Below are 144,179 nucleotides of genomic sequence, written 5' to 3'. Positions count from 1 at the left end.
GGGGACAGTTGTGCCTAGGGATAATTCCAGAGGAGTTCAAAGAAACTCCATGATAACTTGCTCTGTAACAGATCGTTATCTTACCTCGTGTGATTCAATAAAGATCCTGGTTTGGACAAGTCAAGTAGTTTGGCAGATTCCTTGCGAGACATCGAACATCGAACACAACACATACCAACATCCAATTTTTGTGCAGCCCTGAGAAGTGGGGGAACGTATGGAATTTTCTCAGTAAGGGAAAGAAACAGAAACTTAGTGCAGCAATTCCATTTTCAAGTACAAGAATTATTTGTTGCTCCATACCCGATGAATACATGTTTGAGAGCAGAAAACAGTCATAGGATGTCACGGGGCTAAGGAGGAGATGTTTCTGGAGTCATTCAAGGGTTCTGTCAATGTTTGTATTAAGGAGGATTTCCACTGACTTTAACATACACATTCCCATTTAAATCTGCAATACAGGTTTTGAGGCCTGGTTTTTCACTCCCATGGTTGGCACACACATTCAGGACATTTTCAGGCTTGGTGCACCCAGCTTGGGAGAAACAACCCTAAATGGTTGAATATTAGCCCTTGGGGTGTGGTTGCATGCTGGAGAAGGGCCACCGACCCCAGAAACAGTTTGGAGGCAGCCACAGGGCCTGCCAAGTGCTGAGGCCCAGTTAAAAGGCCCGACTCAGGGACGACTTCCGGTGGCGGCTATGAGGGAGTAAGTCGCACATTTGGTGGCTCCTGCTCTGGCCGGACTTTTTGACCTTTTCCCCTGACTTTTTGTGGTTTTGAGGGCTGGCTTTGAAGGCAAAGTCAATTTGGCACTGGAGCCACACATTGGTGTATGGAACGAAGAACCCCAAGGGATCGAAAAGTGAGAAATAAGAAGACAAGCAAGGGCTGGGTGGAGGTTGCGGCAAAAGACAATATGGCTGATGTTCAGACCCCTGCTGTGACGGCCCAACCATCATCGGAGGAGTTGATGCAGGTCATTCAAGAGGGCTTTGCGAGGCAGAAACGGGACTATCTTGATCCGATAAAGGAATCAATCGATCAGCTGGAGCGCACGCTGGATGCCCAGGATCGGACGATTCAAAAGCTGGAGAAAGCGCTGTCGGGCCAGGAGTAGCACCAAACGGTGGTTGAACTGGAGGTGGGGATACTGAAGGATCAGGCCCGTCGTGTTCGAAAGCGGGGAGGGTGCCAGCAATGACCAAGGAACTGATAGAGTTCATGGAGCAGATGGGGATGTCGACCCATTGAGGTTTAGGCAGCCGACGGGGAAGGGGCTTTCTTTTTATTCGCATGTGCATAAGGTTTATTCCCGGATTGACTTTTTCATTCTGAGCAGGGATTTGCTGGCGGGGGTGGTGGACACGGGGTACTCGGCCATCACTATTCCATCACTGGGTGGAACTGCAGGTTAGTGAGGAGAGCTTCCAGCGCCCGCAATGGAGGTTGGATGTGGGGTTGTTGGCAGACGAGGCGATGTGCGAGAAGCTGAGGAAGTACATGCAGAATTACCTGCAGGTTAATGACACGGGGGAAGTCTCAGCAGCGGTGGTCTGGAAGACACTGAAGGCAGTGGTGAGAGGGGAGCTGATTTTGATCCGGGCTCAGAGGGACAGGACGGGTAGGGCAGAAACGGACCGACAGGTTAAGGAGATCTTACAGATAGACAGGAGGTATGCGGTGACCCAGAGGTCGGAGCTCTTAAGGGAGCGTCGGAAGCTGCAGGCTGAGTTCGGGGTGTTGTCCACAGGTAAGGCAGTGGAGCAGCTTAGAAAGGAGAGGGGTGCGTTTTACGAACATGGGGAGAAGACCAGTAGAATGCTGGCACAGCAGCTTAGGAAGAGGGAGGCGGCCAGGGAAATAGAGGGGGTGGTTGATGGGGATTGGAATTTGGTAGGGGAGTCGGCAGGGCTAAACAGGGCGTTCAGGGACTTTTACAGTAGACTCTATCGCTCGGAACCCCCCATGGGGCCGGAGTGGATGAGACGCTTTTTGGACGGACTGACCTTCCCCAGGGTGGGTAGGGAGTTGGTAGGTGGGCTGAGGGCCCCGGTTAGAGCCAAAGAAATAGTTGAGGGCTTGAAGGCAATGCAGTCGGGTAAAGCCCCGGGGCCGGACGGGAACCCGGTGGAATTCTATAAAAAGTTCTCGGGGATTTTGGGGCCGTTGCTGGTCAAGGTTTTCAATGAGGCAAAGGACAGACGGGTGCTGCCCCCGACGATGTCACAGGCCACCATTTTGTTGATATTGAAGCGGGACAAGAACTCAGAGCTATGTGGGTCAAAGAAGCCAATCTCACTGCTTAATGTGGACGCCAAGTTGCTGGCTAAAATTGTGGCTTCCAGGATTGAAGATTGTGTGCCGGATGTGATTATGGAGGATCAAACCGGGTTTGTCAAGGGCAGGCAGCTGGTGGTTAATATAAGAAAGCTGCTCAGTGATTATGATGTTCCTGGTGAGTAGGGAGGTGAGGTGATTGTGGCAATGGATGCGGAGAAGGCGTTCGACCGGGTGGAGTGGGACTATCTATGGGAGGTGCTGGGACAGTTTGGGTTCTGTACGGGCTTTATCGACTCGGTCAGGCTGTTGTTCCAGGCCCCGGAGGTTAGTGTGAGGACGAATTGGACAACCTCGGACTATTTTAGACTGTACCGGGGGACAAGACAGGGGTGCCCGCTCTCCCCATTGCTGTTTGCGTTAGCTATAGATCCGCTGGCAATTGCTCTGAGAGCTTCAAGGGGCTGGAAGGGGCTGGAACATAGGGTCTCGCTGTACTCGGACGACCTGCTCTTATACGCATCAGATCCAGGGGCAGGGATGGGCGAAATTATGGCGATTTGGGGGGAATTTGGCTGGTTTTCGGGGTATAAACTGAATATGACAAAGAGTGAGATGTTTGTAGTCCAGGCGAGGGGTCAGGAGGGTCGGCTGAGGGAGCTGCCGTTTAGGTTAGTGGGGGACAGTTTTAGGTACTTAGGGACACAAGTGGCGCACGACTGGGGCTGGTTACACAAGTTGAACTTGTCCCGGCTGGTTGAACAGATGAGGGGTGAGTTTCGGAGATGGGATGCGCTCTCGCTGTCGTTAGCTGGGAGAGTGCAGAGGGTCAAAATGACAGTCCTACCACGATTTTTATTCGTATTTCAGTGTCTCCCAATTTTCATCCCACAGTCCTTTTTTTAAAGAGGGTTAATAAAACCATCCTGGGCTGTGTGTGGGCGGCTAAGTCCCCGCAAGTGAAGAAGGTGATGCTCGAGCGGAATCGGGGGGAGGGGGGGCTTGTGCTGCTGAATTTGAGTAATTATTACTGTGCAGCTAAGAGCCATGATAAGGAAGTGGGTGGTGGGGGTGGGGGCGGTTTGGGAGCGGATGGAGGCAGCTTCGTGTAGGGACACCAGTCTGGGGGCGTTGATAACGGCACCTCTGCCGTTCCTGCCGGCGAGGTACTCCAGCAGCCCCGTGGTGGTGGCGGCCTTGAGGATCTGGGGTCAGTGGAGGAGGTACATTGGAGCAGTGGGAGCATCGGTCTGGTCCCCAATATGTGACAATCACCGGTTTACCCCGGGGAGCTTAGATGGGGGGTTCCAAATATGGCGAAGGGCGGGAATTGAGAGGATGGGGGACCTGTTTTTAGAGGGCAGCTTCCCTAGCTTGAGGGCACTGGGGGAGAAGTTTGGGTTGGCAAGGGGGAAGAAATTTAGATATTTACAGGTGCGGGACTTTCTGCGCAGGCAGGTATCATTCTTCCCACTCCTGCCACTAAGGGGGATCCAGGATAGGGTAGTGTCTAGGGGATGGGTGGGAGAGGGGAGCTGTTGCTCGTTTTAGCCTTAGTTTAATTGTTCTATCACCTTTGCTCTTGAGTCGCCAGGTATCTTTCTGATACCGCCACGTGGTTCAAGTCCGAGTAATGATCAATAATCCAACACACCGCTTAGAAAGAGTTAAATCAACACACATTTATTATATACAGCAATCAATACTTATACATTAATTCTACTTCTAAGCTACTTCCTACAACTAACAGGCCAATACTTAACTTTGTAAATGGCCCACCAGGTCAGTGAAACGAATGGCCTTTCGTATGGGTTCTGAGCCTGCGGGATTCAAAGCTGGTACAGGTCGATAGTCAGGAGTGCCTATCTCGTAGCGAGCGTTGGAGTAAGACTTACTATTTCTCACGGCTGTTGCAGAGGGTCAGCAGAAGGGTCTCGAAGAGTGCGGAGAGGAGAAGAAGGGAAGAAGGGTCGATTTGAACTTGGCCCCTATTCTTATAGTCCCCAGGGGTTTCCCGCCTCTCGGGGCGGACCTTGTACCTGGTTCCAAGTGATTGGACTTGGTCCCAATCACTTGGTTCGATATTCTCCAATGCTGGAGCGATTCCTTGATCGAGGGGTGGTCGTTTACCTCTCTTTGTGTCAGCTCCTGCTGGCGCCGAAAGGTCTGGGTCGGCTTTGTGTGTCTAATTTGTATCGATTGTTCCCGGGGATTGCTGAGTAATATGCAGATGGCTGGGGTGTTGTTATGTTGATGGCTGCAGGTATCGGTCTGGACTGACTTCCCCAGAGGCGAATACACTGTTTTACCTGCAGCTGTCTGTTTGAGTCCTGTTGGCTGATTTTCCCATCAGCCTCTTCCGTTCGCCATTTTAAATCGGGGTTTGGCCATTCTAATCGGGAGTTAGCCATTTTACATGGCTACAGAGCGTCTCGGACATATACAAAGAACTCATGGGGGCGGAGGAGACGCAGACCGAGGAGCTGAAGCGTAAGTGGGAGGAGGAGCTTGGTGGTGGGTTGGAGGATGGCTTATGGGCGGACGTGTTGAGCAGAGTCAACGCGACCGCAACATGCGCCAGGCACAGCTTGATCCAATTCAAGGTGGTCCACCGGGCCCACATGACAGTGGCCCGGATGAGTAGATTCTTTGGGGTGGAGGGCAGGTGTGTAAAATGTGCGGGAGGACCAGCGAACCATGTCCACATGTTCTGGGCGTGTCCAAAACTTAGGGGATATTGGCAGGGGTTTGCAGACGTCATGTCCAGAGTATTGAAAACGAGGGTAGCAATGAGTCCAGAGGTGACAATTTTCGGGGTGTCGGAAGACCCGGGAATCCAGGAGGAGAACGAGGCAGATGTTCTGGCCTTTGCTTTCCTGGTAGCCCGGAGACGGATACTGCTAGCTTGGAGGGACTCAAAGCCCCCGAAGTCGGAGACCTGGCTAACTGACATGGCGAGCTTTCTCGGCCTAGAGAAGATTAAGTTCGCCTTGAGAGGGTCACTGTTAGGGTTCGCCCGGAGGTGGCAACCGTTCGTCGACTTCTTCGCGGAGAATTAATCGTCAGCAGGGGGGTTGGGTTAGGTTAGCGTAGAACAGGGCGTCAATTATGCTGGTCTTGGCGGGATGGGAGTCGGTGATTGCACTATGTCTATTGTTCTTTGTACATTGTTATTATACAGTTGCTGTTTGTAATGCCAAAAATACCTCATTAAAATTGTTCTTGCAGGGGATACTGTTAATTCATAGAATTTACAGTGCAGAAGGAGGCCATTCGGCCCATCGAGTCTGCACCGGCTCTTGGAAAGAGCACCCTACCCAAGGTCAACACCTCCACCCTATCCCCATAATCCAGTAACCCCACCCAACACTAAGGGCAATTTTGGACTCTACAGGCAATTTATAGAACATAGAACATAGAAAATACAGCACAGAACAGGCCCTTCGGCCCACGATGTTGTGCCGAACCTTTGTCCTAGATTAATCATAGATTATCATTGAATCTACAGTGCAGAAGGAGGCCATTCGGCCCCTGAGTCTGCACCAGCTCTTGGAAAGAGCACCCTACCCAAACTCAACACCTCCACCCAACACCAAGGGCAATTTGGACATTAAGGGCAATTTATCATTGGCCAATTCACCTAACCCGCACATCTTTGGACTGTGGGAGGAAACCGGAGCACCCGGAGGAAACCCACGCAGACACGGGGAGGACGTGCAGACTCCGCACAGACAATGACCCAAGCCGGAATCGAACCTGGGACCATGGATCTGTGAAGCAATTGTGCTATCCACAATGCTACCGTGCTGCCCTTAAGAACAAATAAATCTACACTATATCATTTTCCCGTAATCCATGTACCTATCCAACAGCTGCTTGAAGGTCACTAATGTTTCCGACTCAACTACTTCCACAGGCAGTGCATTCCATGCCCCCCCTACTCTCTGGGTAAAGAACCTACCTCTGATATCCCTCCTATATCTTCCACCTTTCACCTTAAATTTATGTCCCCTTGTAATGGTGTGTTCCACCTGGGGAAAAAGTCTCTGACTGTCTACTCTATCTATTCCCCTGATCATCTTATAAACCTCTATCAAGTCGCCCCTCATCCTTCTCCGCTCTAATGAGAAAAGGCCTAGCACCCTCAACCTTTCCTCGTAAGACCTACTCTCCATTCCAGGCAACATCCTGGTAAATCTTCTTTGCACCTTTTCCAGAGCTTCCACATCCTTCCTAAAATGAGGCGACCAGAACTGTACACAGTACTCCAAATGTGGCCTTACCAAAGTTTTGTACAGCTGCATCATCACCTCACGGCTCTTAAATTCAATCCCTCTGTTAATGAACGCGAGCACACCATAGGCCTTCTTCACAGCTCTATCCACTTGAGTGGCAACTTTCAAAGATGTATGAACATAGACCCCAAGGTCTCTCTGCTCCTCCACAATGCCAAGAACTCTACCGTTAACCCTGTATTCCGCATTCATATTTGTCCTTCCAAAATGGACAACCTCACACTTTTCAGGGTTAAACTCCATCTGCCACTTCTCAGCCCAGCTCTGCATCCTATCTATGTCTCTTTGCAGCCGACAACAGCCCTCCTTACTATCCACAACTCCACCAATCTTCGTATCATCTGCAAATTTACTGACCCACCCTTCAACTCCCTCATCCAAGTCATTAATGAAAATCACAAACAGCAGAGGACCCAGAACTGATCCCTGCGGTACACCACTGGTAACTGGGATCCAGGCTGAATATTTGCCATCCACCACCACTCTCTGACTTCTATCGGTTAGCCAGTTCGTTATCCAACTGGCCAAATTTCCCACTATCCCATGCCTCCTTACTTTGTGCAGAAGCCTACCATGGGGAACTTTATCAAATGCCTTACTAAAATCCATGTACACTACATCCACTGCTTTACCTTCATCCACATGCTTGGTCACCTCCTCAAAGAATTCAATAAGATTTGTAAGGCAAGACCTACCCCTCACAAATCCGTGCTGACTATCCCTAATCAAGCAGTGTCTTTCCAGATGCTCAGAAATCCTATCCTTCAGTACCCTTTCCATTACTTTGCCTACCACCGAAGTAAGACTAACTGGCCTGTAATTCCCAGGGTTATCCCTAGTTCCTTTTTTGAACAGGGGCACGACATTCGCCACTCTCCAATCCCCTGGTACCACCCCTGTTGACAGTGAGGACGAAAAGATAATTGCCAACGGCTCTGCAATTTCATCTCTTGCTTCCCATAGAATCCTTGGATATATCCCGTCAGGCCCGGGGGACTTGTCTATCCTCAAGTTTTTCAAAATGCCCAACACATCTTCCTTCCTAACAAGTATTTCCTCGAGCTTACCAATCTGTTTCACACTGTCCTCTCCAACAATATCACCCCTCTCATTTGTAAATACAGAAGAAAAGTACTCATTCAAGACCTCGCCTATCTCTTCAGACTCAATACACAATCTCCCGCTACTGTCCTTGATCGGACCTACCCTCGCTCTAGTCATTCTCATATTTCTCACATATGTGTAAAAGGCCTTGGGGTTTTCCTTGATCCTACCCGCCAAAGATTGTTCATGCCCTCTCTTAGCTCTCCTAATCCCTTTCTTCAGTTCCCTCCTGGCTATCTTGTATCCCTCCAATGCCCTGTCTGAACCTTGTTTCCTCAGCCTTACATAAGTCACCTTTTTCCTCTTAACAAGACATTCAACCTCTCTTGTCAACCATGGTTCCCTCACTCGACCATCTCTTCCCTGCCTGACAGGGACATACATATCAAGGACACGTAGCACCTGTTCCTTGAACAAGTTCCACATTTCACTTGTGTCCTTCCCTGCCAGCCTATGTTCCCAACTTATGCACTTCAATTCTTGTCTGACAACATCGTATTTACCCTTCCCCCAATTGTAAACCTTGCCCTGTTGCACGTACCTATCCCTCTCCATTACTAAAGTGAAAGTCACAGAATTGTGGTCACTATCTCCAAAATGCTCCCCCACTAACAAATCTATTACTTGCCCTGGTTCATTACCCAGTACTAAATCCAATATTGCCCCTCCTCTGGTTGAACAATCTACATACTGTGTTAGAAAAGCTTCCTGGACACACTGCACAAACACCACCCCATCCAAACTATTTGATCTAAAGAGTTTCCACTTAATATTTGGGAAGTTAAAGTCGCCCATGACTACTACCCTATGGCTTCTGCACCTTTCCAAAATCTGTTTCCCAATCTGTTCCTCCACATCTCTGCTACTATTGGGGGGCCTATAGAAAACTCCTAACAAGGTGACTGCTCCTTTCCTATTTCTGACTTCAACCCATACTACCTCAATAGGGTGATACTCCTCGAACTGCCTTTCTGCAGCTGTTATACTATCTCTAATTAATAATGCCACCCCCCCACCTCTTTTACCACCCTCCCTAATCTTATTGAAACATCTATAACCAGGGACCTCCAACAACCATTTCTGCCCCTCTTCTATCCAAGTTTCCGTGATGGCCACCACATCGTAGTCCCAAGTACCGATCCATGCCTTAAGTTCACCCACCTTATTCCTGATGTTTCTTGCGTTGAAGTATACACACTTCAACCCATCTCCGTGCCTGCAAATACTCTCCTTTGTCAGTGGCCAATCCACCTAACCGGCACATCTTTGGACTGTGGGGGGAAACCGGAGCACCCGGAGGAAACCCACGCACGCACGGGGAGGATGTGCAGACTCCGCACAGACAGTGACCCAAGCCGGAATCGAACCTGGTACCCTGGAGCTGTGAAGCAATTGTGCTATCCACAATTCTACCGTGCTGCCCTTCACCCTATCCCCTAAGGTGGAGGTCAGCTTTTCCACCCAGTTCCTCGGCATGACTTTGGGATCTAATGGAGTTCTTATAGTGAAATTTGCCCTTCGGGGAGCAAATGAGGGATTCCACAACAGATGGGGTTTGTTAATTTTGCATTTTGGAGAGCTAGTTACTGTCAACTATTGGGGTGCAGGATCAATTGGATTTGGGGTGTAATGTTTTTGTTTAGTAAAATGAAAAAATTTGAATTAAAATATTTTTCAAATAAAAAAGGCCCGACTTCAGTGCTCTGTTGTAAGTAAGGTAATTAGGCTGTGAGGCCCCTCACTCTCAGCAGAGACGGGAGCAGCAGGGAAAGAGACAGAAGGGAGGGAGATCAGAAGAAGGAGGGAGCAAGCAGGGGAAGAGCCGAGGGGGCGCAGAGAGAGGAGAGGGTGGGGGCAGGGAGGTGGAGGGGCAGGGAAATGAAGTGGTGGGGAGGTTGAGGGAGGGGGGAGTGATAGGGAGAAAGAAGGATGGTAGGGAGAGGGTGGCAGGGAGAAGGGTAACAAGGAGGGGAGTGGCAGGGAAGGATGTGGCAGAGAGGAGGAGGGAGGTGGTCAAGGAAGGCAAGGGCAAGGAGGGGCACGGCAGTGAGGGGGCGGCAGGGAGGGGTGCAGCAGGAAGTAGGCGGCAGGGCTGGCAGGGAGGGCCAACAGAGATGGGGCAGCAGGAAGGAGGCGGCAGGGCTGGCAGGGAAGGCACAACAGGGAGGGGGCAGCAGGGAAGGAAGCAGCAGAGAGGGAGGAGCGGAATGGACAGGAAGCAGCAGGGAGGGGTGTGTGCGACACAAAAAGCGGCGGCAGGGAGGGGAGGGCCAGGAAGCGGATGGCGGTGAGGGAAGTGATGGGAAGGGGAGCAGCAGGGAGGGGGTGACAGGGAGGGAGGCGGGGTGAGGGGCGGCAGGGTGTGGACAACAGGGTGGGGAGTGCCAGGGAGGGTGCGACATGGTGGGGGTGACAGAGAGGGGGCAACAGGGAGGGAACAGTTGGGGGCAGCAGGGAGGGAAGTGGCATTGGGGAGGCAGGGCGGGGACATTGGAGAGGGGTTGACAGGGAGGGAGTGGAAGGGAGTAGAGAGGCAGAGAGGGGTTGGCGCGGAGGGCAAGAAAGGGGTGGCAGGGAAGGGGCGGCAGGGAGGGAAGCAACAAGCCGGGGGGGGCGGGGGCAAAGAGGAAAGCAGCAGGGAGGCCCTACCGATGAAACGGGCTCAGTTTCTTTGACATGTGTGAACAATAATGTGACTCAGGACGTCACATCAGGTGATAACAGACATCTCCAGCCTCCGAGAAGCAGATCCGCTGCCTGCTGGCCTCGGAGAGCAAACCTTACCAGTGGCTGTCAAAATTATCAATGGCTTCTACATTCTAGTTTCCGGATCCTTCCAGGGCTCTGTCACAGACATATCCAGTGTCATCCAGGCAGCTGCCCACTAATATCGAAGACAAATCACTGATGTCCTGTTTTCAGGGCTGAAAGTTATGTTAACTTTGATTGTGTGATGTCAGTCAGATAGAGCAGATGCTAAGCTTTGAAGCTCTGGTTGGCTGCAGACACCATCGACAGGGCACACTGGCCGCCTGAACATCCCCAGAATGGCCAGGGGTATCCATCAACTGCCAGAGTTTCCATTCCATCAACGTGCTGCTGATGTGAAACCACAAAGAAAATAGATTGTTTTTGCAAGGTGTGCACAGGACTCCCCGGCAGCTGTCATCTGTTCTCATCCTGTAGCAGTCCAAGCTCCCTAATTTCCTCACACCGAGGAAACAGATTTGAGAAGGTAGCAGGGGAGACCCATTGCAAAGCCGGTTCATGGCATCCATCAGAAATCCCAAATACCAAAGCCTAACAGCGCTACAATGAGTGCCTTATCGCCAGCGAAAACGTGCTGGAACTGGCCATTGGAACGCTGAAGGTGCACTTCAGCTGCTTGGACAGGTCTGGAGGCACCCTTTGGTATGTACCTGCCAGGGTCACTCTGCTTTCTAAAGCATCACTCGGCAATGAGGTTTGGTCCAGCAGGAGGACCAAGGCAAAGAGATGGGATCCTCCTTGGACAATCTGGAGGGGAAAGAGAACGGAGGGGTGAAGGTGGGTGGGGGTGCGGCAATACTCCCTTAACTGCTCACACTGTTATCCGGGGTCTCAAGCATGCTCTAATGTTCACTTATGCTGTACCAATGGATCTCTGCAACCAGTGTATGCAACAGTCAGTCTTCCCGCTCTCATTACCACAACACCACGCCACATTACACCCCCCCCCACCCCCCACCCACCGCCTCCCACCACCCAAATTCCTCAGGCACAAAGCAGTGCCGCAACCAACCAACCAGCCCTTAAAAAAAATGTAAGGTTCAGATTGAGTCTCCACAGTGACTGATGTGTTGACAGTACCCAAGGTACCAGAGATGGTTATTACTGTGAACAGCAGACTGCAAAACCCACTGTCAGAACGGTGCTGCCGCTCCCTTAGGTATAGGCAGGAGCAGAAAGAAGACATGCCAGAAGAAAAAAAAGCTCCACTCCATTCACAGGTGCTGCTGCACAAGATCTGACAGAACGGAATGGCCGTTTTTGAATACTAACACCAAAACCACCCAAGAGGAAGTGGTTGAATGGATAAGTGCATGTCCAGCTGCCAGCAGAGCGTGGAAACAAGCCAGAGAAAGAATTGTAGCTGAGGTACTTGTGCGCTGCCGAGGTTTGGCTTCCTTTCAAAATATTGCCTTACATTGCACCGTGGCAGCCCTTTCCTGTCAGCTTGTCACCGTATGACAGAAAAATATACACAAGCACTCTGCTAACCGCTCATGCACTGACAGGTCCGGCTTTCACCAAGGTGCATCCACATGGCTGGTCGGACAAGGCATTTGCACGGCATGCAATTAAATAAAGCAAGCATTAAGTATCACCTGTTAGACCATAAGATGTAGGAGCAGAAGCTGGCCATTCAGCCCATTGAGCCAGCTCCACCATTCAATGAGATCTTGACTGATTTGATAATGCTCAACTCCACTTTCCCGCCTTATCCCCATAACCCTTTATTTCCTCACTGATTGAATATCCATCTATCTCAGCCTTGAACATATTTAACAATTCAGTCTCTACAGCAACTGTTAAAATAATGCTGGTGCGAGGGGTGGGGGTGGGGGTGGGGGGGGGGGGGCAGTCGGTGTCACGGATAGTTTTAACCCCCCAAGAATGAGTAGAAACTGAGTTGGGGTGCCGAAACCGGGGGTGATCAACCTCACGGAATTCCTCAGGTTGGAAAAGTTCGCCCTGAGAGAGATTGTGGAGGGGTCTGCCTGGAGGTGGAAACCGTTCATCGACTACTTTGAAAATAGTTAAGATGTCAGCTGGGGGGGGGGCGCGCGCGCGGTATGGGGGGGGGCGGTATTGGGGGTTAGAAAAATAGGTAGGGGAGGTGGAGGGTGGCAGGGCGGGTGGACAGTGGAGTGTTAGATATTTATTTGTTATTTGAATTCTTGTTTGCTCTCTTTTTGGTTGTGGTTGTGTTAAATGCCTTAATACAAATATGTTTTTAAAAAAGAAAATAATTGAATTTTTCACCCCGTCCACTTCTGTGTTTATAGAAACCCTACAGTTCAGAAGGAGGCCATTCTGCCCATCGAGTCTGCACCGACGCTTTGAAAGAGCACTCGACTCATGTCGATGCCCCCCGCCCTATCCCCGTAATCTGACCTGTTCATCTCTGGACAGGAGGAAACCCACCTAGGCACGGGGAGAAAGTGCAAACTCCATACAGACAGTCACCCGAGGCCAGAATTGAACCCAGGTCACTGGTGCTGTGAGGCAGCAGTGCCAGGCCCGGTGGGGAGGTTGTTTGTTTGCCAGTGAGTAACTTATTCACCACAGTCAGTATATTAGTCAATACAGGTGGGTGAATAGTTATTGCAGCAATTAATGTCATTATGAGAAGTTAATTAGGTGTTTTTTCATTGTTTATCACTGATGTATACATTTAACCTTTCCAATCCCTACACTTACCTACTCCAGGATTTTGAATCTTAGGGTGGAATTCTCCCATCCTCCCCCTGGTGGGTTCAACGATGGGAGTCCAAAATTCGGTTTTACACTGGCGTGAATTTGCCACGGCATCTTCTGCCGGTGCCCACCATGACGGATTTGGAAACCCACTGGTGGCCAGCGTGAAACTGATTTGCATCCCTTCATGGGTTGACTGGAACCATCCTCCTCACACCAGCGGGAAAACTCATCGCTCAGAACACATCGGGAACAATTCCAGGGGCTGCCTCTGGAGTTCAGGATGGAGGCTGCCAGCGACCATAGACCCTGGATCACCGCAGCATTGGGTGGGGAGTAGCAACTATCAGGTGGATCTACCAGCTTTAGATTTCATCACGGGGCGTTGATCTTCCAGCCTCAGAATGCTCCTGGAGGTCCATCCCCTTCCTTCAATGGTGGAGGGTCAGTGATGCTGGGTGCCTTTTATACATGGCGCCCAGATATGACGGCAGGATGGGACAATCAAGCCTGCTCCACCACACAATATTGTGTTTAACTGCCAGATGCATAATTGATGCGGTCTGGCCAGAAGATTATGGCATGGTTTCCCATTGATCTCTGCAACAGGAAACATTCCCCACCCCCGCCACGGAACATAGACCCAGACAAGAGAATTCCGCCCTTAGAATCTGGCGACTGCTTGCAATCCCAGTCTTGTCCAATGCATAGCACTGCTGGGACTAGAGAGCTGTCCACCAATCAGGTTGGTCACCAGTTCTCGGAGGTGAGACTCCCGCCCCTCCTCCCCCACACCCTACCCCCCACCCCACCCCACCCCCCACCCCACTTGGTGGACAGAAATCCTATTTCCTGTCAGTTAATGCTCATTGGAGTTTTAGGTAGCTGCAGCACAGCCAATATCAGCGACAACGTGTTCTCCTCCGACTCTTCAGATAGCAGACTGAGAAGCCCCACTATCCAAATAATCCTGGACATGGCCCTTTTAATTGGAGGAATTTAATGCTTCCCCAGAAGTGGGCGGGGAGACAGGTTATGTAATCAGACAGGAGGTTACTTGGTGGAGACTCCGTTGCTTTGCTAAATCCCCTCAACTAAGTATGGGGCACAATGGGTCAGCTTTGCAACCCAGATCCAATGATGTGCAGGTTAAGTGGATAGGCCATACTAAAATTGCCCTTCATGTCCAAAGGTGTGCATGTTTGGTGGGTAATGGGGTTACCGGGGTAGGGCGGAGAAGTGGGCCAAAGTAGGGTGCTCTTTTAGAGGGTTGGTGCAGACTCGATGGGCTGAATGGCCTGATTCTACACTGTAGGACGTCCTAAGGTGATCACTTAAGGGCCTCTTTCCATCAAAATCGATATTCAACCAGCATCAAGGAGCCCTGCCTTGTGGGCAGCTAGCAGTTATATCCATGGCCTAGTGGTGTGGGGATGGGGTGGGTGGGATCCTTCCTACTTGCACATCCCAAGTAGGAGAGATGCACCAGTGGCACAGGCCACCCACTGGAATCTGACCTGCACTGAAAAAATCCAACATAGGGGCGGCACCACAGGGGCGGCACGTGGTGCAATGGTTAGCACAGCTGCCTACGGCGCTGAGGACTCAGGTTCGAATCCCGGCCCTGGGTCACAGTCCGTGTGGAGTTTGCACATTTTTTCCGTGTCTGCGTGGGTTTCACCCCCACAACCCAAAGATGTGCAGGTTAGTTGGATTGGCCACACCAAATTACCCTTTAATTGGAAAAAAAAATAATTCAGTACTCTAAATTTAATTAATAAATAAATAAAATCTAACATGCCCTCTGCAGGGCCTGCCTGACTGGCCCAGGTGAGGCTGGCTCACTTCACTTCACTACTGACTCCAATCTCCACATCATGGCTACCATCGACACCGCAAACTGCCGGCTCAAAGTGGAGAGGATCTCCCGGAAGATCGCGCATATAGACACTGACATTAAGTTTCTACAAAGGTGCAAGAAAACCAAGCATTGTTTGGCATCTTTGAATTTGTCTATATATGTGTTTCTGGAACATACCTCTTCATTCACCTGAGGAAGGAGCAGCGCTCCGAAAGCTAGTGACATCAAAACAAACCTGGTGGACTTTAACCTGGTGTTGTAAGACTTCGTACTGTGCTCACCCCAGTCCAACGCCGGCATCTCCACATCATGACTCCAATGATGATCATGAAGCCCAGGCCCCCTGCAGTACCAGCAGTTGCCACTGTTTCCAATGGCACTGCCGTATCGGAGAGCTTTGGGCCTCTGATTGGTCATCACCTCTCGGAGGAGGGAAATGGCCCTGACCACAATGAAAACCTATTGATGACTAGGTAAGTGCCTGATCGGTGTTAAATTGGGCCATGGAGGCTGAGAATGGCTACAGTAGAATTGCCACTGGCTCTCCAGCTGATGCACAGACCCATCACCGCGAGCATTATTTTCATTCAATGTGCCTGCAGGATAAGATCTTACATATGTATTACAAGTAAGAGAGTTTGATTGCTTGGGACTGTACACACAGATAACAAGCATCTATGAAATGTCCTTGTTTGGCATAGGTTCTCATCCAAAAGCTGAAAATCTGAAGATATTAGCTCAGGGGATGCCCAAATAAGTGGTCAAATATGATATGTTCCTGGGAACAGATGAGCAAGCTATTTTAAGAGGCTAACAATAAATACTCTGTCAAAAAGTAGCCCTAAGAGTAAATTTGAGTTTGAGGCCTGAATGGGAAGCAGTGCTGGAAGTCAGCCCAAACATGTTGGTAAGAGACCCAGATATATAAGTTTTAAAAGATTATTTTAGTTTTCTTTGCCGACTAGGAGGAGCAGGAATGTTTCCTCGGGCCTCACAAGTAAGGCCCTCCCTTCCCTGGAGCCTCCCCAGTCAGCTTCAATCCCCGATATCTCCAACACTTATCTGAATGCGAGGGTGTGTCGCTCCAATCCTGACTGTAGAATCATAGAATTTACAGTGCAGAAGGAGGCCATTCAGCCCATCGAGTCTGCACCAGCTCTTGGAAAGAGCACCCTACCCAAACCCACACCTCTACCCTATCCCCATAACCCAGTAGCCCCACCCAACACCAAGGGCAATTTTGGACACTAAGGGCAATTTAGCATGGCCAATCCACCTAACCTACACATCTTTGGACTGTGGGAGGAAACCGGAGCACCCAGAAAAACCCACAGAACATGCAGATTCCATACAGACAGTGACCAAGCCAGGAATCGAACCTGGGACCCTGGAGCTGTGAAGCAATTGAGCTAACCACTCTGCTACCGTGCAGCCCCCACTCCAGGGCTTGTGTGTACCAAACCCACATCCTCCCCCTTCCCTTTAAATCCAGTCCATTGCACAGGAAGGTACTATTCATTTGGAACCCAAAGAATGGTAAATGACAGCTCTCATAGCCAATGCGCAGACATAGGGGGCCAAGCATAACCCTGCCCATCCATTGGAAAACTGGCAAACTGGCAGTGAAAATAATTGCTGCAGCTTATCCCCATAGATCCGAATGTCGTTTTAACTGGCTCTTTTTAGCCAGCGGGCTCGTGCTCTAAATATGAAAATCAGACTTTAATACTGTCACTGGGGCCCAAAATCAATTTTAACCTAAAGCCTGTGCAGGGTAATTATTGTTGTTCCCCAGCCGCCCAACCTGGCAAAAAGAGATGTCGAATTAATATTCAAAATGGTCTTTCCTTGTGGGGTCAAGAAGAACAGGGAGTACAAAGAAACTTTCAGCCACCCCTACCCTGGGCTTCTCCCCATTCCCACAACCATAATGACTGCCCCCACCCCCTCGCCGCCTCCTGCCACCCAACAATCTTGTTCCCAATCGCTAGCCAGCTGGTGCTTCCCACCGAGTTTGGGGAGGGGTGGGGGGACAGTGAGTGAATGCAGATGAGACTGGAAAGCCAAAATCTTGCAGGTCCCATGCTGTTTACCATTCTTTCTCGTGCAGTTCAGTCGCCAGCTACACGATCTCTGCCAAGGTCGACAAGGGGTCAGAAGTCAGCCACTTGGCTTCCTGTCTAATTCGGAAACAAACACATGGTCTGTGTAGTGTTGGGTGTTCTGATGTACAGATGAACCAACACGGTTGTATTTGGTACAACGCTGTTTTATTTCAACTTGTTATTTACAGTTCTGTCCTGATACTCTGCACGTGGTGACTCCCTGTGTGTGATGTTAATCAGGTCCTGTCCTTGTCCTGGTCTCCAGATCCACTGGCCACCAGGTGTCGTGTTTCTTCTCTTATACTGTCTCTGTCCTTGTCTATGATTGGTTGTCGTGTTGTGTGTGCTGATTTGTCTGTTGGTGTGTCTATCATGATGTGTGTGTTTGAATATCATGACATCCCCCCTTTTTTACAAAATTATGTGCCTACGTGGTTATAAATACGAATGTGTCGTGAGTGCATCTAAAAGTGTATGTGCGTGATATTTACAGCAGGTGCATGTGGCGTAACTATATACATGGGGCGATGTCGGGTGTGTCATGCTAACGAGGTTGTACCATAACAAAACAAGAAGACAAAAAACTTTGAAGTGTGGTCCGGTCAAACGATATCTGGAATGATAAAACAGTAGCATGTTACAATACAATAGTGTTTCAATTTTAACGTGTGAACAGTCTCATAAATCTAATCTAGTAGGTGTGCGACAAATTCGGGTTGACCGTCAGGGTGGCACTCCATTCATCGGCCGGATTGATGGTGTTGACCCGGTTCACATCAATGACTGAAACCCGGAAGGCATCTTGGTCATCTGTGTCATTTGGCTGGATGTCCTGATGTACGGGCTGGACGGTCCTGATGTGTCTGCGAGGTTGTCGGAGATGTGTAGGATCCATCGGTTGAACCGCTCGACAGTAGGCAGCGTAGTGGCCCATCTTGCCACATCGTAGGCATTGTCGGTTTTTAGCAGGACATTGCCCTTTTAAATGTACAGCTCCACAGTTGCCGCACGTCATGACGTCACGGCGTTCGTTACGCCACTGCGCATGCGCAGTTCGGTCTTGCATCGGGCGCGCCTGCGCAGTGCGTCCCTCGATGTTGCCGTTGGTTTTGGCGCGCACAAGCGCGGGAGACCGCGAAAAGCGCGGGAAACGGCCGCCCTCGTCCGGGCCGCGGGCCGGGAGATAATCAATTGTCTGGATGCGTTCGGCCTCGTGGGCGGCCTGGCTTGCCGATTCGACGGCTAGGGACCCCCTCCGTGCCGACTCGGTCGCCTGAAATTGGGCAAAATGGCTGGTTGCATTTTCATGGAGGACACAAGCTTCCACCGCAGACGCTAAGGTCAGGCCTTTAATTTTAAGAAGCTGCTGGCGTAGGCCACTGGAGGCAACGCCAAAAACAATCTGGTCCCGGATCATGGACTCTGAGGTGTTGCCGTAACCGCAGGACTGCGCGAGTATGCGGAGGTGCGTCAGAAAGGGTTGAAAGAGCTCATCCTTACCTTGCAGGCGTTGCTGAAAGATATACCTTTCAAAACTTTCATTCACTTCAACGTTAAAGTGCTGGTCTAGCTTGAGGAGGACCGTGTCATACTTGGATTGGTTCTCGCCTTCCGCGAACACCAGTGAGTTGAATACATCGATGGTGTGCTGACCTGCGGTGGTGAGGAGCATCGCAATCTTTGTTTCGTCCGAGGCACTCTGTTTCTCGTTGGCTCACATGTACAGTTCAAATCGCTGCTTGAAAAGCTTCCAATTGGTGCCAAGGTTCCCAGCGACTTGCAACGGCTGCGGTTTGTTGGTGATGTCCATATCTCAAGATGGCAGGTTTGCCGGCAGGTATCGATCCACTCCTGTACCATGTAGTGTTGGGTGTTCTGATGTACAGATGAACCAACACGGTTGTATTTGGTACAACGCTGTTTTATTTCAACTTGTTATTTACAGTTCTGTCCTGATACTCTGCACGTGGTGACTCCCTGTGTGTGATGTTAATCAGGTCCTGTCCTTGTCCTGGTCTCCAGATCCACTGGCCACCAGGTGTCGTGTTTCTTCTCTTATACTGTCTCTGTCCTTGTCTATGATTGGTTGTCGTGTTGTGTGTGCTGATTTGTCTGTTAGTGTGTCTATCATGATGTGTGTGTTTGAATATCATGACAGTCTGAGGTCTCTTCCAGAAGGTATGCCGAGTGGCAAATTATCATGAAGATAGAGATGCTCATATTAAGAGCGGTTGATCAAGAAAGTAACAGGGTGTGGTGTGGCATGCTTTCTTTGTTAGACTACATTCAGAATGTATGGGTTACTATTGATATCAGCTGCTCCCTTTGTGAATAATTCTAAAATAAGTCATGTTTGGTAGTGGGGTGCCGGAGACAGTCCCAAATATGCAAAGTGAATTTAAAGTGTAACGATGCAAGACAGTCTTGTTCAACACCACCACCACCTTTAAAAGGTCATGAAGTTGAAGTCTGAAAGAAGGTGCAGTTTAAACTGAGCATTAATTATTATAAAATAACATCTTCTCTTGTGCTGATGAATACATGCCCTTGTTTGACATAGAAATATTAGCAAACACGAGCTGTGTTGTGCAAACAGCAGTGTTATGAAAGAAACGTCATGCACAGCGATGGAAAAGAAACTGTACCATAACCATTGGGCTTCATAGGATACATCTCCTGAACTTTTACCTTTTAGGGCGGAATTCTCCCATCCTGGGACTAAGTCCCATAGCGGGGCGGGAACGTGGAGGCCGACAGGAAAACATGCCAAATCCTCCAGCCCAAAGCTCATTAATTATGCACACAAGGATTTTGCGCCATATTCCATGGTGGGGTTAGCCTGATGGCACATAGTCTGCTCTCCTATCCAGGCGCCATATTGAAGAGGCACCCAACATCACTGACTCACTATTAAAGAAAGAAGGTGGGCCTCCTGAAAATGAAGATGGATCTCCAGGAACATCCTGATGCTGGAAGATGGACCTTCTCCATGACACCGAATCTAGACGGTTCTTCTGCAGATGCCCCCCCCTCCCCACCCCCACCCATTGCTGTGGTTTTCCGGGGTCCAGGGTTGCCGGCAGCCTCCATCCTGAACTCCGGCGGCAGCCCCAGTCATTGGTCAGGTGAGTTCCCAAAATCAGGGGTGGCACGCGGCGCAGTGGTTAGCACTGGGACTACAGTGCTGAGGACCCAGATTCGAATCCCGACCCTGGGTCACTTTCTGTGTGGACTTCGCACATTCTTCCCATGCCTGAATGGGTTTCATCCCCACAACCCAAAGATGTGCAGGTTAGGTGGATTGGCCACGCTAAATTGCCCCTTAATAGGAAAAAAAATAATTGGGTACGCTAAATTTATTTTTTAAAAAGGTGAGTTCCCAAAATCTGCACGCCACGTTTTCTGAACGTGATTTGCACTGGTGTGTTTTCTCGCTGGCACCACGAAGAATCGGGCATGGTGGTGGCGGTGGGGGGGGGAATATTTTGGTTGGGTCTTACTTGCACAGGTCATCAGAAGAGTTGGTCATTTTTCATGATTTTGCTGCAGTTAAGGACCTGGTCCTTAAGGTTAGAGGTTAATATAAGTTGCAGCCATCACAATTTATTCCCATCCACCACCTTAAACCTTGACCCCTTCTTTTGGCTCACAGCGGCAGCGGTGTCTACCATCGTGAAGATGCATGGCATTAACTCACCAAGGCTTCTTCAGCACTCCTTCCGGAGCTGCAGGCTCTAGCACCTTAAAGGACAATGGTGGCAGGTATGTGGGAATGTCACCACCTCTCAAGATCCCTTCTATTATCACACACCATCCTGACTTGAAAATATATCACAGTAACTTCATCGCCACGAGGTCATAACCCTGAAACTCACGCCGTAACAGCACCAGGGGAGTAACTTCACCACATGGATTGCATCACGGGCGGCACGGGAGCACAGTGGATAGCACAGTTGCTTCACAGCTCCAGGGTCCCAGATTCGATTCCTGGCTTGGGTCACTGTCAGTGCGGAGTCTGCACGTTCTACCCGTGTCTGCGTGGGTTTCCTCCGGGTGCTCCGGTTTCCTCCCACAGTCCAAAGTTGTGCAGGTTAGGTGGATTGCCATCCTTAATTGTCCTTAGTGACCAAAATGTTTGGTGGGGTTATTGGGTTACGGGGATAGGGTGGCAGTGTGGACTTGGGTAGGCTCTTTCCAAGGGCCGGTGCAGACTCGATGGGCCAAATGGCCTCCTTCTGCACTGTAAATTCTATGAATCTATGATCAATTCAAGAAGGCAGTTAATCACCACCTTCTCAAATCCTGGATGGCAAGAAATACTTGGCAACGATGCCCAAATCCCAGGAATTCATTTCTTAAAATGGTCACAGCCACAACCATGATGAAGGCATAAACCTCCTATTTATCCACAATGCGTGATCACACAGATCAATGAACATTGTGAAGAGATATCTTTCACCATAATGTTCAGCTTATTGTACTTCGATGATATATCATTTAATGATTAAGCTACATATTGTTAATGGCCTAATAAAGATCTTAATAATACTGATTAAGAAATGTGATAAAAATTCAATGTAATAGACTTCAGCCACCACAATGTGTATTCGGATCTTTGGGCTCCTTACTAACACCTGAAACTCATTTGAAGTAAATAGGTCATTAAATAACATTAAACGATTTCTAAATAATGCTATTAGCTCAGTTGGCTGGAAGGCTGGCTCATGATGTGGAGGGACGCCAACAGCATGGGTTCAATTCCCATACCAGTTGAAGTTATTCTGAAGATCCAGCCTTCTCAACCTTACCCCTCGGCTGAGGTAAATCACCACCAGTCAACTCTCTCTCAAATGGGAATGCAGCCTCTTGGACTGTGGCAACATTTACAATTAGACTAGTTATGATGAAATTATAACAATCGATTATTTCTAATTACATAATATTATAATACACACATTCGGTATTCCTGATTTTAATCATTTGTGCCACCGACTTCAGGGTCTGTTTCCCTGATTTCTAAGTCTGCCGGTTGAAGGCTATACTGCTTCCCGATATTCTCATTTCAAAATAAATGAGCAGACTGCATGATGGACACCATCTCATACATTTAACTGAATTCAGCATTCTGTAAACCAAGTCACTGAAGGCAACAATGACCCGAATTTCACTAATACTGGATTTGGAAAAACAATTTCAGATACGATCGATGCACGTACCTCACATGGCATTATAACCGTGAGGGATACATTTTAACTTTGGAAGTACCTAGGCTTTTTCCCCACTGGTCAGTAACTATATTTACATGCTTCTCAGTAATTAGCATCCACAATGTCAACTCCAATTTCCCAACTGTAATCTGCAAGTGATTGAGGAAAAAATAGGAATGATCTTCACCAATATGACTTTTCATCAGTTTTGCACGCACTGACAGACTGGGAAAAAGCACAACACCTCTTACTGGGCTGTTTATATTCCATTTTAGGTTAGGACGAGTTTAAAATCATAGAATCATATAATTTACAGGAGACTGTAGTGATCTGCACATCTGTACATACATCTGAACATACACCAGGGACTGCAGCACAGATGTAACAGCCACAGCATCACTAGAGGGCAGCATCAGAGACGGGTATAAAGGGTCCAGCCCAAGGGAGGATCCACCTCTTTCAGAAGCACAAGGCTAGTGAGCAGCAGCAGACAGAGACAGCTCAGCATAGGCAGTTTACCTTAGCTTCACTGATCAAACCTCTTGACTGTATTATATCTAGTTAAGCTCTGGAAACAGAACAAACCCACTGAATAAAGTATTTGTGTTAACTGGAAGTCGACAATCTTTATTCAGACTTAGAGAATAACATATGGTACCAGAAGTGATTTTAGAAAGCTAGCTAGAGACCAGCAAGAGAAGAAAAACTTAAACCGGATATTCGACTGTGGAAGACTTCGCAGCAAATGGATCCTCAACGACTAACTGATTCGATGGAACTTGTTGGAACTCCATGGCAGCTGGAAACAACCGGTAATTTAAGTTATAACTGGAAAATGTTTGAACAGCTGTTCCAAATATTCATCACAGCTAATGATTTAAGCACTGCCTCTGACGCAATGAAAATAGCCCTACTCCTCTCAACAAGAGGGCATGAAGCTAGAGAAATCTAGAATTGCTTTAATTACTTAGAAGGTGAGGACAACACCAAAGTAGAAGTTGTACTCACAAAATTTGATGAACGCTGTAACTGTCAGTCTGGTGGGATGCTGGAAAGATTTAACTCTTGTCAGAGAAATGGAGGGCCTATCTCTGATTTTATTACAAATCTCAAGTTAATACCACAAGGCTGTGATTATGCTGATTTCAGAGACACTGTGATAATGCATGAATTAATTTCTGGACAATCTGATAAAAATTTGAGGGAAGAACTTTCACAAAATAAGTATCTAACTCTAGAAATCACTACACAAAAATGCCTTGTTTATGAACAAAAACAAAATCAATACTTTGAGTCTCTACAAACACAGAATCATCATTTAGAAAACAAAATTGATAAAAATGGCGCAAACACTCACCACGAGGCGGAGGCAGGGTTGAATCGGAGGCAGACGGAGGTTCTGAGCGGCAGCCAGCTTGAGAAAGGAGCCGCACATGCGCAGTTGCGAAAAGAGCGCACAGTACAGGAAACTCGGAGTGCACATGGGCAATCGAGTCCTACGCATGATGTCATGAGCGTCATGACATCATAGGACCAGGACCACGCCCACTTAAAAGGGAATTGCACGAAAATGAACAAAGAAATTTAAAGCTGCAAAACCCAATTTTCTTGCCTCAAAAGACGGAACGATGCCCGAACCTACACCAGCAGTTGAAAATAACTTCCACAACACCCTGGAACAAGCAGTTAGCACTGCCCTAGAAGATGATATGGTCCTTGTAGACTATGACTCAGACGAAGATTTCATCTTGGGAGATGGCTACCCCAGTACCAAATCCGAACCTCAACTAGGAGGTGTTGTACCGTGAAGACCCCGACGATGAGTTCTTTGGATTGGGGAATCTTCAGCCCAGCACATATGACATCCCGACTCGTGAGTTCAGGATTATGCTGCGGCCTGATGCCAAGAAACAGAGTGGTCCACGCACCACGAAGGGTCCCAACCTCCACGCAAGAAGATGATTTGTTCATTGAACATGAAGAGAACGATCACAACTCCGAAACAAAAAGCGATGAATTGTCTATCGAACAATACGCACAATACTGCTCAGACATGGCTGAGTTATTCGGAGATCCTGATCACAGCATCAGCAACACGGTTGAAAAGCTCAATACGGCTCTTCTCATGGTAGATGAATCCAATACCATGGTGCCATGTGGCAGATCGTCGATACATTGGATGACAGCAGTACCCAAACGAAGACGACGCCACACAGAGAGCACAGAACGACTCTGTTGGGAGAGCACAGATCAACTCAACAGCGAGAACATTGCACGACTCCACAAAGAGAGCGATGACAAACTCCACAGAGAGAGCGATGAAGGACTCCACAGAGAGAGTGACGATAAACTCCACAGAGAGAGCAATGAAGGACTCCACAGAGAGAGTGATGAAGGACTCCACAGAGAGAGCGATGATGGACTCCACAAAGAGAGCGACACAAGCCTCCACAAAAAGAGTGACGCAAGCCTCCACAGTCAGCTCGGTGACGGACTCAAAAATGGAAGCAAGCAAACACTCCATAGCGAACGCCATGCATGTACAAGACCATGAAGATCGATCAAGCTTATTTGAGCCACCAGAAGAAGACACTGAATGTCTACCCACTGTATGTGAGACAAGTGACGAAGAAATCACAATTCCCATAAAGGATGTGCAGGATCACAGCGAGACTGACAGATCTCAGCTCGTCTGCACAGAAGCACTCAATAATCAGAGGACGGCCACTTATGAGTTCAGAGAGACCACGTCAAAATTGACTCCAGAAAAGGAGCACCACGACACACAACAAAATGAAATTGTGAAGATTTTGACTCCAGAAAAGGAGCACAAAGAGATCACAGATGATTCAAATGAACCTGAAATGACTCCAAAAGAGGAGCACCTCGAAATCAATGATGATTCAAGTGAACCAGAAATGACTCGAGAAAAGGAGTACCAAGGAAGCAAAGAAGAGAAACAAATCCACCACAAATGACTGATGTCACCAACATCAATGCAGCATCAGATCATTCTCACAATTCTCAAGAAGAAACGCTCAATGTAGCAGATACCACAAAGGACACTGACACCAACAACTGAGACAATGACTCAAAATCATCCACATGGCACACTCATTGAGCGCAACAAGAACAACAAAAACCGCAAGAAACACAGTAGAAACAAGAACAACAGCAACAACAAAAACAACATGCAGCGCAACAAGAACGACAAAAGCAACAAGAAGCATCCCAGAAACAACAAGCACGACAGAAAAAGAACAAGAATAAATGCGAAAACAACGAAAACAGAATCAACAAGCGTGACAAAAAGAACGACAACAACAAGAACGCCAACGAAAACAACCAAGACAGAAACGACAAAAACAACAAGAACGACAACAAAAACAACAAAGACAGAATCAACAGAAACAACAACAATGAAACAACGACCTGTACAACATGGTACAACTCTGCACGTGAAGGACAATGCCACAGCACACTGCGAAACAATGACAAGACTACAAACATGCCATGGCATGATAAAGAATCTCACAAATTCACATCTGCTCCAGAAGAAACAAGCAAAACAGCTTTCACGAACGATGATAAACAGAGTCAATATCACAAACACAGGAAAAAGTCGAGGTCAGACAATGGGGCAATACAGAATCGCTACCCACAATCAAATGGAACAGGGGAAAAAGGTGTCCACATCATTAAACGACTCATCAGCAAGGCAACTGAGTCACGTGCCGACATCAACCTCACTCGGTTATCGTACCGAGCAACCCCATTGAGCTCAGGAAGTAGCCAGCGCAAATGCTCTTCGGCAGAGACATCCGGACAACCCTACCAGCAATGCAATTCCGAGATCCCGGCAACGCACAGGTTCTCGACAAAATGCGGGCACTCTGCTCCAAACAAAAACGATACTACGATCAACATGCAATCCCACTCAAGCCACTGACAATAGGTGACATTGTCAGAATCAGAGACCCAGAAGGCGGATGGTCTGAGTCAGCCACGGTGATCAGGCAGGAGGCACCGCGGTCCTACATTGTCAAATCGTCTGCGGGAGTACTTTTTCGCCAGAACCACCGGGATCTATTAGAGATTCGACCTACAATGCCAGTATTTCCCACACTGGACTTGACCGAGTCCATTTGTCCACAGGACGTTCCTCACCACACAATGCCAGACAGTACTCTTGATGACATCAAACCATTATCCTTGCTACCACCATTAAGACGCTCCAGGAGAAGCCATAAGGCACCCGACCGGCTAGATTTGTAACGACACTTCAATGATCTGATGCTGCACAAGACAAATATGAACATTTCTCACGATGGATTCATAACACAGTTAATTGTTTCTGTATTACTTTTATCATTTTCACAGTGTGCAGATTTGCATATTCTCACCACTTGTTATGTACAGTTTTCTTGACGCCAGTCTAGAAAACATGTCAAATAAAAGGGGGGAGATGTAGTGATCTGTACATCTGTACATACATCTGAACATACACCAGGGACTGCAGCACAGATGTATCAGCCACAGCATCACTAGAGGGCAGCATCAGAGACGGGTATGAAGGGTCCAGCCCAAGGTAGGATCCGCCTCTTTCAGAAGCACAGGGCTAGGGAGCAGCAGCAGACAGAGACAGCTCAGCATAGGCAGTTTACCTTAGTCTCACTGGTGATACCTCTTGACTATTATATCTAGTTAAGCTCTGGAAACAGAACAAACCCACTGAATAAAGTATTTGTGGTAACTGGAAGTCTACAATCTTTATTCAGACTTAGAGAATAACATAGAGACCATTCAGCCCATCGGGTTTGCACTGGTCCTTGGAAAGAGCACTCTACTTAAACCGATGCCTCCACCCTATCCCCGTAACCCAGTAACCCCACCTAATCTTTTGGGGCAATTTAGCATCACCAATCCATTTAACCTGCACACCTTTGGATTTGTGGGAGGAAACCGGAGCACCCGCAGGAAACACACACAGACACGGGGCGAATGTGCGAACTCCACACAGTCACAGTCCCTGGAGCTGTGAGGCAGCAGTGCTAACCACAGTGCCACCGTGCCACCCACTCTCAGCCCCTCTCTCAGATGGGAACAGCTGAGGCACCGCAAAGCATGTCCCAGCCACCGAGGAGCACCACCGAGGGGACCAACACGACGGTGCAGACCATGGGGCACCGCCAGGGTGAGCAGAGCCAGACGATGCAGGGGCAGCCGGGGCCCGAACCAGCTGTCCCTCCGCCCCAAGGCCAACCCCAGTTCTGAGATACCAGGGTGCTGCTTGGAGCCTCTACTTACAGCGAATAACTAAAAAAAGACAGCCTCATGTTTCCCAATATTTTATGGAACTGTCACTTCAGCCATGACAGAGACCGACACTTTCAATTAGGAGGAAACTTTGAATCTTTTAACTTGCTAAATACAGATTTAAGCATTCAAGGTCACAGGCGACATGATCTGGAACATGCAAATCACCTCTTCCTCTTGAGAGGAACTGCACAGAAAAATCGATCACTGGGTGACGCAAAGTGCAGAAAAATGAAATCAATCCAGGCCGTTAGTATACTTAGTTAATTAGAGTGGAGTGTTACCTAGTCAGAACATTCAGCAGTGGACTTATTTTAAATTGAAATTAGGTTCAACAAATAGTGGTAAAACTAGTTAATTGCTGGTCTCCAAACATTTCCAAACTTTGCCAGACATTTTAACAACAATGTAACAAATATATACCATAAAATTTAAAAATAGTCACTGAGGACACTCTGCCACTTTAAGAGCTCCAGACACTTGGCACAGAATTCCTATTATGCAGCTGTGCATGATTTTCTGTCCCATCATCCACTTCCATCTTCTGTCACTGAACTCTTATCTCTTATTGCCGAACTGATTAAAACCTCAGTAGTTTTACAACCCTCTGAGAAAATGGTGGCACAGGAAGTGGGTTGCGGAGGCAGAATTCTCCGCACCCTGACGCCGAAATTGCGGCCGTTGCGGGGGCGGAGAATCCATTTTCCCGCAAGGAATCGGGACCGGCGCTGGTTTCCCGATTCTGCGGGTCCCGAAAAGCGACGTACTCGGGGAATACGCCACGCCGCCTGGGATCTACCTGGGGCCATTGCCAGAGGCCCACTCCGCCATTCTCCGTCCCCGACCGTACGAAGACCCGGCGGCGTGGATCTAATGTGGTCCAGCCGGTCGGGATACTCGCCTGGCGGCTGCGGATTCAGTCTGCGGCCACCCTGGTCGGGGGCGGGCTGATCGGAGGGCAGGGGTCCTTATAGGCGGCCGAGAAATGTTGGTGCGGGTGGACAGAGTCGGACGTGTGGCCAATCGGGGGATTTATTTTTAGGGTCCAGCTCTGCAGTCCGAGTCCGCCATGGAGCACGGCACAGCTGCTGGGGGCCGCTGCCGTGCGCATGCGCGCTCTCCGAGCCTGATGTGCAGGGGCCTGTATCTGCAGCAGAAGCTGCTAGATCTATGTCGGGTCCCTGCTAGCCCCCTGCAGGGCGAGGAATTTGTGGCCCAAAACTGGCGTGAATCTGCACAGTTTTGACGCCGGCGTGGCAACATGCTCCCAATAACGGAGGATCCAGCCCAAGGTGTTTGACATGAGCATAGCCCCAACATGAATACTAATTAAACCGTTGCAAAGCAGATGGCAGTCAATTTGAGCACTTGGAACAGTTACTGATGTGTTGGGTGATCTGGATCACAAACAGGTCACCAACACTGGAAGTGGTGCAACTCTATTTTATTATAAGGTTGACTATATTAACATACTTGAACTGTGGGTAAATGCAATACCAGCTTTAACTGCTGACCCTTGCTTAGTCCTAACCAGGTGATGCACTCAGCGCATGGTAAATGTCTGTGTTGCAGGCTGTGAGCTCTGTGCTCGAGCTGGCTGCTACTAGAATGAGCGGGAACTCTCCTGTCCCCTGTCTTTATAGTGCGTGTGCTCTCACTGGTGATTGGCTGCGGTGTTGTGTATGCTGATTGGTCCCACTGCATGTCCATCAATGTGTGTGTGTGTGTCTGCACCATAATATACTGGTGTATATTATGACATACCCCCTTTTATATAAAGAACATGTGCCTGCGTGACAATAAATATTGTGTAGTGAATGTACCTGACTATGTGTGTGCGTGTTATTTACATGACTATGTACATGAGGCTAATCTATTTACACGGGAAGGTGCCTGGTGCCGAGAAATAGGGTGTCACACCAACAACGAAATGACCATTATATACAAACTACTGCAACGATGAAACAGGATAACAGAACAGATCAAAGAGTCCAACATTGTAAAACTCATAAGTCAAGTCTCTGAGGTGGGCGGCGAATTCTGGTTGACCGCCTCAAGGGTGGGTCAGGAGCCACCGGCTGAGGAATGGGCTGGGCCACGGCAGAGTGAGGAGGATACAGAGTATTCGGAATCTCCACATAGTCCAGGTTGGGGGACAACAGGAGGGCGTAGCACCGGTGGTGGATCACGTAGCGAGCGTGGAACAAGACGAAGGGCACGCCGATTGCGGCGGTGAATGGAACCATCTGGCAGATGAACCAGGAATGAGCGGGGAGCCACCTGCTGAAGAACCACAGCAGTCGCAGACCAGCCACCCTCCGGAAGATGGATGCGGACGTTGTCATCCGGCGCCAGAGCAGGGAGATCAGTCGCCCGAGCGTCATGCGCCGCCTTGTGATGTGCACGAGACTGTTGCATCTGTTGAAGGACCGGAACGTGGTTGAGGTCTGGGACGTGAATGGACGGGACCATGGTCCTAAGTGTGCGACCCATGAGCAGCTGGGCTGGTGACAGGCCCGTGGACAGTGGGGCCAAACAATAGGCCAGCAAGGCGAGGTAGAAGTCGGATCCTGCATCGGCAGCCTTGCAGAGGAGCCGTTTGGCGATGTGGACGCCCTTTTCCGCTTTGCCATTGGATTGGGGGTGCAGGGGACTGGATGTCACATGCACAAAGTTGTACCTCCTGGCAAAGTTGGACCATTCCTGGTTCGCGAAGCAGGGGCCATTGTCTGACATCACAGTGAGTGGGATGCCGTGACGAGCAAAGGTCTCCCTGCAGGCACGGATGACCGCCGTTGATGTGGTGTCGTGCAGGCGTACGACCTCCGGGTAGTTCGAAAAATAGTCTACAATCAGAACATAGTCCCTGCCGAGCGCATGGAACAGGTCAACGCCTACCTTAGACCAAGGGGACGTGACCAACTCATGGGGCTGTAGGGTCCCACGTGGTTGGGCCGGCTGGAACCGCTGACAGGTGGGGCAGTTGAGCACTGTGTTGGCGATGTCCTTATTGATGCCGGGCTAGTACACAGCCTCTCGAGCCCTCCGTCGGCACTTCTCCACGCCAAGGTGGCCCTCGTGTAGCTGTTCCAAAACGAGCTGGCGCATGCTGTGCTGGATCACGATGCGGTCCAGCTTCAGGAGAACACCATCGACTACTGCCAGATCGTCTTTGATATTGTAGAACTGTGGGCATTGGCCCTTGAGCCACCCGTCCGTCATGTGGCGCATGACACACTGCAGTAGGGGGTCAGCTGCAGTCTCGCGGCGAATGTGGATAAGGCGTTCATCCGTGGCCGGCAGATTGGAGGCCGTGAAGGCAACATGGGCGTCAACCTGGCAGATGAACCCCTCTGGGTCACACGGGGTGTTGACTGCCCTGGACAGAGCGTCGGCTATGATCAGGTCCTTGCCCGGGGTGTATAGGGCTGGAACTCATACCGCCGGAGTTTAAGCAGAATGCGCTGGAGGCGAGGGGTCATATCATTCAGGTCTTTTTGTATAATGTTGACCAGTGGGCGATGGTCGGTCTCGACAGTGAATTGGGGGAGGCCGTACACGTAATCATGAAATTTGTCGACCCCAGTCAACAGGCCCAGGCACTCCTTTTCGATCTGCGCGTAGCGCTGTTCCGTGGGGGTCATGGCACATGACGCATATGCAACGGGGGCCCATGATGAGGCCTCATTGCGTTGCAGGAGCACTGCCCCAATGCCGGATTGGCTGGCATCCGGGGAAATTTTTGTTTCCTTCTTGGGATCAAAAAATGCCAATACCGGGGCGTGGTAAGCTTGGTATTAAGCTCCTCCCATTCGCACTCGTGGGCGGGAAGCCATTGGAAGTCTGTCATCTTCCTGACCAGGTTCCGGAGAGCTGTGGTATGGGAGACAAGGTTGGGGATGAACGTCCCCAGGAAGTTGACCATGCCCAAAAATCGGAGGACCGCCTTCTTATCCGTTGGCTTCTGCATGGCCGTGCTGGCTGCCACCTTGTCCGCATCCGGCCGCACACCCAACCGGGATATGTGGTCCCCTAGGAACTTGAGTTCCGTCTGGTCGAAGGAACATTTGGCTCTGTTGAGGCGAAGGCCTTGGTCCCGTATTCGTTTGAAAACGCGCTGGAGGCGACTGATATGCTCCTGCGGGGTGGTGGACTAAATGATGATGTCGTCAACATAGACGCGCACACCCCCAATGCCTTCCATCATTTGCTCCATGATCCGGTGGAATACTTCTGATGCCGATATAATCCCAAACGGCATCCTGTTGTACCAGTAGCCAAACGGGGTATTAAAGGTACACAGCTTTCTGCTGGACCTGTCTAGTTGAATTTGCCAGAATCCTTTTGAGGCGTCAAGTTGGGTGAAGATGGACTTCCGGGTGCGGCGATGGCCAGCTAAGTCGCACATTTCGGCACCTCCCGTTTTAACGGACTTTTGGGCTCTTATCGGGAGCCCAAACGGCAATTTTCGAAGGCTAAACCCACTGTGAGGCGACATAGAAGGGAGTCCCCCCGGATGTGAATGGACAGAAGAGATAATAGTGGCCAGATTGTGGAGGATCCTCTGGAGCAGCGGCAAAGAAGGGAAGTGAGAAGCAAGATGGCGGCGGAGGGAGGCCGGTTGGTATAGGGCCTGGAACAGCAAGAGTTCCTCCGGCGATGTGTGGAGGAGCTCAAGAAGGAGGTGCTGGCGCCGATGCTGCAGGTGATTGAGGGGTTAAAGGAGGCGCAGAAGACCCAAGAGATGGAGCTCCGTGGAGTGAAGGCAAAAGCTGCCGAAAATGAGGACGAGATACAGGGCTTGGTGGTGAAGACGGAGACGCACGAGGCATTGCATAAGAGGTGTATGGAGAGGCTGGAAGCCCTGGAAAATAGCTCGAGGAGTAAGACCTTAAGAATCTTGGGTCTTCCCGAAGGGGCAGAGGGAGCGGACGTTGGGGCGTATGTGAGCACGATGCTCCATACCTTAATGGGAGCTGAGGCCCCGACGGGCCCCCTGGAAGTGGAGGGAGCGTATCGAATCCTCCTGAGAAGACCAAAGGCAGGAGAAATACCTCAAGCAATAGTGGTGAGGTTCCACCGCTACAAGGACAGGGAGATGGTCCTGAGATGGGCGAAAAAGACACGGAGCAGCAGGTGGGAGAACGCGGTGATCCGCGTGTATCAGGATTGGAGTGCGGAGGTGGTGAGAAGGAGGGCGAGTTTCAATCGGGCCAAGGCGGTGCTCCACAAGAGGAAAGTGAAGTTCGGAATGTTGCAGCCGGCAAGACTGTGGGTTACACACCAGAGTAAACACCACTACTTCGAGACGGCAGAAGAGGCGTGGACATTTATTGAAGAGGAGAAGTTGGACTAGATTGGAGAAAGAATGTTTGAAATGAAGTAGTGAGGTGGTGGCAAGGGACTGTGAATCAGATGGGGGAAAATTTTCTTTCCCCTCGAAGGGGGGGGGGACATGAAGAAATGTGGGCGCCTGTGGGGAAGAGGAGGGGGAAGGAGAGAGGGAGCTGCGCCATTAGGGGCGGGACCGAGAGGGAAGCGCGGGCTTTGTTCCCGCGCTATGGAAATTGTGGCAGGAAAAGGGGGCGCAGGAAGGAGGGGGCCTCACATGATGGGAGGCTAAGGATAAATGGGGGAAGCCGAGGTCAACCAGAGTTTGCTGACTTCCGGAAGCAATGGGGGAGCAACTAAGCTAGAGAGGGATCTAGCGGGGGTTAACTGGGTTGCTGCTGCTAAGGGGAAGGGGGAGCTGTTACGGGATGGGATGGGAGGGATGGGAGGGCGCCGTCGGGGGGATAAGCGGGTGCGTGGGAACCGAGTGAGGAGCTGGTCTAAAAAAGGGGATGGCTAGTCGACGAGGGGGGGGGTAAAGAGCCCCCCAACCCGGTTGATCACGTGGAACGCGAGAGGGTTGAACGGGCCAATTAAGAGGGCAAGGGTACTTGCGCACCTAAAGAAGCTAAAGGCAGACGTGGTCATGCTTCAGGAGACACACCTGAAATTGGTGGATCAGGTCAGATTAAGGAAAGGATGGGTGGGACAGGTATTCCACTCGGGCTTGGATGCAAAAAATAGAGGGGTGGCAATACTGGTGGGGAAACGGGTATTGTTTGAGGCGAAGACCTTAGTGGTGGACAGTGGGGGTAGATACGTGATGGTGAGTGGCAGATTGCAAGGTGAGGCAGTGGTGCTGGTGAATGTATATGCCCCGAACTGGGATGACGCGAACTTTATGAAGCGTATGTTGGGGCGCATCCCGGACCTAGAGATGGGAAAGTTGGTAATGGGGGGGGACTTCAACACGGTGCTGGACCCAGGGCTGGACCGGTCCAGATCTAGGACCCCGAGGAGGCCGGCAGCGGCCAAGGTGCTTAAGGGCTTTGTGGAGCAGATGGGAGGAGTGGATCCCTGGAGATTTACTAGGCCAAGGAGTAAAGAGTTTTCCTTCTTCTCCCATGTCCACAAAGTGTACTCCCGGATAGACTTCTTTGTCCTGGGAAGGGCGCTGATCCCGAAGGTGGCAGGAACGGAGTATTCGGCGATAGCCATTTCAGATAATGCCCCACATTGGGTAGATCTGGAAGTAGGAGAGGAAAAGGAACGGCGCCCACTCTGGAGATTAGATATGGGACTGTTGGCGGACGAGGGGGTATGTGTAAGGGTGAGGGGATGTATTGAAAGGTACCTAGAGATTAATGAAGACGGAGAGGTCCATGTGGGAGTGGTCTGGGAGGCGCTGAAGGCGGTGGTTAGAGGGGAGCTGATCTTCATAAGGGCCCATGAGGGGAAACAAGAGGGTAAAGAAAGGGAGAGATTGTTGAGGGAGATTTTGAGGGTGGATAGGCAATATGCGGAGTCTCCAGATGAAGGGCTATACAGGGAAAGACAGAGATTGCACACGGACTTTGACTTGTTGACCACGGGTAAGGCGGAGGCACAATGGAGGAAGGCACAGGGAGTGCAATATGAATATGGAGAGAAGGCGAGCCGGCTGCTGGCCCAACAACTTAGGAAGAGGGGGGCGGCGAGAGAGATCGGAGGAGTTAGAGACGAGGAGGGTAAGATGGAACGGGTAGCGGAGAGGGTGAACGGGGTGTTTAAGGTATTTTACGAGAGGCTATATAAGGCTCAACCCCCGGAAGGGAAAGAGGGAATGATGCGTTTCCTAGACCAGCTGGAGTTCCCGAAGGTTGAGGAACAGGAGATGACAGGACTGGGAGCGCAGATTGAGGTGGAGGAGGTGGTAAAAGGAATTGGGAACATGCAGGCAGGGAAGGCCCCGGGACCGGATGGGTTCCCGGTGGAGTTCTATAGGAAATACGTGGACCTGCTGGCCCCACTTCTGACGAGAACCTTTAATGAGGCTAGGGAAAGGGGGACATTACCCCCGACGATGTCGGAGGCAACAATATCGCTGATCCTGAAAAGAGACAAAGACCCGCTGCAGTGCGGGTCATACAGGCCTATTTCCCTCTTGAACGTAGATGCCAAGCTTTTGGCCAAGGTGATGGCGACGAGGATAGAGGACTATGTCCCTGGGGTGGTGCATGATGATCAAACGGGGTTTGTTAAAGGGAGGGGATGCCTGAGATAATGCAGACACTCAAGGAGTTTGGAGAATTTTCAGGATATAAATTGAATATGGGGAAGAGTGAACTGTTTGTGATGCACCCCGGGGAACAGGGCAGGGGAATAGATGATTGACCGTTGAGGAGGGTAACAAGGGTTTTCCGGTATTTAGGGATCCAGGTGGCCAGGAACTGGGGAACCTTGCATAAGCTTAATTTGGCACGCCTGGTAGAGCAGATGGAAGAGGACTTTAGGAGGTGGGACATGGCGCCCCTGTCATTGGCGGGCAGGGTGCAGGCGGTTAAAATGGTGGTCCTTCCGAGGTTTCTTTTTGTGTTCCAGTGCCTCCCTGTACTGATTACAAAGGCCTTTTTTAAAAAGGTGGACAAGAGTATTATGAGTTTTGTGTGGGCTGGAAAGACCCCAAGAGTAAAGAGGGGGTTCCTGCAGCGCAGTAGGGACAGAGGGGGACTGGCACTGCCGAGTCTAAGTGATTATTATTGGGCCGCCAACGTGTCAATGATAAGTAAGTGGATGAGGGAAGGGGAAGGAGCGGTGTTGGAAAGACTGGAGATGGCGTCCTGTAGGGGAACTAGCCTAAAAGCACTGGCGACGGCGCCGTTACCGTTCTCCCCGAAAAAATACACCACAAGCCCAGTGGTGGTGGCAACTCTGAAAATTTGGGGGCAGTGGAGACGACATAAGGGATTGACGGGTGCCTCAGTGTGGTCCCCGATAAGGAACAACCATAGGTTCGTCCCGGGAAGGATAGATGGGGGATTTAAATCTCGGCAGCGAGCAGGAATTGCGAATTTGAAGGACTTGTTCTTAGACGGGACGTTCGCGAGTCTGGGAGCACTGACAGAAAAATATGGGTTGCCACCTGGGAATGCATTTCGCTACATGCAAGTGAGGGCATTTGTGAGGCAACAGGTGAGGGAATTTCCACAGCTCCCGGCGCAAGAGATCCAGGACAGAGTGATTTCGGGGGCATGGGTGGGTGATGGCAGGGTGTCAGATATATATAGGGAAATGAGAGACGAGGGGGAGACGATGGTAGAGGAGCTGAAGGGAAAATGGGAGGAGGAGCTGGGGGAAGAGATTGAGGAGGGGCTGTGGGCAGATGCCCTAAGTAGGGTAAACTCTTCAGCCTCGTGTGCCAGGCTCAGCCTGATACAGGGCGCATATGACTGGAGCAAGGCTGAGTAGATTTTTTGGAGTGGAGGATAGGTGCGGGAGATGCGCGGGAAGCCCGGCGAACCACACCCACATGTTTTGGTCATGTCCGGTATTGCATAGGTTCTGGGTGGGTGTGGCAAAAGTGATTTCAAAGGTGGTGGGAGTCCGGGTCGAACTATATTTGGGGTTGCAGATGAGCCGGGAGTGCAGGAGGCGAGAGAGGCCGATGTTTTGGCCTTTGCATCCCTAGTAGCCCGGCGAAGGATTCTACTTATGTGGAAAGAAGCTAAACCCCCGGGCGTGGAGGCCTGGATAAACGACATGGCAGGGTTCATAAAATTGGAGCAGATAAAGTACGCACTAAGAGGTTCGGCTCAAGGGTTCACCAGGCAGTGGCAACCGTTCCTCGACTATCTCGCAGAGCGATAAGGGAAAATAGGAAAGGTAGCAGCAGCACCCCAGGGGGGAGGAGGGGGGGGGGGGGGGGCGGGGGAGGACTCATTTGGGTCTTCAGGGGTTTTATGTGTGTGTTTATATATTAGTTATTTATATTAGATTTTATGAAGTTACTATTTTAGTTACTATTTCTGTTGTTTCTTATTTTGTTGTTGGCAGTTGCCGTTAGTTAGCATATTATTTATTTAAAAAACGATCAATGTATATATTATTACAAAGTTGTAAAATGGGAAATTTTTGTTTTTGTTTGATCGAAAAACTTTAATAAAATATATATATTTTTAAAAGTTTGGTGAAGATGTTGGCCCGAGCCATCTCGCACGTGATCTCCTTGCGCTTGGGGATAGGGTAATGCTCCCTCATTATGTTGCGATTCAGATCCTTTGGGTCAATGCAGATCCGGAGCTCGACGGAAGGCTTCTTTACGCACACCATGGAACTGACCCAGTCGGATGGTTCCGTCACTCTGGAGAGCACTCCTTGGTCCTGGAGGTCCTGCAGCTGCTGCTTGAGGCGGTTCTTGAGGGGTGCTGGGACTCTGCGAGGTGCATGAACCACAGGCGTGGCGTCTTGTTTGAGCAGGATTTTGTAAGTGTATGGAAGCGTGCCCATGCCTTCGAAAACGTCTCGGTGCTGGTCGATGATGGCATTGAGTTGCGCCCTGAAGTCCGCATCCTGGAAGGCAGACGTGTCCTCTGGAGAGAGAGAGTGTGTACTCATTGAACGAGGTTTAGGAGTTTGCACGCCAGTGCGCCTAGCAGAGAGCTCATTGACTAACTGCATGATCAGGGTCACCCACCAATATCTCCCCATCACCACAGATCAACCTAATATCTGCATTCCTATCCCCTCTGTCACCGTTGAACCTCCCCCCGTTACCCTAGACTCTATCAACAGCCACCTCCACACGCTTTAATTCCCCTCAGAGCCAACGTCCATTACTGATGCCCACCCTGACCTTGACCCTGCCCCCTTCCGTTTTCTGAGGCTCCTGTTTTGTCCCGCTCAGTGACCGCCTCCTCCCCTGCCCGATGAGACCTTCATCTACCAGACTGTCAACCTGGACCTGCACCCAGCTGCATCTCATTCCCTCCCCTCGCTGTGACTGTTGTCTGCTATCACCAAGACCCAGAGTTCACGCCCCAAGACCCCACCATCGATATTACTGACCCCGCAGCGGGGCTGGCGCTGCGCCAACCGGCGGCGAAGGGCCTCCACCGGCTGGCGCGAGTTGACGCATGCGCGGGAGCACCAGCGTGTTCTGGCGTGATCCAGTGCATGCGCAGGGGGGGTTTTCTCCACGCCGGCCATGGCGGACCATTACAGCGGAAGGCGCAGAGGGAAAGAGTTCCCCCATGGCACAGGCCCCCCCGCAGATCGGCGGGCCCGATCGCGGGTCAGGCCACCGTGGGCCGGGCTGGGCCGGGCCCCCAAGGCCAGATCCCCCCGCACCATCCCAAGGACTCCGCAGGCTGCCTGCAGAGCCAGGTCCCGCCGGTAAGGACCTTGTTTGATTTACGCCAACGGGACTGTCTGAAAACGGGCGGCCACTCAGCCCATCGCGGAACGGAGAATCGCCGGGGGGGGGGGGGAGGCGCTGCCAATGGCCCCCGACCGGCGCGACGTGATACCCGCCCCCGCCGAAAAACTGGCGCCGGAAAATCCGGCAGCCACCGGCGGGGCGGGATTCACGCTGCCCCCCCCCAGCGATTCTCCAGCCCGGCGGAGGGGTCAGAAAATCCCACCCCTTGTTCTTGACTAGTAAAAGTTTTATTGTTGACCAATTGTGTGAGTTAGATAACCATAAGGATATTATCAAAAATTGCGAACTATTATAAATAATCCAAGAGCTATTACAAATTATGACTATCCACTACGCAGATCCTCTACCAACTCCCCGAGGTAAGAGTGTCACGTGGTTGTTCTCTACTGCCACCTGCTGGTTGGAGGACTTGTCTATCACTATATACATGATTGCTTATGCATATCATCACACTGGGCACCCTGGCAGTGCCAAGCTGGCACCCAGGTAGGTGGCACTGCCAGGACACAGGTGGCACTGTCAGGATACCAGGTGACATCAGCAGTGCCAGGGGGCCACCCTGCACAGATATGAATCACCAAGGGGCCTCCAATCACCTGGGAGACCTCCCCCCCCCCCCCCCCTCAAGAAGAGTAAAGTTCCCAGCACAGTTCCTAGGGGCAATCCAAAGAGGAAATCCCCAAGAGAGGATGATTCCCCATCACATCACTCTTTGTCTTCTGTTGGCAAGGGAGTGCCTGATCCAATTTAATAATATGCTGTTGACTCCATAATGGTGAAGTTTGGATATGGGCTTTTCCCGAGGACCTTTTGTTAAAGACTTTTGAGAAATCTGGTATCGCCGTGTAAATAGTTTCACCTCTTGTGAGACTTGAAGTCATTGACAGTCTACAAAAGCTGTGTTTCTGCAGATCTTTGCAACTGAAAATCTCGCTGACGATCTCCGAGGATACTGAACTTCAAAGTGATAGTCCCAGCTGTCAGCACCTTTAGCTTCACACTTCTGTCCATTCTACAAGTGCATGCTTCAACTGCAAGTGCTTCTTTCTTAGGATGTGCTCCTCAATTTATGTGTTTCCTGATATTTCTACATTTTAATTCTAAATTGGGCATAAAGAATTAAGATTCATGACAGAATCATCTCATACTTGTTCTCTTATATACAGAAAATATTGAGTATAGAATGTTTTTCTGAAGTGTCTTTCTGAAAGCCCTTGAAAAATCCCTAAAACACAGCAAAAAGGATAACACTCATTATCAGGTTTCCCCCTTTCCCAAAGGAAACAGCAACCTAACACGGACTTCATTTCCTAACACTGACATCATTCCAAGTCACCAGAGGGATCAGAATGTCAGCATAAAAAATGTCATATGACCAATTGGAATTTATGTTTTGAATGCCCTCCCACCCCCCCCACCCCCCCGCCCCCCCAACCTCCTGTGAAATTTGACTCCTCAAAAGCAAGGCTTCATTATAAAAATTGTTTGGTTGCATAATACATTATTATGGATTTGGGCTGGTTGCAGTCGAGGCCAAAATGCCACTTTATACAGCAGACTTTAAACTCTGAAACAAGCATTCTTGTCCAGTGCTCAGAGCTTACAGTGTGGGGAGGTGGAGCCAAATGGCTACACCCCTGATGAGCAATGCAGATTGGAAAAGAGCTCTGCTGTACTGAGTTGGCTGCTTGGGATAGTGCACTGAAGCTGGATAAACAACTCTGAAGAAACGACATGGAGCTTGGGTTCTTTTAAGAAAACTAACGCCCGTCACCTGCATAATTAGCATTTATTGGTAAGTAGCTGAACTCTGTTGCATTCTGTATGCGTTGCTGAAATCTAAAGGAAATGTTTAGTTGTGACTCTGTTTTAATGCTCATTTATTCCTACGTCGTCTTGGGATAAGATTGTACAGTTACTTTGAATAGTTCCACAGCATGATACAACAGGGTTTGTTTCTTGGAAATCTTCCAAAACTGGGCTGATGCTTCCCTTTTTATCCGCATGAGGAAGAATGCTTAATACAGCACTTGACCAACAATTACACCACACCCTACAAGTGACTTTTTTGAAGCAGTCCTTTGACTTACTGCAGGCCATTTACATGTAACTCACATGATAAGTCAGAAATGAAATGATGTAAAATTGGCACTCCGTACGGACTAGTTAAAATGTTGGCCATTGTATGATAAGAATGCTCTGATGTTCTTCAAATATTGACATACTAGTTAAGTCCACAAGTGGACAAGGTTAACATCCGATTTGAAACATGGCCTGCCCAATATGCTGCACACCCTCAATGCCCCCAGGAAAATGTTAACCTAGCTTATGTGCTCAAATACTGGATCCTCAACTTTTTGACTCCCAAATTAGAGTGCTACCAAATGGACTGAGTTAACTTTGGGCAAATTAATTATTTTGCGCACCCGAAATGCATGTCAAAAGATCAAAATAAAGTTGTTATTAGAAATACAGCACCGTCATAAATTTACAGCATTGAAAGTATGCATTTCTGAAAACTAACTCCAAAAATAATGATGTAACAGGATTTGCAGGTTCAGCGATCCTGCCCAGCACTGGGAATTCTTAACTTTTCAAGTCACTCTGCAGCTGGTATGATTAAGCTTATAGCCACAATTATAGCTTAAATTCCTCAAGTGTGTATGGGTGTGCACGATAAGAACCTCCAGTCCACAGCAGTCTATCAAAGTCAGTTCAGAATGATATTTATATCTGCCCTGTCACTTTTCTTGTTTGATAACAAAGCCTCTCCAACTTCATTCAGAAAAGATTGGGTTCCTGCTTTTGACGAAGAAAGATTATCTGAAGTAGTTTTCATACAACTTATTCTTTTTTTTAAATTGTATTGGTGAAGTAAGTTTTACAAAAGGTTCACTTTTGAATCGTTGTAGAACGAGGACTGATTGAATAAATCCTCACCATCTGGATTCAGAGAAATTGATGATGCTGAATGACATTCATTGGTGAGGAAAGGAATGTGTTGTGTGTGCAATATGGAAATTGTTAATTCAGCCAATATGACGCAGACGTCAAGATCCCAAGGAATATGAAGCACTGTGCTCTATTGTTTAAACTCTGCTCACACAGCTGACTAACTTAGGAGGTTAACACAGGCGTGGCAGGGATACGCCTTTGTGTAGCAAAGCAACCTTCTTCTAATAGTTATGCACTAGGATGCAAATGTTTTTTATACCCCTCTGAAAAAGATACATTTTTGAAACTATCCATTTATAGCCATTTTGCCATCTAGGTGGACAAGGTTAATATCTAATTTGAAATATGGCATGCCAACAGTGCTGCACACCCCCTCAATGCCCCAGGGAAATTATAACCGAGTTAATGTGCTCAAATGCTGGATCCCCAAACTTTTGACTCCAAAAGTGAGTGCCACATCACTATAACACTAGTAGAAATGTTCCATTGTACTGCAAATAGTTACCTACATTTCCTATATTTGGACAGATGTAGTGATGGGCCCTTCCCCACATCGACACAAAAGTAATAGATATTGCAGTGCAACTTCCAGAGGTGATGTTATATCAAAGTAGTTCATTTAAAATAGAAGCAGATAAGTATCTGATTACAGAAAAGACCGATTTGTTAAAAGGTTTGAAAGTACATTCAGAGATGATCAAATTCTCTGACCATTATACCGCTGGTCCAATACTGGATATGGTGACACCGTCTACACTACAGGGGTGAAATTGGACATGGGCTGGGGATACAGCATTTCATTTTCTGACTGTTGAAGTTGATGCGACTGACTATCAGACAGAACGTATTGTAGGTGACTGATGTGGTGCCGTCGGATGGCGAGGGAGATATAGGTGAAGATGAAAAGGGAGAAGTGTGCTTACAACACATATCAGATGGAAAATGCAATGGAAAATCAGGCTGAATATAAAAAGGACCAGAGGGGAAGTGAAAATATTAATAAGGAAATCAAGGAGAGAGCATGAAAAGAGACTGGCAGCTAACATTAAAGGGAATCTCAAGATCTTCCAGTAACATATAAATAATAAAAGGGTGGTAGGAAAAACAATTATGGATTATAAAAAAGGGGACTTGTACATGAAGGCAGGAGAAATAACAGTGGGGCCAATTAGGGATTATAAAAAAGGGGACCTGTACATGGAGGCAGGAGAAATAGCAGAAGTATTAAACAAGTACTTTGCATCTGTCTTTACAAAGGAAAAATAAAGGAATTTACAATTGAGAAGGAGAAGGTGTTAGAAAGGTTATCATTACTTAAAATTCATAAGGTACGAAAACTGGATGAGTTGCATCCAAGGGTACTGAGCGAAGTGAGAGTGGTAATTGCAGAGGCAACAGTGATAATTTTCTGGTCTTCTTTAGACACAGGGGTGGAGCCAGAGGACTGGAAAATTGTGAGTGTTACATCCTTGTTCAAAAAGAGATGCAAGGATAAAGTCAGTTTGTCTTTGGTGGGAGGGAAACCTCTGGAAGGTATCATCAATAGTCAGCAAGACAACTAGTTTAATGAAAGAAAGCCAACATAAATCTATTAAGCGAAAATCATGTTGAACTAAATTGTCAGAGTTTTTGAGGAGGTCACAGAGAAGGTTGATAAGGGCAATGGTGTTGATACGGTGTATATAGATTTTCAGAAGGTACTTGATACAATGCCACACAACAGACTTGTGAGCAAAATTATAGCTCATGGAATGAAAGGGAAAGTAGGCACTTGGATAAGAAATTGGTTGAATGACAGGAAACAGAGTAGTGGTTGTTTTCCAGATTGGGTGAAAGTTTGTAGTGGAGTTCCCAGAGGTCAATGTTGCTCTTCCTGATATATATTATTATTTAGATATATATTTTTTCATTGTTAAATAACCTAGGTAGCTACTGTGGTGTCCAGGGCATGAACTCAAAATTTGCAGATTATACGAAGATTGGGAACATTATCAACTGTAATGAGCATGGTCTTGAACTTCAAAAGGACATAGACATGTTGGTGGATTCGGCAGACATATGGCAGATGATGTTCAATGCAGAAAAGTGTGAGGTGATGTACTTGGGCAGGAAGAATACGGAGAGACAGCATATGTACGTAAGTTATTGAAGATGGCAGGACCTGTGAGAGAGCAGTTAATAAAACAGTACCTTAGGCTTTATTAATAGGGACATTGAGTGTAAGGAGGTCATATTGAACTTGTATAAATTACTAGTCAGGACTCATCTAGAATACTGCATCCAGTTCTGGGTGCGATACTCGAGGAAGGGTGTGAAGCCATTGGAGAGGGTAGAGAGGAGATTCATGGGAATAATTGCAGGGATAATGAACTGTAGCTATGGGGATAGACTGAAGAGGATCGGAGAAAAGGAGGCTGAGAGGAAACTTGATAGAGGTACTCAATATCCTGAGGGGTATGGACAGGGTATGGTGAGAAACTGTTCCTACTCAAGAGAGTATTAAGAACTAGAGGGCACAGATTCAAAATAATTGGCAAAAGGAGTAAAATGTGATGTGAGGAAAAACAACTTCACTTCAATGGTGGATGGAGTCTGAAATACACTTTTTGAGAGGGTGGTGGAGGCAGGTTCAATCAAAAAGGAATTGGGTTCGCTATCTGAAAAAAAAAAAGGATGTGCAAGATTATGGGAGTAGGGCAGGGAAGTGGGATTAGGGAGAATTTTCTTTCAGAGAGCCAGTGCACAGTCAATGGGCCAACTGGCCTCTTTCTGTTCTGTTGTGATTCTGATTAGCTTCTCCACACATTTCCATTTTGGAGCACTATATGATAGGTTGGGATTTGATGCTCTTGGATGGTTTCTTTGGTTGACTTCAGGTTCACGGGAGTAATTGTTTTGCAATGATGCGGCCATATTCAAATTTAGGTTGCAGGACGGTACAGCTTCTGGACAACAGTGACCCTATCCTGTCAGTTAACGAAAAATTGTATGCATAAAACAAATGATCATTTCAAAGGCCATCATAAACAAATTCCTTTTTGAAATCATAGAATTTTATTACGGCACAGAAGGAGGGCATTTGGCCTATCATGTCTCTGCTGGCTCTCTGGAGGAGGAATTTACCTGGTGCTAACTCCCTGCCGTGCTGCACATTCTTTCTTTTCAGATAACAATCCAGTTCCCTCTTGAATGCCTCGATTGAAACTGCCTCCACCACATTCCCAGACAGTGCATTCCAGATCCTAACCACTCACTGGGTGAAAAGGTTTTTCCTCGCATGTTGCCTTTGCCTCTTTTGCCAATGACCCTAAATCTGTGCTCTCTTCTTCTTGATCCTTCCATTGATAGGAGAGGTGTTTTCCCCATCCACACTGTCCATGCCCCAATGCTGCTTATTTGGCTTGTCTGCGCCAGCAATCTCCCACAGGGTGTTCATTAATCTGCTCTTGGTGCCCATTGTTTGGAAGAATATCAGCCAGCTACTGGCAAGAAGTCGCTGCTCCTCTTCAAACTGTCTTAAAAGTCCATCTGTACCACTAGATGAGGGAGGGAGAACCACTTAACCTCTGACCGAGTAAGGCATTCACTCAGCACTGTGCTAGAACAAACAAAAACCAAAAAAAAAAAATGACTGGAAATGTTGGAAACCAGAAATGTAAGAGGAAATTCTATACATATTTATGGCACCAGTCAAGGAACTGACAAGTTAACACCTGACGTACTAACTTGTCTGTTCAATGAAGCATGCAGGAGAGCATGTCAGGAGCAACACCAGGCATACCTAAAAATGACGTGTCAGCCTGGTGAAGCTACAGCACAGGACTATTTGTGTGCCAAAAAGCATAAGCCCAGGAAGTAATAGACAGAGCTAAGCGATTCCACAACCAACACATCGGATCCAAGCTCTGTAGTCCTGTCGCACCCAGCAGTGAATGCTGGTGGACAACTAAACAACTCACTGGAGGAGGAGACTCCACAAATATCCCCAACCTCAATGATGGAGGAGCCCAGCACATTTGTGCAAAAGACAAGGCTGAGGCCTTCGCAAAAATCTTCAGCCAGAGGTGCCAAGTGGATGATTCATCTCGGTCTCCTCTGGAGGTCCTCAGCATCACAGGTGTCAGTCTTCAGCCAATACAATTCACTCTGTGTGATATCAAGAAATGGCTAAAGGCAATGGATACTGCAAAGGCTATGGGCCCTGACAATATCCTGGCTATAGTACTGAAGACTTGTGCTGCAGAACATGTTGCACCCCAAGCCAAGTTGTTCAGTACAGCTGCAACACTGGCATCGACCCAGCAATGTGGAAAATTGCCCAGGTGTGTCCTGTACACAAAAAAAACAGGACAAACCCAACCCAGCCAATTGCCGCCCTATCTGTCTACTCTCCAACATCAGCAAAGTGATGGAAGGAATAATCAACAGTGCTATCAAGCGGCACTTACTCAGCAATAACCTGCTCACAGACGCCCAGTTTGGGTTCCGCCAGGGTCACTCAGCTCCTGACCTCATCACAGCCTAGCTTCAAACATGGATAAAAGAGCTGAATGCCAGAGATGAGGTGAGAGCGACTGCCCTTGACATCAAGGCAGCATTTGACCAAGTACAGCATCAAGGAGCCCAAGTAAAACTGGAGTCAATGGGAATCAGGGAGAAACTCTCCGCTCGTTGGAGTCATACCTGGCACAAAGGAAGACAGTTGTGGTGGTTGTGCTGCAGTGTTCCTTAGGATAGTAGCCTGGGCCCCATCAACTCCAGCTGCTTCATCAATGACCTCCCTTCCACCATAAGGTCAGAAGTAGGGATGTGCGCAGATGATTGCACAGTGTTCAGCACCATTCGCGACTCCTCAGATAATGAAGCAATCCATGTCCAAATGCAGCAAGACCTGGACAATATCCAGGCTTGGGCTGACAATTGGCAAGCTTCATTTGCGTCACAAGTGCCATGCAATGACCATCTTCTACAAGAGAGGATCTAGCTGTCGCCCCTTGATATTCAATGGCATTACCATCACTGGTCCCCCACAGTCAACATCCTAGGGGTTACCATTGATCAGAAACTGAACTGGACTAGCCATATTAATACTGTGGCAACCAGAGCAGGTCAAAGGCTAGGAATCCTACGGCAAGTAACTCACCTCCTGACCACCCAAAGTCTGTCCACCATCAACAAGGCACAAGTCAGGACTGTAATGGAATCTTCTCCACTTGCCTGGATGGGTGCAGCTCCAACAACACTGAAGAAGCATGACATCATCAGGACAAAGCAGCCCGCTCGATTGCTACCCCTTCCACAAAGATTCAATCCCTCCACCACCGACGAACAGTAGCAGTGTACCATCTATAAGATGCACTGCAGTAACTCACCAAGGTTCCTTCGGCAGCACCTTCCAAACCCATGACCACTACCATCTAGAACGGCAAGAGCAGCAGATACCTGGGAACCCCACAACCTGGAGGTTCCCCTACAAGTCCCTCACCACCCCGACTTGGAAATATATCACCGTTCCTTCACCGTCACTGGGTCAAAATCTTGGAACTCCCTCGCTAACAGCACTATGGATGTACGTACACCTCAAGGACTGCAGCGGTTCAAGAAGGCAGCTCACCAGCACCTTCTAAAGGGCAATTAGGGATGGGCAATAAATATTGGCCTAACCAGTGACTGCCACATCCCATAAATAATTTTAATTTTTTAATAAAGTAACTGGATTTCTACAGATTTTCATAGCTTATACTGCAACAGTCTGACTCAAGAGTTGGAGATAAGAACATAAGAACTAGGAGCAGGAGTAGGCCATCTGGCCCCTCGAGCCTGCTCTGCCATTCAATGAGATCATGGCTGATCTTTTGTGGGCTCAGCTCCACTTTCCGGCCCAAACACCATAACCCTTAATCCCTTTATTCTTCAAAAAACTATCTATCTTTATCTTAAAAACATTTAATGAAGGAGCCTCACTGCTTCACTGGGCAAGGAATTTCATAGATTCACAACCCTTTGGGTGAATAAGTTCCTCCTAAACTCAGTCCTAAATCTACTTCTCCTTATTTTGGGGCTATGCCCTTTGAGATGCTCTTTGACAAGATTTATTCAGCAAAACAGAAAGATGTTCCAGATTTTACTCATACTTTTCAGAACATGTCCTAAATGAGATGAAAATTCCAGCTTACACTTGCTGAAAAGGTCAGTGGCTTCAAAATTATAGCTACTTAGGATATTTAACAATGAAATAATACACAGGTTTGCTGCTCATTATATTTTAAGGCTTCAGCCTTCGCAATTGAAACCGTAATACGAACAACTTGCATTTATACAGAGCCTTTGGCATAGAAAGTCTGAAAACTTAGCACTGCTGCCTCACAGAGCCAGAGACCGGGGTTGCATTCCGACCTTGGGTGACTGTGTGGAATTTGCACTTTCTCCCAGTGTCTGTATGGGTTTCCTCCGGGTGCTCCGGTATCCTCCCACAGTCCAAAGATGTGCAGGTTAGATGGATTGGCTATGCCAAATTGGCCCTAGGTGGAGTTACAGAGATGGTGTGGTGTTTGGGCCTGGGTGGGGAGCTGTTTCAGGGGTTGGTGTAGACTCGATGGGCCGAATGGCCTCATTCTGCACTGTAGGGATTCGATGATTCAATGATAACTTCACAGAAGCCAAATCAGCTAAAAATGAAGCCAAATCATATTAAAAAATAGGATGCCGAGACAATAAAAGGGAACTTTTTAAAGAGGACTTTAAAGTAGGTGAAGAAGCAGCGAGCTCATAATATATATTCAATTACACTGAACCTCTATGTGACCTTTCTACTATCCGTGCAAGTTAATCTTTGTTATACTGACAAACAATTACCTTTGCCAAAGTAACAATGCACAAATGTAGTACAATGACAAATATTTGGTTGTAAAGTTTGTCAGCCCAGGAATAAGTTGATGATTTTTCTTCTACTGCAAATAAAAATTGGATGAGTGAGAAAGAATTAATTGAGACCACTGCTGAAGTAAAATAATTTAAATTATATTTTTGCAGAATATTTGTGCTCATCAAGGTTCTGAGTGGAGGATTTATTTTTCCTCTCCAAATTTCTCCCCTCTACAGGGGCCAATTCGAAGTCCAATGGGTTTCAGTCAGGCATGGTAGTGGGAGAGTGTAAAAGGCACTCACTGGCCCTGGCTTAAATTGTGACTGCCTTAACTCACAGGCCAGATCAGTATGGTTTTGATCTGTCAGAAATGTCTGCTAATATTATAACCACAATTTATTAAAACTTGAGAAGCCTTAGTTACTTCGCCGAACTTGCCAACCCCAAGTTGCTTTGAAGTGTCCACAAACTCGGATCACCATGTCAGATCAGTCATGATCTCATTGAATGGTGGAGCAGACGCGATGGGCCAAATGGCCTGCTTTTATGATTGGAATTTTCAGAGCATCTCCATTGGGGGAAACAAACTGGTGAACTTTGAGCCGTGCTGCTAAGAAGGGATTCCGCAAAGGCAGTGAATCTCTTTCTTCCCCATCTTTAGTCATCGGGTCCTTACCACGAGGTTCCCTATGGCAGTCCTATACTCTGACAAGGCAGAAGAGCATGAGAATAAAGAGGAAATGAGAGGCAGCTTATGGCTGTGCAAACGGTGGTTATGGGTATTTTGTCCATCAGAGTTGCACCTGCAGTCCCATGGATCAGCACGAGGGAAGACCTTAGATTTTTCAGACTTTGAAAGATGTCACCCCAATGATGTGTTGGGTGATCTGGATCACAAACAGGTCACCAACACTGGAAGTGGTGCAACTCTATTTTATTATACGGTTAACTATATTAACATACTTGAACTGTGGGTAAATGCAATACCAGCTTTAACTGTTGATCCTTGCCTTGTCCTAATCAGGTGATGCACTCAGCACATGGTGAATGTGTGTGTTGCAGGCTGTGAGCTCTGTGCTCCGAGCGGGCTGCTACTAGAATGAGCGAGAACTCTCCTGTCCCCTGTCTTTATAGTGCATGTGCTCTCACTGGTGATTGGCTGCGGTGTTGTGTATGCTGATTGGTCCCATTGCATGTCCATCAGTGTGTGTGTGTCTGCATCATAATATACTGGTGTATATTATGACACCCAAGTTCTTGATTCTCCCAAGACTTAATGATCATTGCCCCTACGTGGGAGTTCCAAATTGCTGTGTAAACCTCTCAGTTAATGGAGGACTGATGCAGAGGTTCCACACATTTCAGTGTACAATCTTTAATCCATCTTGCACAATAGAATAAAAGCTGGGAGTGAAAGAGAAAGAGTGGACAGGATAAAATTGTTTCCCTTGGTAGAGAATTCTAGAACCAGGGGCCATAGAGTCAAGATAAGAGGCAGACGGTGTAGAGGGGACATGAGGAAAAAATGTTTTTACGCAGTGGGTAGTGGATGTCTGGAATTTGCTGGCCGAGTTGATGGTGGAGGGAGAGACTCAAAACTCTTTTAGAAAGTACCTAGACCTACACTTTAAATGCTGTAAGCTACAGGGCTATGGGCCGGGTGCAGGAAGGTGGGATTAAAAAGGGCACTGGGTGTCCTTGGGGTGGCATGGACAAGATGGGCCAAATGTCCTTCTTCTGTGCCCATGCTAGCTGTCTCTTGTTCTTCAAGGTGATCCTCAGGAACTTTACTTGAGACAGTTTTCTTCTTAGAGCAGAACCCCTGAGATCAGAGTCCTGAGACTCCGATCTCCACTGTTGGGCTCCCCTGCCAAGTGTGAACCACCCCCGCGGAACCTCAGGCTTACAGTACTGACTCATACCCACAGACTGTCACTCCAAAGCCTTCACCAGCCTTTTCCAGTATAGCAAAACAACCCCTTGTAATTAAAGTGCCTCAGGTAGAGTTTCACATGAAATATATGAGTCAAATAATTACACCAAGTCTGAACAACCGCCAGGGTTAAGAAATCACAAAAATGACATTATTTTCCTCCTCCGTTAATTCCCATAATCAGCCCAACCTGCTGGGCAGACCTAAACTCCAGACACCTTCCGAACCTGAACGATGACACGTGCGATTAAAGTTCACATTATTTGGGGTATTATCGACTGGAAGAAGCTTTACTGATGTGGAAATCCAAACTCTGTTGTGTTGTGGAGTCAGAGCTTATGGGGGAAATAAAACAACCAAGCTCTCATCGAATTCCTATAGCTCAGTAGTGTGGAAAACATTGTTTCACACGTCAATTCAAGTGGCTGGGAGCAACAGGGAGGGAAAATTAGAAAAAAACATTCCATTTTACAAATAGTTATTCGATCTAATTTCACAAATAAAACAAAGCCAAAAAACACCATGAATTAAAGAACAAATGGATTTTTTAAAAATGTTTTGTTTTGAAAATATTGGTACTGCTTTGGAAGTTTATTGAAGTAAACAACACATTTCATGTTGTTGTAAAATAAATCTGGACATTGAAATGCAGCATTTTTATTCATACTACTACACAATATTAATTTTTGAAAGTTAATTGTGGGGGGTGGGGGAATCAAGGCTGAAGGTTTGCTTCGGCAGTGTTCTTCAAACCTTTTTTCCCAGGACCCACTTTTACCAACCGGCTGGCCTTCAGCCCCATGCCAGCCGAACTTCGCGATCCACGCTGGCCGACCTTCACGACACACCTTTTACTTACCTTTAATGCGACAGGTGAGCCTGTTTGGTCCTCACGATCTCACTTGCTTTGTCAATCAATGTTCCATTTCTGTTAAGGACTTCAGCTGATGATTTAAATTCTTGCTGCATCCTTTGAAAAGAATCAAGAGTTTTTTGCTCAAACTCACCATGCTTAATCTTCAGATGCCTTTGAGGTTTTGAGGGTTTTAAGCTTTCATTTGCCAGTACTCCCTGCACATAACACACATGGGCTTTACATCCTGCTTTGCATTGGCACAATGAACAAAGTCATACCTCAAGAAATCATCTTTATACTGCTTTCTCCCCCCGATTTCAGTGTTTTCTTTGTTTAAAATGATCCATCTTCAGTTCTTCACAATCCTTTTGGCCTTGCTTACTTGCAGCTAGAAAATGGAGGAATCGTTCCTCCGTGATTTTTTGCAGGATGCACAGTGTACATGCCGGGCACATGACCTGCTTTTTGCCGCCACTCCTGGCCAGAAGATTGCATTGCTCTACTTAAAAGCCGGTTGCAGCCGGCATTCTCAATTTAAAAGCCAGTCACGGCTCGTACTCTCATTTTAAAAGCCATTGCGGCCGTTGCCTCTTCTCCCGCGATCAGGAAAGCATCCACCAGTTGGTACGCAACCCTCCTGACACCACCCCGTGGGTCACAACCCACAGTTTGAAACCCCCCGACTTAAGGCACCTAATTCCCCTGTATCGGACCGGTTGTTAAATTATCTATTAATACAGTGTCCCTTCCGTGAATCTTTTTCAGAATCTCTGTATCACCCATGTGAGGGGACCAAAATGCAACATAGTATACTAATGAGACCTAGCTAATGTTTGTAGAAAGACATGTATTCCTTTAGGTTTTCTATTCAATTGTCCCAAGGATATATCTGAATACTTTATTAGCTTTTCCTGGCCATGTGATACTGTTCATAAACTCTATTCATCACCTGGGTCTCTTGTCTGTTCACAAAATTAAAGTTTAGAACACAATGCTTGATATAAGCTCCACTTACATGGATGCATTTATTTGCCTTAAATATAATTTGTAAGATGGGAGTTAATTCTCCCATGCATCTCTATCTGACTAGTCTTTTTGTCCTGGGTTCTAATAGGAGCATAAATCTTTGTGGATTTTGCAAATTTGCAGATAGTTCCCGCAGTGCCCCTGGAGTGAGGACTGGCGCAGTGTAACAATTAAGGCTGCTGACAGGTAGTGGGTGTCTACCCAAATCTGCCCAGGGAATCCTTTAATGGCTAGTCCTTTGGTTCGCTCTGACTTCTGACTTTAATGCTTTGTGTCACTGGCAAAAATAAGCAGGGCATCCAGAGATAAAATAAGAATGAGAAAATGTATGGCAAAGAAGGAGACCATTCAGCCAATTGTGTCCATGTTAATTGAAAAAGTGCTGTTCATCCTGATCCCATTTTCCTTCTCCCAATTGGTCCATGCCCTTATTCGCTATGACACTTGAAGAGCATTTCAAAATTTTTTTTTTTTTTTTTTTAAATTAAAAAATTTTTTTTTTTTTTAAAGTGAGGAGGTTTCCTGCTTCTGGCACCATTTCAGAAACACCGAACTTTCAGATTCCCAGCACCTCAGCTACCCCCGACCCTTTATGCTAGGCTTCACAAACCATATAGCAGACACATGCTCCTGTTTCGTGTGTTTTTATGTGCTAATTACTTTAACTCAGGCAGGATTCTTCAGCCGCGCCCACCCGGCGACCAGAAATTCCCACCAAAGGTCAACGGTTCTTTCCATGGTCCCCGTCCACGGCAATCCTGCAGCGGGCGCAGCCGAATAATCCAGCCCCCTACCTTCCAGCAAGTACCCCAATCCCACCAGCAACTACCCCCCCTCACCCCCATTGATTATTAAATCTCTGCTGAAGAAATAGGTCCTTTCTATCCACTCTATCGAGGTCACTCAAATTGAGCACAGCTCAATTAAATCTCCCCGTAGTCTTCTCTGTTCCAAGGAAGATAACCTCAACCTAACCAATCCTTCCTTCCTCCTTATAAAAGCCTCCAGTCCTGGAAACAATCTTGTAAATCTCGCTGTACCCGCTCGACTGCGATCACATCCTTCCTGTAACATGGTGACTTGGAATGTGAGCCGCACTCAGTTGTGACCGAACAAATATTTTGCCCCATTCTAGCCTCTCTACTCTTAAAGCCTCAGCTAGTAAAGGCAAATATCCTGAATATCTTCTTGGCCATCTTACTTTCCTGTCTGCACAGGGACCTGTGCATCTTAATTTGAAAAAATAATATTGGATTGCACGAAACAGAATTTACTGATGAATAAATAAAAGAGAAAGCTTTTCCCTGTTTTTATCCCACCCTCTCGAGAATGAAAACTCAATTTAAAACACACAAAAGCTCTTGCAGTCTTTGCTACTTCAAGCAAGTAATGTGATATTCTGCCCTGCTGGTAAAAGTTGCCAAGAATTTCCCAGCAATAAAGTAATGGCCAATCTTATTAAAGGGGAAGGAACTCCCTTTAGAACTTGTTACTGGGCAAATAAAATTCTAAAAAATACCTCACTGGAGATGGGGACTCCTACTTTAGCAGAAAACTATGCCCTTCTGTTGTGCCACTGAACCTAGCGAATCCTCCGGGTGCCAGCTTAGTCTGGGATAAATCCCATCCATAAATGTGAAGCCTACTTTCAGGAGAGAGGAGAGAGAAAAATAACAGTTCCAAGCCACAGAGCAGAACAGGCTCCATGGGCGAAATTCTCCGTGATCACGCGATGTCTGCCAACCGGCACCAAAAACGGCGCAAATCAGTCCGGCATCGCGCCGCCCCAAAGGTGCGGAATCCTCCGCATCTTGAGAGGCCGAGCCCTAACCATGAGGGGCTAGGCCAGCGCCGGACTGATTTCCGCCCCGCCAGCTGGCGGGAAAGGCCTTTGGTGCCCCGCCAGCTGGCGCGGGAATGACATTGCCGGGCAGCGCATGCACGGGAGCGTCAGCGGCCGCTCACGGCATCCCCTCGCATGCGCAGTGGAGGGGGTCTCTTCCGCCTCCGCCATGGTGGAGACCGTGGCGAAGGCGGAAGGGAAAGAGTGCCCCTACAGCACAGGCCCGCCCGCGGATCGGTGGGCCCCGATCATGGGCCAGGCCACTGTGGGGGGCCCCCCCGGGGCCAGATCGCCCCGCACCCCCCCCCCCCCCCAGGACCCCGGAGCCCGCCCGCGCCGCCTTGTCCTGCCGGTAAGAGAGGTGGTTTAATCCACGCCGGCAGGACAGGCATTCATTCTAGCAGCGGGACTTCGGCCCATTCGGGCCGGAAGGGGCCCGCCAACCGGCGCGGCGCGATTCTCACCCCCGCCGAATCTCCGATGCCGGAGAATTCGGCAACCAGCGGGGGCGGTATTTACGCCAGCCCCCGGCGATTCTCCGACCCGGCGGGGGGTCGGAGAATCTTGCCCCATGAGTTCAGCTAAAGAGGAGTCCAAACCTTTTTTGACTGTTATCGATTTTTCTTTGGCAGGGAGTGAAGTCATGCACTTCTGTGGCAGTCTGTTAGAAATTTAAGTGCCTTCCCATCTACTGCCTCAATACTGGATGTGTACGGTCTGAAGTTCACTGTTGCTCTAATGATAATGGTGGAAATGTGGCAAATGATCCCATAACCTGCTTTAAATTCAGCAACAATGGTAGTCACTGGAACCGAGCTGGCAGAACAGCTTTCCTGGTGCACTTCCCACCCTTGTCCATCCCTGATCCACGACTCATCTGGTTGAGCGCCAGTGAATGACTGGAGCTCAGGAATGTGTTGTGCATGTTAAGCATAAATTTTGCGAACTCATTTGTTTCATGTCTGCTTGTTTCCCATTTTTTGTTCCGATGATTGTAAACAATTGCTCGACATCCTCGCAAGAAAAGTTGAGGAAAAAGTAAAAAGAAAATTTCAGTCCGACCAAGTCTGGCACGGAGACAATTTTACATGAGTTTATTTTTCTTACATTGGGCTGGGCTGACAGTAGTTTCCATTGGCGCTTCTCAAATTCCGAAACATTGCATCAGGTTTTATCCTGCTTTTCAACTGGGAGGCAACACGGATTGCCCCCCCAAAAAAGTGGAGAGACACAGAATTGATGTTCAGACACTGCCTTGTTCTTGATTGCAATATCAGAGAACAGAGACATTTCCTGGAACGGTAAAATGGATGAAGAAAATGGAGGGGGCCCTTGTACTCCTTTGCAGCTGGATGTCGCAGGGAATGGTGAGCAAGAGCAGAGAGAAAAAGCAAGATTTAGTCAATTTGTTGCCTCATGCAGGCCATGCTGGATTGATAGACACAGTGCATCATGCACGGCCTTAATCAAATAACATGCAAATCGCATGTCATTCATGACTAATAAAAACAAAACACTGGAAAACTGAAATAAAACAGAAAATGCTGGAAAAATGCAGTATCTGTGGAGAGAGAGAGAGAGAGAGAAAAACAGAGTTAACATTTCCAAGCAGTCTTCTTCAGACTTTGCTAATGAATACTTGAAATCAACCGTTAAATTTTGCTACAAATCATGCAGTAACGTGGTGCCCACGCCCCAAAGCTCAGCTCCATAGCAGCTGCAGTTTCGGAACACTGGGTGTCAGTTTCGTACCAGAATAACACCCATACAGCACTGCCATGTGTAGGCTGGCACCATGGCCACTCTTGCCTCCTGCTCTGTCCACTGGACACTCAGGGCCATAAGCTCACCTCTTACGCGACTTGGATTTTGTTTATTGTCCGGTGTACCAAGGTACAATGAAAATTATTTTTCTGCGAGCAGCTCAACAGATCATTCAGTACATGAAAAGAAAAGGAAATAAAAGTACATAATAGGGCAACACGAGGTACACAATGTAATTACATAACACCGGCATCGGGTGAAGCATACAGGGGTGTAGTGTTAATGAGGTCAGTCTATAAGAGGGTCATTTAGGAGTCTGGTAACAGTGGGGAAGAAGCTGTTTTTGAGCCTGTTCATGCGTGTTCTCAGACTTTGTATCTCCTGCCCGATGGAAGAAGTTGGAAGAGTAAGCCGGGTGAGAGGGGTCTTTGATTATGCTGCCCGCTTTCCCCAGGCAGCAGGAGGTGTAGATGGAGTCAATGGATGGAAGGTAGGTTTGTGTGATGGACTGGGCTGTGTTCATGACTCTCTGAAGTTTCTTGCGGTCCTGGGCCGAGCAGTTGCCATACCAGGCTGTGATGCAGCCAGATACGATGCTTTCAATGGTGCATCTGTAAAAGTTGGTTAGAGTTAAATGTGGACATGTTGAATTTCCTTAGTTTCCTGAGGAAGTATAGGCGCTGTTGTGCTTTCTTGGAGGTAGCGTTGACATGGGTAGGCCAGGACAGATCTTTGGAGATGTGTACCCCTAGAAATTTGAAACTGCTAGCCATCTCCACCTTGGTCCCGTTGATGCTGACAGGGGTGTGTACAGTACTTTGCTTTCTGAAGTCAATGACCAGCTCTTTAGTTTTGCTGGCATTGATGGATAGATTGTTGTCATTACGCCATTCAGGTTCTCAATCTCCCTCCTGTATTCTGACCCACCGTTTTTCGAGATTCGGCCCAATATCGTTAGCAAGCTTATAGATGGAGTTGGAACCAAATTTTGCCATGCAGTCGTGTGTACAGGGAGTATAGAAGGGGGCTAAGTACTCAGCCTTGCGGGGCCCCGGTGTTGAGGACTATTGTGGAGGAGGTGTTGTTGTTCATTCTTACTGATTGTGGTCTGTGGGTCAGAAAGTCGAGGATCCAGTTGCAGAGTGGGGAGCCAAGTCCTAGGTTTTGGAGCTTTGATATGAGCTTGGCTGGGATTATGGTGTTGAAAGCGGAGTTGTAGTCAATAAATAGGAGTCTGATGTAGGAGTCCTTGTTGTCAAGATGCTCCAGGGACAAGTGTAGGGTCAGGGAGGTGGCATCTGCTGTGGACCGGTTGTGGCAGTATGCGAATTGCAGTGGTTCATGTTCTGGGAGTATGGAGGTGATTGGATTGGATTTGTTTATTGTCACGTGTACCGAGGTACAGTGAAAAGTATTTTTCTGCGAGCAGCTCAACAGATCATTAAGTACATGAGAAGAAAAGGAAATAAAAGAAAATACATAATAGGGCAACACAACATATACAATGTAACTGCATAAGCACTGGCATCGGATGAAGCATACAGGGTGTAGTGTTAATGAAATCAGTCCATAAGAGGGTCATTTAGGAGTCTGGTGACAGTGGGGAAGAAGCTGTTTTTGAGTCTGTTTGTGCGTGTTCTCAGACTTCTGTATCTCCTGCCCGATGAAAGAAGTTGGAAGAGTGAGTAAGCCGGGTGGGAGGGATCTTTGATTATGCTGCCCGCTTTCCCCAGGCAGCGGGAGGTGTAGATGGAGTCAATGGATGGGAGGCAGGTTCATGTGATGGACTGGGCGGTGTTCACGACTCTCTGAAGTTTCTTGCGGTCCTGGGCCGAGCAGTTGCCATACCAGGCTGTGATGCAGCCTGATATGATGCTTTCTATGATGCATCTGTAAAAATTGGTAAGAGTCAATGTGGATATGCCAAATTTCTTTAGTTTCCTGAGGAAGTATAGGCGCTGTTGTGCTTTCTTGGTGGTAGCGTCGACGTGGGTGGACCAGGACAGATTTTTGGAGATGTGCACCCCTAGGAATTTGAAACTGATAACCATCTCCACCTCGGCCCCGTTGATGCTGACAGGGGTGTGTACAGTACTTTGCTTCCTGAAGTCAATTACCAGCTCTTTAGTTCTGCTGGCATTGAGGGAGAGATTGTTGTCGCTACACCACTCCACTAGGTTCTCTATCTCCCTCCTGTATTCGGACTCATCGTTATTCGAGATCAGGCCCACTATGGTCGTATCGTCAGCAAACTTGTAGATGGAGTTGGAACCAAGTTTTGCCACGCAGTCGCATGTGTACAGGGAGTAGAGTAGGTGGCTAAGTACGCAGCCTTGCGGGGCGCCGGTGTTGAGGACTATTGTGGAGGAGGTGTTGTTGTTCATTCTTACTGATTGTGGTCTGTTGGTCAGAAAATCGAGGATCCAGTTGCAGAGTGGGGAGCCAAGTCCTAGGTTTTGGAGCTTTGATATGAGCTTGGCTGGGATTATGGTGTTGAAGGCGGAGCTGTAGTCAATAAATAGGAGTCTAATGTAGGAGTCCTTGTTTTCGAGATGCTCTAGGGATGAGTGTAGGGCCAGGGAAATGGTGTCTGATGTGGACCGGTTGCAGTGGTATGCGAATTGCAGTGGATCAAGGCGTTCTGGGAGTATGGAGGTGATGCACTTCATGATCAACCTCTCGAAGCACTTCATTACGACTGAAGTCAGGGCCACTGGTCGGTAGTCATTGAGGCACGTTGCCTGGTTCTTCTTTGGTACCGGTATGATGGTGGTCTTATTGAAGCAGGAGGGGACCTCGGAGTGGAGTAGGGACAGGTTAAAGACGTCCGTGAATACCTCTGCCAGCTGGTCCGCGCAGGCTCTGAGTGCACGACCAGGGATCCCGTCTGGGCCCGTCGCCTTCCGAGGGTTCACTTTCAGGAAGGCCAATCTGACTTCGGAAGCTGTGATGGTGGGTATGGGTGAATTATGGGCTGCTGGGGCACTCGCCAGCGGATTGTTGGTTACCTGCTCGAACCGAGCATAGAATGCATAGAGTTCATCGGGGAATGGTGCGCTGCTGCCAGAGATACTGTTCAACTTCGCTTTGTAGCCCGTTATGTTGTTTAGTCCTTTCCACAACCGCCGAGAGTCTGTCTGTGACTCTAGCTTGGTTTGATATTCTCTCTTGGCATTCCGGATGGCTTTGCGGAGGTCGTACCTGGATTTCTTGTATAGGTCAGGGTCGTCTGCCTTGAACGCCTCAGATCTGTCCTTCAGTAGGGAGTCAATCTCGCGATTGAGCCATGGTTTCCGGTTGGGGAACGCACGTACTGCTTTCTTTGGCACGCAGTCGTCCACACATTTGCTGATGAAGTCTGTGACGGTGGTGTCATACTCATTTAAGTAGGTCGCTGAGTTCTTAAATATGGACCAGTCCACTGTCTCTAAGCAGTCACGCAAGAGCTCTTCTGTCTCCTCGGACCAGCACTGCACAACCTTCATGCCGGGAGAAGGAGCACCGTCTTATGGTCTGATTTCCCAAAGTGCGGTCGGGGGAGGAACGGTAGGCGCCCTTGATTTTTGAGTAGCAGTGGTCAAGAGTGTTGTCGCCCCTGGTGGGACAGGAGATGTGCTGGTGGAATTTTGGCAGTACACTCTTGAGGTTGGCCTTGTTGAAGTCTCCGGCCACGATGAACAAGGCCTCCGGGTGTTGTGTTTCGTAGTTGTTTATTACTGTGTATAGTTCGTCCAGCGCCTTCCACACTACTGCCTGGGGTGGGATGTAGACCGCTGTGATAATGGCTGAAGTGAGCTCACGTGGAAGATAATATGGGCGGCACTTCACGGTCAGGTGTTCCAGGTCTGGGGAGCAGTAGGTCGCCAGAGTCACCACATCCAAGCACCAGGAGGAGTTGATGAGGAGGCAAACCCCTCCACCCTTCGCTTTGCCTGATGATGCCGTGCGGTCCACCCGGTGAATTGAGAAGCCTTCAGGTTGTATGGCACAGTCCGGTGAGGCAGGGGTGAGCCATGTCTCTGTGAAACAGAGCACACAGCAGTTTCTTACTTCCCTCTGAGAGGTAAGTCTGGCGTTAAGTTCATCCAGCTTGTTTTCGATCGCTTGGATGTTTGCCAGGAGTATGCTGGGGAGAGGGGTCTTGAAACCGCGTTGCTTCAGTCTAACCTGCAGACCGCCGCATTTCCCTCGCTTCCTCGGTCGGAGGTTGCTGTTGGATGATCCTGGGATCCGATGGCCGATGTCAGCTCTTGTGGAAGGTAGGTGGTTGCGTCTGGCGGGGTCCAGGGCTGGCGGGGTCCAGGGCGCTGGCGGGGCCCAGGGCGCTGTTTACGTATCTGGGGTCACGTCTGGCAGGGTCCCGGACACTGGTTGAGGTAGAGGGGTTGCTAGGGGGGCATGTTTGCGATCTGGATGGGTCCCGGCGTTCTGCAGACGCGGGAATACCTTGCAGCGCGTTTGGGTCCTCGTGCGTGGTCTCCGCCGTTTCGGGGGTCCTGGGTCATGGGCAGGGGCATCCTGAGGCAGGTTGGGCTGGGTCCCATGGTCTGTTCCCTCCCTGGGCGCTCCTGGGGTCGGATCTTGAAGTAGGCCCGGTCGAGCCTCCACATGGATTTTTCTTTCTTCCATCACCAGGTAGGTCGGGTCACTGGGCGGGTCTCTGGGGGTCGCGTTGAGCCGGGTCTTGCCGTCGGGGGTCGGGTAGTTAGGCTGGGTTTGGTGCTCCGAGGTCCGGGTCGGCTCCAAATCGAGGTCGGGGCTTCACTTCCGGTTTGGGCCCAATCATCTTCCAGGTCGCGGAGGTCGGGTCGGGTCAAAAGGTCTCCAAGGGCCTCGGAGGATGTTTAAGCCTACAAGAGAAGATAAAAGAGAGTGGTCAGTAATAATGTTAGGTTTAGAATTAAATTGTAAAAGATTAGAACGAGTGTAAGTTAAGTAAAAAGTGGATCGGTTTGAGAGAGCTCGCAGAGAGTCACCTCGCTCCGGCGCCATCTTGGTAAAGGTGATGCGCTATGACCAACCTCTCAAAGCACTTCATTTCGACTGAAGTCAGGGCCACCGGACGGTAGTCATTGAGGCACGTTGCCTGGTTCTTCTTTGGTACCGGTATGTTGGTGGTCTTCTTGAAGCAGGTGGGGACCTCGGAGCTGAGTAGGGACAGGTTAAAGATGTTCGCAACACCCCTGCCAGCTGGCCCACACAAGCTCTGAGTGCACTACCAGGGATCCCGTCCGGACCCGTCGCCTTCCGAGGGTTCACTTTCAGGAAAGCCGATCTGACTTCGGAAGCTGTGATGTTGGGTATGAGTGAGTTATGGGCTGCTGGGGCACTCGACAGCGGATCATTGGTTTCCTCGAACCGAGCATAGAAAACATGGAGTTCATCGGGGAGATACTGCTCGGCTTCGCTTTGTAGACAGTTATGTTGTTTAGGCCTTGCCACAACCGCCAAGAGTTTAACGCTAGTCTGTGACTCTAGCTTGGTCTGATATTCTCTCTTGGCATCACCGATGGCTTTGCGGAGGTCGTACTTGGATTTTGTGTATAGATCAAGGTCGCCTGACTTGAATACCTCAGACCTGTCCTTCATTAGGGAGTCAATCTCGCGACTGAGCCATTGTTTCAGGTTGGGGAATGTACTTACTGCGTGCCAAAGAAAGCAGTCGTCCAACATTTGGGACGGTGGTGGCATACTCATTTCAGTTGGTCGCTGAGTTCTTGGGACTTCCTACAGAACGTACAGTGGCAGTAATGTGAGGCTAAGTGACAATGTTTCACCATCATCAATCTATTGCTCCGCCTGGTTCCATTGCTGCCACATCGGGTTACAGTTCTTGGGCTATCTGAAAAGGAGAAAGGCACGTAGGTGGGATTTCAGTGAGGGAGGGAAGAGATAGTAAGAGGTGTATCCCTACACCACCTCAGTTTGCACATCAGGGGCGAGATTCTCCGACCCCCCGCCGGGTCGGAGAATCGCCGGGGGCGGGCGTGAATCCCGCCCCCGCCGGATGCCGAAGTCCCGCCGTTAAAATGCCTGTCCCGCCGGCGTAAATTAAACCACCTACCTTACCGGCGGGACAAGGCGGCGCGGGCGGGCTCCGGGGTCCTGGTGGGGGCGCGGGGCGATCTGGCCCCGGGGGGTACCCCCACGGTGGCCTGGCCCGCGGTCGGGGCCCACCGATCCACGGGCGGGCCTGTGCCGTGGGGGCACTCTTTCCCTTCCGCCTCCGCCACGGTCTCCACCATGGCGGAGGCAGAAGAGACTCCCTCCACTGCGCATGCGTGGGAAGCTGTCAGCGGCCGCTGACGCTCCCGCGCATGCGCCGCCCGGAGATGTCATTTCCGCGCCAGCTGGCGGGGCACCAAAGGCCTTTTCCGGCGCCGACCTAGCCCCTCAAGGTTGGGGCTCGGCCCCCAAAGATGCAGAGCATTCCGCACCTTTGGGGCGGCGCGATGCCCGTCTGATTTGTGCCGTTTTGGGCGCCAGTCGGCGGACATCGCGCCGTTTCCGGAGAATTTCGCCCCAGAAGAGAGAGGGTGGAATTTTCCCAACATTGTATCAGCCGGGGAAAGCGGTGTGAAACACGCCGCTTCGTGGCCGCCCTTTCTCACCTGATTTAATGGCGCTCTGCAATTTCAGAGTGCTGGCGTGGAACTCAAGTCATCTGGAAGGGTGGTGCTTAAAAACTCTGACAATACCGGAAATCGAAGAAAAAGGGCGCCCTGATCGTAGTGAAATTTAAGGGCCCCCTCACGGACATTGCGACCCCCCCCCCCCCGCGGTTAAGCCATTCCTAAACGCAGAAGGAGTACCCCCCAATGGAGGAGGGTATCCACTGCCAGGGTACCAGGGGGCAATGCCCAGGCACTGGGGTCAGCAGACATCTGTGCCCCCAGCGTGGTCATCATGACTGGTTTTCATTTCTAAAAACCAGTAATGATTAGTGCCAATGTGACAGCAGTCATACTCCTGTGATGCTGAGTTGATTCTCTGAATGGTTGGTCTGAATCTTGGTCGTTAGAGAATGTTGGTAGCCAAGTAGGGATGGATGGTAAATGGAGCAATGCATGGGGTTCGAGGCTCATCTTCAAGGATATTCCATATGAAAATGCATTCATGACCTTGACCACTCGTGTTTGGTTATTGATCTTCTTTCTGCATTTCATCCAGATCCTTGGGTTACACTGCTTGCATAGCTATGGCTCTGCACTTATTTCCTTCATGAGGTCTGTCTGCAAGGCTTCCTAGCCCCCGTGTGAAGAGAATCTCTCTCCTGCTGTCCACTTCTTGCTCAAGGGCCTGCAGTGCCATGTTCGGGAACCTTGGAGCATGCTCTCCGCAGCGTTGCACCATTTGTGCTCTCTTTCCTGCTCAAAATGTCCTCTATGTCTAGTTTCAACATTTCTTGGAGCTGGAAATGCACGCTATCCAACGGCTCATTAAAAAATTCAGATCGTGCCAGGAGGAGCAAGTTAGGTCTCGCAACGCACCATTCAACTGTTGCTTCCAGATCCACTCGGAGCACAACGGGATTGCTGAATTGCGCCGCTCGTTTCCCAATTTTCCCCCCCTCGCAAAGGGTTGAGAACCTCATTTTAATGCTTTTACATATATTTTAATATAACTAGCAGGTCTTCCGCCACATGGCCTCCTCATGGAATATTCAAACTTTGCCAACATAACATCACGTTGACAGGTTTCACAACAGCTATTTTAAAATGCGAATCAGTCGAGGGGATCCCTGTAGATATGCAAAGGTAAGTATAGCCCCCAGGGGCAGAGGGACATGTCTGGGCACTACCCTTTGGCACAGATTGTGCACTGCTACCAGCACAGGTCGGCAATGCCAGGTTGGCAGTGTCAACCCAATACTGCCAACTTGCCAGTGTCAATCTATGCCAGGAGGCAGCGCCAGAGGCAGGCCCTCTGGGGAGCCCCATGGGAGGGGGGGGGGTTCGCATAATGTTTAGTTGAGGGGTGGGGAGAACCCCGATGCTGATTTCTGCGGTAGGGTAGGGAGTCCCCAGTGTCCATGGCAGGGGGTGGGGTTGCGGGGGAGGGGGTTCCTTCTGTGCTGATCAGGACGCCCTTTTTAAAAGGGTAATGCACTGTGGATCCAGCCTCACCAACTCTTACAAAACCTCCGCCAAACCCACAATGATGGCATGAAACGCACCCACTGATTTTTTTTTTTCCGGTGAGGATCAAGATCCATAGGTGAGAGGTTGGCCATGCAGGGCGCGCCAATTCCTACAAGATGTAACTGGAGAGCTGAAATTCCGCCCAACATTTACAGTCGTAATGCTCCTTCTACAGAACTGGCATTAGCCTCATAGATACATAGAAGATAGGAGCAGGAGGAGGCCTTTTGGTCCTTCGAGCCTGCTCCCCCATTTATAACGATCATGGCTGATCATCCAAATTAATAGCCCAATCCTGCTTTCTCCCCATAACCTTTGATCCCATTCGCCCCAAGCCGCCTCTTGAATATATTCAATGTTTCAGCATCAACTACTTCCTGTGGTAATGAATTCCACAGGCTCACCACTCTTTGCGTGACGAAATGTCTCCTCATCTCTGTCCCAAATGGTTAACCCGGAATCCTCAGATTGTGACATCTGGTTCTGGACACACCCACCATCAGGAATATCTTCCCTGCAACGACCCGGTCTAGTCCGGTTAGAATTTTGTAAGTCTCAATGAGCTCCCCCTCATTCTTTAACAAGAACAATCCTAACCTAGTCAATCTCTCCTCATATGACAGACCCGTCATCCCTGGAATCAGTCTGGTAAACCTTCACTGCACTCCCTTGAGAGCAAGAACATCCTCACAAAAGGAGACCAAAACTGCACACAATATTCCAGTTGTGGCCTCACCAAGGCCCTGTATAATTGCAACAACATGAGCATGGGTTCCTTAATGAACTTAACATCTATTCAACAGCATGTTCAACATTGGACTGCCTAACATTGAGGCAGCACACTGTTGATAGGTTCCTTTCACATCCTGATCCTCAAACTAACATTGTCTTTAAAATCGATTTTTCTCCCACATCTGGAAGCAAAGACATTATCCTCTCCTATTGAACAAATTGCCTTGCTGCATTTATTTTTACCACAACAAAACTCCATTAGGGAACCAGGAAGGAAATAATCTCATAGGCCGAAAATGTAGGCCAGGAATGAGAACGGAGAGGAGGTTTTTTTTTTTAAAAAAAAAGATAAAGAACATTTGTATTTTAGGATTTTTTAAGGGTGTGCCAAATATACTTCTGTGCTGTATCGATATGCCGACTGTAAGTAAAAGCTATGAGCATACAATAATATAGACTCTTCAGTGTGTGAGATTTAAATAGGTCCATGGACTAATGTCCGATTAAAATGCATTTGTACCAAGAGTTGTCAGAATGCAACTTAAGCTTCCAATTGAATACTAAACCTCACTGGCTCGACATGAAGTGATGTAGAGGCTGAAATTGCTCAAGAAATTAAGAATTAAAATCCCTTCCCCAATGGCAGGGTCGCATCTATCCTATCTATTCCCTTCATAATTTTATATGTCTCAATAAGATCCCCCTGCATCCTTCTAAACTCCAATGAGTACAGTCCCAGTCTACTCAACCTCTCATCATAATCTAATCCCCTCAACTCTGGGATCAACCTAGTGAATCTCCTCTGCACTCCCTCCAGTGCCAATATGTCCTTTCTCAGGTAAGGAGACTAAAAACGCAATACTCCAGATGTGGCCTCACCAACACCCTATACAATTGCAGCATAACCTCCCTAGTCTTGAACTCCATCCCTCTAGCAATGAAAGACAAAACTCGATTAGCCTTCTTAATCACCTGTTGCACCTGCACACCAACTTTTTGCGACTCGTGCACCAGCACACCCAGGTCCCTCTGCACAGCAGCATGTTTTAACATCTTACCGTTTAAATAATTATCCATTCTGCTGTTTTTCCTCCCAAAATGGATAGCCTCACACTTGGCAACATTGAATTCCATCGGCCAGACCCTAGCCCATTCACCTAACCTATCCAAATTAATTGCAAGTTTTTCTAATGTACCCATTTTGGCAGGTTAAAGTGATAAGCCACCTATCTCTTAGGTATACCTGCTTCTGGTGTGTCAAGCTTGTGTCTACATTCTCTACATGAAGGCTTACCATGGACCCACAATGTCTTTATTAAGTCCTTTGATGCTGATTCTTGATCCTGTGCCCTCAAGAGTATATTCATGCCCACAGTAAGCACAAGCCAATGGGCACTGAGGTAACAATTTTATGTTAGTAAGTGGCGTGCCCTGCACAGCTAGGAATTGGCTTGCCCTTCATGGCCAGGAATTGGCACGTACTGCACGGCCAGGAATTGGCACGGCCACGAATCGGCATGCCCTGCACGGCCATGAATTGGCACGTACTGCACGGCCAGGAATTGGCACGGCCACGAATCGGCATGCCCTGCACGGCCAGGAATTGGCACGCCCTGCATGACCGACCTCACACCTGTGCAGAAAGAGACAGTGGTGCTGGAAGGAATGGAGGCAAGGAAAGCAGTTGTGGATGGCGAGACTGATATTTAGCCCCGAGAGAGCGAATGGCCTATCGTAGATCGCGGGAGACCTTCTGGCAAGCACAAAACATAGTGTGCGCCACTGATTGATAGGGCTGAGGAATAGTTCGAAGGAAAAAATCCTCTCCCCAGCAGTCTCTGCCCACACACTGAAACGAGGACGGGATTCTCCGTTGCCTGACGCCTCGCCGATCAGGCGGAGAATCCCTTTTTACGGCTGAATCGGGGGCGGCGCCCGTCTTCATATGCTCCGCCCCCACCGTTGGGGACGGCCTCAGGACGTCACCTGAAGACACTCCCCCGATGGGCCAAGTTACCAACGGCGCAGTTCACTTGTCCCTATCCTACGAGCTGGTACACATTCAGCTTGTTTGCAGTCCAGGCCTTGGATCAGTCTCGTTTGGTATTGGTGGAGCTTTTCAGAAAATTCGGGGACAGGAGAAACAAACCCTATTTTGTGCAGTTCTATGAAATGATTCAGGCAGGAAGGAGCTTGAAGGCACTCTGCCTCTGACTGGTGATTTAAGGGGCTCCGAGCCAGGCCTGTGGAAGGCACTCCTATTTGAAAGGCGGCAGGCAGTAGCCAGACCAGTGTAGGGGAATACTGGTTTGAAAGGCTGCGATCAGGTTCTCCCGCCAGGTCTGTAACAGTTTAATCCTCTGTCTGAATGACTGGGAAAAGACCAGTCAGAGGACACTCTTCACAATACAGCCAGAATTGATGTACAGAAATCAGACAAGCAGGAAAGGGAGACTGGACATGGAACTCCAGCAATTTCTCAGGGAGACAGACTCTCCATCTGGTGGTCAAAGGATAGAATTGCACCAACCTGAATCTCCTGTGTAAATCGATTTCCCAGAGGGTCACATTTAGAGAAGGCTGGTGCCGACAGAGACCATAACCTCAGTAGTGAAGATTCATCTCAAACCTTTACGTCCCATTCCCGTCATTTTTATCCTTTCCCTACAGGGTTTGGGGGATAGGTAGACGAGTAGACCATTGTACCATTATTTCCATTGTATGTTCACTCTTATTATAAATAACAGTTTGTTATTGTTTTACTTATAAATCTGGCGCCTGTAACTCATTCAAGCAGTCTAGGGTTAAGGATCTCAGGAAAACACACAAATTATTGGTTAATTCACTTATGTTGGGACCCCAGGGTGTGTGGGGCTGGAACTGACTGTGCACTAGCCCAGGGTGTCCTAACACAAACGCAGCAGACCACAACCAAAAGAGAGACCACTTCTGCGACATTTCGTCGTGCTCCACAGGATTCATCCAGGCATCGGAATCACATGCTGGGAAGGCTTTTGGCTTGCTGGACAGTTGCTCGAGTTGTCCTATGGCATCTGTTGTATCACTCCTCAGGCTCTGTGCTTGGGTTTCTCACAGGCGCAAGTAGCCATTTCTTTAGTGAGTAGCCAATATCCATCCTCGAAGGTGTGCAAGGGCCTGCAAAGGTGCTGCACCTGGGACTGTCTTATTTCATGGGCATTGTCGTAGCTTCCCGAAAACCTTGCACAGACCGGAGGTATTTACGGTGGTCAAAGACCAATTGTACATGAAGCGAGTGGCAGCCTTTCCTGTTGAAGGCGGCCATTGTCTGGTCTGCAGGAGCCTCGAGGGCCACATTGCATGCAGATAATCACACCCTGAACTGGAGGAATCCAGAGATGGCCTTGAATCCTGTAGCCCTCTTAACCTGACTCCGAATCGGTGGAGAAGCATAAACACCTGATGGCCCACTTGAGGTCCACTTGAACACGGCATCAACATTTGAATGCAGCAACGAGCGGCAGACGGGGAGACTCCACAGATATCCCCAGGAGATCTCGGATATGATCCCGAGGCATACAAATTCCGCCCCACAGTAACCTTCAACCCAACCGGCAATGGGTGCCCACCACTTCCCATAGGGTTCAGCTCATCCGCCATCACGGCGCACAGTTCAGAGAAGCATAGACTTCGGCGACACTGCTGCTCTGCAATTTGCAGGAGGTTGAACCTTGGGCATAGACTCTGCAGGGTATCATATTCTGTGCAAGAAAAGCCCCGCTGCACCTCCTCCCTGATCTCTTGCAGGCTCATGATCTTGGTGCCCCTCTAGCTGTTGCTGCCCCACTCCCCGGAGGGGTGCCTCCTGCAGCCCCGCTCCCCGGGACTGTGGAACTGGCTGCCCCGCTCCCCGGCACTGTGTCTCCTGCTGCCCCGCTCTCCTTGGCTGCAGTTCTTGATCTCTCTGCTGCTCCTCCTCTCTGGAGGTCTCGTAGGCTCAGTAAATAAGGCACATGGTAAATAGCTGTACTCGGTTCTCTGCACCTCCATCCTCTCCAACTCTGTACGTACAAATGACAATGCTGAGAAAGCACTCAAGGAGTATTCCATGCGATGCGAGCCAGGTTTGTCCCTCTTCCTGATTACTGCCTTACACACAGTCCCACACTCCCTGCCAGGCCACACTGTTTGTAATGGCTTCCTACTGCAGCCAGTGTTTTTTTTAAATTTAGAGTACCCAATTAACCTACCATGCACATCTTTGGGTTGTGTGGGTGAAACCCGCGCAGACACGGGGAGAATGTGCAAACACGGACAGTGACCCAGAGCCGGGATCGAACCTGGGACCTCGGCGCCGTGAGGCAGCAGGGCTACACCACTGTGCTGCCCTCTGCAGCCAGTGTTGATGTTCCACTGAGCTGCTGACAAGGTATTGAAGCGCTGTTGTTCCTGTGGATCTGTCAAAACATTAGAAAAATCTGGTAAAAATGGTGTTAACTGATGATTAATTACCTTCCCAACTCATACATAGAATCATAGAAACCCTACAGTGCAGAAGGAGGCCATTTGGCCCATCGGGTCTGCACTGACTCTCTGAAAGAGCACCCAATCCATGCCCACTCCCCCACCTAACCTTTTGGATACAAAAGGAGCAATTTAGAATGGCCAATCCACCTAACCTGCATAACTTAGGACAGTGGGAGGAAACCGGAGCACCCGGAGGAAACCCACGCAGACACGGGGAGAACGTGCAGACTCCGCACAGACAGTGATCCAAGGCTGTAATGGAACCTGGGTCCCTGGTGTTGTGAGGCAGCAGTGCTAACCACCGTGCCACTATGTGACCTCCTCTGAGCAGCCTGGTCGCCTTTGGGAGCACCCGGTAAAGATGGCAGAATTTCCTCCCAATACCGTTTGCCGACATTTTACCAGCCCGTCCCCAATGGTCTGACAAAACCCAGCCCGTGATCCTGATTCTCCAATCCACACTTCCTACGAGTGTCGCTCCTGCTGCAACTGGAGAAATCCCACCCATCCGCGCCATGTCAACTAACTTACATTTAGCAGAGCTGATGACATCAACAGGGCTTGCATTCTGTTTTAGGGTTTATCTAAGGGAACAATGTTAAAAATAACCTCCTATAAACCTCCAGAAACGCAATATTGCAAAAGAACTGCCCAACAAATAAAAACCTCAGCTTCAGATAAGACTATGTTGTCAGGGTATGTCGGGGAGGATTGTTAGGGTTTCAGAGGCTGCTCATTTTTCACTCGGTGCATAGACATTGACAATGTGTGCGATCAAACCAACATAAAACAGAGTCCATTCTGGATGGGATTAGCCGGGTCATTCTCACCCTGCTATCTAGCGGCACTCAGTCTTGTTTTTATGCCCCGGCGGGGAATGCGTCATTGCCTATACGGAGGAGCTCTTCTCGATGGAGCACCTCAGTGCTGGAAGAGATGGGGATGCCATTTGTAAATGGCACCCGATCTCTCAACGCCCCAACGCAACCCCCAAATCCCCCAATGTCCTAACTCACCTCAGGCCCCCCCCCCGCACCCTACCACATACCGGCAGTGCACCCCGGACCCGATCCCTGGTGTGTGCACAATGCCAGCTTGCCACTGCCAGCCTGGCACCGCACCCATCAGCCTGGCAGTGCCACATGGGCACCCTGGCAGTTCCACGCTGGTATCCAGGTGGTACAGCCAGGGTGTCCAGGTGGCACAGCCAGGCTGGAAGTGCTAAGGTGCCCAGGTGGCACCAACAGTGCCAGGGTGCCACCTGCCAGGAAGCCAACTACGCGGAGGCCTCCGATCACCTCCCCCCCCCAGTACTGTTCTGCCTGGTCCCAGTTTGCTGGGACCAGTACTAAATGGTGCCCGACTGGGGCCTCCTTGGCCAGACTCTAGATGCCAGGTGGCCGATCGATTTGGCGCCAGCACGGCTAAGTGGGTTCTTAAACTGGTTAGATTTTACAAGGCGTAACAGCCGTAAGGAATCACGGGGAGGTTTCTCCTAACCGTGTCCCACCCGGATTCCGGCAGGACTGGGCTGGTAGATCGCGCCCATTATCTCCAGTGGGCAATGCGGTGTATCTTGTGAACTCAAGTAAGAATGAAAGCAGTGTGTCTAACAATGCTCTGTGTCATTTCGAGGCTTCGTGGCTGGAGCTATGAAGAGAAATTGGCTGACTCAGAAAAAGCAGACGACAATCTGGTTTTGAAATTTTTGACAGCCTGTCTCCAGTGAGAAGAAAAGCACATATTTGAAAAAAAAAGTTCCAGCAAAATACAATTAGAAAAAAGGGATTAAATATTCTAACTCTAAAACATTCCCCCCCACCTTCACAATAGGATGTTCACGTTATCAAGAGTTCTTTAATGGACTGACACAACAGCAAATGAAGCACAAAGTTCACTTTGCCTGTAGGTATTAGCAAATATGAAACTGCTGCATTTTCCACTTTAGGATGTATGACTGTCGAATCAAAAAAGCATTTGTGCCAAAGTTGAAAAAAAAACTGCCCTCATATTTTGAGGTTAAGTTCAGAAGCTAAATGCTCTCATTTCTTTTTTGTTTTGGATCACTGTGACTTCTTTCAGAAACTGGGTACAGTGTTCTGCAGTAAGAATGGAATCTATTGTGTAATAGAAACAGTTGGGTGCATGTGGCTGAATCGTCCTGCATACAGCAGTAAAGAATGAGGCAGTAATGTTGGCAATGGTTCTGCTGGAATGAGCGTTTTGGTCTCTCAAATCTGCTGTAAGTAGTGTGTAACTTTCCCCAGTAAAATCAGTCACAGAGGCCCAGTACAGGCCTGCATAACCCCTACTATCTACATGAAGAAAGTTCAACCTCTTGAATTAAGAGGTCCTTGCAGACAAAAAGTAAATTAGCTAAATATGCCTTCAAAGGATTGAAACGTGAATTCAAGTGACCTTTTAAAAGAAAGGCCCGCTGATCTCTGCACGGACAACTGCCAAGTAAGTTTCTTTCTCATTGAATTCCTTCTCAACCAAAACCTAGAAGTAGTTCCTGAAATGTAAGTAGCACTTGGCAATGGTGGGATTCATCGAGTAAGGAGTTTTTTTTCTGAGACGAGACTGTTCAGCTAATTAACATTGCAGCTACTCAGTTGTTTGTGAGGTTGTGAAATGTGAGGTTATCCACATTGGTGGCAAAAACAGTAAGGCAGATTTTGAAAAGGAGAAGTGCAACGAGTCCTGGATGTCATGGTGGAACAGTCACTGAAGGTTGGCAGGCAGGTACAGCAGGCGGTGAGGAAAGTTAATGGCGTGTCAACCTTCACAGTGAGAGGATTTGAGTATAGAAGTAGGGATGTCTTTGTGCAATTATACAGGGCCTTCGTGAGGCGACACCTTGAGTATTGTGTGCAGGTTTGGTCTCCTAGTTTGAGAAAGGACATTCTTTCTATCGAGAGTGTCCAGTGAAGGTTCACCAGACTAATTCCTGGGATGGCAGGACTGACATATGAAGAAAGATCGGATTGACTGGGCGTGTACTCACTGGAGTTTAAAAGAATAAGAGGGAATCTCATCGAAACATATAAATTTCTGATGGGACTGGACAGGCTAGACGTGGGAAGATGTTCCCTAAGTTGGGACGTCCAGAACCAGGGGTCACAGCCTAAGAATAAGGGGTAAGCTATTCAGGACTGAGATGAGGAAGAACTTCTTCTCTCAGAGAGTTGTGAAATTCTCTACCACAGAAAGCTGTTGGGGCCAGTTCGTTGGATATAATCAAGAGGGAGCTGGGCGTGGCCCTTGCAGCTAAAGGGATCAAGGGGTATGGAGAGAAAGCAGGAGTGAGACTCTGAATTGCATGATCATATTGAAAGGTTGTGCAGGCTCAAGGGCCGAATGGCCTATTGCTGCACCTATTTTCTATGTTTCCATGTTTCAAATATCGAAATAACCTACCCCCGAAATCCCAGAAGTACTGATTTCCCAAACGATCATGGTGGCATTAATCACAGGAAGCGGTCTGATTGCAGATGGTGACCAGACAAGCTACACCCCGTCATGGGGTGGCCAAATGCCTTCCCTTTATGACCCCATTACTGCCCTGCCATGTCCCTGACCACCCAGGGTTCCCATGGTCTCCGAGCCCCCCAGTGTGGTCATCACATCTGGTCTCCGGTGGTGAAAACCAGTAGTGATTCTTGCCGGTCTTGGCTTCACCAGCGGTGGGGAGGAGGGTGAGTAAGAGAATCCTGGGAGCCAGGAGAGTCTAGATTGAAACAGTGTGAACATATTTAAATGCTTATTTAAATATGCTTATCTGAGTCGCGCCCAATGAGGGCGTGAACCAGATTGCATCAGGTGTCACGGGCATCGCACTCTTGTTAGGCACCCAGCGCAAACCCCATTTAGAGGCTCTCCCATTCTCCCTGAATAGTGGGATGTGCACCGGTCAAAACAAAGGTGGAGAATTGCTCCCCCCACCCCCATCCCACCCTCAAGTATAAATCATTGTCAAAACGGCATGTATAACTATCAGATACAGTTGAAGTTAACAAAAGCCACAATTGAGTGTTAAAAATGCTTTGGAAGAAACAACTGATCAGGTAGCTGTCATAATATACACCAGTATATCATGGTGCAGACACACACTGATGGACACACAGTGGGACCAATCAACATACACAACACCGCAGCCAATCACCAGTGAGAGCACACGCACTATAAAGACAGGGAGCATCAGCGTTCCCAGTCTTTCGAGTTGCAGCTAGCTAGGAGGACAGAGCTCACAGCCTGCACCACAGACATTCACCATGTGCTGAATGCATCGACTGGTTAGGACAAGGCAGAGGTCTTTAGTTAAAGCTAGTATTGTATTAACCCACAGTCTATGTATGTTTAAACAGTTAATGATTCAATAAAATAGTGTTGCACTATTTCAAGTGTTGGTGATCTGTATGTGATCCAGAACACCCAACACAGTAGCAATTCCATGGTAATGCTTTATAAGTTTTGTTAGTGTCCAGAAAAGCCACATAGGCTCTTAGATTTAGCATGGTGGTTAGGATTGAGTAGGATATGGCTGAAATGCAAATGTATTCGTTTTGTATTCATTTCCACTATTGAAGATGTAGCAGTAGGTATAAATGGTATACATTTTGATTCTTTGAATGTAAATGCTTAAATGGCCTTAGCTCGGTTTGAGATACTAAAGATTGATCAGGTTGCTGGACCCGATAACATTTAACTTCAAATGCTGTAGAAAATCAGAAAGGTACTATGCAAGCCATCAATTTAGCTGACTAATAGCTCTTTGAGAACTGGATTAGTTTGGATAACTGAAGAACGGGATTGATGCATTTATGCTTGCACACATGTGCCAAGCCCCGTTCACTGATGTCGAGATAAGAACTCATGAACAGAAGGAGGCTATTCCACCCCTTGAGCTCGTTCTGCCATTATGGCTGATCTGTATTATCTTCATTTACCCAGTTTTATTCCACATCTTTTAAGAAAAGCTCTGTAATTCATGTTTTTAAATTGGCGCGAATGACATATTTAAACTGTTGCATAGTGACGAATAATTTAAAGTTTGAAATAATATGCCACCCAGCACAAATATTTTTCACTTAAAAAGCATCATTTTGCTGATGTTTGGGGACTTCAAATGATTAATACAATGGAAAACAATGTGACAGTGGACTTAGAAAAGCATTTTCTTAGAGCTCCTGTACTCTGGTGCAGGGGGCTTTGGGAGAAGGGAGAGAGATAGCGAGTGGGCACGAGAGGTGGGAAGGGAGAGTGGGCATTGGGGGGGGGGGGGGGGGGGAGAAAGGAAAAGAGTGGACATAAGGGTAGGGAAGGAAGAGAGAGAGAGAGAGAGAGAGTGTGAGAGTGTGCAAGAGGTAGACTTCGGCCTACAGATCCCAGGGTGGGGGTCTGAAAACGAAGCCAAGTAAGGGCCCCACAAACTGTAAATCCGCCTCTGTTCCAGAGTTCTGGCCAACATTTATCCCAGAGCCAACGCATGTAGAAACATAATTTGGTCATTTATTCTTGTGGGGTCTCTCATGTGCAGATTGAAAACTGTTTCCATTACTGCAGTGATTACACTTCAAAAATACTTAAGCGGCTATAAAACACATTTACATACAAGCCTTTCTGGAGTAAGAAAAACACCAATTTATTTCTGCTAGCTTATAAATTCCTATTTGTGGACTGTTAGCTTGTTCAATCCCGATTTGGTTGCATATCCTATACAATGTTATGCATCAAGTACAGAACTACACAATTAAGGGTGGTGCCCTGGCGCAGTGGTTAGCACTGCTGCCTCACGCGGTTGAAGACCCGGGTTTGATCCCGGCACTGGGTCACTGTCCGTGTGGAGTTTGCACATTATCCCAGTTTTTGCGTGGGTCTCACTCTCACAACCCAAAAATGTGCAAGGGTAGGTGGACTGGCCATGCTAAATTGCCCCTTAATTGTGGAAAGAAAATTGGCTACTTTAAAATTTACAAAAAAAGAACTTCGCAATCTACAGCACAGGAATAGATTATCCAGCTCAAGCAGTCCATGCTGGCCTATGCTGCACACAAACCTCCTTATCTAACTTTTATCAGCATAACCCCATCTTCCTTTCCCTTCAGGAGTGGTTTGTGAATGATATGAAATATTGACACTGAAGTAAGGGAATGTTTCAAACAGTGAACCGAGAAATATTATCCAAGACATTCTAAAATCACCAAGTAACCTGCTGGAAAATGCAATTTTTCTGTTTCGCTATAATGAATACTAAATAAATAGATTTAGATATCATTAAGAATCATGGGTTGCAAGCCACTTGTCAGAACAGGAAACCAAACAGGAAACCATACTCGAAGAGAGAATTGTCTCTTCAGTGTCATAGCTCTACCTCGGAGGTACTCACCCTTTAAACTAACATCACACTGGAAGCACTGAATTTTTCTTAATATCTGCCAAGATATACTGTACTAAATTTCAAAGATACCCAGTAGGATGGGCAATGGAGGCTGGCCTTGCCAGCAGCTCCCACGTCCTGTGAATGAAGAAGTTGAAAAAAACCTAATCAATTAGCATTCCGCTATGATAACGTTCGCTTAGTGCATCTCAAGTGGTTTCCACTTATCCTTGTCAAGGAGCAGCCAACAATTCCAAGTCTGAAAGGCAGGAAACTAGAAAATTAAGCTGTACAAAAACAACTGCATCCTGATTCACTGACCCAACCATTTCCTGGATTTGAAAGATCGTTTTATTGATCCATAACTTTTAAGAAGCAAAAGTATTGTTCTTTTGGCTGGTAATGAGGTGCAACAGGATAAAAATTACAGGATGGAAAATTATCAGGGGGCCACTGTGCGCTCTCAATGTCCAGACGTCCGCATTAAAAACATGAATGTATCTTAAACTATAATCCAAGTTTTGATAATGAGTTTGCCATGTAGATTGTATTGAAAATTCAACTTCCACTAAATCCTTGATTGGTTTGCTTTAATTTACACGGATTCATTCACACAGTCAAATCTTGAGACTTCTTACGAGGGAAAACAAGGTCTAAATAAGTTCAGTTCAGCTCAGCATTGGGGTTTGTCAACAGTTTACAGCTCATCCACCCAAACTCCCAAGGCATGGCTGCTTAATCGATTAAGTACTTGTGCCTGTGGCGCAGCAAACCCTAAAAGACTTTGGGGTAATTGGTGGTCCCGGAAGCACTCTCCCACCACCAAATTCGTGAAGGTAACAATTGCAGCAAAATCCAAGTTGAGAGTCACAACTGCCAAAGAAATTAGCAGCAGTGCCTTCCTTGTTGTTTGAACTTACCACAGTGTTAAACCGCAGCATCTTTCTCCGAAAGCTCCTCAAGAGTCACACAAAAAAAAATGATAACTGCGCTTTGAATCACCCTTTCTTCTGTGCGTCTTTAGTGACCACTGACAAGTCCGAGGCGAGTGAACGAGAGAAACAAGATTTATTAAGAAGTGATAGGGTACAATACTATCCTAGATCGCAGCTGGGTCTGAGGTGTCGACCTTTATATTACAGATTATTAGAGTGTCCATGGGCTCCTCCCCCCTCAGCGGGGAAGCTCGTACTCCACCTCATGGGGAGACTAATTGCTTCTACCCCGTAGGTCTCATGTGCGTTATAACAACATCCAAAACAGTGAGTGCCTCAGAGAGGGATATAAACTGGCATTGATCTCCTCCCCTGCTTTTCTCCAATTGAGATTGCACCACCTTTTGTAGCAGAAAGGATTCTGAATCCATGCGCTCTCGAAATATATCTTAAGTGGGCTCTGTGGGGATAGTCAAGACTTAACAACATGTTGAAAATAAAAAAAGAATAGTCTTTTTTAAACCTGAATTCCACAAAATGATCACAAAGGGTAATTCTGCGAGGTCAGTCTGCCAAAGTAATGAATGTCCACGCTCATGAACTTCCAGTACATTCTTTTAGCAGGTGAGCTTTTAGTCATTGATGTGGAATTGCAATGCTACTCTGAGGTATACGGCTGATTCATAGGAACAGGAGTAGGCCATTCAGCCCCTCGTTGCTGTCCCACCATTCAATATGATCATGGCTGATCTGTGACCTAACTCCATCTACCGGCCTTTGGTCCATATTTTTTAATATCTTTGCTTAACAAAAATCTATCTCGAATTTAAAACTAACAACTGATTTAGCTTCAACTGCTGTGTGTGGGAGAGATTTCCAAACCTCTTTTTAAGTGAAGAGGTTCTTCCGAACATCTCCCTTGAATGGTCTGGCCCTCGTTTCTAGACCATGCCCCCTAGTTTTAGAATCTCCAACAAGTGGAAATAGTTTATCTTTATCTACCCTGTCTTTCCCTGTTAATATCATGAATATTTCGATCAGATCACTTCTTAACCTTCTAAATTCTAGCGAAAACAGGCCTAATTTGAGTACTCTCTCCTCGTAATTTTATACCAGTGTCCAGGTAAACGTACGTTGCACTTCCTACAAGGCCAAAATACCATTCCGAAGGTGTGGTGCCTAGAACTCCTGGGGTCAGACGTGGGGTCTAACCAGAGATTTGTATTGTTGCAGCATAACGTTTGTGTCTTTATATTCCAATCCTCTCGATATAAAGGCTAGCGTTCCATTAGCCTTTAGATTATTTTCTGCACTTGTTCCTGGCATTTTAAGGACCCATGCACCTGAACCCTCAAGTCTCTTTGGACACCACTGTACCGAACCTCTTTCTATTTAAAAAGTACTCTGCTTTATCCTTTTATGGTCCAAAATGGATAACCTCACACTTGCTTGCATTAAATTCCATCTCCCACAATTTTGGCCATTCACCTGGTCTGTCAATATCTCCTTGCAATGTTATGCTATCATCTGGGCTGTCTACATTGCCACCTAACTTTGTATCATCCGCAAATTTGGACATTTGACTTCTATGCCATCATCCAAGTCATTAATGATAATAATACTAACAATAATAATAATAATGTGAATAATTGAGGCCCCCCACAGATCTCTGTGGTACACCACAAGATCTGCCCTTCACATAATCAGTGCTGGCTGTCCCTGATCAATCAAAATGTTTTGAGGTGTTCAGTTACCTCATCCCTGACTATAGACTCCAGCAATTCCCCCACCACAGATGTTAAGGTAACCAGTCTGTAATTCCCTGGTTTTCTCTTTTAAAAAAAGTGACAATCCAGAGGAACTCCTCCTGAGTTCCCCATTGCTATCTAACCACATTTACGTCACTATTTTAGGCCCTGGGGAATTTCGCCCCGATCAATCCTACACTTAGGGTGGGTTTTAACTAAATGGGAACAAAGTTCCATAGTGAGCTTGTTTAGCTGCGTGTGTCCCAGTGCTCACAGCACCGAGAAACACAACATTATAAAACAGCATTCGGGTTAGATACGGAGCCTCAGCAGGGAACGCGTGGCCGAGGCCACACATAGCCCCGTTTTGAGCATTGGAGGAGGTTTGCTCATCGGGACTCCTCAGTGTAGCGAGAGATTAGGATGCCATTTTTAAATGGTATCTCGATCTCTGGAGCCCCCAAAATGATCCCCAACGCCCCCCACCAAACCCCAACACACTATGGGAGCCCCCCCCCAAACACCCACTCATGGCAGCCTCACAAAAAATGCCAACTTAGTACCTTACTGTGCCAACCTGGCACCGCCCTTGCCAGCCAGCGGTGCCACCTGGGCACCTTGGCAGTGCCAGCGAGACCCCCATAAGTGCCGTTCCGTCTGGTCCCAGTTTGTGGTGCTCACCCGAGGTCTCCAAGAAAACAGGGATAGACCCCAATACCTGAGGTACCTCGGGAAGCTGCACATTAAAGTGAGACTAGCCGTCTTGCTTTAATATACAGATTTGCCTAAAAGTGATCTTGCCCACAATGGGCGGGATTTACATCACGTCTCGCAAGATCGCATTAGATCTTGCGAGGCGTTGCAAGGCGGTACATCCCAGAAGCGGGATCTCCCGGCTTCTATAGGCCATGCTGTGGCACGCCGTGCTGCTTTTCAGGTACTGCGTGGCCATTCGATCGCGTCCTTAGAATTATTTTCACCACTGGAGAGCTGAAATCGCTGGCCAGACCGGCTCCTCAGAGATCGGGCCACCATTTTGAAAGGATGCCCCAATCTCCAAGGAGAGCTTATGGATCACAACCCCATCCATGGGCAATGTCACCCACCCCCAAGTGATGACACCCCCTTTTCAGGTCTTCCCCTGGCCCCTTTCGGGCCCCACCTTCACCACCCCCCCCCCCAACCTTCTAGAGGCCCCTTCATACTCGTCCTGCACGACCACCCTTCATACCTTTTGTAGCGCACAAAGACTCCATGAGACGAAAAGAGTGAAGTCGATGAGGCTTTATTAAGCGTGTCTGTTCCCCAGCAGCCCGATAGTAAACTGGCCTGCGGGGGAAGGCACCGGCTTCTTATACTTCGTCTTCAGGGCTGAGGTCAACGGCCAACCAGGACCCGGGATCTGTCAGCCAATGACATTAGGGCTTCCAGTCCCACATGACCCCCAATACATACTACCACATTCACCCCTTGTCAAAAATGAACACGGCGGGGTGATGCTTCGTATGGTGGTAAGGGTTTACAGGGCTGGTCCTGGGAGGATAGAACAGTTACATGGTAGTACAGTATTGGACAGTATCGTCCTGTTACAACTATTTACAGAGGGTATAGGAAAAACAAAATGTTCATTGAACAGTCCATCTTTGTTTTACATCGACGCCACGAGTCGGTCGGGCGGTCTGGTCGTCCGTGTCGATCGCCTCGGCCCCCGCGGTGGTGGTGGTGCTTGTACCAGCGTTGTCGCCTCCGGGAGCCGCACGGTTTCAGCTGTCGGTGCAAAGGGGAGGGGGACTGATCCTCCTGGGAAGGGGGCGGTCGCGGGATGCGGCGGTGGCAGGAAGGGGGGCGGTTGGGTTGATGGTGTCGGGGGGGTGTGCGTGGTGCCGGCGGGCGCCAGATCCCGCAGGGAGACCGTGTCCTGTCGGCCGTCGGGGTACTCCACGTAGGTGTACTGGGGGTTTGAGTGGAGGAGGTGAACCCTTTCGACCAACGGGTCCGCCTTATGTGCCCGCACATGCTTTCGGAGCAGGATGGGTCCTGGGGCCGCCAGCCAGGTCGGCAGCGACGTTCCAGAGGAGGACCTCCTAGGGAAGACAAGGAGACGCTCGTGAGGCGTTTGATTAGTGCTTGTACATAATAACGACCGGATGGAATGGAGAACGTCCGGGAGGACCTCCTGCCACCGTGAAACTGGGAGATCCCTGGACCGTAGGGCCAGTAGGACGGCCTTCCAGACCGTGCCGTTCTCCCTTTCTACTTGCCCGTTCCCCCGGGGGTTGTAGCTGGTCGTCCTGCTTGAGGCTATGCCCTTGCTGAGCAGGAACTGGCGCAGCTCGTCACTCATGAAAGAGGAGCCCCTGTCGCTGTGGACGTATGCGGGGTAACCGAACAGCGTGAAGATGCTGTTCAGGGCTTTAATGACTGTGGCCGCGGTCATGTCGGAGCAGGGAATGGCAAAAGGGAAGCGGGAGTATTCGTCCACTACATTAAGGAAATATGCGTTGCGGTCGGTGGAGGGGAGGGGCCCTTTGAAATCGAGACTGAGGCGTTCAAAGGGGCGGGAAGCCTTAAATCAGGTGCGCTCCATCTGGCCTGAAAAAATGCGGCTTGCATTCCGCGCAGATGTGGCAGTCCCTTGTGACTGTACGGACCTCTTCTAAAGAGTATGGGAGATTGCGGGACTTGATGAAGTGGTAAAACCGAGTGACCCCCGGGTGGCAGAGGTCCTCGTGGAGGGTTTGGAGGCGGTTAATTTGTGCGTTGGTACATGTGCCGCGGGATAGGGCATCGGACGGCTCGTTCAGCTTTCCGGGCCGGTACAAGATCTCATAGTTAAAGGTGGAGAGCTCGATCCTCCACCTTAAGATCTTGTCATTTTTAATCTTGCCCCGCTGTGCATTATCGAACATGAAGGCTACCGACCGTTGGTCAGTGAGGAGAGTGAATCTCCTGCCGGCCAGGTAATGCCTCCAATGTCGCACAGCTTCCACTATGGCTTGGGCTTCCTTTTCCACTGAGGAGTGGCGGATTTCTGAGGCGTGGAGGGTTCGGGAGAAAAAGGCCACGGGTCTGCCCGCTTGGTTAAGGGTGGCCGCCAGAGCTACGTCGGAGGCGTCGCTCTCGACCTGGAAGGGGAGGGACTCGTCGATGGCGCGCATCGTGGCCTTTGCGATGTCCGCTTTGATGCGGCTGAAGGCCTGGCAAGCCTCTGTCGACAGAGGGAAGGTCGTGGTCTGTATTAGGGGGCGGGCCTTGTCTGCGTACTGGGGGACCCACTGGGCGTAGTACGAAAAGAACCCCAGGCAGCGTTTCAGGGCTTTTGGGCAGTGCGGGAGGGGAAATTCCATGAGTGCGCGCATACGTTCGAGGTCGGGGCCTATTATCCCATTGCGCACTATGTAGCCCAGAATGGCTAGCCGATCGGTGCTAAAAACGCACTTGTCCTCGTTGTACGTGAGGTTCAAGGCTTTGGCGGTCTGGAGGAATTTTTGGAGGTTGGCGTCGTGGTCCTGCTGATCGTGGCCGCAGATGGTTACATTGTCGAGGTACGGGAACGTGGCCCGTAATCCATGTTGATCAACCATTCGGTCCATCTCCCGTTGGAAGACCGAGACCCCGTTTGTGACGCCAAAAGGGACCCGTAGGAACTGGTATAAATCGCCCGTCTGCCTCGAAGGCTGTGTACTTGCGGTCACTTGGGCGGATGGGGAGCTGATGGTAGGCAGACTCGAGGTCCACGGTGGAGAAGACTTTATACTGGGCAATCCGATTGACCATGTCGGATATGCGGGGGAGAGGGTACGCGTCTAGTTGTGTGTACCTGTTGATGGTCTGGCTATAGTCAATGACCATCCTTTGTTTCTCCCCTGTCTTCACTACACCACCTGCGCTCTCCAGGGACTATTGCTGGCCTGGATTACGCCCTCCTTTAGTAGCCGCTGGACTTCGGACCGAATGAAGGTCCGGTCCTGGGCGCTGTACCGTCTGCTCCTAGTGGCGACGGGTTTGCAATCCGGGGTGAGGTTCGCAAACAAGGACGGGGGTTGCACCTTGAGGGTAGCGAGGCCGCAGATAGTGAGTGGGGGTATTGGGCCGCCGAATTTAAACGTAAGGCTCTGTAGATTACATTGGAAGTCTAATCCCAGTAATGTGGGGGCACAGAGTTGGGGAAGGACGTTAATTTGTAGTTTTTGAATTCCCTCCCCTGTACCGTTAGGGTGACTATGCAGAATCCCTGGATCTGTACGGCTTGGGATCCTGCAGCTAGGCAAATCTTTTGTGCGCTGGGGTAGGTAGTTAAGGAACAGCGTCTTACCGTGTCGGGGTGTATAAAACTTTCCGTGCTCCCGGAGTCGACTAGGCATGGCGTCTCGTGGCCGTTAATTAGGACCGTTGTCGTCGTCGTCTGGAGAGTCCGGGGCCGAGCCTGATCGAGCGTAACCGAAGCGAGCCGTGGTTGTAGTAGTGGGGTGTGGTCCGTTGTTGCCGTCCAAGATGGCGTCGGGGATGGACAAAATGGCTGCCCCCATACATCGCACGTGGCTGGGGGGTCACAAGATGGCGTCGGGGGTGGACAAAATGGCCGCCCCCATGCGTCGTACAGGTCGGGGGCGGTCCAAGATGGCGGCGCCCCTCCTCCCCTCGTGGTGGTCGGGACCCAAAATGGCGGCGTCTGCGGGTCGCACATGGTGTGCTGGGGGGTCTGGGAGCGCTAGGACCGCGCGGAGTTCCTTCACTGCGAGCGCCAGGGCCGCGGGCGCTAGGACCGCGCGGAGCTCCCTCTCTGCGAACGCCAGGGCCGCGGGCGCTAGGACCGCGCGGAGCTCCCTCTCTGCGAGCGCCAGGGCCGCGGGCGCTAGGACCGGGCGGAGCTCCCTCGCCGGGGACAGCGGTGGTCGGGGCCCAGGTAAGTTGCGCCGGCGGGTCAGGCGTGGGGCGCGGGACGGGGGTGAGGGCCCAGGTCGGCGGCACCGGCGGGACAGGCGTGGGGCGCGGGGTGAGGGCCCAGGTCGGCGGGTCAGGCGTGGGGCGCGGGACGGGGGTGAGGGCCCAGGTCGGCGGCGCCGGCGGGACAGGCGTGGGGCGGCGAACGCTAGGACCACACGGAGCTCCCTCACCGGGGACAGCGGTGGTCGGGGCCCAAGTCGGCGGAGCCGGCGGGTCAGGCGTGGGGCGCGGGAGGGGGGTGAGGGTGGCGTTCGGGACGCGAAAGACGCATTCCTCTCCGTGGAGAGTGTTGGCCGGCACCCAAATCGGGAGCGCCGGCGGCGGGTCGTACATGGACTGCGGGGAGGGGGGTTGGGGAGCTTGGCGGCGTGCAGGGCTCCCAGTTCTCCCGGGGCCGCGGTGGTCGGGACCCAGAGCGGCTGCGCCTGCCGGTCGCACATGGCGTGCTGGGTGGGTTGGGAGGCATAGACTGCCTGTAGGGCTCCCTCTGGCCCCGGGACGGCGGCGACCTCGCGGGATCGGCACACCACCGCATAGTGGCCCTTTTTCCCGCAGCTATTGCAGATGGCTGCGCGGGCCGGACAGCGTTGTCGGGGGTGGTTCGCCTGGCCGCAGAAATAACAGCGGGCGCCCCCGGTGCGACTCGGCGTTTGGGCCGCGCAAGCCTGTGGGGTGTCCGGGAGGGGGGGGGTTGCCGCGACGGGTACGTACGGGGCCCAATGGCCTGCCGCGCGGTCGGGGCCGTAGGCGCGGGTAGCGCGGCGTAGAACTCGTCCATCGATTCTTCGGGAGCTTGCCGTCTCGTCGCGAGCTGGTAGCGAGCGTAGATTTGGTTAACTGGGCGGACATAGACTTTTCAGTGCTGCGAACGCCGTCTGGAAATAGTGGGTGTCTTCAATGAGGGTGAAAATCTCCGTGCTCACCCTCGAGTGCAGGACCTGCAGTTTTTGTTCGTCTGAGACCCGGCCAGTGGTCGGTCTGAGGTAGGCCTCGAAGCAAGTCTGCCAGTGTTTGAAGGCTGCTGCCGCATTCACTGCGTGGGGGCTGATCCTCAGGCATTCTGGAATGATCCTGAGCTCCATAGTCCTTTTTAGGCACGCTTAACAAATTGTAGCGCACAAAGACTCCATGAGACGAAAAGAGTGAAGTCGATGAGGCTTTATTAAGCATGTCTGTTCCCCAGCAGCCCGATAGTAAACTGGCCTGCGGGGGAAGGCACCGGCTTCTTATACTTCGCCTTCAGGGCTGAGGTCAACGGCCAACCAGGACCCGGGATCTGTCAGCCAATGACATTAGGGCTTCCAGTCCCACATGACCCCCAATACATACTACCACACCTTTCCTCCGCCCTCCTTTCATGGGCATGGCTCCCCCAGGCCCGGACTCTTGGCACTCCCACCCTGGCAGTTCCCCTGCCAGCTTTGCAGTGCCACCTAGATACTTTGGTAGTGCCAGGGTGGCAGTGCCAATATGCCAGCCTTACAGTGCCAAGGTGCCCGCATTCTAGGGGGAAGGCCAGAGGGCCACCTTGCACTGTCGTCGAGTTCCCAGAGGCCTCTGATGGCCAGGGTGCCATTTCGCCTAGTCAATGTTTGTATGGTCCCAGCTGGGGACTCCCCAGGGAGGCCGTTCGATGATACTGAGAAACGTTTCCATTAAATTGAGCCCAATATCTCTATTTTCAGCTTTTACGGGCTCTTGACCACCTGCTTTCCATTTCTCTGATTGATTTTGATGTAACTTGCAAGTTTACTTTCACAATCCCTTTTAGTAGCTCTTATAAGCTGCATTGTGACCCTTTGCTGGTCTTTGACTTCGATCGCATTCTTCTGGATCTGTGCTATGTTTTGCATTTTTGTACACCCTTTATTTAGTTTTATGCTGTCCCTAACTTCTTCAGTTGTCAATGGCTGTTTTTTTTTTTGGTGAGGTGGAGCCTTTTCCTCTTAGGAATACACTAGCTCTAACTCGTTAAATGTTTCTTTAAATATTCTCCACTGATCTTCAGTCGTTTGATCTTCCAGATCTTACCGTGGACCGTCCCGGTCTCATTCCATTAAAGTCAGCCTTACCAAGTCTAAAATTCTAGTATCTGAATCGTGCTTTCACTTTCAAACGCTACCTTGAATTCAATTATGTTGTGATCATTATTTGATAAATAATCCTGCACAATTAGGCTACTAATTAAATTTAGCTCATTACTTACCACAAAATCTAATATTGTTTGTCCCCTTGTTACATCTGGAATATATGGCTTCAGGAAACTATCCTGGACACACTCCAAAAATTCACTACCTTTCTGACAGGTGCTTGTCTGCCTCTCCCAACGTGCAAGATAAAATCTCCCATTAATACTACTCTGCCTTTGCTACACACTTGCCTAGTTCCAGTGATGGTGCAAGATGGATGACCGATTTAATTATACCCCAAAGCACTGTACTTATATTAACAAAGTCCTCATTCCATTTTATAGGTGAACAGACCATGGCTGGAAAGTCAGAAGGTGCGCAGAAAAAGTGGGCTCTGGTGAAGGAAAAGGCTGGCGCTTCCAATGCAGACAATACAGAGGCCAACCTGGAAAATGCTGAACCTGAACTCTGCATCCGATTGCTGCAAGTCCCAACTGTGGTCAATTATTCGGGCCTAAGGAAGCGACTGGAAAATAGCAGTAATGACTGGATGGTACAGTTTCTGGAGCTCAGTGGACTTGATTTACTGCTGGAGGCCTTGGACAGGCTCTCCGGCAGAGGTGTGGCAAGGATCTCTGATGCCCTCCTCCAGCTCACCTGTGTGAAATGTGTCCGAGCTGTGTTGAACTCTTCAAGTGGCATTGATTACATTGTGAATAATGAAGGCTACATTCGGAAACTATCGCAAGGTATGAAGAGCGAGTGTGCTGCGGCACAGTTTCAGTCTGTTGGGAGTGCACAGTAGCTTTTTTTTTGTCTGACTTAAACTGCAGCCAAAAATATATCAGAGTTAGATCCTATGGGAAATGAAAACTATATATCAAAAAGAATAAAGAAGTCCATCCAAATAATCATTTTCAGCAATATAATGATTAATTAAAGAATTTGCAATTCAATAGAAGCTATTAACACAAAAAACATCAATTCAATTTACTTGACAATGGCCAAAATTGTAAGTCAAAATAATAATTTAACATAAAGTTAATTGGGCTGTGCTAAATTGCCCCTCGGTGGGATTACAGGGATAGGGTGGGAGATTGGATTGGGCCTAGGTAGTGTGCTTCTTCAGAGGGTCAGTGCAGACTCAATGGGCTGAATGGCCTTCTCCACGGTAGTGATTCTATGCATTTGTGCGTTAGTCCACTTTTACCATAATATTCCTGACTCAATAGGAATTTTAGTGATATTCAAGTAATTATTAGATGCAAATCATATTAGTTAAGTGAAAGGAACGCCTTCCACAAAATAAAATCCAGAATTTTCCTTTGCCTTCTGCATTAAAGTTTAAATTTTATTTGTAGTGGCAATAACACTCTGCTTTGCATTCAGGGATATCGAGGGCATGATCAGAAATAATGAACATTACCAAAAGTGGTGTCTTTTAATGTTGGTTCATATTTTCAACTTTTTTTGATGTATGTAATAATGGCAAGCATGGCAATAAGAAAGAAACATCAAGAGAATATCAAAACAAAGAGAATTGCATGTTTATTATTTAAATGAACGTGGTTCTGTAGTTTAAGGTGAAGATGTGAATCAGGCTGCCTCACAAGAATCTGTCCGGAATCTGAAAGCAATACCCTTGTGTTATATACCTGGGAATACATTCCTGCTGGCTATGCAACACATGATGTGTCGTGACATCAGAGGAGTGTATGCACGGGCTTTGGTCAGATCACCATTTTGATTGCGTGCGCATTAATAAACCTCTCATCATGTTTTACAAGAATCCAGAGTGTTGTGTGCATCTCCATACCTCTTCTCTTTGAAGCAGCAAAGAAATATAACAGCAGAGAAAACTGGCGATGGGGATGGAGGCAGAAATCGCTGGAAAGAAGATTTTTGTCGTCTAATTTTGGGACGGCAACAGGAGCAATGGAAGATTCTCAGGATCAGACTCACACACACACGTGCAAACATCGGGCCGCCGATTCATTGCCGCCGATGTGAAGGTTTAAGAAAAGTATTCAATGACAACTCTGAGTAAGACCACCAACAGTCAGAGAAAACTTGTTTGCGTTGAAGTGAGTGGGGTCTAGGCTGCAGCCACTGTGCACATAGTGAAGCTACACTGGCTGTGGGGAATGAGGATTTTGAAGCCTGTTGACTCTGCCATTACTCGGTAATAAAGTCAAAATGCACAGGCATAAAACGGAAAGTCTTCCCAGTTGCTGGTTCAAGGGATTGTTTGTGCCATTCAATCCAACATGTCATAATATCCACCCATGTATATAATGAGATGCAGACAGGCAGTGATTGACACACAGGATGACCAGTAAGCACACAGCAGCCAATCACCAGACAGGACACCACCACTATAAAGCCAGAGGACACTAGGTTTCCCGCTCTCTCGGGACCCAGCCACTGAGACAGTCAGAGTCCACGAGCTAGCACATTGCAAACACCATGCGGTAGTTAGTAAGTCTGGTCAGGCTAGTACAAGGTCTCCAGTCAGTTCTGTATAGTGTCGACCCACAGTTAAATATGTATGTTAGTTCTATCGTTCAATAAAACCGTGTTGGATCTTCTACAGTGTTAGAAGTCTTTTTCTCGCATCGCTGCATGAAGTGCAGTCCACACCAAATTGTGGACCTGCCTAACACATCACAACACAGTTGGAAGGGAAGAGGTGTAGACCCTAGGAGCCAGGATCCAGAAAATGGACACACTTGATGAGGATTATGAAACATGGAATTCATGTGAAGAAAGATTGCAATTGTTTTTAGGAGCTAATCAGACACCAGGCGGACCTAAAGATTACAATATCTCTCAGCTCAGTTGGCCATAAAACTGCAGAAGAATCACAGCCACTACTGACCACAGTTGTGCACAAAGATCTGTTCAGTTACAGAAGACTTCCTTTTGGAATAACATCTGCAGCTTCCCTTCTTCAAAGATCCCTTCAAAGATCCATAGATCAAATTCTAAGTGGGTTGAATGGAGTGCAATGTTATTTAGATGTCATACTCATCACCAGCTCACGTGAACAGGAACACTTGGAGAATTTGGAAGCTACCCCGAAGCAGAGCCACAGCCTGAGAGTTAAAAAGGAAAATTATAACCTTTTTCAAGTCATCTATAAATGACCTTGGTCATATCATCAACAAAAATGATTTACACAAAGAACCAAAGAAAATGTCAGCAATCTTAGAACCACCAGGTCCTCAAAATGTGACACAATCAGTTATTGTTAGGATTGAACAATTATTATCGAAAATTTGTGCTGAATCTAGCAACATGATTGAAGCCTTGTTATCAAACAGGCAAGACTCTGGTCAGAAGAATGTGAAAAAGCAAACAATGAAGTGAAAGAAGCTTGACTGAAGTCAGAGCTGTTGGTTCATTATAATCTAAAAATTAAAGTTATAACTAGCTTGCAATGCCTCGCCCCATGGGGTTGGTGCAGTCGGCTCGCACATTCTGCCTTCAGGAGGAACAACCGACAGCATTTGCTTCACCCACTCTCACTAACACAGAAATGCATTGCACTCAGCTAGAAAAAGAAGCTTCGAGCATCATTTTCAGTGTAAGAAGGTTCAACCATTACCTTTATGGGCGTCATTTTACCCTTTTGACGGATTATCGACTCTGGACTACAATCTTTGGGCCATTTAAAGGTATTCCTCCTTAGGCAGCTAGTAGATTGCAAATATGGTCATTGATATTGTCGGCACACACTCATGATATCCAGTGTCGCAAGTCAGAGCAGCATGAAAATGCTGATGCTTTATCATGACTGCCATTACAAGTCAAGCCCCAAAGAACATTTTGTCAATATGAAATGAAAAATGAAAATGAAAAGAAAAGAAAATTGCTTATTGTCACAAGTAGGCTTCAATGAAGTTACTGTGAAAAGCCCCTAGTCGCCACATTCCGGCGCCTGTTCGGGGAGGCTGGTACTGGAATTGAACCATGCTGCTGGCCTGCCTTGGTCTGCTTTAAAAGCCAGCGATTTAGCACAGTGTGCTAAACCAGCCCCTGTATTTCCCACTTGTGGATAGTGTACCTGTGACTTCTTCTCAACTTCAAAGATATACAAGAACCGATCCAGTAATGGGGAAGGTGATGGACTTGGCGTTCATTGGAAAAATCCAAACCTCAAGCCCTCCATCACATGAAGACTTGATTGACAGTGCAGGATGGAGTTCGATTGTGGGGAATCTGTGTGATTATTCCTCCGAACTTACATAGTAGAGTCCTTGATCAACTGCATGAGGGACATCCTGGTGTGATAAGGATGAAAGAATTAGCACACGGTTATTTTTGGTGGCCAGGATTAGATGCTCAAATCAAAGAGAAAGTTGAGTAATGCTAATCCTGTGCAAAACTGGGAACACTCCATCATTTAACCATTATATCTGTGGGAATGGCCAACGCAGCCATGGTAGAGAATATTCATCGATTATGCTGGTCCACTGGAGGGTCACTTGTTCTTAGTGATTGTGGATGCACACTCAAAATGGCCAGAAGTCACGATAATAAAGCCAACATCGACTGAGCAGGCCATTGGGTAATTAGACAAAGTATTCGCAAGATTCGGAACACTGCAGCAGATTGGCAGTGATCATGGCACCAATTTACTTCAAAGGAGTTTGAGGGGAGCTACTTGAAAGGATACCCTTCATCAAGTCAGCTCCATATTGCAATAAATGGATTGGCCAAATCTTTTGTGCAATCATTAAAGCATTCTATCCAAGCATCGAAATATGGGGACATTGAGTAAACAGATTTCTAATATCTTATTGGAACACTGTACATGTTACCACGCAAAGTTCACTGGCAATGCTATTGTTCAAGAGGAAACCCAGTTTGATTTGTTAATTCCACCTGATACTCAGAGATTGTCAAATGACAAAAATCAAGCATAAATTGTTAGGAGGGAGAAAATTCGTAAAAGATGAGTCGTCACCCAGGGAGAGAGAGAAGTAGCTGAGTATTACACTACCAACGAGAAATGGGTACCAGCTATGATCCTAAGAAACATAGGTCCAATATCATACACTATACAGACGGATGATGAAAGAGTTTGGCGATGTCCTGCTGATCAGTTACTTGCTGCATGAAGTGAGTTTGCAGAAACTTCTCAAGAGGTTCTTTCTACCTTTGGAAGATCGGGAGGGCTCTAATGTGAAACAGAGACCAGAGACAGTGATGTGTTTAGATTCTGTTTCGAAGGACTTTTCAATGCCTATAGTGACAGATACTGAAATAATTACTCAAGAAGTACCATCTACAGAAAGGAATGAGGATCCTTCTAAGAATGAAAGTAGCTGAATTCAAGAACGCCAATTCCTACCAAAAATAAATAGATGTCCAACACAGAGCCTGTCTTATTGAATTGTATATTATGTGCAGAAATGATATTCTGGGGGATCTGTTGTATAAATGATAATTGTTGTCGTTGCACCATTGATGTAAAGGGGAGGGGCGTTACGTATCAGCAATACATTCCTGCTGGTTCTCACGTGATGTGTAGTGACATCAGCAGAGCATTTGCACAGGCCTGGAGAAGATCGCCATTGCCATTGTATGATCAACACCCTTAGTAAACGAGTTATCGTGTTTTACAAGAATCCAGAGTGTGGGCACCTCCATAACTTTTCTCTTTGCAGCAACAAAGCAACATGACACTGTGAATGCCAGTTCACCACACCAGTATGGCTAAATACTGATGCTTAAGCATCTTGATTTTCTTTAAACAGTACCTTTTCAAATCAAAGTAACATGAACCTCTCCTTACAATACGGCACTAAGTGCAAAGTAAAACATTCATCTTTAACTTCTTGATATTAGTTAACGTCATTAATAAGTGTGGTATTATAGGTATTACGGTACCGGAGAGGCTAAAGTACCATTGGTAGAACCTGTATGCTTGCGATTGGCTAGGCGAGAGTGTATAATAGCTCCGCCCTGATGGGTTTAGGCAAGAACCCGTGTTGCCCCAGCAGCCCTCATTCTGTACCTGAGCTGCTGGGGGAAACATCTAGCTTATTAAAGCCTTCAGTTGGACTACAACCTCGCTTTAGTGGTCATTGATCGTGCATCAATTTAATAAGCTAGATTTTTAAGAAGAAAGGATGGAGCTCCGAATCAAGCCAGAGTGTCTGCAACTTAGCCCCCACACGGCGAACTCAGCAGCGATCTTTAAGCACTGGCTGGCGTGTTTTAAAGGGCATCTCGGGACGGCCTGAAACGCACCCACGGGAGAGCAGAAACTGCACGTCCTGCACTCAAGGATGAGCCTGGAGATTTACACCCTCATCGAGGAGGACTTCGATGCACGCCCGGTATACCAGGTCTACGCCCGGCACCTGATTGCAACAAGACGGCAAACCCCTGGGGAATCGTTGGAGGAATTCTACCGCGCACTCCTGGTTCTGGGAAGAAGCTGCGGCTGCCCGCATGTTTCGGCGAGCAAACACACGGAACTCTTAGTCCAGGACACTTTCGTGGCAGGTATGCTTTCGTCACAAATCCGCCAGTGCCTGTTAGAGAAGGACACCCAGGGTCTCAGGGAGGCACGGGCCCTTGCAGGCTCCCTGGATGTGGCCTCCAGGAATGCCCGCGCCTACGTGTCCGACCGCACGACAGCACCTTGGGCAGCGTGGAACCCCGCAGCGGCCGACCCAGAGACTTCCCCCGTTCCCCCGCAGGCCTGCGCTGCAAGGCAGCCTAGCAACCCCGAGGGGCCCCGCTGCTACTTTTGCGAGCAGGCCAAGCACCCCCGCCAGCGCTGCCCGGCCCGCGCATCCACCTGCAAGGGATGCGGCAAAAAGGGCCATTGCATGGGGGTATGTCAGGTCCGAGCGGTGGCCGCGGTCTCCAGCGGCGAATCTGGACCGCCACCACAAACATCTCCATGGACCACGTGCGGACCCCGGGCGCCGCCATCTTGTACCGCGGACGCCACGCTGGAGGGATGGGCGCCACCGTTTTGTGCACCCCCGGCCATGTGCGACCTATGGGAGACGCCATCTTGGATGAACCCCCAGGACCCCAGCTCGGCCGACCACAGACTGCCTGAACAGAATTCCCAACTACTGCGATTGGCCTCAGTGACTCTGGATCAGTCTCGACCTCGAACACTCAACCGCTACGATGACCGTTTATCAACGGGCACGAGACGTCGTGCCTAATCGACTCTGGTAGCACGGAGAGCTTCATACACCCAGACATGGTAAGGCGCTGTTCCCTCCTCATTCACCCTCAATCAAAAAATCTCACTGCCTCCGGTTCCCACTCAAGTGTAGCAAACCTCACAGTCCAGGGAAGGGAGTTCAAAAATTTCCGCGTCTACGTCCTTCCCCACCTCTGCGCGGCTACACTCCTGGGATTAGACTTCCAGTGTAACCTTCAAAGTCTGACCTTCCAATTTGGCGGCCCTTACGGTCTGCGGTCTCGCGACCCTCATGGTCGACCCGCCTTCCCTGTTTGCGAACCTCACCCCGGATTGCAAACCCGTCGCCACCAGGAGCAGACGGTACAGTGCCCAGGACCGGATCTTTATTAGGTCAGAGGTCCAAAGGCTACTGAGGGAAGGGGAAGCCAGTAACAGCCCCTGGAGAGCTCAAGTAGTGGTGGCAAAGACCGGGGAGATGCATAGGATGGTCATCGACTACAGTCAGACCATCAACAGGTTTACGCAGCTGGATGTGTACCCTCCCCCCCGCTATGCGACCTGGTAAACAGGATCGCGCATTATAAGATCTTCTCCACGGTGGATCTCAAGTCCGCCTACCACCAGCTCCCCATCCGCACTAGTGACCGCAAATACACTGCCTTCGAGGCAGACGGGTGGCTCTATCACTTCTTAAGGGTTCCCTTTGGTGTCACTAATGGGGTCTCGGTCTTCCAGCGCAGGAGGTGGACCGAATAGTTGACTGGTACGGTTTACGGGCAACATTCCCGTATCTCGATAATGTCACCATCTGCGGCCACGACCAGCAGGACCACGACACAACCTCCGAAAATTTCTCCAGACCGCTAAAATCCTTAACCTAACATACAATAAGGATAAATGCGTGTTTAGCACCGACCGTCTCGCCATTCTCGGCTACGTAGCGCGAAATGGAGTTATAGGCCCCGACCCTGAACGCATGCACCCCCTTACCTCACTGCTCTAAGGCCCTAAAACGCTGCCTAGGGGTTTTAGCTACTGCGCCCAGTGGGTCCCTAACTATGCGGACAAGGCCTGTCCCCTGATCCAATCCACAGTTTTTCCCCTGTCGATAGGCCCGCCAGGCCTTCAGCCGCATCAAAGCAGACATTGCAAAGGCCACGATGCACGCCATCGATGAGTCTCTCCCCTTCCAGGTCGAGAGCGATGCGTCAGACATAGCTCTGGCGGCAACACTCAAAAGCGGGCAGACCCGTGGCCTTCTTCTCCCGTACCCTCCATGCTTCCGAAATCCGCCACTCCTCAGTCGAAAAGGAGGCCCAGGCCATAGTAGAAGCTGTGAGACATTGGAGGCATTACCTCGCCGGCAGGAGATTCACTCTCCTCACGGACCAACGATCGGTTACCTTCATGTTCGATAATGCACAGCGGGGCAAGATAAAAAACGACAAGATCTTGCGGTGGAGGATCGAACTCTCCACCTACAACTACGAGATCTTGTATCGTCCCGGGAAGCTAGACGAGCCTCCTGATGCCCTGTCCCATGGAACGTGTGCCACCGCACAAGTGGACCGCCTCCGAGCCCTCCACGAGGACCTCTGCCACCCGGGGGTCACTCGCTTTTTCCATTTCGTCAAGACCCGCAACCTACACCATCGACGAGGTCAGGACTGCCAACAGGTAGAGGGGGAGAACGGAACGGTCTGGAAGACCGTCCTACTGGCCCTACGGTCCAGGAACCTCCCAGTCTCCCGCTGGCAAGAAGTCCTCTTGGATGCCCTCCACTCCATCCGGTAACTACTTTGTACCACCACCAATCAGACACCTCACGAACATCTCCTTGTCTTCCCTAGGAAGTCCTCCTCTGGGACCTCGCTTCCAACCTGGCTGGCAGCACCCGGACCCATTCTGCTCCGAAAACACGTGCGGGCACACAAGTCGGACCCGTTGGTCGAGAGGGTCCATCTGCTCCATGCTAACCCCCAGTACCCCGACAAGATACGGTCGCCCTACGGGACCTGGCGCCCGCCAGAGCTCCACGCACATTCCAGCCACCAGTCCCACCGTCCCCTCCACCACATCACCTTACAGGAGGATCGGTCCTTCCGCCGCCCTTGTCTAGGCCCCCCCACCCACCGACACCCCCCACAGGCGCTCCCTTCCCAAGTCAGCCGTTTTCCCCACCAGCACCTTCTGGGGGTGACGAAGCTGCCATGGAGATCGAAGCCACACTCCCGGAGTCACAGACGCCCGAGCCTCCACCGGAGTCCCCATCGAGGCACCGACGATCAGAGGACGACCAGGGCCCCCGATCGACTGATTGCTTCATTTTAACTGTAATCTGTAAATATAAACCACCAAATGTACATAGCTACCAGACTTGTAAATAGTTACTAAACACTGTAGGGAGGCATTACGGTACCTCCATAACTAATTATACCATGTTGTTATGTTTTGTAGGTTCTGGCCACCACCCCCGCCGGACTTATTTTTAAACAGGGGGTGAATGTGGCCCCCGCCGTACTTTTTTTAAAAAACAGGGGGTGAATGTGGTATTATAGGTATTACGGTACCCGAGAGGCTAAAGTACCATTGGTAGAACCTGTATGCTTGCTATTGGCTAGAGTGTATAATAGCTCCGCCCTGATCGGCAGGGTATAAGAACCCATGTCGCCCCAGCAGCCCTCATTCTGTACCTGAGCTGCTGGGGGAAGCATCTAGTTTATTAAAGCCTTCAGTTGGACTACAACCTCGCTTTAGTGGTCATCGATCGTGCATCAATCAGAAAATAAGAAATTTGATGGCTTTTAATCTTCATTTACACATGTGGTCAGTACTGCAAAGCCTTGATTTGCATTCAATTAGTATTTACTCCATAATAGGCCTGAATTCGCCTCTTATTACCGAATTTAGAAATTGAATATAAATAAAAACAATTTGTTGCTCAATAGAGTGCTGGCTGAATATCATGCTGCAAATCAGCATTTGATTCTGAGGCTCTAGCAAAAGCACTGGAATGCAGTACATCTGGAAACAAGTAAACATCCCAATTGTAGCCAATACATCAAATTACTGGCAAGCATACTACATTTTTTTGGCATCTGTTACTTCCCATAGGGGCAGAGAGAAAAGTTGTTTTAAATCTGGCCAAGTTAAACTAGTTTCACCAGAGATGGGTCCTGTTGAGTGTCTATCAGGATTTAATGCAAAAGAAGAGATTGAAAGGAGACTTGATAGGTGTTCAAAATCATGAGGGATGAGAGGAAACTGTTCCCATTGGTGGAAGGATTGAGAGACCAAAGGACACACATTTAAAATGATTGCAAAGAACCAATGGCAACACCAGGAAATTCATTTCTATGCAGCAAATGCACGCATGATCTTGAGTAGATTGCCCGAGAAGGGGATGGACGCAGTTAATCGGGACTTTCAAAGGGGGAAGAAAAACACATGAAGGGAAAATAACTGTGCAGGGCTTTGGGGAAAGGGCAAGAATGTGGGACTAGCTGAATCGCCCTAGTATGGGCCCCGATGGACCAAATGGCCTCCTTCTGTGCTGTGGCCTTTCTACAATTCAATAATTCTAAATTAATCAAACGGGTTCAGAGCACGACAGAGCCAGGTCCAGCACACCCCAATCACAAGGCAGTAATAGCAGAAATTCACTGACATTCTACAGACCAACATTTATGGGAGTACATGCAGCATGTATTTAAACAACTCTGATGCTCACCTTATCTGTGCCTTTTATGCAATCAACGGCATTTAAGTGGCAAGGGCATTGGGTAGCTACTCATGAAATTACCCAACGAGTGAATGATTTTTAAAATTTTGCATCATGACTGCAGAATAATGAGCTGAATTTTGGTCGCAATGGTAAAGGAATGACACTTGCCACTCGCCTTGCCAAAAACCTCTCACAGACAGAGGGCTTGGCAGAGGAGACTTGCCCTAATCGGGCATCTGTGTGCCCTCTGCAGGGGATCGGTGGTGTGTGTGAATATAGCAAGCAATAGTAAAGTTCTTCACCCACTGAGACTTAAGGATCCTCGCAGAACACTGCAGAGTTCAAATCTGCAATAAGAGAGCAGTGAATAAAGATAAAATTGAAATGTTAAACAGGGTGAAAACAGTGGGAAACAAAAAGGAAAGACACAAAAAAAAAAAGAAACTGCCAATACTAACTTTGTTCTGAAGGAATGAGACTCCGATTTCTCAGGGCCGGAGAGATTGTTGAACAGGAATTATCCTTTATTGTGCCATTAAAAACTCACTCCCAAATGCACCAACCCAACCTTTCCAGGCGTTTTTCATGCGGCTATAGCGCAAATTCACACCATTGGAGCTATTTCAATGCTGAGTCCATGAAAACAATAACAACAGGATATCAGACAGAAAACTTTGGACTTTTAAAATTTAATTGTACATGTATATACACACCAAGATTTGCCCTTGGAATTTTCTCCATTATATAATTGGGAGTGTTGATAGCCCATTATCAACACCCAGGGGCTGGTTTAGCACAGTGGGCTAAACAGCTGACTTGTAATGCAGAACAAGACCAGCAGCGCGGGTTCAATTCCTGTACCAGCCTCCCCGAACAGGCGCCGGAATGTGGCGACTAGGGGCTTTTCACAGTAACTTAATTGAAGCTTACTTGTGACAATAAGCGGTTATTAATATTATTATTATTCTCATTGCGAATTCCAGACCAGCGCTCAAATTTGGTTAGGTCGGTGGTTAAAAAATGAGATTTGGATTTAAGCGGTTGTAAAAATAAAACAAGCAGGTAAGATTTTGCCGTCTTAAGTAGAATTTGTCTTACATCCAAAAGAACAATAATGCAAACTTGTGATTTACAGCTTTGGACACAGCCAATATCACAGTGAAGAAACAAGTATTTGAGCTGTTAGCAGCACTCTCTATCTACTCACTGGAAGGTCACAATCTGGCTTTGGATGCACTGCAACATTACAAGGTAAGCTCTTTTTTTTGTAAAATTACTGTTCCAGAAACACACTGCTCTAACAGTATGTCACCTGCAAGAACACCCTGATGGCCCTACCAAATCACTTGACTTTATTGGGAGAGGAGTGGCAACATGTTCAGAATTTCAGTCATTTATCAGCAGACAAGAATCTTCAAAGAGATGCAACAAAATTGCAACAGTCACAATTCCCTGCCCCAATCACTACCTAAATGAAACATTACATGCACCCATTATTTAGTTATAAACATTGAAAGAGCATAAACATGGGATCAAAAACTTTGTTACTTATCATAGGAGAGGGGATCTCAAAATTCCAACAGGATTGGCCAGGGTAGATTCAGAAAGAATATTCCCAATGGTCCAGAACTGGGGGTCATAGTTTGAGGAGAAGAGGGAAACCTTTTCGGACTAAGGTGAGGAGAAATGTCTTCACCCAGAGGGGAGTGGTGAATCTGTGAAAACATTGTGCGTTTACAAGAAGGAATTAGATATAGCTCTTGGGGCAAACGGGATCAAGGGATATGGGGGGGGGGGGGGGGGGAAAGGTGGGATCAGCCATGATCATAATGAATGGCGGAGCAGGCTCGAAGAGCTGAATGACCTCCTGCTTCTATTTTCTATATGATATATTTTGTTAAAAGCTGATGATTCTGTGACAATGGTGCAGTGCAATGCTAGTGGAAGGCTGGGTTGGCTCAAAATACCATGGAATAGAGTCTCTCAAATTTTTCTGATTGCCACCAGTAGTACCTTACTTTTTAAAAAACAATTAACTATCCTGTACAGCCAATCTATTTTTACCGATTGAACTCCACGGTGTTACAGTCAACAAGGCACCAAACAAAAAAAGTAAATGAACCATTCCCAGAATCAGCTATTTTTCCATTTTTAACGATCATTTAAAAGGTCAAATTCAAGCAAGTTAATTTGTTTTGCAATGTTAATGAACTCAATACATAATGAATTTCCGGGGTCCCATTTCAAGCACTCAATGGCTGATTGTGGTGCTTGATTGTGGGACCCATCATCAGTAAGGGTGTGGCTACGGAGAGCTAACCAGACCCTGCGTTTTCTTCCGAACCCCCTGCTTCTCCACCAGCCAGCGACCCCCTATCCTGTCCTCACTCACCTGTGGCCCGGGTCCCTGCTGGTCCTGTGCCTCTGGTGGATGCATTGCTGACAACTATCCCCATTCATTTCAGGGGTGGAGTTTCCACCCCTGGGTTCATTGATCGGGGGAAGGCCTATCGCTAGCCATTTCCTGAAAGGCACTTAACATGGCAGGCCTTTCTCAACAGGGACAAAGCAGGGCTTTCACCAGCTCCCCATCAGCAGGTGAGGCTGTCGCCTGGATTAAATTCCACCGAATGTTTTCCTTCAGAGGGATGTTCTGCATTTCCCTCGCCTAACCTTCAACTGGTCTGCCATTTCACATACTCTCAACGTGCAGATTACTATTAAAGACATTTGCGACCACCTGCTTGTTTACCTCATTAGGCAGATATGGTAGCACCGTCGTTATGTCACTAGTAGTCCAAAGGCCTGAATTGATGATCTAGAGACATGAATTCAAATCCCACCTCAAGCAGCTGGGGAATTTAAATTCAGTTAATGGAATAAAATAAGCGGAAATAAAAACTTGTATCAGTCGTGGTAATCATGTAGCTAACTAGTGGATGGTTGTAAAAACACACCTAGTTCACTGGAAGGTTTACTTGATCTAGCCTATATGTAACTCCAGACCCACAAAAAAAGTGATTGACAATTAACTGCAGTCACTCAGCCACCAAAAAAGCAGCTCAGCACCATCTTTTCAGGAACATTGAGGAATGGGCAATACATGGCTTTGCCAACACCAGCACATCCTGTGAATGAAAAATAAATGGTCCTAGCCTCTTCCAATTTCACGTCCTTCTGTATCAGTCACCAGAATAATTTGTGGCTCAAACTACCTAAAATTGAACTTGGTGACTAGCTATCATTTGGCCTTCCATTTGCCATGTTGCTTTTGATATCAGCAATCTCTTCAACCCTTTCCTCAATTCCACCTTTGACGCCTGTAAACATTTCTGCCCTTTCCCTTCTGGTCATTCCTCCAGTGCGACTTGAAGTCCAAAGGATGTAAACTTGAGCATATCTTGTGCACACCTACCATGGTTAACAATCACCAGATCTGGTAAGACCACAACAAACACTATTGGACATTGTTGTCCTGTTGTCCTCTCTCAAAACCGCTCCCTAATCCGGGATCACATGGAGAACAAATATAACCATCATCTCCATTCATGCCTTGTCCATGTCACCCATCTCCTGCTCCTTTGACTCCATGGTCACTAGATCGTTGACCAAACTTCCCTTCCTGACCCTATACTATCTGCCATTGCAAATAGTCCCCATTTCTCACATAATGTACCCTCCTAGTCAAAACCATCATTTTTATATAATATCTGATTTTCCTGCTTTCTTTCTTCATAGACGGTGAAAAGACAGCAATATCGATTTAGCGTGATCATGAATGAACTTCAGACCACAGATAATATTTCATATTTGGCAACCCTAATGGGAGTCATCAATGCCATCATCTTGGGGACGGAGGAACTGACATTCCGTACACAACTTCGGAATGAATTCATAGGTACACTGTTCTTCATTTTATTTTTGTAGTTTAACTTGCATTGTGCTTCATGTTCCCCCAAAACCACAATCCAAGCACACTATGTATTTATGGATAAAGAAACTGGTCACTTACCGACTTTGCGGGATTCTCCGCATTTTCCTGGGCGGCCCACCCTTGCCATCAGCAGGATTCTCTGTTCCCACTACCCGCAAATGGGATTTCCCATTGTGGCCACCCCACAGAAAATCCGCCGGCATGGGTACACTGCCAGCAGAGAATCCAGCCCAATCTAAACATGGAGACTACCAGCACCAGGTCACTAGAAGCAAGATTCCCTCAGTTAGTTTGAGGGGTTAATAATAATTGCACACTCGACAGCTATGGTCTGGTCAACCAGCTCTGTAATTGTTTAAGTGTTGATAGATTAGTGGAGCAGGTGCATCATAATTAGGGGAGAGCAACCAATAAAATGTATTTCTCTGGAGTAGCTGTTGTGTTGGCTCTTGTGATTTTCTTAATTGTCTGTTCAGTTTTTTTTAAATGAGCATTTCAAGCTCTGTAAAAGTAATTTCACCTGTGAGGTATCGGAGAATCCATAATTGTGTTAGAGGAAACAGTATTCACTGCTAAATTCATTGACTAAATTAATCATATAAGTGAGGCAATTTCCTGCAGCAATTTCATAAATACCCCACTTGGTCTAAATGAAGGTTTGAAAAATTAAAACTAAAACTAATATACAGAAGACACAAATTAAATTTGGTTGTTCAACTGATTTCTTTGTGTCCTGTGGAAAAAAAAAAAAATTGTACCGTGATCAGAACTCTTTCTGATAAGTAAATTTTATTATTTACCTTAAAAGCTAATTTGCAATGAATCCACAGATTTTACAAATTCCACTTTTAAAATGGATGGTAGGATCTAGAAAACGTCAAATCAGGCATGTAAAGTTTATCAATTCATGGGTCGCACAAACTTATACTAAAACTTAGGGGTTTCTGGCTTTTAATTTTTGAATTTAAGTAATTTCAGATGAAACACTGTTGAAGAACTTTATCCTATGTCTGTACCATTTTATTTTTCACTTCATTTAAATTATTTAATATCTTTTTTCCCTTTTGAAACTTAGCCATGGCAAAGAGATATCTACAAGGCATGTGACTCAAAACTTATAATCATCTTCTGCAGGACATTGTGCTAACCTGTACTGATAGGCAATGCATAACCTGCTTATCCATAGGACCAAATATAACTCCTTCTGCTTTTTACAATGAATACACTTTATTCTACCGATTTAACCATGTGTGTTTAAGATATTTCAGCAGATTCACAAAGTCCCCATGTCAAGTTGTCGTTGATCTTTGTTTTGTTTGGACAGCGCCCTCAGGAGCGGCCACTTTTAATTTGTCCCTGAGTTTGTTTCCTTTATTATATTTAGTGGATTGGACTCTAAAATACAGCACTTATTCCTCGGCTGGTTTCCTGAGCAGTTTAGGACTTGGCCCTGACTTTTTCCATGGTAACTTTCCTTAAAGTGACACATTCTTATTTGACATAGATTTTCATTGATCACAATTGCTAAATCAAAACTCATTTTCTTTTGAAATAAACTTCATATTGTACAAATATATGGATAAATAATGTGCCAGTTCAATACTGCTCATTTTGAAATGCAGCATGTGGCAAGAGAAATGTCTCTTTAAATGGTAGAAAAAACATACACGTTTGCACAGATCAATGACAGCTGAGAGGTTTCAGGACTGGTTTGTCTTAGAATGCACACCCTAAATTAGAGCAGTTTCATGTGCCCAGCAGGAACTGCTCACTTCAAAAGTTACAAAATCAATATTAGACATATCCTCCTCTTCTTACTCCTACCTTAGCTAAGTTAGTTTCTTGAGCAACAATTAACTATTATGGTACTGTTTTCTTTTGTGTATTATTTGTGCCTTTAGGCTAGTGTGGCTTCACACCAACAATGGTGTTAAACCCCACCATGACTGCTCTAACCGCACCAATTGAATCTTACTTGGATTGTGTTTGTTGCATACCAAATAATTTTACACCATTATTGCTTTTAGGTCTCCACCTGTTGGACTTACTGCCATTATTAAGGTATGGGTGTGTCACATTCATTGTCTAGTTATGGCAAATTTAGTTTCACGATTCCTGAATTTGGCTTCCATTTTATCCCAGCCCATCAATTCATGCACACCTTGGATTGTAATTTTTATGTGATAAATATAAATAAGAACAAATGTTTATTTGATTGCTGCATTGCTTGACTACTCTTTTTAAACAACAGAGTGGCAGTATCTGATCTTTATAGTGGTGTTTCTTGCGAGGCAATTGCACAAACTTAACTTGTCCGATTATGTATTGCTTAAGGGAAAAAGATGATGAGGATCTATTGGTCCAGTGTATCGCCTTTGAGGAAGCCAAAGAAAGTGATGATGATGAATTAATGAGAATCTATGGTGGCATTGATATGAATAGTCACCAAGCAGTATTTGCAGCATTGTTCAATAAAGTAAGTACTTGGTTTGCTTTAACTACCTTTGTATATTCGTCACTGTTTCATTGCTTCAATTTCAGTGTGCACAATTACATTGTGTGCAATAATCCTGTTTTCCAGTGAGGTTTAACCGACCTGGAGTCACACAATATTATCAAAATATATGGTATTGATCTGTTAGCCGTTTAACTTGAAATCTAGCACAATTAAGCGCTGTAATTCTAAATTAAAGAAATTTAGGATGTTTGTGTAAGGTAATCATTAAACTGACATGAAGTGAAACTACTTTGATAGCTAATAAGTTAGAATCCGAGTCCTATTAGTTACAAATGCTCTTATCCTGTTGGTTTCTGAACGTCACACCATGACCCTTGGAGAATGTTGTTGTGAGCCACTAGATGTGGTGGGCACTCCATCTTGTGTAATTTCATTTCTAACTTGTCAAACGTTGAGAATTATGAATTGGCATCCACAGCGATCCACTGTTGATTATCTCTTTGCCGAATTGGAGTGATTGCACTACAGTTCTTGATTGTTCAGTGGGTGTCCTAACATGACATTTCTTAGGAAACATTTGCCCACCCACGCATCTCATATTTACAAATCAAAAGCATATTTCTAGACAATTATGAAGCCCCTGAGTTTAAAGGAGTTCTCTCTTTTTGGAGTTCAAATGATTACTTTGAATTGCTACCGAAGTGAGAAGAAAAATGTACTAATTTGACCTGGGAAGACAAACGGATGAATGTATACCTTGAAATCATGGCATTTCCAAGCGTGTTCTCTTTAAGGCTATATATATGTGTATTATATTTGGAGTTTGTGGCTGAAACTGCTGACACAAAATATATCGGAGTTATTGATCAATAAAGCAAAAGTAATTAAGACAGCCAATTCTCTGTAACATTCAAATAGGAAAAACTAGCAAATAAGAAATACAAGTGCAAGTAAGACTATTGTTATTTTGCTCCAGAGAGCTGAATTGAATGATTTGGGGCCTACCTTAGGTCTCAATGAGCATCCCTTTCCCTGAATGAACAGATACTGATCGGCTAATGGAAAAGTGTTCCCCATACATATAATCTTCAAAGTGGAATTTCGGGTGGAAGCAGAGATTGGGATTCTGGATTTTATAGATGGGAGTCTTAAATATAAATGATGACTCTGTACAAAGCTTTAGGATTCATTGCGTTCTTTGGGTACATTCTGGGAACAGCTTTGGGGGTGATGGAAAAGACAAAATGTTGACTTACTCAGATGAGCGGATATAATTGATGATGGGAAACTTGAAAATGCTTTGGCTGTACGCGCTGGAGCAGCAAAGGGGGAACCGTAATCAAAGAGTTCAAAATTCTGAAAGGTTTTAAAGTGGAATAAAACTGAACGATTATCTCCTGTGGAATCTGTAATTAGAACAAGAAAACAGGTTGTGAGTAGGTATTTCTGGGGTGGCAGAATGGATTTGAAATGGCCTCCTTCTGTGCCTCACTAGCTATGATTTTACTTAACTGCATTTTCACCTTTTTATGTTGAATTCTAGGTGAGCAGCTCACCATCTTCTACCCAGCTGCTGTCAATTCTCCAGGGGCTTCTGCAGCTGGAACCATCTAACAGTAGCAGTGCCCTGCTCTGGGAAGTACTAGAAATCTTGGTGAATAGAGCCATCCTAATTGCGGATGACAGTAAGGAAGGATTTCTTCAAACTATATCTGGAAAATATTTAATTCTTAGACATTGGGGTGAATACACAGAATGGGTGAAATCAGGATAGGGAAAGAATTAAGCTTGATTTTTACTGTCACAAATGATTGATTGGATGGATAGGCAGGACATATTTCTGTTCATGGAGAAGTTAATAATAACAGAGATTTGAAGTAATTGGTAGAAGGATTGGAGGGAATTTAAAGAGTTATAATTTTACCAAGAGAGTGGTAGGGACCTGGAACTTGCTATGTGAATGGGTTGTGTAGGCTGAACCCTCATCCCTTTTGTAAACATCATTTGGATATGCTGTATGGATCACGAACTGGAAGGTGAGGCCTGGTTGGATAGCACATGGATACCATGAGCTAAATGGCCTCCTTCCGTAATGTACATTTTTATGTCTTTAGTATAATACGATGAGCTGTCCCAATGATCTAATGGGCAAACAGAGTGGTACAGGCCAAGTTGGCTCCTAGCTGAATTGGCTTTTGCCGGAATAGCAATTGGAGCCACACAACTTAACCTCATTGGTCCTGGTCTCGTGAGCAGAAACATCCAATCTGTTCCTGCTCCTGATTACCATCATTAACCTCCCTTTGAGTGTACTTGGTTGGTGAGCTGTTCCCATTTAGCCTGGGTTCACCTCTTCCTGGACTCTTACACTAACACTTACCGCAGGATGTATGGTACTTCTATGCACCAGTTGGATCTTCTGGCCCTGCCACAATGCCCCTCTGTCGTGATGGAATATCCCATTGATGACAGTGGAACCAAAAGATCCCGCCACTGGCCAATGACGGGCCACTTCCCACTGCTGGGAAACACTCCACAAGGTGGCCAGAGAATCTCGGCCTATTTCTGTGGACTCCTAACCCAGCATAAGACTGGGTTAGGAGTCCAGCAAGTCAGGAGGAAACCGTTTTTTTTTGACAAAGTAATTGCGTCATGAAAAACATTAACCCAGTTCTTTGTTTTCTTCTTTGTAGCAAATGAAGAAAAAGATGTTGGCCCAATCATGGAAAGACTTGTAGTAAAGAAGTTAGGAAAGGATCAGCCAGTGAAACAAAATGCTAGTAAAAAGGCTGTTGATAGAGGTGTACAGACAGAACTGTCTGAGCCTGTGATATCAACTGAAGTAAGCCAAAAGTTAAACTCATCAGTGCCAGTATCAGCTCCAGCTAGCCAGATGCTGCACTCTCCTCCGCCTCCTCCACCTCCGCTTCCTCCATTTCTGGCTTGTACAACTCAGCCATGTATTCCACCTCCACCCCCTCTCCCAGGCACAGGTAGTATGCCCCCGCCACCTCCCCCACCGCTCCCTGGCGCTGGTGGTGTGCCTCCCCCTCCCCCGCTGCTCCCTGGCGCTGGTGGTGTGCCTCCCCCTCCCCCACCTCTCCCTGGTGGCAGTGTGCCTCCCCCTCCCCCACCCCCACCTCTCCCTCGTGGCGGTGTGCCCCCACCTCCCCCTCCGCTCCCTGGCGCTGGTGGTGTGCCTCCCCCTCCTCCGCCTTTCCCTGGTGGCGGTGGGCCCCCACCTCCCCCTCCGCTCCCTGGCGCTGGTGGTGTGCCTCCCCCTCCTCCGCCTTTCCCTGGTGGCGGTGGGCCCCCACCTCCCCCTCCGCTCCCTGGCGCTGGTGGTGTGCCTCCCCCTCCTCCGCCTTTCCCTGGTAGCATTCCTTTCCCTCCACCAGCACCGGGTGCATTTACCAATCAAGCACCCATAATGGCTCACCAAGCTAGTTCTTCCACTCAACTTAAAAGACCTGTTCATCGGCCAACATTGCGGATGAAAAAGCTGAACTGGCAGAAAATCCCTTCGAGAATGGCTTTAGGTACGTATGAGGGATATCTTTCTCAAAAACAAATTTTAGCGCAACCATGTAAGGCCTTAATGGAATTTCAAGGAAGGCGCTGCAGATTACTCTGAGTCAGTGAACTGTATGGTGACAGAGACTCGCCTCTTGCCAATCAATTCATCTATAGTTTGTCATCACAAGATAGCAATCCTAATCTATCACCATTGCAAGATTCAGCTGCATTAAATTAATCCAATGTCCTGGTTTTGACTAGCCTTCCTGACAACAAACTCTAGCCTGTTGGCCACCCGGGTCTTACTTCAGGGTGATTTTCAAAACTTGTGACCAGGTTATTATTTCCGTCCTTTTAACTATACACAATTTATTAATCTCCCGAATTCATCCCACTGGCATGAGAGCAGACACATTACTCCACTGTTGCAGTGACCTGAGCAGTGCTATGATTTAACCTATGCAACACACATTAAAGCTTCAACTGACTTGTTAATAAATACTTACTGTTACTTTGCACTGTTTGAAGCAAGTAAGGAACAAGATGACCAAAGCCTCTGACTAATGTACTGTTGCGAATCATAGAATTTACAGTGCAGAAGGAGGCCATTCAGCCCATCGAGTCAGCACTGGCCCTTGGAAAGAGCACCACACCTCCACCCTATCCCCGTAACCCAGTAACCCCACGTAACCTTTTTTGGATACTAAGGACAATTTAGCATAGCCAATCCACCTAACACGCACACCTTTGGACTGTGGGAGGAAAACGGAGCACCCGGAGGAAATCCAAGCAGACACGGGGAGAACGTGCAGACTCCGCACAGTGACCCAAGCTGGGAATCGAACCTGGAACCCTGGATCTGTGAAGTAATTGTGCTAACACTGTGCTACCGTGCCCTCCAAGAGGCTCTATCCCACCTATGAATTCAGTCCCTTATTTGCTCGATTTGGTGCCTGTTGTGAATTTAACTTTATCGAACAATGCAGTTAGGAATCTAGACAAACTTGAATAGCAGGATTCCCCACTCTGATTCCGAGGCTTCTCGCTCAACACTTGCCTCCATTTCAAAGTCGCTCTCAAAAGTAATATTTTATGTTTCTTCCTCTTTAATCAGTAATAATCCACATCCATGCGTTCCAAATGTTACCAGCCGACTTTCATATTGTATTTCATCAAAGGCATTTTTGGTGTTTGACCTAAATACCATGGGTATACCATCTGTCCTGCCGCATCAGTTTTCTGGTGTGGAGCCCCCCCGGCAGCAGGATTCTCCGTCCCACCAGCCGGCCAATGGGGTTTCCCATTGTGGGCAGCCCAACGCCCTCGGGAAATCCCCGGACGTGGGTGCACTGCTGGCACAATGGAGAATCCCTACAGCGGGAAGTCCAGCCCCATGAACCTTTAAAGATTGGCAAGTCTTGCTGATCTGGCCTGTGCAACTACTTTGTTCTATTTGCATTGTAATTTAATTATTTTAATTCATTTTTTGCGGGATTTGGGCATCACTGGCATTTGTTGCCCATCCCTATTGCCCTTGAGAAGGTGTTTCTGAGCTGCTGCCTTGAACCACTGCAGCCCATGTGGTGTAGATTTACCTACAGTTCTATTAGGGAGTGAGTTCCAGTATTTTGACCCGGCGATAATGAAGGAACGGTGATGTATTTCCAAGTCAGGATGGTGAGTGACTTGGAGCTGAACTTCCAGGTGGTGGTGTTCCCAGATATGTGCTGCCCTTGTCCTTCTGGATGATCGGTGGTCGTGGTTTGGAAGGTGCTGCCTAAGGGGCCTTGCAGAGTTCCTGCAGTGCATTTTGTAGATGGTACACACTGCTGACACTGGGTATCGGTGGTGGAGTGAATGTTTGTGTAAGGGGTGCCAATCGAGTGGTTTCCTGGATGGTGGTGAACTTCTTGAATAATGTTGGAGCTGCACTCATCCAGGCAAGTGCCCCCACCTCCTGACTTGTGCCTTGTAGGAGGTGGACAGGCTTTGGAGGGTCAGGAGGTGAGTTACTCACCTCAGGATTCCTCACCTCTGACCTGCTTTTCTAACCACAATATATATATATATAGCTAGTCCAGTTCAGTTTGTGCTCAAGGGTAACCTCCAGGATGTTGTTACTGGGGTTTTCAGTGATGGTGATGCCATTGAATGTCATGGAGATGATTTCATTCTCTCATTATTGGAGATGGTCATTGTCAGGCACTTGTGTGGCACAAGTGCCTGACAATGCACTTGTGGATATTGTGGATGTATTTTCAATGTGAAGACTGGACTTCGACTCCACAAGGACTGTGCAGTGGTCACTCCTACTGATACTGTCATGGGCAGTTGCATCTGCGGCAGGCAGGATGGTGAGGATGAAGTCTAATATATTTTTCCCTTTTGTTGGTTTCCTCACCAACTGTCGCGGACTCAGTCTAGCAGTTATGTCCTTTAGGCCTTGGTCAGTAGTGGTGCTACTGAGCCATTCTTGGTGATGGACATTGCAGTCCCCTACCCAGAGTCCTTTCTGTGTCCTTGCCACCTTCAGTGCTTCCTCCAAGTGGTTTTCAACATGAAGTACTGATACAGCTGAGGATGGAGTACATGGTAATCAGCAGGAGGTTTCCTTGCTCCTGTTTGACCTGAAGCCATGAGATCTCATGGGGTCTGGAGATGATGTTGAGGAGTCCCAGGGCAACTCCCTCCCAACTGTACACCACTTTGCTGCCACCTCTTATGGGTCTTTCCTACTGGTGGGACAGAACATACACTGGTATGGTGATAGTGGTGTCTGGGACACTATGCGTAAGGAATGATTCTGTGAGTATGACTATTTCTGGATGTTGCTTGACTAGTCTTTGAGATAGCTCTCCCAATTACAGCACAAACTCCCAAACATTAGTGAAGAGGACTTTGCAGGCTCGACAGATTGAGTTTGCCATTGTCATTCCCAGTGCCTAGGTCGATGCTGGGTGATCTGTCCGGTTTCTTTCCTATTTATTGACTTTGTAGTGATTTGATATAACTTGAGTGGCTTGCTCGGCCATTTCAGAAGGCAGAGAACATTTCGGAGTCAACAACATGACACTGTGTAGTTACAGTTTGCAAGCCAAACCAGCTGAGGACTGCAAATCTCCTTCCCTAAAGGACGTTAGTGAACCAGCTGGGTTTTTCTGACAATTGGCAATGATTTTATGGTCATCATTAGACTTTCAATTCCAGGTATTTATTGGTTTCAATTTCCACCATGTGCCGTGGTGTATTACCCTGGGTCTCTGGATCACCAGTTGCAATACCACTACACCGCTGCCTCCCCCTGTTTTTTTGCAAGCTGATCTGTTCTGTTTGAGCCTTGCGGGATCATGTATTTTGAAAATCATGTCCCGAATGTTGCATTGTTGTGGAAGACAAATCATTAAATCCAAATTCCAATGTGGATTACCATGTGCAGTTTATGATGTAATCAATTAGAGTGAATGTTAATGTAAACATTATGGCCTGATAATTAACAGGGATGTGTTCAGAAGGTGGGAAAAGGTGTGCAGTTTCAGTCAAGAATCCATGTTTCCTCATATGCAATGGAGTTTTAATACAGTGTTCATCTTTTGTCCTTGTCATGTTTCCCATTTGAAAGTCTGCCTAATTTGGTTTTCAATCATGTGGGGAAAGTTCTGGGAAGAGGATCTGATTCCAGACCCCAGATACGATTGTCGATGTGGAAAGAGTGAGGGAGGTTCCAGTCACGAGGTTCCAATCACTCTAGCAGCATGGTGGAACAGTGGTTAGGTCTGTTGCCTCACAGCACCTGGGACCTAGGTTCAATTCCAGCTTGGGTGACTGTGCGGAGTTTGCATGTTCTCCCCGTGTCTGCATGAGTTTCCTCCGGGTACTCCGGTTTCCTCCCACTGTCCAAAGATGTGCTGGTTAAGTGGATTGGCCATGCTAAATTGCCTCTTAGTGTTCAGGTTAGGTGGGATTATAGGGCTAAGTCAGGGCAGTGGACCCAAGTAGGGTGCTTTTTCGCAGGATCGGTGCAGACTTGATGGGCAGAATGGCTTCCTTCTGCACTGTAGAAGCACTGCAGCTGGCCATCCACATAGAGAGAAACTGTGCTCCCTGCCTCCTCTCTGGATGCCCATCCACCCCCTTTGGTGATCCAAGAGAATTACCAGTGCAAACAGCAGTGGGGAAAACAGTCACCCGTGCCTCTGTGCAGTAGTAAATATTCAGAGCTGGTGGTGTTCGTCCACACGCTTGCCATGGGAGCGCTATGCACAAACCCAAACTATTCGATCACCTCCATGAGGTACGTCCATTCTGCTCGATCAAAGGCTTTCTCAGCGTCCAGAGAGACGATCACTTGTGGGGTCATAATAATGTTCAGCAGGCGTCTGATGCTCATCGTTGGCTGTCTGCCCTTAACAAACCCGATCCGATTTTCCACAATTACTTCTGGCAAACTCTCCAGTGACCTTGCTAAAACGTTCACTAGGATCTTGGCCTAAGTATTTAGGAGTGAAATGCATCAATATGACCCACATTCCAATGGGTCTTTGCCTTTTTTGGGATCAGTGAAATCGAGGCTTGTGCCAGCGTGGGCAGCAGGAACCCCCCTTGACAGAAGTCATTGAACACCTCCTACAGGTGTAGGGCCAGTGCTGTCGTGAACAGGTCCACCGGGAACCCATCTGGTCTATGCGGGAATAGGCTTTGTGGACATGGGCGAAAAAGGAGAACTACTTCGCCCTCGGGTGGTTGAGCCTCTATCTGCTCCATGACGGTGGTTAATTCACTTGCCATTCCTGATTTCGCTCCTGTTCTGGGGCCAGATCTTTCAATTTTTGGGTCTTGCACACAATTGAAGTCTCTTTTCCCTTCCCCTTCCCCCCACCCCCCCCCCCCCCCCCTTCCCCAATCCGGTCCCGGTGCCTTCCCTCACTACATGGAATTAGTGCATTCCATGATATTTCCAGTCCAGCGGTGCTTCCAGTCCCAGTCTCCTTTTCTGCCCATGGCTGCTATGTCCAGCCCATCGATTAACTGCTCATCTTCGAGTCCCCATCGGGGGCTCCAAGGTGTACTGTCTCCGGTAAAAGTGCTCGAAGGTTCCATTGACCTCGCTTGGTTGCTGTAACTACCCTATCATTCCCATCTCTGTGCTATCTCTCTAGAGGATGCGTGTTTCCTCAGCTGGTGTGGCAGTAGGCGGCTAGCCTTGTGTCCGTGCTCCTAAAAGGCCCCACATGTCTGGCAGAACTGGTTCACTGCTTTCCCAGTGGAAAGCACCCAGCTTTTCCTTGCCCTCAGTCAGTACTTCTCTCTTAAATGGGTCTCCTGTAAAAAGACTTTCCCAGTGGAAAGCAGGTCAAATTCCAATTGTAGTTTTTTCCCCCTCCACCAGTCGTTCCGCTGCTGGGGCTGTGGAGTACCGCCATTCCACTTCCAATATGGAATAGATCAGCCGCTGCCTAGCTGCTCTTTCCTTCCTATCTCTAAGCGCCCTGTATGCCATTATTTCACCCCTTTCCAGTGCCCCCCAGAATGTGGAAGATGAGACCTCCCCATTTTGGGGGATTTCTGCCGTGTTTTTCTTACAAACTGTGCGTCGTCCCAGTTTGGGTTCATATATTTACAAGTTCCGCAAGTACATCCAAGGTCCTGCTAACCATTACATATCAAAATCCCCCCCCCCCCCCCCCCCCGGGTCTATTACAGTAGTCGTTGCTGTAAATGCTGCTGATGTGGTGAACCACTGCTCTGTGTGGTGAACCACTGTAATAGGAGATGTAAGGTAGGACCTGCACGACAGGTTCGCCGGTAGCTCCTGCCGGCTGGCTCCGCCCACGGAGATGTGTATAAATATGTATGACCTCCAGTGCCCTGCCATTTCGCCAGCTGCAGCAGGAGGCCACGCATCTGACTGTAATAAAGCCACAGTTGTACCCAACTTTAGTCTTTGTGCAATTGATCGTGTATCACTCTGTCTGCCCCACCCAGCTTTTCCTTACCCTCAGTTAGTCCTTCTCTCTTAAATGTGTCTCCTGTAAAAGTCTACGTCGACCCTCAGGCTTTTAAGATGGGTGAAGATTCTGGATCTTTTCACCGGTCCATTGAGTCCTCTTATGTTCGAGGTGATTATTCTGATGGGGGGTTTCTGTTTTTCGCCCCCCCCCACTCCTGTGGGGTCAGCCATACGTCCATCCTGGATGAGCACCTGCATGCCAGGGTTTCCCTTTGTTTATGGGCCATCCAAGATGGACGCCACCCGCCTTCCTCTTTCCAGCTGTCTTCACGTGCAACCTGTTGTAACCAACATTCTACCTTTTCCTCCCTTCCCTTTCCCTGCTCCCCCATTGCCCCCCCCCCCCTAGTTTGTTGCTCTACCTCTACTACTGCTAGGTGCTCCCTCCCTACTAGGAGGTGCGCAGCTTTGATCCCCCCCCCCCCCCCGGTCTTCTCATCCCAGCTTGCTCGGCAGTGTAGTAGCTCCCCACTGGAAATGGTTCTTCTGAATCTACCCCATCTGATTTCCCCCCCCACCCACCCACCAAATTCCCATGTACAGTTACCCTTTTGTCCCCCTGGGCCATGAAAGTGCGCATTCAGGTCTTTGTCCTTCACTGCTTTTTCCCGAACTCGTTCTTATGGAAAAACACGTTTGCCTCCTCCGGCGTGTCAAAATAGTGTTCTTTTGACTCGGTATGTGACATGTGGTCTAGCCGGGTACAGTATCCCAAACTGCACCTTGCTTTTAAACAACATGGCTTTTGACCCATTAAGTTCTGCCTGCCGCTTGACGGGTCTGCTCCAGGACCTCCAAACCCTCCTCCCTAACCAGCTTTCTGAACATCGATGCCACGAATTCTGTTGTGTTCCTCCCCTCTGCGCCTTCCAATGACCCGATGATCCATAGGTTCTGCCGGCAGGACCTGTTTTCCTAGTCATCTACTTTCCCCTTGTGGGCTGTCACCAACCTTGTCACCTCTGCTTTGAGCGAGGTGATCTGCTCCCTCTGGTCTGTGGCTGCCTTTTCCAGGTCCCACACTGTTGCCTCCTGGACTCCCAGTCTCCTATCTGCTCTGTCCATTATCCCCTTTATAGGGGCCAACACGACTTCTACTGCTGACATTATCACCATGAGGTATTCTTTCATCGCTTCTCTCTGCTTCTAGAGTTCCTGTGATGAACTCCATCAGCTTTTCCATCATCGGCTGGGCCGGCGTTGGCAATCCTTTTGGGTGCGCAAAGCTTAGTTCTGGACCATCCCGGTTCTGTGGCACAATGGTTAACTCTGATGCCTCACAGCACCAGGGACCCGGGTTCAATTCTGGCCATGGGGTGACTGTATGGAGCTCGCACGTTCTCCTCGTGTCTGCGTTTCCTCCGGGTGGCTTTGATTTCCTCCCACAGTTCAAAGTAGTGCAGGTTAGGTGGATTGGCCATGCTAAATAATTGCCCCTTCGTGTCCAGAGATGAGCAGGTTAGGTGGGGTTGTGGGGCTAGGGTGGAGACATGAGCTTAGGTAGGATGCTCTTTTTTTGGAGGGTCAGTGCAGACTCGATGGGCCAAATAGCCTCCTTCTGCACTGTAGGGATTCTATGACTCCCTGTTCTGGATCGAGGTTTTCCTCTCCCTACTTTTACTGGTTTTGCAGCCAGGTATCTGGCTCATCAGCATCGTGGTCAGTTAAGTAGTAGATAGGGGTTAAGCTGGGCAATGCTTTGCATTTTTGGTGCCCGTTTGATGGGGTGAAAAGGTCTAACCAAAAGTTTCTAGGAGAGAGCCACCATTTATGTGCTTGCTCAGCTCATGGCCTCCGCCGCTGATCGACATGTTTGACTGATGCACGATCAATTGCATAAAGACTTGAGTTGGGTACAACTGAGGCTTTATTGTTCTAAGATGTGTAGCCTCCCACAGCAGCTGGCGAAATGGCTGCAGCATGGAAGACACACATATTTATACTCCGCCTACTGGGCAGAACCAGCATGCAGGGACTACCAATGTACCTGTAGTACAGGTCCTACCATACATCACCTAATAGAGGTGCAACAGTGGTTTACCACATTCACCCCCTTTTAAAATTGAGTCCGGCGTGGGTGGTGGAGAACTAAATACAACAAATGATTTTCTTTTTTTTGTGTGCGTGTGTGCGTATGTGCGTGTGTCCACGTCCCTTTGGGAGACCGTATCCTGGGGCCCGTCGGGGTACGCCACGTAGGCATACTGGGGGTTTGCATGGAGCAATTGCACCCTTTCCACCAATGGGTCCGCCTTGTGGAGTTGGACATGCCTAGGGAGTAGGACAGGTCCTGGAGTTGTGAGCCAAGTCGGGAGCGACACCCCGGATGTGGACTTCATGGGGAAGGCAAAAAGACGTTCATGGGGTGTGTTGTTAGTGGCAGTGCACAGTAGTGACCGAATGGAGTGTAGTGCATCAGGGAGGACCTCCTGCCAGCGGGCGGCCAGAAGGTTCCTGGACCGTAGGGCCAGTTGGACGGCCCTCCACACTGTGCCGTCCTCCCTCTCTACCTGTCCGTTTCCCCGGGGGTTGTAGCTTGTCGTTCTGCTGGAGACGATACCCCTGCTGAGCAGGAACTGACGCAGTTCATCACTCATGAAGGATGATCCCCTGTCACTGTGGATGTAGGCGGGGAAACTGAACAGAGCGAAGATGGTGCTGAGGGCCTTGATGACGGTGGCAGACGTCATATCGGGGCATGGGATGGCGAAGGGGAATCTGGAGTATTCGTCGACCACACTGAGAAAATACGTGTTACGGTTGGTGGAGGGGAGGGGCCCTTTGAAATCCACACTGAGGCGCTCCGAGGGGCGGGAGGCCTTCACCAGGCGCGCACGGTCCGGCTGGTAGAAGTGCATTTTGCACTCCGCACAGACCTGGCAGTCTCTGGTGATTGCCCTGACTTCCTTGACGGATTAGAGCAGATTGCGGGCCTTTATAAAATGGTACAACCGTGTGACTCCCGGGTGACAAAGGCTGTCGTGCAGTGTCCGGAGTCTGTCCACTTGTGCGCTAGCACATGTACCTCGGGATAGGGTGTCTGGGGGCTCGTTGAGCTTACCGGGGCGATACAAAATCTCATAATTGTTGGTGGAGAGCTCGATCCTCCATCTCAGGATTTTATCATTCTTGATCTTGCACCGCTCTGTGTTATTGAACATGAAGGCTACCGACCGTTGGTCAGTGAGGAGAGTGAATATCTTACCGTCCAGGTAATGTCTCCAATGCCGCACAGCTTCAACGATAGCATGGGCCTCTTTCTCGACGGATGAGTGCCGAATTTCTGAGGCATGAAGGGTGCGGGAAAAGAATGTCACGGGTCTGCCTGCCTGATTGAGGGTGGCGGCTAGGGCGACGTCTAATGCGTCGCTCTCTACTTGAAAGGGCAGTGTCTCATCTAGTGCGTGCATCCCGGCCATGGCGATATCGGCTCTGATACAAGCGAAGGTCTGCTGTGCCTCGGCCATCAGGGGGAAAAGAGTGGACTGGATGAGTGGGCGGGCCTTGTCCGCATAGTTTGGGACCCACTGAGCGTAGTTCGAAAAGAACCCCAGGCAGCGTTTGAGGGCCTTGGGGGAGGGGGAGCTCCATGAGGGGGCGCATGTGGTCGGGATCGGGCCCCAGACCGCCGTTCTGGACCACATAGCCGAGGATGGCTAAGCGGTTCGTGCTGAACCAGCACTTCTCCTTGTTGCAGGTGAGGTTGAGGAGAGTGGCGGTGCGGAGAAATTTGGCAAGGTTGGTGTCGTGGGCCTGCTGATCATGGCTGCAGATGGTGACGTTGTCTAGGTACGGAAAGGTGGCCCGCAAACCGTATCGGTTGACCATTCGGTCCATCTCTCTGTGGAAGACCGAGACCCCGTTGCTGACGCCGAAGGGAACACTGAGGAAGTGATAGAGGCGGCCGTCTGCCTCAAAGGCAGTGTATGGACTTTCCGATTTACGAATGGGGAGCTGGTGGTAGGCGAATTTGAGGTTTACCGTTGAGAAGACCCGGTACTGTGCAATCTGATTGACCATATCAGATATGCGTGGGAGCGGGTACGCGTCGAGCTGCATGTACCAATTGATATTCTGGCCGTAGTCCACGATCATTCTGTGTTTCTCCCCAGTTTTAACAACGACCATTTGGGCTCTCCAGGGGCTGTTGCTGGCCTCGATGATGCGTTCCCGAAGCAGCTGCTGGACCTCGGACCTGATGAAGGTCATGTCCTGGGTGCTGTACTGTCTGCTCCTGGTGGCGACGGGTTTGCAATCCGAGGATAGATTTGCGAAGAGGGAAGGCGGATCAACCTTTAGGTCGCGAGGCTGCACACAGTGAGGGGCGGTAGGGGCCCGCCGAATTTCAGGGATAGGCTCTGGAGGTTGCACTGGAAGTCCAGGCCGAGGATTAGTGCAGCACAGAGGTTAGGGAGGATGTAGAGGCGGAAGCCGCTGAACTCTACCCCCGGACCATGAATGTGACCGCACAGTACCCCCGGATCGCCACGGAATGGGATCCGGAGGCCAGGGAGATTCTTTGGTTGACGGGGTGTACCGCGAGGGAGCAGCACCTTACCGTATCCGGGTGGATGAAGCTTTCGGTGCTCCCAGAGTCCAGCAGGCAAGAGGTCACGTGTCCGTTGATTTTAAAGCTGGTTGATGCGGTGGCCAGGTTGTGCGGACGAGACTGGTCGATGGTCACTGAGGCGAGTCGTGGTCGGTCGTCGCTGGCGTAGGATGACGGGGAGCCCGGGGATACCTGGTCCTGGAACGCTGGCGGTGCCCATGTGCCGTGGGGGAGCAAAGATGGCGGCGCCTGAAGGTTTCGAGGAGGACAAAATGGCGGCTGAAGATCTAGAGGAGTATAAAATGGCGGCGCATGTGGTGGGGTTGAACAAGATGGCGGCGCCCATGGGCCGCACGTGTTGCTCGGGGGGGAAGATGGCGGCGCCCACTGGCCGCGCTTGGCCTGAGGGGGAGAAGATGGCGGCACCCACTGCCGCACGTGGTCCGGGGAGGGGGAGGTGAAGATGCCCATTGTCCGTAAACGAGCGAGGTGGGAGTGATAGCAGCGACTGCACGGGCCTGGCACACCGCGGCAAAGTGCCCCTTCTTGCCGCAAGCCTTACAAAGGACAGCGCGGGTCGGGCAGCGTTGGCGTGGGTGTTTCTGCTGGCCGCAGAAATAATATCGGGGACCCCCGGGGTTTGCTGGCTGGCGATTGGCGCAGGCATATTGGCTGGGTAAGGCCCCTGCTGGGGCGGCCGTCTCTAGGGTCCACTATGCGTAGGAGGGGTGGGCCGCGTGGCTGGGGATATAGGGCTGAACGTTGCGCGAGACGACCGTCATGGAGAGCACTAGTTTCTTTGTCGCCGCTAGGTCGAGCGTGGCCCCCTCTTAAACAGTCGCTGGCATATGAGGTCCAACCCAATCCCCGTAACAAACGCGTCCCGCATAAGGAGGATTGAATGTTCAGTGGCCGTAACGGCCTGACAGTCACAGTCCCGGACAAGTGGGATTAGGGCCCGCCAGAAGTCTTCTATGGACTCCCAGGGAGTTGAGAGCGAGTGGCGAGTACGTGCCTGGTGAAGACCGTGTTAGTCTTCTGAGCGTAATTCTCCTTGAGAAGCGTCATGGCTTCAGCGTAGTTCGGCGCGTCCTGGATTAGCGGAAAGACGCTGGAGCTCAACCTTGAGTACAGGATCTGTATCTTCTGAGCCTCCGAGACAGGGGTGGACGCCGAGTTGATGTACGCCTCGAAGCAAGCTAGCTAGTGTTGAAAGTCCTTTTTGGCGTCGCTTGAATGCGGATCCAGCTGCAGGCGATCCGGTTTGATACGGAGGTCCACCTTTTGAAAATCTTAGAGCAATAAATTGATGCACGATCAATTGCACAAAGACTTGAGTTGGGTACAACTGAGGCTTTATTGCTCTAAGATGTGTGGCCTCCCACAGCAGTTGGCGAAATGGCTGCAGCATGGAAGACACACACATTTGTACTCCGCCTACTGGGCGGAGCCAGCAGGCAGGGACTACTAACGTACCTGTAGTACAGGTCCTACCATACATCACCTAATAGAGGTGCAACAGTGGTTTACCACATTGACTTATACAGGTTTCTCATTATTATTGAAGTTTTTCATTAGTATTGAAGTGACATGTCATTCTCCTTGCATTGACCAGGCAGTCCAAATATCATCCTAAACCACTTTGTCAGCTATATGCCTAGTTGGTGGACTTCATACTACAACTCCTGCTGTAATGTTCACTTTACCATCTTAGTCTCCCAACTGGCCCTTGCAGATATAATTTCTGAATGTTGGTCCGATACATGCAGCTGGGGTAATATGATAAGGACGTTTCTTTGTCACTGAAGGGAGGAAGAGGAAATTAGGCACAAGTTGCTTTGGGGCATACTTGATAACAACTGCCTTGAGCACCATTATTGTAGTAAATATGTAAGTAGCTGTCCAATGTGGAATGAAGAGATTAATAACAGATACCAAAAGAAAGATACCATGGGTGGGATTCTCTTGCCTCCCCACGGAGTATATCTCAGTGGCCGGCAGCGGGATCGCCTGGTCCTGTTGCTATCAATGGGATTTCCCACTGGTTCAATCCCTCACCGCTGGAAAACCCGCAGTGGGGCTGCACTGTCCCTGCCAGCGAGGACCGGAAGTTTTCTCCCTATATTTTTTCCTCGTTTTATAATTTTTTTACTGAATTTAGATAATAAAACCTCGGTTTCCTTCTCCCCTTTGACCAGTCCTTTTCTTTCCTTCTCCAGAGAAAAATTGTTTGTGGTCATCCCTCCGAAGAACTGTTGAAGAACCTTTGAATCCTGATTATGCCAGTATTGAGAAACTCTTCAGCTTTCCAGTTTTGGAGGCAAAACAGAAAGAGCGAACTGTTAGCAAAACAGAGCTCAAAGAGGTAAGTGGCACCAGGCAGAATCTCGTGCTCTCGCTGGTGGTGAGCTTGGAGGTGGGAATGGTATGTATTTATGTGGGATGGTGCATACCTTCCCACCCCACCATCACTTGAGGCCCTTAAGTGACCAGTTAAGGGCCTCGTCCTGTGGCTGCTGGTGGTAACCCAGCAGCAGACCGGTCTGTCGGCACGTGGTGTTCACGACAAGTAAACCCTATGTAGGTTGCTTGTCACCTCTGTTGGTTGGGTGTTGGTGATGGTCCATCAGTCAGTGATTGAGGGCCTCGTCATTGGGAAAGGACTGCCCCTCCCTGTTGGCTGATCCCTGCCCTTGTTACTGAGTCACTAGAACACCCTCTCCCCGCGGCCCCCATCCCTCACCTGTGCACCTCTCTCCCCGCAGCCCCTCTCACAATTCTTACATGTGCACCATCACCAGGAGCCATTGTCTCCCCATTGGTGATGCTGAGCTTGAGCGACCAGCCTCTGATTAGTTGGCAGCTCTCGGTAGGTGAGACGTCTGCCCCTGCATCTTGATTGCAGGGAAAGGCCCGCCCTTGGGCCCCGTCACTGCCTGATTGTTTTTCGTTTGGCCCACCTTCCCAATAACAGGCACCTTGGGTCTCCCGCTGGCTCTCCAGTCAAGACCCCCAGATGCCTGAGCAAGATTCCACACATTGACGCAAAACAGTCATCTAAACGCAGCCACTTCCATGTATAACTCATTATTTCTGGCCTCTTGTTCACCACAGATCACATTTCTAGATTCCAGGAAAAGCCTTAACTTGAACATATTTTTAAAGCAATTCAAATGGTGAGTTACTTGAACATAGATTTTATTTGCTGTAATTACTAGTGTGGGCATTTGGTAAAATATCAAATGGTTAATCTACATTTCAAGTTTGCTTAGTACTTGTTCCACCATCAGTTGATTATATATCCAAACTTTGCCTGACCTTTGCACCTCTGCTCGCCATACACCGTTGAAAGTAAAACAAGTGTAACTACTGTCTGTTCAGCTGTTTGCTCATCGGCCAGTGATACATCAAGTGGTGACAATTTTTAAAAGTTAGTTACTTAAAACGAGAGTGCCACTGACCTTTTCTTGCCCATCATTGGTTGACCTGAGAAGGTGGTGTGGCAACTTTCTTGAATCAGTGGTAGCAGTTTGAATTCACTTGGCAAGCCATTGTATCAGAGGTATCAGAGTTAACAGTCATCATGTATATTGGCAATGCAATGACCGACAGGCCAGACTGGGTAAAGATAGCAGATTTTCTGCCTTAAAGGATATTGGCCATTTCTATAGATGTCACCTTTTTTTAATTTCCAATTATTAAAAAAGAAATGTAAAACTAATTTCAAATGCCATGGTGCGATTTATACTCCTATTCTCTGGGTTATACTTGTTCAATCACATTACTGTATCGGTATAAACTTGTGGATAAATTCCTAACCCTCAACAGAACCATTTGTTTCCAGCTTTCCTAGAGAAAGGGAACTCTTGTTAAAGAGCTGGCCCTTGCTCCTTTTTTAATTTTTGATTTTAATGAATGCATCATCTCCAATGAAAGGTGCACAAACTAATATTTTTCCCCTTTGCTTCATTAATCCTTTTGTGCCACCGAATGTTTGACTTGAAGGTGAAAGAATAACTAGATAAAGAGTAGGGCCCATTGAGGACCACAGTGATAATTTGTGTCTGGAGCCGGAGGATGTAGGTAGGGTTTCTAAATGAATACTTTGTGTCAGTGTTCACTCGTGAGAGGGACCGTGTGGGTATAGAAATCAGGAAGAAGGAGCGTAAGAAAATTAAAGAGATTAACATGGAGAGGAAATTCTGAGTGGTCTGGCAGACTTAAAGTGGGCAAACCTCCAGGGCCAGATCAAATGTATCCCAGGCTGCTGAGTGAGGCAAGGGAGAAAATAGCAGGGGTGCTGGCCAAATTTTCAATTCCTCTCTGGCTACAGGAGAGATGCCGGAGGAATTGAGGAGAGCCAATGTGGCACCATTATTCAAGAAGGGAGGAATAGATAAACCAGGAAAGTACAGGCCAGTCAGTCTAACCTCCGTCGTGGGAAACTATTGGAAGCAATTCTGAGAGACAGAATTAATCTGCATTTAGTGAGGCAGGGATTAATCAAGAACAGTCAGCATGGTTTTGTTAAGGGGAGGTCCTGTCTGAACAACTTGATTGAGTTTTTCGAAGAGATGACCAGATGTGTAGATGAGGGAAATGCACTTGACGTAATCTATTTGGACTTCAGCAAGGCTTTTGATAAGATCTCGCATGGGAGCCTGATAGCGAAGAAAGATCCATTGGATCCAAGGTAGTAGGACAGGTGGATACAGTAGTTAAGAAGGCATGTGGTATACTTTATCAGCCGAGGCATAGGCAGAGGTCGGGATTCTCCCAACGGGAGTCTAAGTGCCGATGCCGGAGTAAAAACTGGAGCGTTTTACTCTGGCGTTGGCGCCCATTCACAGACCCCTATTCTCCCCCCACCTCCATGGGGCTAGCAGGGGCGTCGCGTGAATTATGGGGGCGGGGCCTCGGCACAGCATCAGAGACCCGGCGCCTTGGGTCCCGTGCATGCGCAGTTGGGCCGGCATCAACTAGCGCATGCGCAGTGGCCGTCCTCCCCCAGGCCGCCCCACAAAAACATGGCGGATAGATCCAGGCTCGCCGACGGAAGAAAGGAGGCCCGCCGACAGGTTGGTCTCGATCGCGTACCAGGCCACTCTGGAGGCCCTCCCTGGGAATGGAGCCCCCCTGTTCCCCGCCCCCCGCCTCCACAGGACGCCCCCCCCAAGCCTTCGTGACGAGTACCCGCCGGCAGCGACCAGGTGTGGATGGCGCCGGCGGGACTAGGCCGTTTACGCGCAGCCGCTCGGCCCATGCGGGCTAGAAAATCGGCGCTCGCCGTTTACTGCGATTCTCCGAGCGGCCCGGCGCGATTCGCGCAGCGCTGGTTTAGGCGGGGGTGGGAGAATCGAGAGCGGGGGTCGGGGCATCATGGCGCAATTCGCGCGGCGCCCCGGCGATTCTCCCACCCGGCGGGGGGGGTGGAGAATACCGCCCACCGAGTTGAACTGTATAAAACATTGGTTAGGCCACAGCTAGAGTATTGTGTGCAGTTCTGGAATCCACATTATAAGAGAATGTGCTTGCACTTGAAAGGGTGCAGAGGAGATTTACCAGGATGTTGTCAGGGCTGCAGAGTTTTAGTTGTGGAAGAGAGATTGAATAGACTTGGATTATTTTCCTTGGAGCAGAGGAGACTGAGGGGGACATGATTGAGATGTATAAAATTATGAGGGGCATAGATAGAGTAGACAGGAACAAACGTTTTCCCTTGGTGAAGGGGTAAATGAACAGGGGGCATAAATTTAAGGGGGCAGGAGATTTAGAGGGGATGTAAGGGAAACCATTTTTACCCAGCGGATGGTAGGAGTTTGGAACTCACTGCCTGAAAAGGTGGTGGAGGCAGAGACCCTCAGAACATTTAAGAATTATTTAGACGTGCACTTGCGATCACAAGGCATACAAAGCCATGGGCCAAATGCTGGAAAATGGGATTAGAATAGTTTGGTAGTTATTTTTGACCCACGCAGACTCAATGGGCCGAATGTTCTATGACTCTGGGCACAATCGAATGGCCACACTGAGCCTGAAAAGCAATGTGCCGCAGTGCAATATGGCCAATAGAAGCCGGGGGACCACGCTCCCGGGATCTACCTTGCACGCAATGCCTTGTGAGATCCAACAGGATTGTGGCTAAGGCCTATTGTCTAACTCGAGTGCCGTTCAATAGCGTTGTGTTTCTCGGTGCTGCAGGTGCCGGGAAACACGCGGCTAAACACGCTCATGTTTTCCCATTTGGTTAAATCGCGCCCTCTGACTCTGTTTCCCGATCACAATCAGTTCTTTTATTTTGTTGCAACAGGGAAAGTGTCCCATTACTGTTTTGTGTCTCCTTGCAAGGATGCTCTTGGTCTTTTCTCCCGCAGGCAATAGTCTCCAAAAGGATAGATGGCCAGATTTAACTAGTGTCTGTCAGTCAATGGTGGCCAGATTTAACTAAAATCCGTCAGTCAATGGTGCAGAGGCATTGAACTGATCCCCTTGGCTGATTAGGAATTTTTGCTCTTGTGTGTTAGCTGTTCCAACCAATTGAATCTGGGGCTCCACAGAGCAAGATGTAAGGACATCTATTCCATTAATGGCAAGGAGAAATTCTATTTTTAATTATGTTTATTACCTGGAAACTAAGTAATCTCCTTGAAACTGAATAAACCGTGATGATATATAATGCTGCCTCTTGGTTTGCTAAAGTTTAGTTGCTGAGAATTGTGTTCTTTTAAGGATGCAAAATCTCATTTGTCAATGTTTCATTAGTTCTCATGAAGAAGTGACTGACATGATCAGGAGAGGGGACCAATCTAAATTCGATGTTGAGATTTTAAAGCAACTCAAGAAACTACTACCAGAGAATCATGAGGTAAGATGCCAAGGCAATGAATACCAGTTCTGATAACCTGAGTGGGTCAATATTATTTCGGCTATAACCTTTTCTTTTAATTCATTCCATGCACAGGTAGAAAATATAAAGGCTTACAAAGGAGGAAAGGAAAAATTAGCAAGTGCTGATCACTTCTACCTTCTCCTCCTGGATGTTCCTTGGTATGTATTACTGGTGCCAGGTTTATTCTGCAGGGATTTTGTTTCAGATACAAGTTACATTTGCTGGTTGCTGGGGCGGTACTGCGGCACAGTGGTTAGCACTGCTGTCTCACGGCGCCGAGGACCCGGATTTGATACCGGCACCAGGTCACTGTCCGTGCGGAATTTGCACATTCTCCCCATGTCTGCGTGGATCTCACCCTCACAACCCAAAGATGTGCAGGGTAGGTGGATTGGCCACACTCAATTGCCCTTTAAGTTTAAAAAAAACATTTTGCCAGTTGCTCATCCAACCTTATCCATCTGAAAGTGTCACGCATCTCATGAACTGGAATCAAAGTTTTGTTAATCATGTGAGACCTTTGATGCAATCGAGCCCCTCTTGATTTTAAAATGGGTTTTAAAAGGAGCTGGGCAGAAAATAGACTTGGAACAGGGAAAAGAACATGAACAAAGTGACAAGAATAAGAATTGAAACGAGAGGGAACTAAACCAACACTGTGTAGAAATACATCGAAAATGGAACTGAACTGCACTGGGGGGTGAGGGGAGGATTTCAGCTTATTTCTGGTGAGAAGTAGAAGTACATGCTTGTACATAAAGTGCCTCTTTATGGTTTTGCTATAAATAATGAATGGCAGAAACCTTTCCTCAGTTATTTACATTCCATTAGAATTTTACAAGTGCAGAACGCTTGGTGAAAACTTATAAATAACAATTAATAGTTATGCTTTTGTTACACATGATATATAACCTACTGGAAAATGTAATCGAAGCAAGGCGGTTACCGATATTTGACAGCCCTGATGTGCAAAACTGCTAAATATTAAGCCTGGGAGTTGCACATCAAACCCAAAGAAATAAGCACATTACAATTAACTTCGCTATTTTGAATGACTTACTCTGCATGTAAAATTTATTCTTTGGATTAGAAACATACATTTTATCTGCTGTCGCCATTTTTTTCGAGCACTTATTATGGAAAATGCTTAATATACGCAACAAAACATTGGTAAAGAGTAAAGCAAAACATTTACTATATAGTAACTGAAAGAAATGGAGTGTACTCTTTATTAGTTTCATCTTAATATCAAAATTATTTTGGGAAGGCGTTAATGATGCATTTCTCCCTTTAATATTTAACAGTCAGTAGACCAGTTCACAAGTGTCCACAAATCTCACACACATTAGTTTTATCCAACACATTTAACGTCCTGAGGAAATATTCTGTCTGTTTTTTGTTTTTTTTGTCCTGATCTCCTGACGAAGATGGAATAAAATTCTAATTTTATATTACATATTATGGATCGGTCACCTCAAAATGGTGTAATATTTCCCTGGTTCAAGAGGCAGGAAATCATTGTATTCTTGGCATTTTATGTGTGTTGATTATTTTGATTCTTAATCAGGTATTTTTTTATTTTTTGTTCACCAAGTGTTAACTGTTTTATTTCAAATAGCTAGTAGTGACTTATTTTTCTGGTCAAATCTTTACCATTTGTCGAACCTTAATGAAACGAGAGGCAAAACTATCGCCTACCTCACGTTTGCCTGAGGCTTGTGAGTTTTCTACTAATGTTCTCTAGTTTAAAAGTCTCCACTCGACTTTGTTTATTTCTTTATCCTGCTCTATCACAGCTACCAGCTAAGAATTGACTGCATGTTGCTGTGTGTAGAGGCTACTGGTACATTGCAAGTGCTCCAACCAAGGGCAGAACTAATCAAAACTGCTTGTCAAGGTAAGTTTGGTGGCAAACATGGTGCTTATCAGACTGAAATGTTAAACTGCAGTTGCACCACAAGCATCTGAACGGCATTCTGACTGATCGGAGATCAGAAAGTTGATGCCATCACGCGTGTGAATTGATGCAACGTCCTGCATTGACTTCTAAAATAGGACTGCAGCTGCTTGTTGGCCCATTCACAACATTGATGTGCTTCACCATCCTCCATTTCAAGGATGCAAAATAGTTATCAAATAAAATGTTGTCTTTCACGTATCGCACATTTCTTGTATTTTGTTTCCAAGTAACGTTAAGACCATTGCCTCGTTATCTTATGTTGCGTAATTATCATTTTCTTTCAATCTAATCATCGTATCTCTAATCAAAGGTAAATAGTTTAATAAGATTTTAATGCTGTTATATGCAATCTTAAAGGCAGGTATTAATGCTTATTGATCAGGCGCATGTGTTCATAGCAAAGTGGTTAGTTGGTGTTTGACGGTGTCTTTTCTTGTAATTGCACAATGCCCTACCACATGAGGACATATGAATTAGGAGCAGAAGTGGGCAATTCAGCCCTTCGAGCCTGTTCCATCATTCAATCAGGATCATGGCTGATCTCTTCCTGGTGTCAAATCCATCTCCCCACCTGTTGACCATATTCCTTTAACCCGCTTTTTATCAGAAATGTATCTGTCTCCTTCTTGAAACCATTTAATGATTCAAACCCCACCGCACACTGGGGCAGCAAGTTCCACAAATTCACCACCCTCTGCGAGAAGCAGTTCCTCCTCATCTCAGTTCTAAATCTACCGCCTCTCAACCCATGTCCATGATCTCTCATTCTAGATTGCCCCACAAGGGGGAACATTTGGTCCACGTTTACTTTATTAATCCATTTTAGTATTTTATACACCTCGATCAGATCCCCTCTCATCCTCCTAAACTCCAGCGAGTTTAAACCCAAACTGTTTAATCTCTCCTCATATGGCCATCCTTTCATCCCTGGAACCAATCTGGTGAACCTCCTTTGAACTGCCTCCAATGCCACCACATCCTTCCTCAAATAAGGAGACCAAAACTGGACACAGTACTCCAGATGTGGTCTCGCCAACATATAACAAGAACTTGCAATTGTTCAGTGTAGTCAAACATCACAAGATGCTGCACAGGACTGCTTTACAAACACAAAATTACACGAGCCAAAAGCTAGTTTTTAGCGAGTGTCTTAGAGGAGCGAGCAATAGAGAGGCAAAGAGGTTGATAGAAGAAATTTTGGATCTTAAGACCGAGTCACCCACAGGTGCAGCAGAGAAAATTAGCGATATGCAATAGACCAGAATAGGTGGAATGCAGAGACCTTGGAGGACAGTAGGGCGGGGTGAGGTGATAGAGCTGGTGGTGGGGTTGGAGGAGGCTTGTAGAGATGGATAGTCCAGCCCAATGAGGAATTTGGAAGCAAGGATAAGAATTTTAAAAGCCATAGAAGGCTGTGGAGGTCAAGTCATTGAGTGTCTTTCGGACAGAGATTGATAGATTCTTGATTAATAAGGGGATCAGGGATTATGGAGAGAAGGCAGGAGAATGGGGATGAGAAACATATCAGCTATGATGAATGGCGGAGCAGACCCAAGGGCCGAATGACCTAATCGTGCTCCTATATCTTATGGTCTCATAATATTTGCTCATTATTTTATATTTAGAAAGAAGATTTTGCACAGTGGATCGTCATTATGTGACCATTTCAAGATCCACAGGCCAATTATAATCATCAAATTAACATTAGCAGGATGCAATGTTTATAATTGTTCTCTGCTTTTGAATAGATCTTCTTTCTGCTTCAAGACTACCCCTGTTCTGTGACTTAATTCTTAAAATTGGAAACTTCCTGAACTATGTATGTATTCTGTGAACTATACAAAGGTTATTGGTTTACACAGTGACATCCAGAAAACTACTTTGCATCAGTTAAACACAATTAATTATTGAAAATCTATGATGAACATGTTATTTAGTTAGACTGTTAAAGATTGATTTTTTAATTCAATTTTTTTATAAACTAGTAAAAATGCAAATTTTGAAAAATCAGTTGTACAAAATTAGAGAAGATTGATCAGACAAACTGGTATGTGACAAGTATGTTTAAACAGGGACATAGTGGCACAGTGGTGAGCACTGCTGCCTCACGGTGCCAGTGACCTGGGTTCGATAACAGCTTTGGGTGACTGTCTGTGTGGAGTTTGCACATTCTCTGTGTGCGTGTGTGGGTTTCCTCCGGGTGATCCGGTTTCCTCCCACAGTCCAAAGATGTGCAGCTTAGGTGGATTGGCCATGATAAATTGCCCCCTACTGTCCAGGGATAGGGCAGGGTGGGTGGTGGAGTGGACGTAGGTACTCTTTCAGAGAGTCAGTGCAAATACGATGGGCCGAATGACCTCCTGGTCAAGCACTGGAGGGATTCTATGATTTCTAACTTTCATTGCATTTGTGTTTATATTTTAATGTGTACTTTGTGTTTTTTCTTTACCTTCCAACAGGGCAGTCACACAGGGAATGCAGATGGCTTTAAAATAAGTACCTTGCTAAAACTGACGGAAACGAAAGCAAACCAATCCCGGATTACATTGCTCCATCACATGATTGAGGTGATACCTGTTGTATTGATATTGGGTACAAAACGTGTATGTTAAAGATTAGTAGTCTTCTCTATGTTAATAGCAAGTCTTCATTAAATATAAGGACATTGGCAAGGAGCTATCTCCATGTCTAAGTCTTAACATGTCTCTGGGCAACATACTGAACCTAGCTCTGGGTCATGTGCCTTCTTACACTACTGTGTGGGTGGTACTGTACTTAGTCCCACACACTCGGACTACAACAACTTTGAATTTTATTTTGTTTCAATTCGTTAATATCTGACATTTATTTCTTCAAATTTTCAAGGAGATTGAGACGTCCCATCCAGACCTTCTGAATCTTCCTGATGACCTAGAATCCATTTCAAAAGCAGGAGGGTAAGACGACCATTTGAAATCTTTTCATAGCTTTAACACTTTTTAAATAGGGTCTGAGGTGGCAATTTGTTTTCTCAAACTGAACTGTAAAGCAATCCCTTTTTTTTATTTTGCAGTGCTAAAAAATTTAATTTCAACAACCGAACTGAACAGAGGCTGTTGGATTATATTAAAGTCAATTGATTGTTGGATCTCCAAAACATATTCATTGTTCTTTGATTTTGCATATCTCTGCTAGAAAAATCTTAGAGCTACAATGTTTGGGAATAATTAAAGTACCTCCTTTGGGAATCCGCAATGCTGTTTAAAGTGCAAGTGTTGGAGCCTTGGAAGGTCAGGGTTCAAATTTAAATCCCACTAACATTTGCAGCTAGTCCATGATGTGTTGGGTGTTCTGGATCACCAACAGGTCACCAACACTTGACGTGGTGCAACTCTATTTTATTACAAAGTTAACTATTTAAACGTACTTGAACTGTGGGTAAATATGACACCAGCTTTAACCATAGACCTTTGCCTAGTCCTAACCAGGTGATGCACTCAGCACATGGTGAATGTCTGTGTTTCAGGCTGTGAGCTCTGTGTTCCGAGCGGGCTGCTATTAGAATGAGCGGGAACTCTGATGTCCCCTGTCTCTATAGTGCGTGTGCTCTCACTGATGATTGGCTGCGGTGTTGATTGGCTGCGGTGTTGTGTATGTTGATTGGTCCCACTGTGTGTCCATCAGTGTGTGTGTGTCTGCACCATGATATACTGGTGTATATTATGACATCCCCCCCCCCCTTTTATATAAAAAAATATGCCTGCGTGACAATAAATAGTGTGTGGTGAATGTTCCTGACTATGTGTGTGTGAATTATTTACAGGACTATGTACATAAAACTAAGCTATTTACATGGGAAGGTGCCTGGTGCAGAAAAGCAGTGTGTCACACCAATAACGAGATGAACATTTATATACAAATCACTTGAACGATTAAACAGAAGAACATAACCAGAGAATCCATTAGAGGGGCCGTTTAGCACCGGGCTAAATCGCTGGCTTTGAAAGCATACCAAGGCAGGCCAGCAGCACGGTTCAATTCCCGTAACAGCCTCCACGAACAGGCGCCGGAATGTGGTGACTAGGGGCTTTTCACAGTAACTTAATTGAAGCCTACTTGTGACAATAAGTGATTTTCATTTCATTTCATTTCATTAGTGCAAAGTTCACAAATTAAGTCTCTGAGGTGGGCGACGAATTCTGGTTGACCGCCTCATGGGTGGGTCAGGAGCCACCGGCTGAGGAGCGGGCTGGACTGCGTCGGAGTGAGGAGGATGCAGAGTAACCGGAATCTCTGCATAGTCCAGGTCAGGGACAACATGAGGGTGTGGCACTGGCAGAGGATCACGTAGCGAGCACGGAATGAGACGAAGGGCACGCTGATTGCGGCGCCGAATGGAACCATCCGGTAGATGAACCAGGAACAAGCGGGGAGCCACCTGCCGAAGAACCACAGCAGTTGCAGACCAGCCACCATCCGGAAGATGGATACGGACGTTGTCATCTGGAGCCAGAGCAGGGGGATCAGCTGTCCGAGTGTCATGAGCTGTCTTGTGTTGTGCACAAAACAATTGCATTCGTTGGAGGACCGGAACGTGGTCGAGGTTTGGAACGTGATTGAGGTCTGGGACGTTAATGGACGGCACCGTCGTCCTCTGGGTGCGACCCATGAGCAGCTGGGCTGGCGACAGGCCCGTGGACAGCAGGGCCGAGCGACAGGCCAGCAGGGCGAGGTAGAAGTTGGATCCCGCATTGGCAGCCTTGCAGAGGAGCCGTTTGACTATGGGGACGCCCTTCTCCGCCTTGCCATTAGATTGGGGGTACAGGGGACTGGATGTCACGTCCGCAAAGTTGGACCATTCCTGGCTTGCGAAGCAGGGGCCATTGTCCGATATCACAGTGAGTGGGATGCCGTGACGAGCAAAGTGTCCTTACAGGCACGGATGACCGCAGACGATGTGATGTCGTGTAACCGTACCACCTCCGGGTAGTTCGAAAAATAGTCTACAATCAGAACATAGTCGCTGCCCAGCGCATGGAACAGGTCGATGTCGATCTTGGATCAAGGGGACGTGACCAACTCATGGGGCTGTAGGGTCTCGCGTGGTTGGGCCGGCTGGAACCGCTGACAGGTGGGGCAGTTGAGCACTGTGTTGGTGATGTCGTCATTCATGCCGGGCCAGTACACTGCCTCTTGGGCCCGTCGGCAGCACTTCTCCATGCCAAGATGGCCCTCGTGTAGCTGTTCCAAGACGAGCTGGCGCATGCTGTGTGGGATGACGATGCGGTCCAGCTTCAGGAGGACACCATCGACTACCGCCAGATCATCTCTGATGTTGTAGAACTGCGGGAATTGGCCCTTGAGCCACCCGTCTGTTAGGTGGCGCATGACACGCTGTAGCAGGGGGTCAGCCGCAGTCTCGCGGCCAACTTGGACGAGGCGTTCATCCGTGGCCGGTAGATTGGAGGCCACGAAGGCCACATGGGCATCAGTCTGGCAGATGAATCCCGCTGGGTCACACGGGGTGTTGACTGCCCTGGACAGAGCGTCGGCTATGATCAGGTCTTTGCCCGGGGTGTATACGAGCTGAAAGTCGTATCGGCGTAGTTTGAGCAGAATGTGCTGGAGGCAAGGCGTCATGTCGTTCAAGTCTTTTTGTATTATATTGACCAGCGGGCAATGGTCGGTCTTGACGGTGAATTGGGGAAGGCCGTACACATAATCATGAAATTTGATGACACCGGTCAATAGGCCTAGGCACTCCTTTTCTATCTGCGCGTAGCGCTGTTCCGTGGGGGTCATGGCCCGTGACGCATATGCAACGGGGGCCCATGATGAGGCCTCATCGCGTTGCAGGAGCACTGCCCCAATGCCAGATTGGCTGGCATCTGTCAAAATTTTTGTGTCCTTCGCTGGATCGAAAAAGGCCAATACCGGGGCCGTGGTGAGTTTGGTTTTGAGTTCTCTCCATTCACGCTCGTGAGCAGGAAGCCATTGGAAGTCTGTGGTCTTCCTGACCAGGTTCCTGAGAGCTGTGGTATGAGAGGCGAGGTTAGGGATGAACTTCCCTAGGAAGTTGACCGTGCCCAGAAATCGGAGGACCGCCTTCTTGTCCTCTGGCTTTTTCATGGCTGCGATGGCAGCTATCTTCTCCGCATCCGGCCGCGCACCCAACTGGGAGATGTGGTCCCCTAGGAACTTGAGTTCTGTCTGGCCAAAGGAGCATTTGGCTCTGTTGAGGCGTAGGCCCTGCTCCCGTATGCGTTTGAACACGCGCTGGAGGCGACTGATATGCTCCTGCGGGGTGGTGGACCAAATGATTATGTTGTCAACATAGACGCGAACACCTTCAATGCCTTCCATCATTTGTTCCATGATCCTGTGGAATACTTCTGACACCGATTATGATCCCAAACGGCATCCTGTTGTAACAATATCTGCTAAAAGGAGTGTTAAAGGTACACAGTTTTCTGCTGGACCTGTCTAGTTGAATTTGCCAGAATCCTTTCGAGGCGTCAAGTTTGGTGAAGAGCTTGGCCCGAGCCATCTCGCATGTGATCTCTTCGCGCTTGGGGATTGGGTAATGCTCCCTCATTATGTTGCGATTCAGATCCTTTGGATCAATGCAGATTCTGAGCTCGCCAGAAGGCTTCTTGACGCACACCATGGAACTGATCCAGTCGGTTGGTTCCGTGACTCTGGAGATCACTCCTTGGTCTTGGAGGTCCTGCAGCTGCTGCTTGAGGCGGTTCTTAAGGGGTGCTGGGACTCTGCGAGGTGCATGCACCACAGGCGTGGCGTTCTGTTTGAGTAGGATCTTGTAAGTGTATGGAAGCGTGCCCATGCCTTCGAAGATGTCACGGTGCTGGTCGATAATGGCATTGAGTTGCGCCCTGAAGTCCGCATCCTGGAAGGCGGACCTGTGATCGGGAGAGAGAGAGTGTACTCTTTGAACGAGATTTAGCAATTTGCATGCCTGTGCGCCAAGCAGAGAGTCCTTTGAGGAGCTCACGATTTCAAAAGGAAGGATGGCTTTTCGTGAGTTGTGCGTCACTTCGAGTTGGCATGAGCCGGTAGCAGGAATGATGTTACCATTGTAGTCCACTAGCTGGCAGGCCGATGGGAGAATGGTTGGTTTGACACGAAGGCTTTGGAAAGCAGACCACGCCATGAGATTGGCGGAGGCACCAGTGTCCAGGCGGAATCGTATTTGGGGCCGGTTGACCGTCAGGGTGGCACACCACTCATCGTCTGGATCAATGCTGTATACCAACAGCGGCTGGTATCTTTGATTCGGGGACAACCTGTGTTTCGTTACAACACCAACTCGAAAAGGCGCCTTCGGGTCCTCGGTGTCACTGCTGTGTGGGAGGTCGGAATCGGACTCGGTGACCATGGATTGAATTGCCCGAACATTCCTGCGAGGCTGGATGAAACAATGTGAATTGGAAGGCTGAGCTGCTCAACAGCAGGTAGCAGAGTGGCTACGTCTGCCACATCACAGGCATTGTCGAGATTTTGCGGGGCATTGCCGCTTTAAATGGGCGGAGCCACAGTTGCCGCACGTCGTGACGTCAGCACGTTCGCTGCACCACCGCGCATGCGCGGTGCGGTCCTGCGTTGTGCGCGCCTGCGCATTACGTTCCTCCGCGTCACCGTCCCCTCATTTGGTGCGTACAAGCGTGGGAGTCCGCGAAATGGCCGCCTTCATCCAGGCTGAGACCCTGGAGGTATTCAATTACTTGGACCCATTCCGCCTCGGGACGTTGCCGCGCCGTTTCAGCCGCTTGTATATGGGAGTACCGACTGGTGACATTTTCATGCAGGACACAAGTCTCGATGGCGGTCGCTAGGGTGAGTTGCTTAACTTTGAGGAGCTGCTGACGTAGGGGGTCCGACTGAACACCGAAAATGATCTGGTCGCGTATCATGGAGTCGGAGGTGAGCCCGTAGCTGCAAGATTGCGCAAGGATGCGGAGGTGCGTTAAAAAGGATTGGAAAGGTTCGTCCTTACCCTGCAAACGCTGCTGGAACACGTAGCATTCGAAGATTCACCTCCACGCTGAAGTGAGTGTCAAATTTGAGGAGAACCGTCTTAAACTTCGTCTTGTCTTCATCATCTGCAATGGTGAGAGACTTGAAGATGTGGATGGCATGGTTCCCGGCCGTGGCGAGGAGAAGAGCAATTTTTCTGGTGTCCGAGGCGCCCTCCCTGTCCGTGCCTTCGAGGAAGAGCTGGAAATACTGTTTGAAAATCTTCCAGTTGGCCCCGAGGTTGCTGGCGGCGGACCTGATGTGGAGCGGCGGCGGGCTGATGTCCATGTTGCAGGATGACGGAATGCTGGTGGAAGGCAGATCACTTGCCGGTAGGTCTAAGAAGTGCTGGTACGCAACCACTCGTGGTACCATGATGTGTTGGGTGTTCTGGATCACGTACAGGTCACCAGCACTTGAAGTGGTGCAACTCTATTTTATTACAAGGTTAACTATTTAAACATACTTGAACTGTGGGTAAATACGATACCAGCTTTAACTAAAGACCTTTGCCTTGTCCTAACCAGTTGATGCACTCAGCACATGGTGAATGTCTGTGTTGCAGGCTGTGAGCTCTGTGCTCCGAGCTGGCTGCTACTAGAATGAGCGGGAACTCTCCTGTCCCCTGTCTTTATAGTGCGTGTGCTCTCACTGGTGATTGGCTGCGGTGTTGTGTATGTTGATTGGTTCCACTGTGTGTCCATCAGTGTGTGTGTGTCTGCACCATGATATACTGGTGTATATTATGACAGTCCACATGGGAAATGAGGTTTGTCAGGATCCTCCCGCTGATTAAGGGAAAATTGACTTGACAGATTACGTTTCTCCTCGCAAATTACCAAAGAGTCAGAATCTAAATACTTTTTTGAAACAGAGGTGGAGTGTTTAGCACTGCGGCCTCACAGTGCAGGGACCTGGGTTTCACTCCAGCCTTGGATGATTGTCTGTCTGTGTGGAGTTTGCACATTCTCCCTGTCTGTGTGGGTTTCCTCCGGGTGCTCCAGTTTCCTCCCACAGTCCATATATGTGCAGGTAGGTGGATTGACCACGTTAAATTGCCCCTTAGTGTCTAATGTTGTGCAAATTAGATGAGATTATGGGGATAGGGTGGGGGAGAGGGCCTATGTAGGATGTTCTTTCGAAGTGTCAATGCAGATTGGCCTCCTGCACTGTAGGGATTCTATGGAGAAAGGCGGGTCATCTTAATTCTGTTTATCTTAGGGGTGGCACAGCAGCACTATTGCTTTACAGCTCCAGGATCCCAGGTTCGATTCCAAGCTTGGATCACTGTTAAGCAGAAATATGCAAAATTAAAGAACGATGAATATGTTTTGGAGATCCATGTTCTCCCCGTGTCTGCATGGGTTTCTTCCTGGTGCTCCGGTTTCCTCCCATAGTCCAAAGATGTGCAGGTTAGGCGGTTTGGCCGTGCTAAATTGCCCTTAACTGTCCAAAAAAGGTTAGATGGGGTTACTGGGTTACGGGGGTAGGGTGGAGGTGTGGGCTTAAGTAGGGTGCTCTTTCCAAGGGCTGGTGCAGAGTCGATGGGCCGAATGGCCTCTGCCTGCACTGTAAATTCTATGCTTCTAAAATCTATGATAAATCAATTGGTAAGCTTGCTATTTTGCTGAAATATGTATCTCCTTTTCTCTTTCGCATATTTCCCTGCAACGTATCTCCACTTCGTTTTATAACTTGGAAACTATGTTTACTGGCAGCCTGAGTGTGGATTCACTTCAATCAGATGCAATCAACCTATTGGAAGGTCTCAAGATGATTGGTCGGAAGCTCAAGTCATCTGCAGATGATATAAAATTACAGTTTGACAAACCTATCCAGGCAAGTAAGACAGCAACTGTAAATAACTGAGGTTTAAGCTGCCTATTGTGAAATTTTAATTTTTTCAAACTGTAATTTCAGGAACGCCTATCTGCGACAAATAAACTGAAGGAACTTCTGGAAGATATTGAGTCCGAGAGAAAGAAACTTGCTGAGTATTTTTGTGATGATGTTAGTAAATTGTCACTGGAGGAACTATTACTAACCATTAAAACCTTCAGAGACTCTTTCCTCAAAGGAATAAAGGTAATTCTTCATAGCTTTAGTCTAAGGCATAACGTCTTCCATATGTTTAGGCTCGTAACTTCCTGGCTGCCCAGCATCGGATTTGGGAGGTGCACCAAAGAACTGTTGGACAAAACAATTTGTTTTCACCCCTCCCACCCTCCATGTCCCATCCACTTACTTCAGATACTTGCCTTCTCCCTGGCCTGTTATTTTGAACGGGAAATTTAAGCTCACCTGCTTTATCACCGCTAGTGCTGGTTTTTTTTTAAAGAAAGGGGGTGATTTCTTCTTTGTTTCACTTATTTTGCACTTCAACGCTGAAGCCTGGATCTGCTGTGCTGCCTGAATCTCACTCAGCCTGGAAGGAAGGTTGTGCAAGACCAGTGCATAAGAAATTTAGTGCAGGATGTGGCCCCTATGTGTTGAAGACCTTAATTTCAGGATCTCTTGCAGTAAATTCTAAAATTGTCAAAACCGAAGTACTAATTTCAGAGTATTACTTTTGATTTAGTAGCTGCAACTATAAAGTGCAGATGTTTTATCACATTAGTCAGATATTTTATATACCAAACCATGTAGAATAGTTTTTAAAAGTATACTGTGCGTAATATTTTTTTCTTATTTAATCTTCATCCATGATGTCCCTCCACTTATTTATGATTAAACTTGATAATTAATTTTCCCACATTGCATCGTGCATCACAATTGGAACTTGATCCTATCTCAACTTCATACGTCCTGCAGATGTTTCTGGATAGCAATCAGAAATGGAGGTTAGCTGGTTTTGCTCTAGTTCCCTCCTCAAACCTCGGGCTGAACTAGATTGAATAGTCTAATTCAAGCCAAGATAGGAATTGGGATATTTTCGGTTCTGTATAACTCATCCATTCATTATATAAACGTGTTCAGCCTTCGGAGGAACATAATGGGGTTTAGGAAAGACCCTCAGTAAATATTTTATTGAAGCTCTACTTTCAACGCCCTCCTACCTTGCATGCATTTAAATATGCTTATGCAACCAATATTTAAAGGACTAAAGTGCTCATGCTTCCTCCTTCACCCAGTTGAGGACTCCTCTTTAATTAGACCATTTATGGGGAGCACTGGATCTCCCAGTGGCACTTGGGCCAATCTGGGTATCACTACATGCCCCCCTGGGAATTGATAAGGTCAGAAAAGTGCGACAGGCAGTCAGAGTGACCCCCTTTCCCTATCCAATTGATCTTTCGCATCCTGAATCTGCGTCACTTGTTTTGTCTGAGCCCCATTATTTCCTTGTTGATGCTGGAAAATAGTTTTTTTTTCCCTCCCCCATCCTCCGTGTTAAAGGAAAATAAACTCCGAAAGGAACAGATGGCAAAAGCAGAGAAGAGGAAACAAAGGCTTCGAGAAGAAGAAGCTAAAAGGCAAAAAGGAGAGAATGGCCAAATTAGTAAGTGTGGATCATATTGGGCAGTTTTATCTTCCTTGATTCAAAGACTAACTTTGCACTTTTAAACCATTTTATCATTACTTTCTTAAATAGATTGTGCCAAAGCAGTGCAGTGGTTAGCACTGCTGCCTCACAGCGCCGAGGACCCAGGTTCGCCCCGGGTCGCTGTCCATGTGGACATTGCATATTCTCCCTGTGTCTGCGTGGGCCTAACCCTCACAACCCAAAGATATGCAGGGTAGGTGGATTGGCCACGCTAAATTGCCCTTAATTGGAAAGAAAACTAAAAATCAAATGGATTGTGTTTATTTACTACAGCAGATGTTAAGGAATTGCTCATCAAGCACCAATGTTAATATAAAATATACCAACATGAAAATGATGATCCAGTTAACATCATGATGAATTGCTAATACAAGTCTCAGTGAAACAGTTTCTCCATGTATTGCTGGTTTTGTTTTGACTCGAGAGCATGTATCTGGTCTGAAATCTTGTGATATAAGTTTTAATATTGCAGAAGTCCTGGTAAATTGTGACTGCTTTTGTTTTATAGTTCATAAATCACCAATAAAGCAAGAGGAAGGATGTATTATTGACGCTCTTCTGTCAGACATAAGGAAGGGTTTTCAATTGAAGAAGATTGCTAGGAGCAGGTGCCAACCTCTGTCTGCTCCAAAACGTTCTATTACTGAACCAAGTAAGGGGAAGATATCACTGAATAAGAGCACATACCTGCCTGCATCTGGCATCAAACTGTGAGCTTGGCTTGCTTTTGTTGAAAATGGCTGTATTCCCAAACTAACCTGATTGTCACTTCAGCATTTCTCTTGGTATGTGATGGTATTGGTTACCTAATTGCACCTGTAACTTTCAATTCTTATCAATGGGCAAAGAAAGCCTTGCACAATCTGAAAGGGTTTTAAGAGATTAATTCCATCCTGCTTGATGCTTAATATGCTACAGTATATGTGCTCCAAAACTGCTTGCTGAAATGGGTGGATCTATGCATAGCTAACTAAAAATTAAATACAGGCTTTGGGGAAGCTTGAATTGGTATGCCTTTACAAATCTGTCAAATCATTTTAACCCAGTACAGAATTGCATGGTAGTTTGAATCCTTTGAATAGGTCTACCTTACTCCAGAGCTTTTATGTACCGTTTTGGTTTATTTAAAAGCTGTGTCCAATGGAAAATTGACTTTTTCTTTTCAAACAAAGAGAAACATAAACCATTCATATTTTGCATTTTCTACCATTAATCTTTTTGAGATCTAAAGCAAAATGACAATTCGTCTTGACTTACTGGCCAAGGGCACTTGCCTCATTCCACAATTAAAACTGATTGCAATTATTTGCTATAATGGCAAATTTATTTTTGTGAGGTTTACATTGTTTGCAGTGGAATTGCTGTCTTATTTTATCTTTTTTGATTCACCGATGAATGCAGAGTAGCTTTAGGCTGGAAGACTTTAAGCACCATTTTGAATATTGCATGCTGTATTCAGGTAAGGTAAGGTATCACATCGGGATACAAAAACTCTAATCTGGCTCAGGATATGACTGGAAAAGATTTGTATAATGTTTGTGTGTCATTTTCAGTTTCTTGTGTGAAATATACACATTCTTGGTTACACAGTTTGGTGTGGTTTTCCTATATCATCATGACAATGTATTACTGCCAGTTTTACCATATTGGCTCATATGTTTGTATATGTGCCTTCAAATCTAATTTCAAAGTGAGGTATATCACTAGCCTATTTATTTTATTTTTATATATAGCTGAAGTTTATGTTTTCCATTCATGTTTTCAGCGTAGTTTAAGTATGTTTAGAGGAAATTACATATATTAACATTTGCGCAACCGTTGCTTCTCCAGCATCCTGCTACATGACTTCTCTTCCTGCTACATTTATCTGTGATCTATTACATGTAGCAATTATGCTTCTTTTTTTTCTGATTAAAGAGAACGTTTGGAAAGATTTCTCCAGAGCGGATCAAGGATTGTCTTTGAGATTTCAGTCAAATTAAATATATTTTTATGCACTGATGACTTGTGTTGATAGCAGTTTTATTTTTTTAAATGAGGGTATTCAACATTTCAACAATTTAAAATAGCTCTTATCAGCAAAAATGCAAACTCTCGCTTTCACAGATACACAATCTTATAATCCTGTGTGTGTTTACAGACCAAAGTGCCCCGTCTGCAGAAGACGAAGAAAAAGCAATGGCTCCTCCATGTACATCTTTGTCAAAAACATCCGCTGCTATTTCTGGTCCCACGGCGGAGGCAGTCACCAAGCAACCACCTGCTGAAGAGTTGCCTACACACGAGGACGCCATGCAATATACTATACACCGGTTGTCTGCTGAACACACATCCGGCCCTGAAACCAATGCAGCTGAAGTGGTAGCAATATCAGTACATAAGGCTGTGACTGACAAAAATCCTGACCTCCCCATAAGTGAAATAAATAAAAATATTTGTATAGAAAGCCCCAAGTCTAACTCAGAAATAGTATTTACAAAAGATGAACACACATCCGGTCCTGAAACAAATGCATCTGAAGCAGCATCAGTACATAAGAATGTGACTGATAAAAAACCTGACCTCTCCACAATTGAAGTAAATAAAGGAAATATTTGCAAAGAAAGCCCCGCATCTAACTTTGAAATATTATTTGCAAAAGACCATGAACAGTTGAAACAGTACCACAATGAAGATAATATCAAAGTGGGCAGAAAGGAAGAAAATCTCTCTCATGTAGATGGGAATTTATCTAAAGCTGTTAATGATAGAAACTCCCAAAATAAAGATGATGTCAAGCACTTTGACCCTACACTTACTGTGCTTGATCCAGGGACCAGTATAGCCACTGATCCTATACTTACTGTTCTTGACCCAGGGGCCGGCATAGCCACTGACATGACAATGTCACAAAATGTGCGGCAAACCATTCCTGACACAAATCCTGTCACACATCCTAACCTGAGTCTTGAGCACACTGGCCATACATCACATTCCATAAGATCAAGAACTGGTTCGACTAGATATGCTTCACGCTCATCTTCAACAAAATCATCTGCCAGGAACTCCATAGATGAAAAAGGTAAACGAGTCAGAGGTAATCTTTTACATTTCTTCCAAGCCCTTCACTCCATCAATAACACCCAGAGCATGTTGCATTTCCAAAAATAATGAAACGTGCAAAAGCTGAACTCCAATTAAAAGGAATGTATTTTCTTTGTTTCCAGTGCAGTACAAATCCAGTTTGTAAATCTACATTACCTTGCCAGAATCATCTCGTTTGAACAATTCCCTCCAATCCAGAGAGTAGGTGGCCAATGAGTTGTGTTGTTATCCCTAGGGAGCCTCACTGATAGCGCACATAAGGTTTTGGTGTGCCCCATGCCTTACAGCCCATAAATGGATGGATGATTGAGGAGGGTGTTCACCTTGATAATGTACCAGTGTTCGGTGGATAATCTCCTTTACCGGTAGCTGTGACTCATCCTGCAAGAAATAATCCTTTCTACACTTTTGTCAATTGTATTTATTTCAGCACACAATATCAACCAGCAGCTGCTGGTCCATGAGTGCACTGTATTTAACACAGGGGCTGACATAGTTTTTTTTAAGAGAGGTTAGAAATCAAAATGTATAATCGGGTGGCAGAATGGTAGATAAAAGTTAGTTTTGAGAAATATTGCATATTATCAGATCTCTTATTTATCTTCAATAAGAGCCGAGGTCTGGTTGATTGAGGTGTCTAAAAATACAACTTTATTTATTAATCATTGACCTTCATTCACTTACATAAAAAATTAAATCAAAACGTTGATCAGAATAATACATAAACTGATCTGAAAAGAGTTAAACAAAAGCATAAGGAAATTAGAAAATCAATATATGGTTCAGAACTTCATTAAAGCATAAATTTATAAAAAACTTTAATCATGAAGTCTCATTCTCAAAGAAATTTTTATCAATGGTTTAAACCCTCATTTACTCTCATTGGTTTCTAATTATCAGCTGAGGTCCTGATTTATTCAAATAACTTAGTGTCACTTAGAAAAAGATTTTTTAATCCAGGCATTGGTCATTACTTAATATTTACTAATTTCTATCAAATTAATTAAATTTCTACGTGCACCCACCACGTGCGGCAATCTTATAAAGATCATGGGCTGGATTCTCCGTTGGCAAACGGCAATATCATAATCAGTAATCAGGTGGAGAACGACTCTGATGCACAAATCGGGGCCGGCGGCGGTTTGACACTGGTCAGCCATCCTCCGCCCCCTCGGAAATGGCATCGTCGGGTCGCGCACCATTGCAACAGCATTGGCACGTCATCGGCCAGCCCTCCAAAGGGCCAATTTCCCGATGGCGCGGGACACGTGTGGTCTCAGCCGTGCGGGAACCCAGCATGGTGGCTGCAGACTGTGTCAGACTGGTGGGCTGTGGGACCGCAGGTGAAATGAAATCGCTTATTGTCACAAGTAGGCTTCAAATGAAGTTACTGTGAAAAGCCCCTAGTCGCCACATTCCGGTGCCTTTTCGGGGAGGCTGGTACGGGAATTGGAGGTGCTGGATTGGATCCGCACACGGCCCGCGCCATGCTGTATAGCATGACCGCCGCATTTTCCAGCCATTTTTGGCGCGGGAGCTGGGTGTTTCACCCGGCGCCGCTGCTCGCCCCTCACCGTTCCCGGAATCAGTGAGGCGTCAACACCGATCATTTTCATCGTAAACCTCCCGCAAATTCTTCGTTCGAGCCGGCACTTATCCGTGGAAACAGGGAATCCAGCCCAAGGTGCTTGCGTTATCCTTGCTGTTGTTCAGGCTTTGATACATTTTCTTAACTAAATGTTGCTGTTGCTAAAGCTGTGATGCATTTTCATTACTGAATGTATTGAAGAACAATAGTTTGTTTATTATAAGGGGCTTTTATGCAACATTTCATGAAACAATGTTACATTCCTGTATAGTAATTCTTATTCATTATCTGAAACAGTGACTATCTTTCTACATTGGTCTTGTGGATATTCCATTCTCTGTTTCTGCATTGAATTAAGAAATGTACTGTATCAATTCTTAAAGGCACCAAATAAATCAGTGAAGCAATAATTCAGTGAATCAATAAATCATTAGTCTATCATTCCCCCCTTTTGATTATTCTAAACAAAAATAGAATAGATCAATTACAATAGTAAGAAGTAAAGCAAAGAGAAAGATGCCATAAAAATAAACACATTTACAGTTATCTCGGTTTAACTTCATACCTTTTAACGGTATTATTATTTCAAGGTTTTTTGATGTTTTTGACATTCTTTTACAGAAACATTTGATTGTCAGAAATACAAGATATATAGCAAAAATAACAAAAAAGAACATGACTAAACCTTGCACCATTGAAGCTCCTAAGAATCTCAACCACTCAGTAGCCCAACTCCAAAGAGTGCTGGTTGCTTACGATTTTCAACCTCACTTTTATTGTGTTTTGCCAAATTAGTGATCTCTTTGGAGCTATCTGGAATACAAGTACAACATTCTGATCTAATTAGGGCACATGTCCCACCTTTCTCAGGATCTCAGTGGAAATTTTGACTGAGGCTATGGAAGTATTGTTAGCTACCTTTTCTATGATTACTGTTATTTTATTGAACTTTCTGGCTACCTTAGCATCCCAATAGAAAGGAATGAACTGAGCAAAAAATCTGTCTTGTGTAGTGAGGGCACGCTTACTTCTTACCCCATTATCTCTGATAAAGAAGGGGAATGATGAGTAGCAGGCATTACATACCCAAATAACATGACCCTGACCAAAAACGTTGGTGCTTAGGGTAGACCCTATTGTTACAAACTAAATGAGTACCATAATAAGCAGTAAAGTGAGTAATATCTTCTAGGTACCAGCGGTCTGAGAAGTTCTTACTACTGGAGGAATTGTATAGACCTGTCAATAGGGAGGAACCAAAAGGGGCTTCTGCTAACGTTGGAGTACATTTGTAGCTCTATTTACATCAAAATAGTGTGTACAATTACTATGTCCCATTTCCAATCCCTTAGGGTGACGACTTGTCAAACATACTGATCCTTCAGATTAATGGTAGCTGGAAAGTTACGATGGGGAGGATTCTGGTTCCGATTGGAATTAAGTTACTGCCCTGAAAAGGTAGTCAATGAATAACCTGCAGATCTCCTCAACTGAACCCTCATTTTTAGGTAGATCCAAAATTTATTTCTTCCACATGTATTGACCCCTTCGCAAATTTGAGAGGAACGGGCAGTACTTTCAAAAACATACCATTCTGGTGTCTCAGAAGTACTAAAAGGAATAGACAAAAAGGGAATACATTCTCCTGAGTGGATAGGAATTGCAATACATACCCAACACTTAAGAAACATTAAAATCTTTGCCATATATCTTGGACATATAAAGAGAGAGTGTTATCATTTATATCCTTGTGAGTTAACCATGCTCTGTTGATCTAAAAAAACAACTAAAAATGAAAATACTGGTTAATATTTTGCAGGAAGTAATCTTAACCATAATGAGCTCTTTTAACATGAGAAGCGTAGATCGAAGATTTCTTTCCTCGGACTTTCACAGCTGATGGTGTTGTAAGCAGCACCTGATAGGGTCCTTCACAACTGGACTCCAACGGTTCCTTCTGCAATTTCTTTACATAGACTTCAATCCCTGGTGTAGTGATCTCTCTATATCAATATATATCATCAAGAAATGTAATTCTAGTACAGTCAATTGACCACTAGATGGCTCACTGTCAGGACCGAGAAGATTGAGGGGTGGGATTCTCTGATCCTGAGGCTAAGTGTTGACGCCGTCGTAAACACCGTCGCAAAACGTTTTACGACGGTGTCAACAGGCCCCCAGGAGCAGCGATACCGAGCCTTACAGGAGGTCAGCACGGCACTGGAGCGGTTCACACCGCTCCAGCTGCCGATACCAGCCTCAAATGGGTGCCGCGGGTCTGCACATGCATGATTGCGCGAATGCGTGGTGGCTTCCTTCTCCGCACCGGCCCCGACGAAACATGGCGTAGGGCTACAGAGGCCATCGCGGAGCGAAAGAGGCCCTCAGCCCGAGAGGCTGGCACGTCGATCGGTAGGCCCCGATCGCGGGCCAGGCCACACCGGAGGCCCCCCACTGGGGTCGGATCCCCACCCCCAACCAGGCCACCCCGAAAGGATGCACGCCAAGGTCCTGCCAGGTAAGACCATAAGTGGACGGCGCCGGCGGGACTCAGATTTTTTTTGCAGCCATCCCGGGCGGAGAATCGCAGGGGGGGGTG

At 47.8% G+C, this 144,179-nt stretch overlaps 1 protein-coding gene across 1 annotated transcript; it reads left to right on the top strand.

Moving 5' to 3' along the window:
• Positions 1–39,878: 39,878 nt before the first annotated feature.
• inf2 (inverted formin 2) lies at positions 39,879–141,990 on the top strand. The gene is made up of 21 exons (XM_072489851.1): positions 39,879–40,170; positions 85,479–85,883; positions 97,174–97,289; positions 99,777–99,936; positions 102,000–102,033; positions 102,307–102,448; positions 103,974–104,115; positions 105,124–105,969; positions 118,722–118,867; positions 119,617–119,678; positions 123,265–123,367; positions 123,464–123,549; positions 125,188–125,288; positions 127,100–127,170; positions 127,811–127,918; positions 128,217–128,287; positions 135,083–135,203; positions 135,285–135,449; positions 136,761–136,863; positions 137,417–137,560; positions 139,049–141,990. Exons 2-21 carry the CDS (start codon positions 85,490–85,492, stop codon positions 140,056–140,058), a joined length of 4,125 nt encoding a protein of 1,374 aa, XP_072345952.1. The 5' UTR covers positions 39,879–40,170; positions 85,479–85,489; the 3' UTR covers positions 140,059–141,990.
• The last annotated feature ends 2,189 nt before the right edge of the window (positions 141,991–144,179 follow it).

Source organism: Scyliorhinus torazame, chromosome 2 (assembly GCF_047496885.1).
Source record: "Scyliorhinus torazame isolate Kashiwa2021f chromosome 2, sScyTor2.1, whole genome shotgun sequence".
Lineage (NCBI taxonomy): Eukaryota > Metazoa > Chordata > Chondrichthyes > Carcharhiniformes > Scyliorhinidae > Scyliorhinus > Scyliorhinus torazame.
The sequence above is the reverse complement of the archived record's forward strand: the minus strand, read 5'-3'. Positions and strand labels throughout refer to the sequence as shown.

Excerpts from the sequence above, each read along its gene's own strand:
- inf2 (XM_072489851.1), top strand. The coding sequence starts at position 85,490 with ATGGCTGGAAAGTCAGAAGGTGCGCAGAAAAAGTGGGCTCTGGTGAAG. Across the intron at positions 128,288-135,082 it reads TCCATTTCAAAAGCAGGAGG|CCTGAGTGTGGATTCACTTC; the intron begins GTAAGACGACCA and ends GTTTACTGGCAG. Across the intron at positions 136,864-137,416 it reads AGGAGAGAATGGCCAAATTA|TTCATAAATCACCAATAAAG; the intron begins GTAAGTGTGGAT and ends TTTGTTTTATAG.